General features: G+C 45.9%; 2 protein-coding genes and 1 long non-coding RNA gene across 3 annotated transcripts; all 3 read right to left on the bottom strand.

Annotated features, from left to right (window-relative positions):
- Positions 1 to 69,493: 69,493 nt before the first annotated feature.
- Positions 69,494 to 77,324, bottom strand: TAS1R2 (taste 1 receptor member 2). The gene is given in 7 exon segments (XM_078145649.1): positions 69,494 to 70,110; positions 70,113 to 70,421; positions 72,176 to 72,296; positions 72,928 to 73,140; positions 74,553 to 75,323; positions 75,671 to 75,971; positions 76,735 to 77,324. Coding segments are annotated over 7 exon segments (2,508 nt in total). The 5' UTR covers positions 76,911 to 77,324.
- A 5,141-nt stretch (positions 77,325 to 82,465) lies between these two features.
- On the bottom strand, positions 82,466 to 85,754 carry LOC144454215 (uncharacterized). Its single transcript, XR_013482536.1, has 2 exons — positions 85,395 to 85,754; positions 82,466 to 85,089 (listed from the first exon to the last, which is right to left on the bottom strand). It is a non-coding gene; the product is annotated as an uncharacterized LOC144454215 (long non-coding RNA).
- Positions 85,755 to 91,110: 5,356 nt separating this feature from the next.
- On the bottom strand, positions 91,111 to 130,442 carry ALDH4A1 (aldehyde dehydrogenase 4 family member A1). Its single transcript, XM_020973131.2, is given in 16 exon segments — positions 91,111 to 92,834; positions 93,753 to 93,871; positions 94,507 to 94,628; positions 96,370 to 96,522; positions 97,410 to 97,457; positions 98,166 to 98,362; positions 99,134 to 99,207; positions 101,369 to 101,556; positions 102,829 to 102,893; positions 102,896 to 102,902; positions 102,986 to 103,135; positions 109,583 to 109,738; positions 110,084 to 110,131; positions 115,506 to 115,598; positions 123,165 to 123,258; positions 130,333 to 130,442. Coding segments are annotated over 16 exon segments (1,686 nt in total). The 5' UTR covers positions 130,392 to 130,442; the 3' UTR covers positions 91,111 to 92,721.
- Between the last annotated feature and the right edge of the window lie 9,317 nt (positions 130,443 to 139,759).

Genomic DNA, 139,759 nt, shown 5'->3' with positions numbered 1-139,759 from the left:
ACCAAAGGGGATTGGGTGCTTCAAGGTCAGAAAGAGCATTTAAGAAGCGCCAATAGTCCATCAGGCATGACTTCCTCCTCTTTCACCACAAAGGAAACCTGGTGACCCAACAGAGGTTCAATAGCCCACTCTCTCCAGTTTTGTATCTTTACCCTGACTCTTCCTTAGTGTTGGCCCTGGAGCAGCGGGAGGTTAACGGGATCACAGACTCATCGATCACCCAAGACATCACAGTGTCCAGTGGGGTTCCAGTATGGGAAAAGGTCCTGGATTTGGAGTCACAGAATGACTTCACAGGTCTAGAGCTAAAAGGGACCTCAGAGGCCATCTAATACAACCCTCTTGAGGAAACTGAGGCCCAGAGAAGTTTGGTGACTTACCCACAGTCACACAGGTAATAGGCGTCAGAGTTGGGATTTGAGGTTGAGACCTCTTAATACAAAGGCAGCTTTCTTTCCACCGTATTAAGGTCAGATCTTAGCTGTGCCACTCACTGTGTCCTTGACAAGTTCATTTGTTCCTCTGGACCTCAGTTTCCTCCTCTGTAAATTAAGGGCATTGGAGTCTATCTCCAAGTTTCCTTCTGCCTCTCCATTCCATGCTTCTATGACCTATGACCCTCCCCACTCCAGTCCAGAGCCCCCTTCCCCTTCTCTGACCACCCCCTCCCAGGGCAGGAAAAGGGCTCATGGCCCCTTTAAGGATGGCCCCAGCTGGGCTGCTGCAATATTGGAGAGGCGATGAGATTAAGTTATGTGAGACTCCTACAGTCGAACCAGATGCTCCTGAGCTGGGCCTCTTTATGTATTCATGAGCTGTGAGGATGAGAAATAAAAGGATTCATTATCCCCCAAACTGTTACTAATGACATGTACCTGGTGCCTACCACCTCTGGAAATCTAATGCGACACACTCCGAGAGAAAATGTATTCCCTGATTCAGGGCTCAGCCTTGGATGGAAAATTTCCCCTCCCCGTCCTCCCTCATTGGGGATTCACTAAAGGCGACATTTACAATTCTTCTGCCATTATGTCCAACCAGGGCCTCTGTGCCTCTGTCACGACCTCCATATTAGCTGAAAATTGGAAATTCAGCAGCGTGGCCGGCGGGAGGGTGGGGAAATAGGCTAGGATGGAAGGGGGGTGCTGGCCAGCTCCCCATACCAGCCAGGCCCCTGTAGAGAGAGCCGCAGCAAAGAAGGGGGGGGAGAGTCCCAGGGAATTATAGAGCAAAGGGATAGACAAGAGGTTCAGAGGAGAAGGAGAGAAAGAGACAGAAAAGGAGAGAGAGAGAGGCAGACAGAGACAGACACAGAGAAGAAAGAAAAGACAGAGATAGAGACAGAAACAGAGAGAGAAAAGAGATACAGAGAGAGACAGAGACAGAGAGACAGAGAAAGAGGAAAGGGAAGCCACTGGGGGGGGGGGTAGGCAGAGACATCATGGCAGTCTACAAGTGTCTAAAGGGCTGCTGTGGGGAGGAGATAGTAGGTTTGTCCCGCTCAGTCCAGAAGGCTGAATGAGGGACAATGGTTGGAAGTTATGGGAAGGTAGGTTTCTAGCACTATTTTAGGGCTGCTGCAATAGAGAGGGAGCTCCTTGTCACCGGAAGTGTCCAAACGTTTTGAACTGGATAGGAAACCAGACTAGATAACTACTACTAAAGTCCCTTCTAGCACTGAGGATTCATTGTTTTTATAAGTAAATGAAGGAACAAAGGATGAGGGAGTGAACTGGTGACCAAATGAGTAAGTGAATGAATAAATAGGTGTGAATAAGTGAATGAATATTGAATATGTGCAGAAATGAGCAGATGAATGAACAAATGAATGAGGGAAAGGAAGGAAAGAAGGGAGGGAGGGAAGGAAAGGAAGAAGGAAAAGAAGAAGGAAGGAAAGGAAGGAAGGAAGGAAGGAAGGAAGGAAGGAAGGAAGGAAGGAAGGAAGGAAGGAAGGAAGGAAGGAAGGAAGGAAGGAAGGAGGGAGGGAGGGAGGGAGGGAGGGAGGAAGGAAGGGAAGGAAGGGAAGGAAGGAGAGAAAGAAGGAAGAAAAGAAGGAAAAGAGTGATATAGCTTCCAGTCCTTGTGTGGGAAAATGACCATAGAATTGACCATGGATTAGGTTCTTGCCATCCTGAGCCACTGGGAAACTGGCCCTGAGACTTTGGGTAAATACAGCCATAGGAATGAATTGGAGTCAAAGTGTCTGGTCCTGAGGGGTCAGGGCACAAACTATAGCTGGTTTCTCTAGTCGTTAGAGAAAATGAGACTCCCTCCCTTTTCTGGTGGAGATGTCTCTGGAGGCCCAGGTGAGTGATTCCCAGCCAGAGGCCTGGAGACCTTTGAAAGCCAGTCACTGAAAATGGGCAGTCCCAGCCTGGCTTCCCTGGCTGGTCTTTCTTCTGACTCTCTCTGCCTTTGGTGGCCTTTAATGGCTGGTCCGAACCTGGTCTCAGCCAAGCCTTGATACCTTCCCCTTCTACTTTCCATCCTTGTTCCTGCCTCCCAAGCCTGGTCCAGCCTTCACACATACCCTTCCTCTTGCTAAAGTGTCCTGCCTCCCCTTCCTCAATGCTAACATCGCAGAAAGAATGTTGGATGAAGGCAGGTGGGGGTGAAGTGAGGGGGGCAGGCAGAAACCAAAAGTAGGATAGCATAGTGGATAGTGAAATCCCTCAGCCTGTAGTCAGGAAGACTGAGGTTCAAATCTTGTCTTAAATAGAGTTATTGACCTTGGGCTAGTCACTAAACCTCTCAGCCTCAGTTTCCTCATTTGTAAAATAAGAGGGTGGACTCAATGGCCTTTAAGGGCCTCCTTCAGAGGTGTGCTGGTAAATGTTTAACAACAAGCTTTACCCCCCAAAATAAAGAATGTACCTAGAAGCCACTCTTAAGTTTAAAATGCATTATTAACATTTTCTCCATCACTTCAAGTCTAGACAATGGACAAATAATAGATCAAGCCCTGATTTGTAGAGTTTGCTGATTTCCAAGGTAGAAATGTTCACTCTGAAAAGTTAACAATTTTACCAGAAAACCCCTGGTTCCACTCATATGATCCCAAGACCTAGGGTTTGCATTCTGGCTCACTAGATTGTGAGGTCCTTGAGGGCAGGGACTGATTTTTGGTTTTGGTTTTTTGCCTCTTTGTGTATTCCCAGTGCTTAGCACAGTGTCTGGTACACAGCAGGCACTTAATAAAAGTTGATTGAATGATTGGCTGTGTTACATGGTAGTGTGTGACCTTGGGTAAGTCAGTTCTCTGAATCTCAGTTTGCTTATCTGTAAAATGGACTAGATGGTGTCTGTGTTGTTATTTGTCGTTCAAACCCATTTGGGTTCTTTTTTTTTTTGTGGCAAAGATACTGGAGTGGTTGGCCATTTCCTCCTCCGGGGCATTTTACAAATGAGGAAACTGAGGCAACTACGTTAAGTGACTTGCCCATGGTCCACAGCTAGTAAGTGTCCATGAGTCTTTGAATTGTGTAACTAACTCTAAATCCTATGCTTCTTGGAGGACTCCATCCCCAGTGCACTCACAGGGCACCTTTCATTCCATTCCTCTTCTCTTGTTGATAATAGCTGAATATTTCTATTTCTTGTAGTTGTAACAACTGACATTGGGGTAGCTTTTTGAGGTTTGCTCCACATTTAGTATTATGCCATTTGGGCCTCCCAGCAACCTTGTCAGATAAACTCTGCAGATTTTTGTCTCCATATCAGAGATGAAGAAATCAAAAGAGGCACATGACTCGCCAGGGGCCCATAGCTAAGAAGCCCCAGAATCAGGATTTGAACACAGGTTTCTCCTGTTTCCAAGTCCAGGTCAATTCTGCCAACCTCTGCCATCTCCCACTAACCTATGATTTCTTTTCTTTTCTTTTCTTTTTCTTTTTTTTGCTTTTTAGTGAGGCAGTTGGGGTTAAGTGACTTGCCCAGGGTCACACACCTAGTAAGCGTCAAATGTCCGAGGCCAGATTTGAACTCAGGTCCTCTTGACTCCAGAGCCGGCACTCAATCCACTGTGTCACCTAGCTGCCCCCATCTAAGCTCTTCTTGAACACTCCCAGTGATGGGGAGCTCAATACCCAGCAAGCTGGCTTTCTCCATTTTAACACAGCCCCAATAGGAAATTCTTTACATCAAACTAAAATCTGCCTCCCTCTCATTTCCTGCACTTTGTTCCCAGGTAGGCCTTATAGACCAAGGCTAACTACCCTAATCCCTCTTCTTCCCCTCCCAGCTGTGTTTCGGGCTCTCTGCCTACCCAGGATTTCGTCACCAAGACTCAGGTACCTTCTCACCTTGGAATTTTCCTCATTGCTTGGGGCCTTGTCACCCTGAAACATCAGGTCACCATGTCTCTCTCCATCTCCCACTGGTGAGTTCATTCCAAGGGCCTCCATTTTGAGGAGGGGCTCAGATAGGCCATGCTTCATTCCCCTTTTCCTGAGCTGACTTCCCATACTTTGCCACCACGCTCCCTAACAGTTACCTCCCCAACCTGCTTTCCCATTCCCTTTCACCCCTCATCTTCCTCCATTAGAATGTAAGCTCCTTGAGGGCAGGCACCGTCTTTCTCTTTGTCTCTTTGCTTGTATTTATATGGGCACCCAGTAAGTGCGTAATAAATTCTTGTTGCCTTGCCTCCTACAAGACAACTCCTCGCATCCTTCCTGACACCACAGGAAGGAAGGAGAATATCTTGATTTTTTTTTCTCTAGGCTGTGTATAAACACACCCATTTCCTTCAATTACCCTTATCCTGATGCGGATTGAGGTCCCATTTATTTCCTGTCCTCACACTGGGGCTAATACTTTAGCTTTTCAAAATCCCTTTTAAAATATGACAGATACCCAGATCTTCATTTGAAAGAAATAAAATTGATTTTAAAATGTGATATCCAGAACAGGACACATTGGCTGTGGTTTGACCAACACAGAGAAGGTTGGGAGTGTCACCTCGGGTGTTTCAGATGTTAAACACCTACAAATGTAGGGTAAGGTTGAATTAGCTTGGGTGTTGTTTTCATCACCTACTATGTGTTAGGTACTGGGATAAGTGCATAAACAAATAATAAAATTAACATTATCTCACCTGATCCTCACAACAACCCTGAGAGGCAAATATGGTTGTTACCCCCATTTTACAGTTAAGGAAATTGAGGCAAATAGTGGTTCAGTAACTTTCCCAGGGGCAGTAGGTGGTGAAGTGGATAGAGGGCTGGGTCTGTAGTCAGAAAGACCTGAGTTCAAATCCAACCTCAGACATTGACTAGCTGTGTGACCCTGGGAAAGTCATTTATCCCTGTTTTTCTTAGTTTCTTCATCTGTAAAATAAGCTGAAAAAAAAGGAAATGGCAAACCATTCTAGTATCTTTGCCAAGAAAGCCCTAAATAGGGTCAGGAAAAGTCAGACATGACCGAAACAACTGAACAACAGCAAACTTGCCCAGGGTTCATACAGCTAATAAGTATCTGAGTCTGGATTCGAACTCCAGTTTTCCTGACTCCAGGCCCAGTGCTCTGTGCACTGTGGTGCCCCACCAGCTGCCACATCAGAAGAGCTAGGCGGCTCAGTGCATAGCTTTCAGGGCCTGGAGTCAGGAAGACTCATCTTCCTGAGTTCAAATCCAGCCTCAGTCACTTACTAGCTGTGTGACCCAGGGCAAGTCACTTAACCCTGTTAGCTTCAACATCCTCATGGGTAAAATGTGCTGAAGAAGAAAATAACAAACCACTCCAGTATCTCTGCCAGGAAATCCCAAATGGGGTCATGATATAATATATAATATAATATAATATAATACAGAAATAACAATATATAATATAATATAGAAAAATGACTGAACAAGAAAGCTGCCACCTCACACTGTCGTGTTATAGAGGGTATAAACACATCAGGACTTACAGAGCACCCCCCTTCCAACCTGCCTGAGAGGCAGTCAGGGACAAGTATTCTCCACACTTTACAGATGAGGAAACTGAGGCTCAGAGAGGTGGGGTGATATGATGAAGGCTCCTTGGCTAATAAGTTTTGGAGGCAAATCCAAGCACCTGCCTCGCAGTTGACCAGAGCTCAACTAACATCCTTTAAATCTTTTTCATATAAACTATTGACAAGGTCTCCCTTAACCTGTCCTTGTGCAATTGATTTTTTGAACCTAGATGCAGGCCTTCACGTTTATGTTTCGGAAGATAGGACAACTCATATAAAACAATTAGAGGAATTACTATAAGCCAGTAAAGGATTAAAGGCCAAAATGAATGGTAGAGAAAAGATACCCACTGCATAGGCCAAGAGGGTGAGCGATCACTATGGCAAGGAGGGCTTCATGGAGAAGCAAGGATTTGACAGAATTCTCTGTATTTTGTCAAGCATATCAATGGTGCTAAGGCTACCTCTGCATGGTCTCAGGATCATCCCGAGAGTCAGCTGCGGTCAGTGTGACCCCGCTGTCTCCAAGGCAATGCAATCTGAAAGATGGGCCCAGTTCTCAGGGATCTTTGTTGATCCCACAACCAAAAAGTGCAACTGACAACTCAGAGCCACAGTGGGAATGGATCTGCTAAGGAGCCCAGAGACAAAGGCTAGCTGACCTTGACAGTGACAGAGAACCAGCTTAGTTACTGAGGCACTGAGTAACTTTGAAAGAAAGCACTTTCCCTCTCTGGGATCACTGGTAAGATGATCTCTAAAATCCCTGCCAGCTCTGGCGTCCTGTGCTCTAAGGGCCCTCCCAGCTCTGGCATCCTGTGTCCTAAGGGCCCTCCCAGCTCTGACATCCTGTGTTCTAGGGCCCTCCCAGCTCTGACATCCTGTGTCCTAAGGGCCCTCCCAGCTCTGACATCCTGTGTCCTAAGGGTCCTCCCAGCTCTGACATCCTGTGTCCTAAGGGCCCTCCCAGCTCTGACATCCTGTGTCCTAAGGGCCCTCCCAGCTCTGGCATCCTGTGTCCTAAGGGTCCTCCCAGCTCTGGCATCCTGTGTCCTAAGGGTCCTCCCAGCTCTGACATCCTGTGTTCTAAGGGCCCTCCCAGCTCTGACATCCTGTGTTCTAAGGGCCCTCCCAGCTCTGACATCCTGTGTCCTAAGGGCCCTCCCAGCTCTGACATTCTGTGTTCAAAGGCCACTCTCACATTCTGGGCTCCTAGGTCCCTTCTGGCTGTAACATTCTATAATACAGAATGCATAATCAGAAAAAACACAGGGTTTAGTATAACAGCATCAGGATTCAAATCCTGACTTTGCTGTTTATTCCTTGTTTGACCTTGGGTAAGGCACAACTTCCCTCTGGGGCTCAGTTTCCTTAGCTGAAAAATGAAATGGTTGTACAGATGGATGTGTCCAACAATGGACAGCTTTCTAAATTAATAAAGGGTGGAGATCTTTTTAAAATCCCTCCCAGCTCTAAAATCAACCCATGAGCTACTTTCCATGCAAGAGCCTCATTCTCAGCACGCATCCCCATTTCCCAGATGGGAACGTAGAAGCCAACGATGGGCCCCTGCTCCCCACCCATACATACCACCCCCTGGCTTCTTCCAGCTACAAGTGGCTTTCATCCCCTCTCTGTGCCTTTTCCTCACTCTGTGTCTCTCTGGCCACATCCCCCTCCTTGGGTCTATTCCCCACCACCACCCCTCACTTGTCAACCCTGCTCTTATCCACTTCATTAGCCCCACTCAAGGCTGTTTGCTGACGGGTGTTTGTGTTCATTGCTGGAGAGCTTTCTAATTTAATCAAGGCTAGAGACACAATTCCAACTCGTGTTTGCCCAGAGCGCTGGCCCTGAGCTCTGATTAATTCACAGGACGTCACATACGTTGTTCTGCTGTGTTTGTCATCTTTCCACTGCCCTGGATCCCTAAGCCAGGTGTGGAGGCCTACAAAACCTCAAGCCCCATGATGAGCACACACACTCTCTCACAGTAAGGACACAGAACGGTTCCCATGTAAATGAGGCTGGGGACAAGACTTGGGTTCAAAGATTATCAGAATTTAGAATCACCAAGCTGGAAGAGACCCTAGAACATAGAATGTTAGAGCTGAAAAGGATTTAGAACATAGCATGTCAGAGCTGGAAAGGACTTAGAATATTAGAGCTGGAAGGGAGCTTAGAACTTAGAATGTTAAAACTGGGAGGGCCCTTAGAACACAAAATGTCAGAGCTGGGAGGAATCTTAGACCATAGAATTCCAGAGCTGGAAAGGACTTAGAACATAGAATATTAGAGCTAGAAGGGACCTTAGAACACAAAAAGTCAGAGCTGGGAGGGTGTTAGAATATGGAATGTCAGTGCTAGAAGGTATCTTAGGATGAAGGTCAGAACCAACAGGAGCCAGTCAATCAATGAAGCCTTTATTAAGCACCGTATGCCAGGCATTGTGCTAAATATTTGAGATACAAGTAGAAAAAGGAAGACAGTCTCTCGTCTCAAGAAGCCCACACTCCACTTGGGGAGATAACACATAAAAGAGAGATCAGATTCAGGGTGGATGGAAAGGCCTAGAGGTCCTAAGGGTATAGCAAAGGGTGAATGAGAATGCCATTGCTTGGGGAGTATCATAAGGTCAGATGACCCTAAACTAGGGCATGGGGGTTGGTGTCAAGGAAAATGATGGGGCCTGTAGGATGTTAATGATGCATTGGCTGGACAGGAGGCAAGGCATCCACCTGTCTGAAGGATTAGGGTCAATGACTCCCAGCTGTGTTAAGTAGTATGCGCCAGCTTTTTCCTCTCCAGCTGTCCCACCGGGCCTGGGTAGCCTAAGTTAGAGGAAGGGAAGCCAAAAGGCTGGGGTCTAGGCAGCAAGGTTGGAAACAACATACACATAGTTACATTTTTTCAACTAATTTTTAAATTTTAAATTTTAAAATTTGAGTTCCTAATTTTCTCCCTCCAGCCCCTCCCCTACCCAATGAGAAGGCAAGCAATATGATATCCATTATATGTGAAGTCATGCAAAATATATTTTCAGATTAGTCATGTTGTAAAAACAAAAATAAGAAGAATAAAGAAAGTGAAAAAAAAATATGGTTCAGTCTGCATTTAGACTCCATCAGTTCTTTCTCTGGAGGAAGATTGCATTTTTCATTATGTGTCCTTTGGAATTGTCTTAGATCATTATATTGCCGAGAAAAGCTAAGTCTTTCCTAGTTGATCATCACACAATGTGGTTGTTACTGTGTACAACGTTCTCCTGGTTCTGCTCACTTCACTCAGCATCAGTTCATGTAAGTCTTTCCAGGTTTTTCTGAAATCCACCTGCTAGCCATTTCTTATAGCACAATAGTATTCCATCACAATCATATGCTACCACACAATTATATTTAAAACACATACAAAACAAATCAGGACAATCTTGGGGAGAAGGCGCTAGCATCTGGGGCACCAGGAAAGGCCCATGAGAAGAAGGCATTGGAGCCGAGTATTGAAAGAAATCAGAGATTCTAGATGGAGCTGGTAAGGGAAGAGCATTCCAGGCACGAGAGAAAACCTATGCAAAGGCATAGTGATAAGAGTTATATTGTCAAGGAAAGCTAGGTGGAGCAGTAGATAGAGCACTGGCCCTGGATTCAGGAGGACCTGAGTTCAAATCTGACCTCAGACACATAACACTAGTTATGTGACTCTGGGCAAGTCACTTAACCCCAACTGCTTCAAAAAAAAAAAAAAAGAGTTGCATTGTCATATGCATAGGTGTGCTGGAGCCAGCTCTACCTGGCTTTGGAGAGCTGATTGTTAAATTTTGAGTGTGAGTATTTACACCTCAGGAATCAGCACACACAACAAATAAGGGCTTGATTTATAATTTTGTTGACTTCTAGAAGTAAGAAAGTGATGGAGAAAATGTTAATAATGCAACTTTAAAGTGTGTCATGCATACTTTTTTTTTTTTTTGGAGAGCTGCTTGTTAAACACACCACCTGATACGTGAGATATAGTAAGCTGGACAACAGAGTGTGTGGAAGCAGGAAAAGGAAGTGGGAGCCAGGTTATAAAGAATTTTAAAAGCAGGACAGAAGAGTTTATACTTGATTATAGAGATGATAGGAAGTCACCAGAGTTTATAGGGTTAAGAGATGCTAGATGCTATGATCCACAAAGCTGGGAGAGTCCTGAGAGCAGAGACCCTCATCTTCCTTCACAGACTGGGGGCTCCTTGATAGCAGGAGTGGGGGAGGGGTAGAGGAAGATGCTCATACCACTGTGTAGTATGACCCTTCACCCATGGGATGTGCCCAATATCCCCCTTCACTCTCCCCTCCCCCATTTCTTCCCCAATATTCAGTCCCTTCCTAGATCCTCTGTCTCCCTCCCAGCTTATAGTGACCTTTCCAGGGCCTCTGGGTAGCTCCCTCCTCCGGGGAAATATAATACTTTGCTGAAGTTATTATAACATTCAGCAGCACACAGCGTTGTATGAAAAACGTCCTTCCGGCCTAGGGGCTTATTGGCTACCGCAGTTCGGGCATAAATTCAATTAGCCAGAAGGTGTGAAAGCCCCATTCCCCCTCCTCCTCTCCAGTGTTTTCTATGTTTGCAGTCCATGGGGCTTCCGGATATATTTTTCACACCTCCTTAGCAGCCAGGCAGCTGCGAAAAGATGAAACCCAAGCCTTCCCTCAGGTCCCTCCAACCTTTCTCCCTACCCTCACCTGCTGGAGTCATGGACTATCAGAGCTGAAAGCAACCTTAGAGATCACCTTGCCCCACCCCTTCCTTTTACAGATGAGGAAACTGAGGCCCAGAGAGGGAAGTGATCTATTCAAAGTCAGTCGGCAAGTTAGGGACAAAGGCAAGATTGAACCCAGGTTTCTTGACACCCTCCCCCCATGTGGATGCTTTCTGTCACAAAGAGAGAGGGGAGTACCTAAGACCATGAGGATCCGTGCAGGGAAGTAAGGGGGGCGGTGGAGACTCGCAGGCGGGGTGGGATGCCCCAGCTGACCTTGGCTGCCACTGTCTCCGATCCTGCTGGCCAGCTGTGCACCCATTAAGCCCCAATTAATGGACAGGCCTTTCAGCCATCAGCCTTCATTAGGGTCATCAGCCAGTGGGGACGGGAGCTTTGGATGACTGCCAAGGAGGCGGCTGGCTGGAAGATTTGTCCCAGGACGGGGGCGGGGACGTGGGGAGGGGGGTTCAAGGAAGGAGGCAGTGTCATCAAGCTTTCTTCTTTGGCATCCAGAAGCTCTGGGGCTCTTCCCAGATAGGAGTGGAGGGGGAAAGAAACTGACGTTCTTATCATTCCAGATCTTCCCTCAGACCCCAATCCCCCAGCCCATGTCTTCCACCTTGCCTTCTATGAAATCGGTGTGTCAGACCATCAGTCCCAGTCGGGGCAGGAACAGACCTGAACCAAACTGCCTGCCCTGTAGAGGTGGGCCCTGCTTTAAATGAGCATGAAAAGCCAAAAGCCAGAGGAGAGTGGTGTCTGGTGGATAGAGAGCCAGCCTCAGAATCGAGAAGACCTGGGTTCAAATCCTGCTTCTGATACCTACTTACTGTGTGTCCCAGGACAAGTCACTTAACCCCCGAGCAATTCTCTAAGAGCATAAGGGGCATCAAAGCTGCTAAAATCACAGGACTAAAAGATCTGGGAAGCCCTGGGTTCAAGTTCTGCCTTTGATACACACTTGCTGTGTGACCTTGGATAAATTGATTAAGTTCTCTGTGCCCTGGGCAACTTTTTAAGACAGCGAGGAAACCAGATAAGGCCCAGAGAGAGAAAGTGACCTGGCCGGGGTCACCCAGCTCAAAACTGAGCTTTAAATTCAAGCTGACTCCAGATCCTGTGTTCTTTCTCTTACACCAGCCTGTACAAAGGGGGAAATACATCAGAAGCCACAAGAACCAAAGGGCCACGGCTCTGCATGTTCGTTCTTTACACTGCGAATTGATTTTCAAAGGGTGTTTCCCAGAAATGGTCCCAGCCTCTCTGGTCTCCTGTTTCGCTATTTATTCCACCCTGGCTGGCTGCCCCTCCTTGCTAGACCCTCTGGTCCCCCTGGAAAGTGGTGGGGAACAGCTCGGCCCATGGCAGCTCGTCCTTGGCTCCAACACGGGGGCCCAGGCAGGGAAGTGGTGTTCCCATAAATCCCCTTCAAGGTCCCCCTGCCAGGCCAGGCCAGGCCCCCGCCAGCTGGGGCCCACAGCAAGTCCTCATCCTGGCCAGAGGGGCCATTCCCAGGCCTGGGGCTTAGAAGAGAACCCTGTGCCAGCCAAGAGGAGAGGAGGTGGGGGTACTTCCTGCCCCAGGCGAGACAAGTCAGGGGCCAGCTTCACACCCATACTGTGTTCCTCTCTTCCCCAAATCCCAGACATTACATCCATTTCAGAAACCATGGAAGAAAATGAAATAAGGGTGGGCATGGGAAATGGCATGGGAAACCTGTCAGGAGAAGGTGGGCAGGGATCAGGAAAATGAACGGATAAATAGAAACACGGTATAGAGTGGAAAGATTTGTGGCAGATTTGGGATCCAAGATGCTGGATATGAGCACAGCTGGCCTTCCTTCCTAGCAATGTGATCTCAACCTCTCTGGACCCCAGGGTACCCAGGGGTACCATAAATGGAAACCAAGGGTTAGGTTCAACCAACTCTAGGGCATCTTTCAACTCTAAATCCTAAAGCTCTAAGTCCCTTGGCCCCTTGGGGCCTCAGTTTCTTTTTCTACATAGAAGTCAGGGCTCCATGTCTCTGAAGCCCTTCATAGGTCTAAGCCTTAAGGAAAAAAAAAATTCCTTCTCTGGCCCAGATCACCAAACAAAGCAGGGGTCTCCCTAGGGCCAGACTCCTTTAAGGGCTGAAATTGGGTAATATTTTATCTTTGCAAATTCAGCTCCAAGCACAGTGACTTACATGTAATGTAGTCAGTCAATAAACATTGATTAAGCTCCTGTTATGCACCAGGCACCCTGCTAAGGTCTAAGGATGTAAAGAAAGGCAAAAACAGTCCCTGCCCAAGGACGAACCCAGTCTAATGGGAGAGACAACATGCAAGCAACTATGTACATATAAGCTATAGACAGGGCAAATTGGAGATAATCAACAGAGGACAGGAGTGAGCACTAAGGGGGATGGGGAGAGGCTTCTTGCACAAAGGAGAATTGGGGCTGAGTCTTGAAGGAAGCCCAAAGAGCTGGGAGTCAGAGCAGAGGAAGGAAAGCATTTCAGGCCAGTCAGACAGAGGGTCACATGAGAGGGACAGGAAGAAGACCGGTCCATGGAACTTAAGACTGCATGGAAGGGAGCAAAGTGGGACAAGACTGGAAAGAGAAAGGAAGCCAACTGTGCAGGCCTATCATTACCAAGCAGGATTTTAAAATTGATCCTGAATTAATAGGGAGCCCCTAACATTTATTGAGTATGTGCGTGCAGAGAGGGTGATGCAGGAGGCATTTCATGACTGTTGGGGAATAGAACTGACTTGGAATTTGGCAAGTTGGACAGAGCAGCTAGGTGGCTCAGTGGATAGAGCATTGGGCCTGGAATCAGGAAGATTCCTCTTCCTGAGTTCAAATCTGACCTTAGACACTTACTAGCTGTGTGACCCTGGGCAAGTCACTTAACTTAAACTCCCTCAAGTTTCCTCATCTGTAAAATAAGCTGGAGGAGGAAATGGCAAACCACTCCAGTATCTCTGCCAAGAAAACCCCAAATGGGGTCAGGAAGAGTCGGATATGACTGAACAACAACAGAGCCAAATCCCACCTCTACCACCTAACTATGTGACCTAGGGCAAATGACATCATTCTCTGAGCCTCAGCTTACCCACTTGTAAGAGTGGTCTAATTACTCCTGCCCCTCCTGCTTTATGGTGCTGAGGTAAGGATTTCATGAAATAACAGCAGTGAGCTCCTTAAACTGTCAAGTGTTATATACACGTATTGTGTACACACACACACACACACACACACACACACACACACACACACACACTGCCCTGGCTGGGCAGTGACTCAGGGAGACAGCTGGTGAGAGGATCAGATTGATCTAACTGACCCCTATTCTGACAGCCAGGACCAGCAAGTAGGGCAGCAGGCAGGACCAGATGTCCCAGACCCAATATGTGTGACAGAAATGCTGTGCCCACACCCATTTCCTGGTCTCTCCTGAAATACCGAGCAATCCCGTATCCCACAGACCTCCCTGGGACAGAGGGACAAGGTATAGGAATGTAGGAATGTCCCCTGCCAATGGTGCCTCTGGCAGCCGTCCAGTAAGCTGTTTCCTGGAGGTTAATTGGAGGAAGGGTTGGTGTGGGGCAAGATAATCACAGACTGAACAGTCAGAGAACCTTAGAACTACAAGAGAATTTAGAACATAGACTATCAGAGCTGGAGGACACCTTGGAACATAGATTGTTAGGGCATAGAATGTCTGAACAGAAAGGAATATTAGAACAGAGAAGGTTGTAGAATCTAGTAGCCAGAAACTGCCTTGGAACACAGAATGTCAGAGTCCTTAAAGACCATCCCTTTGCTTCACAAATGAGAAATTGAGACCCAGACAGAAAAAAATTAAGTCAATCAATGTCACAGTCAACCAGGGTTGCCCCGGCCTTTTGACTACAGAGCACAGTTGATATCTTCTTTGGCAGATCCCAGCTAGAAGACCCCATAGAGGTATAAGCAACATTCTTACTTCAGTGGGAAGTCAAATAAGTGGGAATCCTTGGCAGACTTTTTACAGTAGATAACCTATTCATTCTTCGTTCCTTTCCTAACTCCACTCTTGGCTCTCAGACTTTTTCCACCCTTACCTGGGCCAGTGTCTCCCCCCACTTCATTTTCATCCTCTTTTTATGTATCATCCTCAAACATTAAAATATGAGCTTTTTGGGGGCTGGGGTTGTTTTTCTTTTTTCTTTTTTTTGCTAATAGTTGTATTCCCAGTAAGGGGAAGGGGGAAGGGAGTAAGCATGGCACTGTGCTAAGCACTTTACAAGTATTGTCTTATTTTATCCTCACAACAACTCTTCAAGGCAAGTGTTGGTATCACCATTTTACAATTGAGGAAACCGAGGCAGTCAGAGATTAAGTGACTTGCACAGGGTCACACAGCTAGTGACCAGTCTAAGACTGGAGTTCAACTCAGGTCTTCCTGACTCTAGGCCCAACACTCTATCCACTGAAGCCCCTGGCTGCCCAGCACAAAGTTGAGTGCTTAATACATTCCTGTTGTTGGGAAAACTGGAAAGAATCTGGCAGAAACTAGGCACAGACCAACATCTCACACCATATACCAAGGTAAACTCAAAATCAGTACATGATTTAGACATAGCAAATGAAGAGAGCATGAAAGAAATTATCTGTCAGACATATGGGTAGGGTAAGAGTTCATAACCATGCATGAGACAGAGAAGTTTGCAGAAGATGAAATGGATAGTTTTGATTATATAAAATTTAGAAGTTTTTGCACAAACAAAACCAGTGCAGACAAAATTAGGAGAGTAGGAAACTAGGGAGAAATTGCAGCATGGTTTCTCTGATAAAAGTCTCATTTTTCAAATATATGGAGAACTGAGTCACATGCTGGAGGGGATATGGAAAAATAGGGACACTAATGCACTGTTGGTGGATTTGTGTATTGATCCAACCATTCTGGAGAACAATTTGGAACTATGCCCAAAGGGCTTTAAAACTGCGCGTACACTTTGACCTAGCAATACCACTACTAGCTCTATACCCCAAAGAGATCAAAGGAAAAGGAAAAGGACTTACATGTTCAAAAATATTTATAGCAGCTTTTCTTGTGATGGCAAAAAATTGGAAACTGAGGGGAAGTCCATTGATTGGAGAATGGTTAAACAAGTCATGGAATATGAATGGGATGGAATACTGGAAGGCAGGCAGGCAGGCAGGCAGGAAGGAAGGAAGGAAGGAAGGAAGGAAGGAAGGAAGGAAGGAAGGAAGGAAGGGAGGGATAGCTGTAAGGGATGATGAAGAGGTTGGTTTCAGAAAAACCTGTGAAGAGCTATATGAACTGATACAAAGCAGAGTGAGCAGAACTAGAACACTGTACATAGTAACAGAAATATTGTAGCAACGACCAGTTGTGAAAGACCTAGCTACCAATGACCCAAGACAATTCCAAAGGACCCATGATGAAAAATGCTACCTACCTCCAGAGAGAGAACTGATGGACTCTGAGAACAGATTGAAGCATGTGGGTTTTTTCCCTTTATTTTTCTTGGTGTTTTTTTTTTTTAATGTGGCTAATGAGGAAATATGTTTTGCATGACTGTATATGGGTATCATATCATATGGGTATGACTGTATAATGGGTATCATATTTCTTACCTTCCTAATGGATAGAGGAGGGGCAGAGGGAAGAAGAGAATTTGGATCTGAAAATAAAATAAATTTTTTAAATGCCTGTTGACTTGGCTTACTGACTCTTCATTATAATTCAAGCTATTACCAATAGATCTCCTACCTCTAGAAATTGTTTGGAAGTAAAGGCCTCAAGATGATAAGGAGGAAAATGAAGAGGGAGGGAAGGAAAGAAAGAAAGTGAGAGATGAAGAAAAGAAGGAAGAGGAATCATAGGATCATAGTTTTGGAGCTGAAAGGGGCCTTAGAGATGATCTCGTCCAACCCATTTTGCAGATAATGAAACTGAGGGAAATTATTTGTCTAAGGTCACACAAAAAGTAAGTGGCAGACCAGAGATTTGAATTCAGGTCCCTCAACTTTAAACACAGAGAAACAGAGAGGAGAGGGAGAAGGAGAGGAGGGAGAAAAAGGGAAAAGAAGAAGAAAAGAGAGGAAAAAAACAGAGAGGGAAGAGAAGAGAAAGAAGGTGAACAGGAGGGAGAAGAGGAGAGTTGTGGGTGAGGGTTTTTTGAGGTGGGGGTTGGGGGGGTACTTCAGGGGCCACTCAGGTTTCAGAGTCTCAGGGAAATGTTGAAGTATTTTCCCAGGCCAGGCTGAAAGCAGGCGGGCAGCTGGCGCCCATCTCTCCCAGGGAAAGGGGAGAAAGTCTGAAGTGGTGCCAAAGTCTTAGTCCTGGGAATGAGAATGAGGGCTTCAGAGGTTATGACAAGATCCTCCCGACCCAGCCTCGAAAGATGACACCTCACTGCCTGTACAGCTGCTCTCGCCATGGCCAAAACTCAAAACCATCCCCAGCCACAGGTTCCCTTGGGTCTGTTCTGGGGTCGAGAGGGGCACAAGGAACCCCAACAGCATAGTGGGAAGAGCTCTGTATGAGGCATCAGATCCCAGGTGAGGCATTAATTCTTCTGACCTTCAGCCTCAGTTTCCTTCTCTATAAAATAATGTAGGCCCTCCCCGTTCTGCCTCTCTCTCTTGCAGGGTTGCTACAGATAGCAAATGGGATAACGGATGGAAAGTGTCATAACCCTGATATATGTAAGATAGAACCAAAAATAATATAAGACAGAACCATAAAGGTTACATCAATGGGCTGCCATGTTGGTTACCATCTAAGTGAAGTGGCTGCTCAGGGCACAGAAGGTATTAGGGAAAGGAAATGGAACAAGGCACCAAAGAGTCAACATGGGGAAAGCACTGATTTTGAAGGCTCTAGGCATGAGGCCCAGATTACTAATTACTAGCTGGGTGACCTTGGACAAGTCACTTAACTTTTGAACCTTAGTTTCCTCCTCTGTAAAATGGGCATGATACTGCTTGCAGCCCCCACCTAGGTTTGTCGTTGTGAGGATCAAATGAGAAAGTCTAAGTCAAGTACTCTGTAAAATCAGCTGTCATTATCATCATGGCATATGTTATACTTGGAGTCAGGAAGACCTGGATGCAAACCCTGCTTCAGACACTAGTTGTGTGACCCTGGGTAAGTCATTCAGCCTCAGTTTCAGTAAATTGGAGACAATAATAGCACTGAGAGGCTATCTGAAGATCAAATGAGGTAACGTGCACCATTTGGGAAACTTTAAAATGCCATATTAAAATTGTTATTATAAGGCCTGTAGAAAAGTTAGGAGAGCTAGGATCTCTATCTCTATGTATTTATTGAAGGACTTGTCATATGTAAGAGGCCAGCCTAGGCCCTGGGGAGCAGGGCAGAAACCCAAACAAATCACTGAATCATTGAAAAATTTTTTAAAAATCTTCCAAGCTTCTAACTTGGGAGTTTAGACATACACGTTTGTTTGGAAAAAGTAAATACTTGATTACTAAATTGGTCAGATTTTCTCCTGACGACTGATATGTCCTGGTAAATTACATTTTGTAAATTACTTGTCATCTGTAATTGTTGTATTTTGGATATATTTAACTTCTTAATTTTGAAAAAAATATTTCCATTTCAGGTATCTGTTTGCAGGTCAGAAAGTGGGAAAATATAATTGTATAGTGCTCTGATATTTACAAAAAAAATGTAAATAAAATTTACTAAATCTGAAAAAATCAATGAAATTTTTTTAAAGTATAGCAAGGAAAAGGGTAGGTTGAGAGAATGAGATGAATAAATCTCAAAAGGCTTCCTGGAAGAGGGGGCCCTTGAACTAAACAAGAAACAAGAGAGAGGCTCTATTATGATGGGGATGGGAGGAGAAGGAGATTATGTTAATTAAGGCCCAAGACTGTGTTTCCATGTCTCCTCCAAGGAAGCTATGTGACTTCTCTGACGTCTATAAAATGAGAGGATTAACCTCAATGGGATCAAGATCTTTCTCTGACATTCTGTGTTCTGAAGTCCCTCCCGCCTCGGACATTCTATGTTCTAAGGTCCTTCCTAGGTCTGACACTCTGTACTCCAAAGTCCCTTCCAGCCCTGACAGTCTGTGTTCTAACATTTCCAACAGTCTGTGTTCTCAGATTTTCAAAAGTCCCCTTCAGTAAAATGTTACAACATTTTACATTCCAATGTCAAATTCTGCCACTAGGTTCAATGACTGTTCTAAGGTCTCTCTCAGTTCTAACTCTGACATCCCATGTTCTAACATTGCACATTATAAAGATCCTCCCAGCAATAAAATTCTAATATACATACACACATACACACACATACACTCATGCATGACATATTAGCTATGTATTAGATGTATTATAGTATAAAATATTATAATAGTATAAAATACATTAGCTACATAATACTCTAAATAATAATATAAAATATATTAGATATACAATAGTATAAATGCATTAAATATATAGTATATAGATATATAGTATAAATGATAGTATAACTATATTAGATATAATCATCCAAATAATAGTATAAAACATTAAATATACAATAGTGTGAATACATTAAATATTATATATATGGTATAAATAATAGTATGAATATATTAAATATATAATAGTCTAAATAATAGTATAAAATATATTAGATATACAATAGTATAAAATATATTAAATGTATAGTATAAATATATTAGATATATAGTAGTCTAAATAATAGTATATAATATATTAGACATATAATAGTATAAAATACATTAGATATATAATATATAGATATATAATATAAATAATATTATAAATATATTAGATATATAATAGTATAAAATATATTAGATATACAATAGTTTAAAATATATTAAATATGTAGCATATAGTATAATAGTCTAAATAATGGTATAAAATATATAATAGTATAAAATATATTAAATATATAGTATAAATATATTAGATATATAGTAGTCTAAATAATAGTATAAAATATATTAGACATATAATAGTATAAAATATATTAGATATATAGTATAAATGGTATATGGAGATATCACATAAATATATCAGATATTAGTCTAAATAATCATATAAAATATATCAGATATATAATAGTATAAAATATATTAAATATATAATATATAGATATATAGTATAGGTAATAGTATAAATATATTAGATATATAATAGTCTAAATAATAGCATAAAATATATTAGACATATAATAGTACAAAATATATTAGATATGTAGTATAAATAGTATATAGACATATTTTATAAATATGTTAGATGTATGCTAGGATAACATAATATGCTATGTAAATAGATGACATATTTAATATATAATAATATATCAATGTTACATACCACATATTATAATATTTTATATAACATATCACATACTATCACGCTAGTACATAATAAATCTATGCATACATTTAGACCCATATCTATGTCTTAGTCCAGGACTGGAATGGCCCTCTGGTGCCCTAAATCCACGAGTGAGTGAAAGCCACAGGTGGACTGATCCCTTCAGGGCTGTCAGCGGTTCCCATGTGGAGCCCTCCAGCTGGGATAAGATAAATGGGAAAGACTTCAGCCAGGGCTTCTGTCCCTGAGCACTTTACATCCTGAGCCAAGGGAAAAAGAAAGAAGAAGCTATAAACAAATTGTAGAGTCAGACTGAGGATTCTAGGGATTTTTCAAACAGTGAGAAATCTGCCAAAATCCCCACAGCCCGGCTGTCCCTAACCTCTTCTCCCCTTCCATTCCAAGAGCCAACAGGGCATAGCTGGCCCTTTGACAGAGTTAACAGCTTTATTCTAATCCCAGAGGAGTAATTAGCGTGCTGGGTTGCCTTAGACAAATGGCTTTCCTCTCTGGACTCCAGTTTCCACATCTGCAAAATGAGCTGGAAGTGACCTTCAAAAATACCCAATAATTTTCAAGTTCTGGAAGGTTTTATTCAAGTTATTATTTTTGAATATTTTGAATATTTTCCCAAAGTTTGAAGTATATATTCAAGTTATTATTTTCTATTTATTAAAGTGCTTTGAGATCATCAAAAACAAGACAGCAGCAGTTTCTGAAAAGCCAGTGTCAAAGGTTGGAAAGAAAGGAGGGAGAGAGAAAGCAAATGAGGCAAAAGTGCCTACTATGTGCCCAGCTCTGTGCTAGGTGCTGGAAGATCTTTTTCTGATGCAAAGATCCCTAGTATGGGAGTCAGCAACTGGGTTTGATAGTTAACTGCACTTGCTAGCCATGTGACTCTGAACAGTCCCTTCCCCCTCTTGAGTTTCATTTGTCGCTTCATCAAATGAGATATTTGTAAATCAATTAGCAAAGTGCCTGGCACATAGTAGGTGCTCAATAACTTCTTGTCCTGTCATCTGTAAAATGAAGGTTCTGTCTTCCCCAGCCAATTGTTCTGAAGAGGGAATCTGGGCCTTCATTTCCTCATCAAAAAATAGAAAGTTAAATTAGATGATCTCTAAGAATGGAAAAACGTCTCTAAAGTCAGCAAAGTTCTGACAGTCTAGGTTCTAAGAGTCTTTCTAACTGATATTCTGTGTTCTAAGGTTCCTCCCAACCCTGACATCATGTGTTCTAAGATTCAGTCCAACACTGTCTTTCGACGTTCTAAACCCCTTTCAGCTCTGGAGTTCTATGTTCAAAGGCCTCTCCCACCCCTGAAATTCTGTGTTCTAGGTCCCTCCCAGCTCTGACAACCTATGACCTTTGAGTAATGGAAGCATTTTATACATTGTGCATGTGAGAGATCATTAAACTATTAAGGTCCAAAACATCCCTGAGACTTGGTTTCTACCTTTGTAAAATAGGAGGCAAAGGCCACACCACCGCTGGTGCCTTCCTTCCAAGACTACCATCACTTGCCCTGCATATATATCTTACATGTACGTAGCTGTTTATATATCATTAGAATGTGACCTCCTTGGGGGGCAGGGACCATGTTTTTGCCTTTACCTGTATCTCTCCAATACTTAGCACAGCATCTGTACGTGGTAAATATTTAATAAATGTTTGTTGACTGGCCAACAGATATCCTTCAGTCCAACATGATGGCACCGTTCAAAGATTCTCAGCTACCGCAAGACCATTTTCTGCCTGGGAGAACTAACCTCTAGCAAGCTCTGATTCTTCAAAAGCTGCATTGGTTCCTGGAACACGGTAACTGGAGAACCCTGAAAGGGGACCCCAATCCAGCAGCTTTTTCCTAGATAGCCTGGCAAGGGGGAAGAGCCTGGAATTGATATCAAAGGACCTGGGTTTGAATTCTGATTCTGTTATGTATTACCTGGAGCGAAGTCTTTAACTGCTTTAGGCCTCAGTTTCCTTGTTTGTAAAATGGCAGGACTGGACTGTAAATCATAGGGAGGTAGGATGGTGGAGTGCAAAGAGTGTTTGTTGGCTCTGAAGTCAGAGAAACTAGATTCGAATCTCCAACTTTAGATCCTATGATCTATTGATCTCCAAGGACCTTTCTAGCCACAAATCCCATGAAACTATGACTGTGATCCAGGCCATTGGAATTTAGAATCTCCTACTCAGGGCTGCCCAAATGACAGGAAGAGATAGTTAGGGGGAATGAAATTCAGCACCCAAAATACAAGTGCATGAGCAAGAGCCAACTAATGAGTGCCCGGAGACTTCATCTGGGCATCTATCTGCTCCCCTCCATCTTTGCCTTCATCAGTGGGGATCTTTGCCTCTACCTGTTTGGTGAGCAAATTAACGAGCTTTGGCCTTGAAAGTTGGGGATGGGCAGCTTAGTGTTAAGCACAGAGCCCTGAATTTGGAGAGAGGAGACCTGGGATCCAGCCCCAGCCCTGTCTGATACTTCCTGGCTATGTATAAGTCACTCTGGGCATCAGTTTCTTCTTCTACGTTGTCCATCTATGAGCATTGAATAAGTGTTTGCTAAGTGCCAGGCAGTGTGCTAAACAATGAAGTTACAAAGAAAGGGGGGAAAAAAGGTCCCTGTCCTCATGTAAATAATGAATTCATTACATTCAAGTTGTATACAGAATAGATGGGAAGAAAACTCAGAAAGAAGATACTAGCAATGGGTGGGAAGAGGGATGACCCGGAAAAGCCTGCTACAGAAGGTGGGATTTGAATTTCAGAGAAAAGGTAAGAGGAAGAAGGGAAGTGTGATAGCATTGATGGTATGAGAAGCCAATAGCATAAATACAATGTCAGAGCTGGGAGGGTCCTTAGAACACAAAATGTCAGAGCTGGGAAGGTTCTTAGAACACAGAATGTCACAGCTGGAAAGGTCTTTAGAACACAGAATGTCAGAGCTGGGAAGGTCCTTAGAACACAGGATGTCAAAGCTGGGAGGGTCCTGGAACACAGAATGTCAAAGCTGGGAGGGTCCTGGAACACAGAATGTCAGAGCTGGGAGGGTCCTGGAACACAGAATGTCAAAGCTGGGAGGGTCCTGGAACACAGAATGTCAGAGCTGGGAAGGTCCTTAGAACACAGGATGTCAGAGCTAGAAGGGTCCTTAGAACAATGGATGTCAGGGCTAGGAGAGCTCTTAGAATACAAAATGTCGGAGTTGGGAGGGTCCTTGGAACATAGGCCATCAGAGCTGGGGGTGGAAGTAGGGGGAAATGGGTACCAGGGACTTGAAAATGCAGAATATCAGAGCTAGGAGGAACATTCTAAAACACAGACTGTTAGGTCTTAAAGGTCATCTAAGCCAGCCTCCATCTCAGTTCAGGAGTCCCCTCTGCTTACAGCATTCCTGGAAAAGAGACATATAGGAGAGAGGATTCTGGGAAGATGGTGGAGTAGGTCAGAAAACTTTTGGCTTTCCAAATTTCCTCGACAAAAAAATACGGAACATTGTCTCAGAGGGAATGTAGGGCAGCAGAAATAAACAAAAGTTAAGGTCAAGCAGTTGTTCTCCTAAGTCTTAGGAGAATCCTTTTATGGAAAAGATTTGTTCTGTGAAGTTTGGATTCAGTCAAAGAGCTGCACTTGAGGACCTAGTGGGCCATAGCTGCCCTCAAGGCCCACAGGTTCCCCACCCCTGTCCTAAGACAACCTAAGAAGATCCCAGGAAAGGCTCAATCTCCTCAGCCTGAGTAGAGTGCAAACACCTCCAGACCGACTCTGCAGAGTCAACAAACAAGAAGCCTTGGAGGCAGCTGGGCTGGAGGCAGCCTAGGCTGTAGAAACTGTCATCTCGCAGACAGTGTGGGGGGTCTGAGGCTGAGGAGAAGACTGAAGGACCTTCCACCATCGAGGGACACCAAGCACAGCTGTGCTGACCAGACCCATTCCAGGTGGCAGCTGATGGGGAGAAGGAGCTAGCACACACCTGGTAGGGCAGCAGCAGTAGCTGCTGGCTGTGGGCTTTGCAAGAGAGCAGAGGCCCAGGTTTCAGTTCCAGGGCAGAGAGGACAGCTGTAGTTTGCAGCCACCTGAGGGACCCATAGGGAGCAAGATCATGTGTGGCTGGGGGCCCTAGCCATGGCTTAGGAGTGGAGAGGAGAGCCCAAGGTTGGGCCCCAAAACAAACCTCAGAAAATAATAGTAAGAAGGATCTGCGACTTGGGGCATCATTCCACATACCTTGGGACTACTACTTGATTACACTAATAGCTGCTAATAAATGTAGAAATTGATAGATAGATAGATAATGAGTAAGCAAAGGAGAAAGAACCCAACCATAGATAGCTACTATGGGGATAGAGAAGATCTGGATACATACTCATAGGAAGATAGTGGAGCAACAATTGCCACTCCTTTTTCAATGAGAAACATCAAGTTGTCCCAAGCACAAAAAGAGTACTTGGAGGAACTTATAAAGGACTTTAAAAATCAAATAAGAGAGATGGAGGAAAAATCGGGAAAAAAAATAAGGGCAATCCAAGAAAATCAAGAAAATTATGAAAAGAAAATCAACCAACATGAAATAGAGAATCAAAAACTTAAAGAAGAAAATAATTCCTTGAAAATTAGAATTGAGCAAAAGGAGGCTAATGACATTATAAGACACCAAGAAATAATAAAACAAAATCAAAAGAATAAAAAAAAAAAGAAGAGAATGTGAAACATCTCATCAGAAAAACAACTAATCTGGAGAACAGATCGAGGAGAAATGATATAAAAACAGTCAGACTACCTAAAAATTACTATAAAAAATCTTAATAAAATATTACCAGAAATTATCAAGGAAAATTGCCCCGAAGTTCTAGAATAAGAAGGCAAAGCAGAAATAGAAAAAAAAATCCACCAATCACCACCTGAAAGAGATTTCAAGAGGAAAACTTACAGGAATAGCATAGCCAAGTTTCAAAGCTCCCAGGTTATAGGGAAAATATTGGAAGCAACAAGAGAAAAAAATTAAATATCATGGAGCTACAATAAGGATTACACAAGACTTAGCAGCTACTATGTTGAAGGACCATAGGTCTTGGAATACTATATTTCATAGAGCAAAAGAGCTAGGGTTACAACCAAGAGTAACTTACCCAGCAAAGTTAAATATAATCCTGAATGATTAAAAAAAAAAAGACATTTAATGAACTGAAAGACTTTCAGGTATTTGTGATAAAAACAGCAGAACTTAAGGGAAAATTCAACATGTATTATCCAGGAGAAATATAAGGTAAATATTTAAAGACCAGTTATAAGAGACTCAATGAGGTCAAATTGTTTATTTCTTATACGTGAAAATATTATCAATACTTTTATGACTGTCATCATTATTTGGGTAGTTTGAAAAAACAAAGCTTGGGCTGAGCTGTGTATGATGAGGTGATTCTAAAAAAAAACCTGCGTAGGGAGAGATAAAAAAGAGTAATTATCTCATACAGAAGAGGCATAAAAGGAAAAAAACGATACAGAAGAAACTAGTAGGGGGTAGGGCAGGTAGTGAAAGAACCTTACTCTCATTGGGAATCAGTTAAAGAGAGAATAACTATAGATAGATAGATAGATAGATAGATAGATAGATAGATAGATAGATAGATAGATAGACAGATACAATATAGATACGTGTGTACGTGTATATATATATATATATGTATATATATATATATATATATTTATATGTATGTATTTGTATATGCCTTTTAAATACAGAAAGAAATAAGAGGCCAGGGGGATAGGGCAGGGGGAGAGGAAAAGGGAGGGACTCTTGGAGGGGTGGGTAGGTTGAGGAATAGGAGGGCAAGGGATAGAAATAAGATGAAAAGGATAGTGAGAAAAAATAGGAAGGATGAAAATACGCAAGTAATTATAGCTTAGAATGTGAATGTGATGAATTTACCTATCAAATGGAAACTGATAGCAGATTACAAATTTTAAATCAACAGTATGTTGCTTTCAGGAAATGCTATAAAATTGAGAGATACACACAAAGATAAAATAAAGGTCAGGAGTAGAGTTTTTATGTTAAAAAAGCAGGGGTGGTAATCATGATCTCAAACAACGTTAAAGCTAATTTAATCAAAAGAGAAAAATAGGGAAACTACACTATGTGTCAGCAATATTATTTAATATTATTTTAGACCATTTAAAATAACTAGACAGTATAAAACACCTGACAGTATACCTGCCAAAACAGACACAGAAACTATATGAACATAAACGTGAAATACTTTTTATACAAATAAAGTCAGATCTAAATAACCGAAGTAATATTTATTGTTCATGGGCAGGTAAAGACAATATAATTTAAAAAGGCAATTTTACCTAACTAATCTACTTATTCAATACCATCCCAATTAAATTGCTAAAAAATTATCTTACTGGGTTAGAATAAAAATTATAATAAAGTTCATAGGAAGAACAAAAGGTCAGGGACTTTAAAGAAACCAGGGGGAAAAGATGTAAAGGAAGCAGATTCAGCAGTTTCAGACCTTAAATTATATTATAAGGTAAGAGCACTGTTGAAGTATAAAATGGATTATTTTAAATTAAAATGTTCTTGTATAAATAAAAATCTATCCAGCCAAGAATAGAAGGAACATGGAAAATTGGGGGAAAATTTTCATAGACAATCTCTAAGATAGGATGTGATTGGGTTGAAATATTGTTGTGGTGTAGAAAATTCTGATCTGGTTGATTTAGAAAAACCTGGAAAGACTAGGACACGTGAAGAAAGATGCTATCCACCTTAGGTAACAGATGACATGTGGAACTGAGTGTCGTATGGCCTTACATATATGTGTATGAGTGTCTACATGTCTGTTGATAGATATCTGTGTATATGTATGTATATATATCCATATTTAATTGCAGTCTTCTGGAGGGGGAGGGGAAAAATAGAGTAAAAAGTGCACACCAAAAAAAAAAGAAGAAAAAAGTACACACCAGACAACAAAAGAAAACTTACAAAGAAGCAAAGAAAAGCCAGGCAGCTTTGAAAACAACGTGTAGTATTTATTATATAGGTTTTCTTAAAATGGAAATTTATTGTTTTATATTGAATCCTCTCTTATGTTCTGCTGTGTACATGGTAATGTTTTTCTTTTCTCATTTTTCTTTTAAGTTTAAAATAAATAATAAAATTTACAAAAGAAAAAAGAGAGAGAGACATGTAGCCTCTGCCTAAATGCTGACAGTTAAGGGGCTCTCAGAGCAGCCCACCATCACTGCCTCTGGGGATCTGAAGGTCCGACCCTGGAAGAGAGTCGACTAGACCCATGGAGAATTTTAGAATGTTTTCTGCCAGCACAATCTATACACTCTAGCACTGGGGCCCTCCATTGACATATTCTGTCGCTTAGCAGCCATAACCACAGTGGCCACACCCTCAGCGTAACCCAGGGACATAAAGAACCTTTTCCCAGGAAGCCAAACTCAGTCCCTAGAGCCATAGACCCTTAGAGATGGAAGGGACCTTAAAATTCTCCTAGTCTAGGCCCCCTCATTTTGCAAATGAGCAAAGTGAAGCTTGGGGAGGAAGGCCTTACCCCAAACCACATCCGGACAGCAGCAGAGAATCGACTGCCCTTTGTGGTAACCTAAACTCTGTGTTTCCAAAGGAGGCTAAACATAGAATGTGGAACAATGTGGAACAGTTGGTTTCTCCATCCAAGAAGAGGCTATGAAGACTGGCAGTCAAGGGGAGTTGGGTCCCTCTCATCTGGTTTCAGCTGCTAGTGGCCCCGTCCCCAAAGTGCTCCCCTGGCCTCACCGGGGCTATTCCTTTCATACAGAAGAACTGTGGCAGAGAGCCAGTGGGGTCTAGGAGAGGAATGCCTGAGCACAAAGGGTTAAAACCAAGCTGGGGCTTTTCCTTGATCCCCCTGAGCAAGCAGGACCCTGAGCCCGGGGCTTAGGTTTCACCCTCCCTTCTAGCTATAAAATATGATCATGTCTCCACCGCTGATTGATGGTCTTGGGGAAACCATCAGGGCGATGGGCCCAGCAAGATCAGATTTTCAGGGGTTGAATGGCTGATACCCTAGACAGCCCCACCCCCACCAGTAACCTGCAGTGGGCCCATCATGAAGCCACCATACCAGCAGAGTAGCAGCCAGGACACAACCTGGGCACAAGAGGCAGAAGCAGGTTAGGGTTAGGTGACCAGAAAGTCTTGGTCATCTCTGAGCAGACCAGCCCTGGAGCTGAGATCCAGAAAGTTTTAGAGCCATTCTAGCCCATCACCATTTCATCCAACCACATTCTGTATTTCACAGTAGGATGCAGATGGAATCAGAGCCAAAGAATCAAAAACTTTTGGATTGAGAGGGGCCTTAAAATGTCAAATGTTAGAGCAGCAATGTGGCTGAGAACATAGAATGTCAGTGCTGGAAGGGGCCTTAGGACACAGAATGTCAGAATAAGGAGGGAACTTAGAACATAGAATGTCAGTGCTGGAAGGGGCCTTAGGACACGTGTCAGAGTAAGGAGGGAACTTAGAACATAGAATGTCAGTGCTGGAAGGGACCATGGGTCATAGAATGTCAGAAACCCACACCGTAGAATGTCAGCACTAGACGGGGGTTTATAATATTAGAGCTATAGACCAACTCTCTTATTTTATAAATAAGGAAGCTGAGATCCAGAGAAGGGGTGACGATTTGTCCAAGATCAGCCAGCCTCAAACCCAGGTCTACTGCATCCAAAGCTAGCATCCTTCTCACTGATTTCTCCTTGCTGATGCTTAACGATAGCCACAGAATAAGGGGAGATGGAGGAAAGAGAGTTGGGTCGGATGTCTGGCCCTATGCCCTCACCCAGCACCCGGCCCCAGAACATTCTCCATCTGATTCCTCCTTTCTCCAAACCAAATCCCCCCTGCTCAGGGGAGCCTAATCCGCTTCGGAGTGACACAGAACAAGTGCTCTTCCCAGCGCCGGCTATAATGGGGCCTCCCAATGATCACATGGGCTGGAATGAAACCCTAGCCATCCCCACAGCTTCAAACACCCGTAGAATGTCAACAGCAGATTAGAGTTTTTTATTGTTCCCAGGATCTGAGACAGAGGTAGAAACTATGCACGGAGGTACTAACCACAGCCTTCCAATGAGAATAGACCAGGATTCAGGCCCTAACCCTCCAGAGACAGGAAGTTCCCAACTCCTTCCTCCTCCCTGTCAGGCTTTCCTTCTTGTCAAAAGAAGCCCTGGGCTAGAGAGTCAGGAGATCTGGGTTCAAGTCCCAGCCTTATCACTGACAAGCTTTGGGACTTTGGGCAACCACTTACCCCTCTCTGGGACTCTGTTTCTCCATATGTAAAATGAAGAGATGGGACAGGATGAACCCCAAGGTGCCTTCCACTTCTGAAGTTCTAAGCTCTATGGTAATGAAGAAAAATCTTTCTGACGGAGCTAATCATTCAGCTGTCTATACCATAGCCTTGCAGACTGGTTTACTTACCAGCCCATCCTTGTAAGGGCACTCAAAATTTGGGCCATATTTTTCACACCCTTTGAATAAACAATGACGTATAATCAAGCCCACTATCATATACTCTAGTCCAGATGTGCCAACTCACAGGCCCAAGCAAATGGTGTTAAAATGTTACTGGAAAATGTTTAACAAAATAAATAAAAATACAACACAGATAATGACAATTTGAGGTTTTCTAAGTCAATCGTTGGCCAGCAGTATCCATTTCTATTTGATTTTGTCAGCAATGTTCTAATCCACAAAACTGCTCCATGATCTTCCCTAGCCCAGATTTCTGTCTGCATTTTAGTCTGAGGGTCAGAGCTATTGCTGACCACTGGCTCTCAACTCTAAGTTCCCTCCCAGATTTAATAGTTCATGACTCTAAGTATGAGATGAGTGTCTATATCTGTAAGGGGTAATCCATCAGTCCTAGCCAGATAACTCTTTCATGGGGAGGAGGGATCGGCCCAGAGAGGGTTGAGGCCCGGGGACCTGGACTCCAGGGCAAAGGATGTTATGAGTAATGGAAGTCATTCCCACCTTGGCTTTCCTCCTTCCCTCCAAGGGACTTTGGCTTTGACAGAATCTCTAAAAGGGAGGCTTGGTTCCCCCCACTGCCTCCCATCCCTGCATTCAGACAAAATGTCTTTAGGACTCCTGTCCACCAGACACGCGTAGTGTCTTCACTGGAAAGTGACAGGGACATTTCAGCTTTGGAACACTCATCTCTGGGCGCCCTGGGCCTTGGTGATAATAAAAGACTAGAAATCACAAGCCTTAGGCTCATACCGAGTTGGCTATTTTCCTTGTCTGTGATAATAATGCTTTGTATTCAGCCAGCACCTTGCTCCCCCAATCCAGGCTCCTTGCTGCTGACATGCATTACCTGATTAATCTCCCCGCTGGCCCTGGAGCCTGGTCAGAGTGGCCCGTGAGACACAGAGACTCTTATTCAGTGGGGGAGGAGGCTGGGGGGCTCCCTGTAGCTACTCTAGGGAGCCCCTCCTTTGGTTGCAGGGAGAGGGGGGAGAAATGAGAGGGTGCACCTCCAGACAAGGCTTTTCAGAAGAAAGAAAAGAATTAATGCTGAGATTCTTTACCTACCCTCCCTTTTACTAAACCCTAGCCCTAGCCACAGACTGAGCCCTGACGCTGGTCAGAGTCTGACCTCTAACGGTCCCCTCTGTTCACCTGGGTGGAAACAGAGACCCAGATAGATTAAAGGGCTTGGGCGAGAGAATGACACAGCTGGGAAAGAAAGTCACACCCCGTTAACCTGGGGCTCTGTCTGTGAGGGCTGCTGAAATAACCTCTTACCACCTTGGGTCCATAAGAGCCACATTCTGACCTCCACAGTGGTTAGTGCCATCCCATCCCAACCTCCCAAAATTAGATTGTATTTCATTTGCATTTTAGGGGAATTTACTTATCTGTGCACCATTAGTTAATGAAGCTCCAGACTCTTCTTTTGTGTATTTGTATCTGCAGTGCCTCAGTACAGGGTGTGGCACATAGTAAACCCTTATTAATTGATAGCTGAATTGAATTCATTTGAAAGAACTGTACTCTGGAGAAACAACGCACTTAAACTGTCTTGTTTTGGACCTACTCTTTTAGAAGTTCTACTAATTCAAAGACTCAAAACATGGCAAAGTTTGAGAACTGGAAGAAATGTCAATAGCCATCTGGTCACAGACAGAGGCTGAGCTAAAGATGACCTTTGCTTAACAATCCCTTTCTCCAAGAATGGGTAAGTTAATAATAGACCAAAGATTGGGTCAGTTAGGTGGCGCAGTGGATAGAGCACCAGCCCCTGGATTCAGGAGGACCTGAGGTCAAATCCAACCTCAGACACATAACACTTAACTAGCTGTGTGACCCTGGGCAAGTCACTTAACCTTCATTGCCCAAAAAAGAGACAACCAATAATATACCAAAGATTTCAGGAAGAATGCCAAAATACTCAGGACTTGGAAGTGACTTTCCCAAAGTCACCAACAAACACGTAAAAGAGCTGGAATTTGAACTCAGATCCTTTCATTCTAAATTCTGCTCTCTTTCCACAACAGCATAACTTCTTCCCCAGGCTAAGCTCTTCAAGCTCTCCAGAAACATCAATTTACATTCAAACTGTTAATGTACTCATGAAAAATTATTTCTTATCAGATCACTAAAGTATATCCGTCAGAATCAAGGACTAGGCAAAGACTTGCAAACTTCAACTGAGTTAGCATGATCAATTGTGGTATTTGAAAGTCCTTAAATGACATTTTTAACTGTCCTGATTAACTATGTGATCCAGCACAATCCATTTCCTCTCTCTTCACTTCAGTTCTCACATAAGTAAAATGAGAGAGTCAGATTAGATGGTCTCTAAGATCTCTTCTAGAAATAAATCTACGAGTCTCCACTTGCTTCCAACTGTTCTAAGCAGGACCATAACCAGACTTTTGGTGCCTGGGGCAAGCAGCACCCATAGCACCAAATCGACTTGGTGAATCATGATATGGAAGTAATGCAAGAAACAAATGAAACAAAATTCAGTGGTGCTGAACTAGTTAATCACCAGAGAGGATCACAGATGGGTGTCACTAACAATGCTCAAACTAGGTACCTTCTTATTTTAACTATTTATTCTTATGAACTAGATGCTAAATTCAGTTGTTGGTTTTTTTATGAAGGAGTACCTGTGTTTAATTGTTAGTCCTCTAAATCAGATTTAATTGAAGCCCTCTAAATAGCCTACATGACTGTACCTTCATTATGGCTCTGGTCTAAGAGCCTTCTCAGCAGTCCCAACATTCTTTGTTCTAAGGTTCTTCCAAGTTCTGGCACTCTAGGTTCTAAGGTCTTTCCTTGCTCTAACATTCTGTATTCTAGGATCCCTCTCATTCCTGACATTCTGGATTCTAAGGTCCTTCCTTGTTCTAACATTCTATATTCTAGAATCTCTCTCAGCCCTGATATTCTAGGTTCTAAGGTTCCTCCCTGCTCTAACATTCTATATTCTAGGACCCCTCTCAGCCCTCATATTCAGAATTCTAAGGTCCCTCCTTACTCTAACGTTCTATGTTCTAAGTTTCCTTCCTCCCTGCTCTAGAATTTCTCCCAGCCCTGACAGGCTGGGTTCTAAGGTCCCCCTTTGCTTTGACATTCTGTATTTATTGTCCTACAGCTTCTCTCATTCAGACGTTTCACCAGCTTACACCAACCTTTCCCCTTTGAGTTCACATACATGTTCAGTGTTGTCTGGGCTACTTGACGTATTCCAAAACTTCTCCTTTTCCCAGGAAGGATTAAAGCGGTGGGATCCACTGTCTTTGCAGTGTGGAAAGTCTGGCCTTGGGAAAAGAGGAGAGTCCTCATTCTCTGGCCTGGGTGTGCCCAGCAACGCCAGCAAATTCCCTGGCCACTGGCCATGGGCTCCACGTTTGGAGCTCTCTTTCTTTCCAGCTGCAACACTTCAGGAGGCTTGGGAGAGTAGAGAGACGGCAGAAATGGACTTCCAGGTGTTTGGGGAAGACTCAGATTTCATATGCTGAAGTAGCGTGAGCACTGAATTTAGGGCCAGAACACCTCCATCTAAACCCCAGCTCTGCTCCAGACATCCTGCCCGTGTGACCTTGGGCAAGTCAAACTCTCTCTCGAGGTCCCCAGTATTCCTCTGTAAAATGAGGGCATTGCACCAGCAAACCCCACCCCCAACCAAGCCCCCTCTGGCTCTGACTCAATAATTCTTAGATTTCATTTCTGAAGAGAAGAAAATAGCTTTGTAGAGTCCTCTAGAGTTCTTTCCTTTTCTCGTCCCCTTCTCATCTCACTCCCTGTTTCCTTCTCTGATAGTTCCTCCTTTTCTAATCTTCCCTTTTCCTTCTTTTCTCCCCTCATTTCCCCTCTTGCTTTGTCTCTTCTCTCTTTTCTCCTCTATTCCTCTCCTCTCTCCTTCTCTTCTCTTTTCCTCTGCCCCCTGATCTTCTCTCTTTTCTTCTCCTGGCCCATCCCTTCTTCTCCTCTCTTTCTCCTTTCTTCCTGTCTTAACTCTCTCTTCCTTGTCCTAATTTTCTTTCCCTTTGGTCTCCTCCTCTTCCCCTTTCTCTTTCTTGTCTCTCCCTCCAGGGATGGAGGCTAGGGTGGAAGGAGGAGAGATGAAATAAAACATTTTACGTTTTTCCGAAACTCTACAGCTTTAGAACTTGACTCTCTGTCTTTACAAAGGAGGAAATTGTGGCTCAGGAAGTTAAATGACTTATTGTCTCGTGCTTAGCATAAGGAGTAAGTTGCAGAGGGTTGGATCAAAGCTCTAGAAGTTGAAGGGCCTTTAGAAGTCCTCTAGTGCAAGCTCCTCATCTTCAGATGAGGAAACTGAGGCCTGGTTTGAAGTGACTTGCCCAAGGTCAGAGAGCTCACCTAAAGTTAGTTACAGATCTGAGGTTTCAATACATAGCCTCTGGCTCCTGCCCCACCGACATCTGTGTCCACCATCAACGTCTGAACGTGTTCCTGAGCCCTATTCCAAATTATTATTCCTCCCGGGGAAAATATGAGACTAGCAAGTATTGATGGTGGCCAGCTGAGCCTCTGGGCCCAGAGGCAAGCCAGTGCCAGACACTCAAGCTTCCCAGTCTTTCCACTTTCAAGGAAAGCCTCCTCCTCATTTCTGAGTAGGCATCACTGCCCTTTGGCCCACTCCCTTCAAAATCCCGTCCTCTGTCTCCACACCATGGCCAACCTGCAGCTAATAGGGCAACTCTGTTTCCTCCCTGTCCTGCCCGCCACCCTGTTGGCTGCCATCTCTCCCTGGAAAAAAGAGAGAAGGCTCCTGGAGTGGCCTCTCATAGCGAGTCTGTGATGTCAGCCAGTCAGCCCGGGCTGGATCAGCACAGCTGTCTCCATACATCCCCAGACCTCACCGGGATTACAGGGCTCCCTCCAGGGGGTTGGTGCATTCTTCAGGACCTTATGTCAACTTGGCTCCCTCCCCCATTCCACCCTCTCCAGCCTACTTCCCCTCCTCCCCACTTCTTCCCTTGGTCCCCCACTTCTCTCCAAGACCCCCCCTTCAGTCCTTCCCCAGGACACTTGAACTCCTCCAGTCCTCCCCGTCTTGTCCCTCAAGGATTCTCCCTACTTCTCTCTCTAGGCATCCATTTTCCCTCAAGGCCCTGGCCCATTTCTCCCACAAGGGGATCTCAACTTCTGCTCTATCCCCTACTTCTCTCTGCCTCCCCCAAGTCTCCTCATCACATCCCTCCCAGGCCCTTACACATTTCTCCCCCAGACTTCTTTTGCTCCCACCCCCAAATGTCCCATTTCCAGCCCTCTGGAACGTCCCTTATACTATTAGACATCAGTTTGTCACATGCCCTTATCCCAACGAGAGACCTCATTTCTCCCAGCTAGCCTTCTGATTTTCCCATCAAACGTTCCTGTCACCAGCCCCCTAGATTCCTGGAATCCTGGAGAAATGCCTTGGGGTCACCGTCCCTTCCTCTTATCCCAAGTTAAGCATCACTCTGTCACCTACAGCATTCCCTTGTAGTGGGCAGACCACCGGACTAGGGGTCAAAGAGATCTGGGTTCTAATCTCAACTCCACCACTAACCAGCCGTGTGAATCTTGGTAAGTCCACTCCCCTTTCTGAACCTCAGTCTCTCCATCTGTAAAATTCAGATAGTGATACTGTCCTGACCTACCCACAGGAATCATGGGGAGGGTGTGACGAAACAGTGAACAGGAGGTCCTCTTCTTATTGTAATAAAAGAAGCATTTGAAATGTCTTGAAAACCTTGCTCTAGCCTACAGTGAGGGAAAGGTGGCCAGGCCTTCTTGCCTGAAAGCCTACATCAGAGGGGTTGACCATATTTGTCCATAGTGGCCCCTATATCTCCCGATCCTCCACAGGCCTAGGCCTCTGTGAGAGTTGGAAGGAGGGGGCAGAGCCCCAAGAAAAGGCAAAGGAGAAAGGGCCCAGCCTAGTGGAGGATGAGGAATGTTTCACTTATGTCTTTGTGTCAACAGAGCCCAACACTGTGGCTGGCATGCAGTAGGTGCCTGATAAATAATTCTTGGTTGATTGGAGAAGAGAGAGAAGAGGCAGATCGCCTTCTCTCATGGCTTCTCAGCACTTGTAGTCAGACTATTCTCTCTCTCTCTCTCTCTCTCTCTCTCTCTCTCTCTCTCTCTCTCTCTCACACACACACCACACACACACACACACACACACACACACCTCTAATCTGTCTTTGCACATTCCAGGCTGTCCTCTGTGCACCCCCACCCCAAACATCTGTTTTTGTTCCCAGGCTAAAAAAAAATTCCCTAGTTGTCCCACCCCTCAGATAAGATTTAAAATCTAGTACCATAGTCCTCTCAGAACAACTCTTTTTGGAGTAGGTAGTGCAAGTACTGCTGTGTCCATTTTACAGATGAGGAAAACTGAGGCTTTGAACATACAGTAAGTGATCGAGATGGGATCTGAATTGAGGTCTCCCTGTCTCAATCCTGTACATTATTTCCTCCATCACCTTGCCTCTCATTCATTCGTTTGTTTGTTCATTCAACAGCTATTTGTAAGGTACTTGTTCCACAGATGCCTGCCTTTAAGTAAATTAGTGTGTACTGTACTATGCTCAAGTAGTCTCATCTTTAGAGCTAGAAAGGGCGTCAGAGCCACCTGGTGCATGGGAAACAGCAGAAGTCTTTTCTCCACGGAACTTGCCCCAAACACGTACTCTCCTCTGGATTCATTTGGTGAATATTGTTTTCATGGGTCCTGGGGCATTTTTATTGCACTCCTCTGCAGATCATGGTTACATGTATATAAACCCTATCTCCTCTGTATGCTACTTGCAAAAAGGAACCAGTGTCTTATTTCATCTCAGGAATTTCTTCAAGACCTGGCATAGGTAGGGCCTTGTACACAGTAGAGCAAGGGATTGTCTTTTGCCTTTCTTTGTATCCTGAGCATTTAGCACAGTGCCTGGCTCATAATCCCTACTTAATCAATTCTCGTTGACTCACTGACTCCTTTTCTGTTAATATTTCTCTTTGAAGATATAACTTTATAAATTCTATTTTTTTTTCAAGTAGCCAGATTTGAACTCAGGTCTTCCTGACTCTAGGCACAGTGCTCTATCCACTGCGTCACCGAGCTGCCCAATTTGTATACACAAAATATCATTGATGGAAGAGAAGAGAGTTCCCACGCCAGAAGTTTCCTGTCCTGCTGACATCATGGATCCTTCTGGTGACCTTTATAAATAGGTATTACTTAGAATATTATTAATGAAAAGATGTCATCTGGACTCAAGATGTAGAATAAGTCAGATATTTCTGGACACCACTAATATGGGAATTTGCTGTGCTTTATTATGCAGTTGTTTTAAGAGGTTTTTTTCTTCCCCACCCCACACAGGAGGATGAGAGAAAAGAAATGTATGCTAATTACAAAAACAGAACTTAGAAAATTATATTATCAAAGAGAAATATTATCAGAAAAAGAGTCAATGAGTTAACAAAAATTGATGAAGTAGGGATTATGTGCCAGGCACTGTGCTAAATTCTGAAGAGACAAAGAAAGGCAAAAGACAGTCCCTGCTCCCAAGGAGCTCCTATCCAATGGGGGGATTCAATATGCAAACAACTGAGTCTACATAACCTCCAAACGGGGTACATTGCAGATAATCAGGAGAGGGTAAGCACTAGCACTAAGGAGGATGGGACTGAATGTAGATGAAGGTGGATCTTCAGCTGGGATTTGTTGAAGGATGCCAAGAGGAGTGGGATGGTCACAAAGCAAAAGCAAGGATTAAGAAGCCAACAGTCGGTTGTGGGCTGCCTCGGTGCCCATGAAATATCAAGAGATGTAGAGAGGATTCCTATTCCCAACACTAGGTGGGCCCACCATGGAAGCTTTGTGGGAGGACATAGGCAATGGGTTCTCATGGGCACCATTTTGAGGAGAACTCACATTAAAAGATCATAGGTCCATCTAAGCTATCTCATTGTGTGTCCTATTCTCCCTACCACACTGTAAGCTCCATGAGGGTAGGGACAGGACTCCGAACACAGTAGGTGCCCAAGAAATGTTGGCTGAGTCAATGAGAGAAAGCAAGCCAGCCAGCATGAGCCAGTAAGAAAGAGAAAGCAGCCGGAAGGGCTGATCTGGGTTGATTAAATGTTTCGGATGGCACTGATAGATTATGCAGAGAGAATTGATTGTTCGAGCTGGGTGCCCGCCTGGCACGATGAAGCAGACACCAAAATGTCAAGTTTGTGATCTTAAATTGGCAACCAGCCCTCGCCAGCTCACATGCACACAGCCTGGAAAGAGAGAAGGGATGAAAAAAGGAAAATCTTAAATGGAACCAACACTGAGACTGGCCTTAGACTGTGATAATATGCATAATTGATTTGGAGAGGGGAAGGAACACCGTTATAGAGGAAGGCTGGGGCTTAGATCGGAAGCACTTTCCCCGGGCTTCAAGCATGCACACAGATGGCTTATCACCCAGGGATGGGACGGAGGAGATGGAGATGCGGCCCTAGATACATGTTAAACACACAGACATGGGGAAGGATGGGGAGGCAAGCAGACTACTGAATGCCTTTTCCCCAGGGAACTCTGAGGCTGAGGAAGGGGCTGGAGCAAGCAGAGAAGCCAGGAAGAAATGAAAACCAGGCAGGGAGAAAACGGGCCCAAACTTGACTTACCTGTGTGTCCTCTGTCAAATGAGGGGCTCGGAACAGATGATCTATGAAGTCCCTTCCAACTTTAAATCTGGGGTCCCATCGTCTTCAATTGTATGTGAGCAGGTCATGCAGCCGCCCTGGGCCTCAGTTTCCTCATTTGTAAAAGGAGGCTAAAACCAACGGACTTTGAGCTTCCTCCTAGATTTAAGTTCTGTGATCTTATGACTTTACTGACCCCAGATTCTCTGGAGAGTAGCTCCTTCCACAGCTTGCTGTGGCTGTCAGCAGCCCATTCTTGGTCTCTGAGGTCCTCCAAACCCCCCAATCCCCTCCAGTTCCCACGGTCCTCCAATTACCCCTGGCCTTGGAGTGGATGGCCTCCCCTTCCCCTTAGCACACCTGGGTCAGAAATTAGGGTTTTCAGCTGGATTTAAGATCACAGCTCGTAGGAGCAGAGTGCCCAGAACATAGTAAGTACAAAATAAATGTGTGAGCAGAGAAGTCTTAGAGCTGGAAGGGACCTTAGACTTAACTGAATCCAAATCCCCCATTTTAAAGATGAGGAAACGGAAGCCCAGAGGGGTTAAGGAAGTGGCCCAAAGTTACCCAGCTAGTAAGAGGCAAAGCTAGAATTCAGCTCAGATCTTTGGATTCCAGGTCCAGCTGGGCGTCTTCTACCCCACCATTCTGGGCATGTCTAGACTGTGAGATCCTGCCTGTGTTCTTACTTCCATGGATTCATTATCTTATTAATAGGAGTTGCCCCTCGTGGCCCTTTGAGATGGTTGCATAGTCTAATGAAGGGGTTCTTAACCTGGGGGCTTGTCTTTAAAAATATTTTGGTAACTGTATTTCAATATAATTAGTTCCTTTTGTCATAGCATGTATTTTTTATGTATTTAAAAACAGACTGCCACAGTGGGGGAAGAGGGTACAGAATTCATGATCAATGACACCAAAAAAAGTTAAGAATCTCTGGTCTAGCAGAAAGAGCAAAGATTTGGAGACAAGAGAACTGAATGCAAATCCTAGTTTGGCTACTTTCTACCCATGTCACCTTAAGTAAGTCACTTCAATGCTTGTGCCTCAGTTTCCTTGTCTGTAAAAAATGATGAGATTGGCCTAAATGGACCTACAAAGGTTTTTTTCAGGTCTTTCCATTCCTTTCTCAGTCCATGAAACTTAGATCCATATATTTCCCATAGGGGTACATAGGACATGGACTACATAAGTCCCGATCGTATACACACCTACAATCTACTGTCTACAGCTGATCAACCCGACTCATTCAGAGGGAGGCCTTCCTTTTAACATTTTCAGTAGACTAGTGCAACACCCAGCTGTCGTAAGATCATAAAACTTGAGCTAGAAGGATGTTAGAAATGATCTAAGTCACTTCACCCTGTTTGCCTCAGTTTCCTCACCTGTAAAATGATCTGGAGAAGGAAATGACAAACCCCTCCAGTATCTTTGCCAAGGAAACCCCAAATGGGATCACGAAGAGTCGGACGTGACTGAAATGACTGAACGAGAGGTCCAAAGATGCTCTTAATGCTGGAGACAAACAAAAGCAAAGACAATCCCTGCCCTCACAGAGCTTACGCTCTAAAGAGAGAGACAAGGCAAATGGGAGAGTGGGACTCAAGAAGGGACTTTTGCTTTGGAAGATTACAAGGGAGCCACAGAGCAATAGATTGACACATGCTTTCCAGTAGTGATGGTAGGACTGATTGGATTATTGCTGCAGTCAGGAAGCGGGGAGTGGATGAAAGATGACTGGGAACTAAAAGGAAGCATATGGCTGAGAGGACCTCACAAGACACTCAGATCAGCACAGTAGAGGCTCCGGGGTAGCAGGTCCAGAGCTGAAAGAGTTAAGTCTTCCAAAGTACATCTCTGATTCTGGGGGCAGAGAAGAGGCTGGAAAGTCAGTAAAGTCAACAAGCATTAATTAAGCACTTAATATCTCTAAGAGGAGAACCTAGAAAGCTAAGGCAACGGCTCCCAAACTGTCCTAGCTCTGCCCAACCCTCCTCTCTCTTAGCCCCATGCCCATAACATGATTCTTGCCCCGCCCGGCAAGTTGGACCAGATTCACACTAATATCACGTAGGTTCCAGTGTGGGACCCTAGCATGTGCTGACAGATCCTCAGCCTGGCCCTTGGCCTCCTGAATCACCTCAATGCATAGAACCCTGGGGAAAATATAGAGAGCCTAGGGACTGGAGATCAGACCATGGGGGCTTAGAGGACTCTTAGCCCTGTTAGCCTGCATGGAGGACAGAGCTGTCATGTTCTGCTTGTCCTCAGAGCTCAGAACCAGTAGGAAGCAGAACAAGTTGCAAAGAGACAGATTTTAGTCGGACACCAAGAAAAACTTTCTAACATTGAGAGCTAGCTATCCGTAAGTGCAGCGGGCTACCCTGGGAGACAGAGTGTCCTTCTCACCAAAGCCTCCAAGCCAGGGCAGTACGAGCACTGTTGGGGATGTCATAATGGGGCGTTCCTGTTCACAAGAAGATTAGACTAGGCGGCCTTGGAACTCTCTTCCTCCCATGTCATATGGTGGAAGGACCTCTATGAGGCCAGGGAGCACGTGTCAGTGAGAAAGCTTCCAAGGGTCAGAGTTCAAATCCCAGGTCTCCCTGGGCATGCATGGCCTCCTCAATTACTGCGCAGATTAACCAACAAGTGTTTATGGAGCCCCTGTGATCACAGGGCCCCCAAGGGTCAGCGCTCCACTCTCACAGGACAGTAGGGCTGGCCAAATGCTTCGCCCTACACAGCCCTGAGAGGCTAGTTTTATGCTCTTCGTTTTACAAAGAAGGAAATCGAGGCTTTGAAAGTTTAAGTGTCTTCTGCCTGGTCGCACAACTGTTAAATGCTCAGAACAAGAATGTCAGAATAGGTAAGGTCCTTAAAACATAGAATGAGGTTCTGAGGGAACCTCAGAACACAGAATGATAGAACCAGGAGGGTCCCTAGGACGTAGAATGGTGGAGACTGGAAGAGCATTAGAACATAAAATAACAGAGTTGGAAAGAACCTTAGATAACAATGTCAGGGCTAGGAGAACACAGCTTAGAACAAGGCTTAGAACATAGCTGGGAGGGACCAGAAAGCAGAGAATGTCCCAGCTGGAAGGACTCTTAGGATATAGAATGTCAGAGCTGGAAGGAACCTTAGAAAAGAGAATGTAAGAGCCAGAGATGGGTCTAGGGAGATCTTCAAGATCAACCTTTTCATTCTATAAATGTTGGCTCTGATTTGCCCAAGGTCACCCACCACACTCCTCCATCTCCTCTTTCTGCCTTCTCTTCTCCTCTCCAGCAGAGTTAGAACTTCTGCCCCCATCATCTAGTCCACTTGGGCCCATTCCAGCATCTGCTCAATCTCAGGACAGCTCAAAGTATGGAGTAAAGGATTCCCCACTTGATACTATCCCAATGGACTGGGGCATGGTGGGCAGCAGGTGTTCATGAGCAGTGTGTCTGAGGGGCCATGGAAGCTGGCTACTGTCTGCTACTCCCACCCCCCAGCTTCACTGGGAGACCCTCTCCTGACTCTCTAGGTATTAAGCTAGTCGTCCCAGCCAATACCTCATAATTGAGCCTGAAGGAGCCTCCCGGGGGTTCCAGAAGAGGATGCTTAGAGACCCATCAGCAACAGCAGCAGCCCTGGGTTATGCTCACCTGTTCACTGCCTCAAACTAGCTCTGCCCCAAGCTCCCACAGGCACACTGAGAAAACCAGGGGCAGAGAAAGCCACAGACCTTCATTGACTCATAAATTCATAGAATCTCAGCACTGGAACGGACCTCAGAAGGCATCTTGTCTGACTTCTAAACAAGCATCAATCTAGTCTACAAGAGTCCTGCCATGGCCATCCCGTCTCAGGCTCAGACACTACCTCACTAACCCTGTTTCCCTGTGATTTCTACCCATTCCACTGAAATCTGTCCTCTAGGGTTAATCAGAACAAGTGTTTCCCGTGAAAGTCTTTCTGTCTCTTCTCTGTACCTACATGGCCACCCCTCTAATGCATAGCCTCCTAAACAGTCTTCCTGCTCCAACTCACCCTCCACATCACAGCCAAAATGATTTTCTTAAAGCATACTTTTAACCATGTCACTCCCCTACTCAATACCCTTCAGTAGCTCCCTATCACCTCTAGGATCAATTACAAAATCCTCTGTTTGGCATTTAAAGTCCTTAAAAACATGGCCTTGACCTACCTTTCAACCTTATTTAACATTCCATAACCAGGACACTCCACCTCCCATTGCCATATTTTGGCAATGGCTATTCCCCATGCCTGAAACGTACCCCGTCCTCACCTCCATCCCTTAGAATCCTTTTTTCTTTCCAAGTTCAGCTCAAGTGCCCCCTTCTACAGAAGGTCTTTTCTGATCCTCCTAGATATTAATGTCCTGCTCCCCATTTACAATCTTGTTTTTTGTCCTTCATTTTCAGAGGACTGATAATATCACGGGTGATGTTTTGACTTGCACGTGAATTGGATTTAAGTGAGGCAGAGTTGCACAAAGTTATGAGCCTCACTCTCTCCTCCAGAGTCATTGAAGTCCAGTGGCAAGACAAAAGTCAGGACAACTGGTGATGGCCCGGGATGCAGTGGATGCCCTTGGCAGCTTTAATGTCTGACCAAGCCCCGTAGCACCTGCTTCCCCCACCTTCATGGCTGTTGGAACAAATTGTTCTCATCCACCCATTCCACTGGGTGAAGGCTCCGCATGCTTGGGGTGGACATCTGCCTAACTCACCAACAAGTGTGAGGCCTGTTGCTTACCTTCAACTTGGTTTAGCCCATCTGCCAAGAAGGTTTTACTAGGGTGTGGCCATTGCACAAGCTGCAGCTTCTTGAAGCCACAGGGGAGAGTCGGGTGACAGGTGGACACGAAATGTGAATGAGCAGCCCTGAAAAGGGCTCGGCAGCCCTCACACCAGAGGTGCTGGTCCTCCTGAGCACCGTGTATGCCCCACTTATAATGGACTAATTTTGTATATATCGTGATTATATTTACATATGATAGATCATAAGGCCCTTAAGAGCAGGGACTGGTTCATTTTTGTCTTTCTATGTCCAGAACTTAGCATGGTGCCTGGCATGCAGCAGACACTTAATAAATGCTTGTTGATGGATTAATTGATGTGTCTTCAACACTTCCTGACTCCTTTAATAATCTATTGTAGAACCAATGCCCAGGAATTCATAGGTAGAACCAGACAGAACCTCCAAGTTGGAAAGGGCCTTGGAGGCCAGCTAATGCATCTCAAGCATTGGAAAAAATTCCACTCTGCAACATCCCCAGAAAATGGTCAACCAGCCTTTCCTTTATTACCTCCAGGGATGGGAGGCCCACTACCTTCCAAAGCAGCCTGTTCCACTTTTATTAGGAAGTTGGTCCTGACATCAAGCCAAAATTTGCCAGAAATTTCTCCAAATCTCTGTGTAACTTACTCCCTTTCTTAGGGACTTCATGAAGTCGCCGTGTGAGCTAGGATGGTCTTTTCTTTGACCTAAGACCTTTCACACACCAACATGCATGCACAGAAACACACATACCACCTGCACACGCATGAGCATGAATGTTGGCACCACAGTCTCCTGTCCTGGGAGGCTTCCCGTCTTCTTGAGGAACAGCCACATGGACACAAGATTATGGGGAGTAAGGCCTTCCCCCAGTGCTCTCCGTCACATCCACTCACACAGAGATAGTGCACACATGCAGAGCTGCACCTAGGCAGCATGACATTGTGGGTAGGGCAAAGGATTTGGAATCAAGAGAACCTGGGTTCAAATCCTGCCTCAGATACTTGCTAGTTGGTCAAGTCCTATAACCTCTCTGTGCCTCAGTTTACTCATCTTTAAAACTGGCTTGGAGAAGAGGGTTGACTCAGTAGCCTCTTAGGTCTGTTCCAGCTCCAAATCTATCACACCATGCACAATACACAGGTACTTGCGCAAGTGTGTGCATATGCACACACACACACACACACACACACACAATGGCTGACATTTCCGTAGCTCTTTAACCATTGTAATTATTTTTCACTTTTGCATTTACCACTTGAAGTTTCTCATTTGTTGCCACACTCGATGCCCCACTGGGCCCCATGAGGTAGATACTACAAGTTTTAATTAGCTGTGTGACCTTAGGCAAGTTTCTCTCTGTGCCTCAGTTTCCTTATCTGTAAAATGGAGGATTGAACTCAGTGGCCTCTATGGTCCTTTCGAGGGACTCTATGGTTCCCAATTTTTCAGATGAGAAAACTGAGGCTTAGTCAGGGAAGGGAAATGACTCGCTCCAAGTCACAGTTAGTAAGGGCTCAAGGCACCATTGGAATCCACGTCTGCTGTTCTGTCACCTGAACAACGCTTCCTCCAGTGTAATGGCAGACAGGACCACCCAGGCTCCAAACTCCCTAAATCTCTGATCCAGGTGTCGACAGCACAAAGACCAGTGCATCCATCCTCCCACCAACACCCTCACATGCAAACCCTGACACTGCTTGGGAGCCTGAGGAAACACCTGCTTGCAGGGATCAGCCGGAGGCTTGTACCTGGCTGGCTCTCCCGGCCACAGGGAGGTTTGTTTCCTTTGCCCCTGTGGGCAGAGGCCAGGCTCGTGGCCCAGAGAGCTTTGGAGCTGGAGGGAGAGCAGAGGCCGGAGCCCCACCCTGCCTGGCAGAGTCCAGGGGCCAAGATTCTCAGGGAAGGGAGGCCAACCGTCTACCCTAAAGCCTTCTCTCCCTTTGGCCCAGAATGGGGCCAACAGCACCATCTGCTGTTCAATTCTGGGATCACCATTAGTTGCAGAGTCAGGACCCGGGATGATAATGATGATAACAGTAATAATAATAGCTAATATTTCTATAGCACTTTAAGGCCTACAAAGCATTTTACATATATTTTCACATTTTATCCTCACAAAACTCTTACAACAAGTCATTATTATCCCCATTTTCAAGATGAAGAAACTGAGGCTAAGAATTTAGGTCACGGGGTCCTTTGTGACTAGGAGTTACAAAGCTAGGAAATATCTGAATGGGATTGGAACTCAGGGATAGGGGCTACTTGTGTACTAGAACCAAGGGTTCAAAGCTGAGCAACGTCCTACAGGGGTAAGGGGTAAGGTGCCAGGTGCCACAGTGACCAGCCAAGTTTGTATGAAATCAAGCTAGAACTCCATGAAGACCACTTGAGTTCCTTTCACGGAACTAGCTGGCTAGGGTTCTAAGGACAGTCCAGGTTCGGTGAAGGCAGCCAGAACATCGTGAACATTGGCTGAGCTTCCTAACTAGGGTTGAGTGCTAGCTAGCTGGGGCTCTACAAAGGTTAGCTAGAGTTCTCTGAAGGTTGAGTAGGGTTCTATGAAGTACAGCTAGAATTCCATGATGTGGTCATGGGCCTAAGAAACTTGAGTTTCTTTGAGATTGATGAGAGGAAGCAAAAAGAGAGATTGAAGAGAAGACAGCATAGTATCTGGTCCAATGTCGGACTTAGACATAGGAAGACCTGGGTTCAAATGCCACTTTTGACTCTCACAAGCTTTGGGACCATGGGAAAGTCTTCTTATCTGTGAAAGTGGAATAATAACTTGTATCAGTGTTGTCACTGAAACTGAAATGAGACAACGTCCACAAAACATTCTGCAAACTTTAGAGTATTCCATTATCTCGGTGCCATTATTATTTTATCAATGGAATTGGGCCTCAAGTGTTTCTAAGACGTTTCTAACTTTCCCCTCCCTCCTCCTCCAGTTTTCAGGTCTGCAGACAGTAGGTTGTTTTTTCATCTGATTTTACTTCCTTCCTCTTCTTTGGCCTCAGGATTGTGCCCTCAATTTCACCTTGGGGTTGTACATTTCCCCACAGGCATGAATAATAACAATAAAAGACTCTACTTCCATACTGATTCATAATTTACAAATTGCTTTCCTCTGAACACCTTTGTCCTGGGTGGAGTACAAGGATTTTACACATTTTATAGAGCAAGAGGGGAGACTCAGAGTGGTGGATTGACTTGCCCATAGTCACATAGCTAGCAAGCATCCAGGACTCCTGATTCAAAAGCCCAGCACTCTTGTTCTGACTTTTGGACTAAATTCAACTTCAGCTCTTGAGGTAGACTAGTTATATTCTCTTTCATTCAAAGGCCCATGGCTTCAAAACACCAGTAGAATACTGGAATTAAAAGATAGGCTTTTGTTTCTAGAAAAAGTTAGGTGTCACTAAGGATATTTTGTAATTTATTTAAATTAATGTAGTCTGCTTTTCTTCTGTTTAATTTAAGCCAATATATACTTATGGACAAGCTCTATAACCTCTCTGACTGCAAGTTGTAATCTGTGCAAAAGGCCTTCTTCATCCACTTGGTCTTTCCTGTGTAGATGGTCAGGTCAAAGTCATAGATGAGAGTCGCATAGGATAGGCAGTCAGGCATGAAGGTATGTTGGAGGCAATCTCCTGGGTTGGAGGAAACCTCCAAATTCTGGATCCATCTGAGAACGATTTCAAAAGTTTTGTACAAGCTTGCACTGAGAGGTGCCCAGGATACAGATGGAGATTGGGAAGGATAAGACTGGAGATCAGGAAGGGTCCCTGAGAAGAGCCTGGAAGACAGGTTCATGCAAGATATGCTGCTCCCCTCTCATTTCACTCTGCCCTGACTCACCTGTACACACCCATGGAGAAACTAGAGGGAAGTCCCAGAGAGTCGAAAAGGGGCCAATGATACAAGGAACACATCATTCAACTGTTTATTAGCCTTCTGAGTCTCAGTTCCCTTATCTGTAAAGTGGGAATAAGAATATTGATATGCCTTACTTCACAGGATTATTGTAAAGTGAAGTTGGCCTTATGTAGGGTGGTATAGAAATCACAGAATCTCATTCAGAAAGGGCCTCAGAGGGCATCTAGTCTGACTCACACCTGACTGAGAGTCCCCTCTACAACCTGCCCCCAAAGCGATTGCCAGCCCTAGGCAAACTTGAACTATTTTCTGCCTTCCCAACTTGGTCCAAATCCCCTCTGCTGGCAGAATTCAAGACCATACCCTGCCCACATCCTAAAGGATGAGCAGCAAGGCACCATGGGTAAAGAACAGGACCTGAAGTCTGGAACACCCCAATTTAAATCCTGCCTTTGAAAGTTCCTAGTGGTGTGACCCTGGACACATACCTTAACCTCACTCTGAGCTTCAGTTTCCTCACCTATTAAATGGGAATAATAATTAGATCAGTCCCTATCTTACATAGCTGACTCTAATAACATAATGTATGTAAAATACTTTGCAAACCCTAAAAATGCTACACAAAGACCAGTTATTGCTGGGGCATGCATTTTTTCATGCAGAGCACGTGATTTCTGTCCCAGTTGTCGAGAAGAATGAAAAAGGTCTAACTCAGAAAAAGGGTTAGGAAATAAGATAGCCCAGACTTAGATCTCTAATTCTTACTTTACAATTCATTTCACAAGTGTCTTAGGAGACTTTTGAGCAAAGGTGGCCTTAGTTAGTGAGGCAACCCGGCGTCTGAGGGACCAATGGTGGAGGCTCATTTATACATAAAACATTAACTTCACATGTGATGAATGATATGGAAGTGTGTGAATTGATTGGAGCAGTGCCCTCTTGACTGGCTCTGTCTAAAGAGGAAATGCTATCTCCAGCGTTTCACACCAGGCTAGGAGGTAGGAGAGTAAACATCCCTTCATATTCCACACGTGACTTGTCTACCTATCTATGGGACCTCTGAGGACTCCCAAATTCCTGATGGTAACAATTATCACCACCCAGCACCAAGACCACCATCATCAACAGCACTAGCTGTTGCATAGTGATGGTACAATCACCAAAATACTCACACTCACGGAGGACACTACCACTATTGTCATTAATGTTGAAATCCTCGAGTGACATTAACATTGTCACCATCGCCACACATCCTGGTGACCAATGGGCCCCTACTGCTAATATTCCATTATCATCCCCAATATCACCATCATCATTACCACCATCCCCAACAATATTATTTCTTATATCACTGTCATCACCATTGTCATCACCACCATCACTAATGATACAATTGCTATTATCACTACCACCTCCATGAGCACCATCACTATTATCACTGCCATCATCACTATGATGACCATTATCCTCCTCATCACCATCCCCTTCTCCATCATCATCACTACCAACATCACCACTGAGACCAGAGACCAGAACTTAACTTTTTACTTCTGGAACTCCTGCCCAGGGCCTCACTGTCGTGATGTGTGAGATTTTCATGTTATGCAGACTCCAGCCAGGCTTCACTGTACTCCCTGGGCTTCTTTCCCCTGGCATTGATAGGATGTCAAAGCTAGACAGGTGTCTTAGGGCGCAAAATGTTAGAACATTCCATGTCACAGGTGGGAGGGCCCTTAGAAAACAGAATGTCAGAACTCAGAAGTACCTTAGAACTTTGAGTGTTAAAGTTGGAACATGGAATGTCAAAGCTGGGGGGGGATGTTAGAATACAGAATGTCAGAACTGGAAGGGATGTTAGAACAAAGAAAGTCAGAGCTGGAAGGAACCTTAGAACATGATGTGTCAGAGTAGGAGTGGTGATGGTTGTTGTTCTCCTCCCCCTCCTCCTCCCTCCTCCTCCTCCCTCTTCCCCCTCCTCCTCTTCCTCCTCCTTCTTCTTATTCTTCTTATTCTTCTTCTGTCATTCACTCTGACTCTTTATGACCTTGCAAGGGTTTTTTTGGCTAAGATACTAGGGTGGGATTTGCCATTTCCTTCTCCAGTAGATTAAGCAAACAGAGGATAAGTGACTTGCATAGGGTCACACAGCTAATGAGTGCTTAAGGCCAGATTTGAATACAGGTCTTCATGACTCATGCCTGGCACTCTATCCAATGAATCACCTAACTGCCTCCTGAGTAGGGAAGGGCCTTAAATTATAGAAGGTCAAAGGCACCTTAGCTTACAGAATGTCAAAGCATGGAAGTAGAACCAGGTCTGAGCTAGATAGGCCCTTGAAGCCTAAAACAATTTAGCTCCAAGTCAGGAAAAGGCCTTCCATGATTGGCTCCCCTCTGGATCAACTTCCCATCTTTCGTTTCCCTAGCCTCTTCCTAGAGGGAACTTTCAGGGTCTTGCCGTGTGGGGGATACAGGGCTGTCGTCTGCCAGGACTTCAAAGACTTCTCACACTTGCTCATAACTTCCGTGCAGCCCAATCTGGTGTACATTAACACCCCTGGCCCCTGTGGTGGTCAGGCAGAAATGACTTTGGGATCCATCCAAAACGTGTCATACGCCATCGGGGTTGTTCTAACTACTTATCTAACGTGATACATCAAATGGTTTGATCTGCCAATTAGCCTCACTCTGAGCTGCTAACTGGAAGCAGATGGATGTGTATATTATCATATGGAGTTATGGGCTGCTTCCCATTCTGCCACATGATGGACAGGAGATGGGACTCTTCGATATTCCATTATCCAGATAGCAGCATTGGAAATTCCCATCAAGCCTTGGGGATCCAAGAGAAAGATGACGTCCAGAGAGATTTAGCTTTGCTGTCTTACTCAGGAGGGAGTTAGAGGAGGAGAGAGGGCCCTGTTATTTGCTGTTTCTGATCACAATTATTCCCACAAATCCCAAGACCCCCCAGGATTATCGGCAATACTCTCCTGGTACCTGCGCGATTGGGCCTTGGGCTAGAATGTAACCTCCTTGAGAGCAGGGATTGTCTCACTCTTTGTCTTTGGGTCCCCAGTGACTAGCACTGTGCTTGATGCATACCAGGTGCTTAATCAATGCCTGCTGATTAATTAGTTCCTTCTCAGTAGGAATTTTAATGTAATTCGGTTTAATTCAATTCAGTGCAATGCCCTGCATTGATAGACTCCTTGGTCCATTTTTCAAGATGGGTTAGGGGGAGGGGGTGAACATCACTGCAGTCAAGCTTGATGTTCCAAGACATGGTTGGGGCACACTGAGGCAGTCTGCCCCTGTTTTCTTGGGTCCAAAGTGCAGATGGGTAGAAATGTCAAGAGATGGGAATAGGGATGGGATGGCAGTCATCTTTCTCTATTCTGAGTTTCAGTGAAGGCTGTAAGGAGAGGTAACACTTGGGGAGGGAGAGAGGGATGTGGGACCTTCCCCAAAGGTCCAGCCTTTCCAACTTAACTGAGTTGTCAAATTCCACAGGGGAAATGTCAGTAGGGAAAATTGTGGGGGGGAGTGGTTAGGAGGGGAAGAAAGGGAAGATCTACCAGGAATCAGCAACCCAACTGGCCAGAGAGCCCTGAATCGAATTTCTTTAAGAAAAGGCACATCCAGTCACCAAAACAAGCAGCATCCGCAGTAGAAAATAATTTCCAAAAGAAAGCTGGAGAGAAATTAGCTTGTTGGAGCTCAGAATTCAGCGAGAAGTAACCTTAGAACATAGAATGCAAGCGTTCAAAGGAACTTTAGGACAAGAATGTTCAAGCTGCAACAAATGTTCAAGTCTTAGAGCAGACTATCAGACATTGACTGGGGGAGCTTTCAGGGACCTTAAAACAGAACACCAAAGTGCCCTTGGCAGATAGAACATTAGAACTGGGAGGGCCCTTAGAACAGAGAATGTCAGAGCTGGGTGGGCCTTTAGAATATAGAATGTCAGAGCTGGGAGGGCCCTTAAAACACAATGTCAGAATTAGGAGGGCCTTAGAACAGAGAGGTCAGAGCTGGGAGGTGCTTTAGAACACAGGATGTCAGAGCTGGGAGGAGAAGCCTTTAGAACACAGAATGTCAGAGATGGGAGAGAATTTAAAACACAAAATATTTGAATAGAGAAAGTGAGAGTTTAGAATAAACCTGAAAGATCACCTATCTAGTCCAAACCTCTCTTTTTACAGTTGAGAAAAATCAGGCCCAGAGAAAGGGAAGTGAGTTTTCCATTGTCGCCCATGGAATAGGTTTGACTGTGGGTCCTGAGGCCTATTCTAAAGTTTGGAGTATGGAAAGGGATGGTAGGGAAGGTGAGAACAAGGTTGGGAATACAGATGGGTTGGGGGGCACTGACCAGTGAAAGAGAGGAGAGAGAGGCCAAGGAATAACCTTGTTGTTCAATCACTCAATACTTACTGATCAATTAAATTTAACAGAATAAATATTCTGTTATAAATAAAAGTAATGTCCTTCTAAGTTTAATATTCTAGAACCCTGTTTTATGATGTTGGCTGACAAGATAGGATGAAGTAAACTAGGTCATCAGAAGATAGTCCTTGGGGCAGCTAGGTGGCACAGTGGATAGAGCACTGGCCATGAATTCAGGAGTACCTGAGTTCAAATCCGACCTCAGACCAAACACTTGACACTTACTAGCTGTGTGACCCTGGGCAAGTCACTTAACCCCAGTTGCCTAAAAAAAAAAGAGAGAGAGACAGAGTCCTTAAAAAAAAAAAGGCAACAGAGGCGAGCAAGAACAATGAAAATTAAGGGCTTAAAGTTCTCCCAGTCTAAGAAAATCTGCCCCTGAGGGAAGGAGAGGAAAGGCTAGGTCTGCAGTACCCCAAGGAGGCCTCTCTGGAGAGTCTTCCTAACCATAAGCTGACCAATTAGTTGAACAAGATCTGCTGCTTCAAGTAAGCAGCTTCAAGGCAGCCCTGAAACCTCATTCAGGATATGAGAGAAAGTGGGCTGGCTGGAGTGGGGGAGAGAGAGAGAAAAGGAGGGAGGGAAGGAGGGAGGGAGAGAAAAGGAGAGAAAAGGGGGGAGACAGAGAGAGGGAGTGAAAAGGAGGGAGGGAAGGAGGGAGAGAGACAGAGAGAGAGACAGAGAGAGAGACAGAGAGAGAGAGACAGAGACAGAGAGAGAGAGAGAGAGAGAGAGAGAGAGAGAGAAAAGGAGGGAGGGAAGGAGGGAGAGAGAGAAAAGGAGGGAGAAGGAGGGAGAAGGTGGGAGACAGAGAGAGGGAGAAAGAGAAGGAGGGAGGGAAGGAATGAGAGGGAAGAGAAAGAGAAAAGGAGAGAGGAGGGAGAAGGGGAGAGAGAGAAAGGGAGAGAGGGAGAGAGAGACAGAGAGAGACAGAGAGAGAGACAGAGAGAGAGAGGGAGGGAGGGAAGGAGGGAGAGAGAGAAAGGGAGAGAGGGAAAGAGAGAGAGAGAGAGAGAGAGAGAGAGAGAGAGAGAGAGAGAGAGAGAGAGGAAGGAGGGAAGGAGGGAGAGGAAAGAGAAAGAGAAAAGGAGAGAGGAGGGAGAAGGGGAGAGAGAGAGAGAGGGAGAGAGGAAGAGAAGAAAGGGAAGGGAGAGAGGGAGGAAGAAAGAGGAGAGAGGGAAAGAGGCAGAGAGAGGGAGCTCTAAACTCTCCCTTTGAAAACACTGGAAAAAAGATGTCACTAACTGTCAGTTTCCTTATCTGAACCATGGAACTGCAAGGTCTTCACATGCTTGGGGTAGACATCCTCCTAACTCACCCATAAGTTTGAAGCCTATAGGTTACTGTCAGCCTGGTTTAGCTCATTGCTGAGATGGTTTATCAAGGTGTGGCCTCTGCACATGTCACAGCTTCTTGGAGTCACCAGTGACAGTTGAGTGAAGGTGGATACCAAATGTGGATGAGCAGCCCTGAAAAGGCTTGGCAAGCCCTCACACTGGAAGTGCTGGTCCTGAGCACCCCCAACACCTTCACTCTGCACTAGCTTACACGAGTCTTCCCAAGTTTCTCCAAACACTCCACTATTGTCATTTCTTAATATAGAGAGTTATTACTAATATACTACTGATTGAATTTTGGATAGGTCCAATCATTCTGGAAAATTATTTGGAATTGTACTAGAAATGTCACTAAACTATTCATTCCTCGTGACTCTAAAACAGAAAGCCCATTTATACCTAAGTGTTCATAGGTCCAAAAAGACCTGGAAACAGAGTACTTGGGAAATGGCTAGATAACAGGTGACCTGTGGATGTGCCAAACTGGGAATTTAGAGAATCATGGGAAGCGGAGCAATCATTCAATATAATATAATAAATGATAACAATATAATAAAACAACACTATAATATAATAACAAACAACAATCCTGAAAGTTAGCTGCACTCAGGTCAAGCCTTCAAACCTGGCCCTTTCCTGCCTTTCCAGTCTTCTTACACCTCACATCCCCTCCATGCATTCTGTGATTCAGTGACTCTGGTCTCCTTGCTGCTGACAGGCAGCCAATCAAAGCAGGCTACACAGGGTAGCGGATGAAGAGACCTCCATGTTGGGCAATCTAGACATGCTCAAAAGGTCCTTCAAGGTCTCCTCTGTGTTAAGCAAACTGGGCATACATGGGTAAGCCCCGGTTACACATTTCAATGGTATAGAGCAGCGCTTCTTAAACTGGGGGTCATGACCCCATATGAGGTCACGAAAAAATTGACAATGGTAAAAGGTTTCTGAATGTCCAATGACCTAAAATTAATTAAAAATCAAATGCATAATGAATCCAGGATGTTTCTGTCAGCACTTGCCTGTGTTGCATCAAGAAACTTCTCTGCAGCCTTGGTTCTGAACACAAAACCTTCCCACTTTGCACTAAGCACGTCCTCAGGCCATGCAAAGTGACGCTGCCCATACAAGGGGTCCCAAGTGGAAAGAGACTCCCTGGTACAGAGCACTCCCAGATGAGGAAACTCCCTCCACAGATGCTGGTCAGCACCTTCTCCATGACCTTCAGTCTTAGAGCCTTGCCTAGAGCATGGTAAGACTAAGTGAGGCAGGGGCACATTCCAAAGTCACATTCCCGCTATCCAGCACACCACGCTGCCTCTCACTCATTGTGACATTTTATTGCATGATTTTTGGTCCAGATCTGGGATTTCACAAGCAATGGGAACTTCTAATGTCAAAACTCCCTTCACCAAGTCAGAATGGCAACTTTTATATAACTTACAGGCTTGGAGGGTGATCCATCATTACATAGCTGGCCTGCATTGGGGGCAGGACTTGAATACAGGGCTCATCAACCCAAAGATTGGCTTGCTATTCACTATGCCATGCTGCTTCTCATTGTACGATATGATATATGTACGTATATACAGGGGAAGGGGCTTGGAGTCAGGAAGGCCTAGATTCAAGTGTTGTCTCTAACAAATAGTGGCTATGTAATTCTGCTAACCTTTAAGCACCTTCAGAGCAACTCTCTAAGGTTGGAAGTCTGGAGAATGTGGGATGGCTAATCTCAGGGCAGCGAGGCTTGAAGTCAGGGAGACTCATCTTCCTGAATTCAAATCTGGCCTCAGACACTTACTAGCTGTATGACCCTGGGCAAGTCACTTCACCCTGTTTGCCTCAGTTTCTTCATCTGTAAAATGAGCTGGAGAAGGAAATGGTAAACCAGTCCAGTATCTTTTCCAAGAAAACCCCAAATGGGGTCACAGAGAGTCAGACACAACCAAAATGACCGAAGAACAAGAAGTCTAGACCCTTCCCCAAAACGGAGATTTTGGAAAGAACTTATCAGTGGGAGAAAGGGGCAGCTGAGGCGTGGTAGCAAAGTCTGGAGAAGGAAGGATGACTGGTCGTGGTCCTACTTGTTGCTCCTCAAACACAAAATGCTCCACCCCCTGACTCCGGGCCTTTGTCCTGGCTGTCCCCCTTGCCTAGAATGCTCCCTCTCCTTACCTCTGCTTCCCCTGGCTGCCTTCAAGATTCAATTCAAGTACCACCGCCTTTCCTGATCTTTCCCCCTCCCCTCCTCCCCCAGCTACTTGTACCTTCTTCCACAAATACCTTGTATTGACAGAGGAGCCAAGATTGCAGAGTGGTAGGAACCACAAAACTCCTCTAAACAGATCTAGAAAATGCACCAGATTGAATCTTGATGGGGAAATCCAGAAAAAGTCACAGTGAGTCATTTAACCAGTTCAGCTACATGTAGGGAGTCAGACAGGAAAGAGTGCAGACCCTGGAGATCGGATGGGGCAGGAGCACACAGTACGGGGCAGCATTCCAGTGCCCAGAGAGAGGGTGCACTCCAATGCAAGAGGCATACCCACACCAGGGCACTTGCAATACTGGGGCAATTCAATGGAGAAAGGTGCCAACTGGCAGTTTTGCTACCAAATGCCCAGTCTTGGGTCATAGATCCAATATGGACTTGAAAAGGAGACTTGTAGGGGGATCTGTACATGAGATGGCCTTCCAGGTAGGCATACCTAGGTGGTATAACAAGAAAGAAGGAAATGCAAAAGCTAACAGCAGCGGCAGCAGCAGCGGTGTGACTTAAATCTCAGGTACAGGGCAAGGCTTTACTCAAAGCATCTAGCCCAGCTTTCAGAGGAATAACCGGGACAGAAATCCCAGATCAAAAGGGTGCCTATGATCTGGCCCCTCTGAATCAACAGAGCTTTCCATTTGGCTCATGGGGTGGGGTCTAGTAGGATCTACTCTTGCTCAGACCCAAATGCAGGTGAGGAATTTAGGGGGCAGAGATGAGAGGAAGCGGGGGAGAAACTGTCAAACCACTGGATCAAACCACTTTGGAAGCACTGAAAGACCCAGTCTGTCCCTGAGATCCTGAAATAATAAAATACTCAATATCCCAAGAGGGCAGTAAGAGGGCCAGCCCAGATCTTTTCTTTTTCTTTTTTTTTTTCAGATCTTTTCTCCAGAAGCGCCACAGAGCCAAGTCCTAACATCAAGTCCAAAGTCAAGAAATAGGGGCAGCTAAGTGGCATAGTGGATAGAGCACCAGCCCTGGAGTCAGGAGGATCTGAATTCAAATCCAGTCTCAGATCAGACACTTGACACTTACTAGCTGTGTGACCCTAAGTCACTTAACCCCAATTGCCTCACCAAAAACAAACAAACAAAAACAAACCGAAGTCAAGAAATAGGGTGGAAGAATGAGCAAACAGAAAAGAAGCCCACCACAAAAAGCAATTATGGTAGCAGGGAAGCTCAAGACAAAAACACAAAAGAGAATGATTCCAAAACATATACAGTCAAAACCTCAGAGAAAAACACAGCTTGAACAAAAATTCACACAGAATTACCAGAAGAGATGAAGCAAGAGTTCTTTTAAAAAAAGTTTTAAATGTTTTTATAAGTGAAATGAGAGCTTTTGGGGAAGGGAGGGGATTGGAAAAGAAATGAGAGTTATGGAAGAAAGAATTAGGAAGGGAATTAACAGCTTGGACCAAGCAAGAAATTCTCTGAAAATTAGAACGGACCAAATAGAAATCAATAATTCCATGAATCAATAAAAAATATTAAAATAGTCAAAGGAATAGAAAAAAAAGAAGAAAATAGAAGTTATCTCATAGGAAAAAAATTGACCTGGAAAACAGATTGAGGAGAAAAAATGTAAAAATCATTGGACTATCTGAATAGACTAATTGAATTGGACTAAAGAGCCTAGACATCCCATTTCAAGGAGTCTTAAAATACGTAGATCTCTTAGAAGCAGAGAGCAAAGTAAAAACAGAAAGGATCCTCCCCAGTAAAAACAGAAGGAAGCCCCCAAATGAAAACTCTCAGGAACATCAGAGCCAAAATCCAGAGTTTCCAGGTCAAAGAAAAAATACTGTAAACAGCTTGAATGAAAGAATTCAAATACTTAGGTGCCATAGTCAGGATCACACATAAATTTGGCAGTCACCCTATGAAGGCGTAGAGAGTTTGGACTACAATATTCCACAAGGCAAGTGTTATAGGTTTACAGCTAAGAATAAGTTGCCCTGAGTATAATGCTACAGGGAGAGAAATAGACCTTTAATGAAATAGAGCAATTCCAAGGATTCCTGTTAAACAAAGAACAGAGCTTTGTGGAAACTTTGAAGTTCAAACACAGGAATGAAGAGAAACGTTAAAAGGGAAACTTGAAGGACAATTATAAAGGATTAAAAAAGGATAAACTTCTTAAATTCAAATAAGGGGAGATGGTAATGTGTCTACTTGGAACCCTATCATCATCAAGGGTCATAGAGGGAGTCCAATTAGACAAGGCCTGGGAATGGTTTTATTATGTCTTGATGATCTTAAGAAAAGAATAGAAAGAGTAGGAAGAGGAAGACACTGGGCGGGGAGGGGGGGTGGAGAGACAGGGGGAAGGAAAGGAAGGTTAGAGAAAATTATCTCACATAATCAGGATGCACAAGAAAGCATGTATCCAAACAAAGAGGTGGGAGGAGTGGCTGACGCTTGCATCTCACTTTCATCTTAACTGGTCAAAAGAAGGAAGAATACACACACACACATACACACACATAGAGTTGGGTAGAGAAATTTCACCAAGTTAGAAAAAGAAAAGAGAAGAAAGAGGGAGGGAACATTTGATAGAGAATAGATTAAGGGAGGGATTAGTTCTAAGCAAAATGAACTCTAAGGATGCACAAAAATATTTACAGATCTTTTTGAGGTGGAAAAGAATGGGAATCTGAGAGGGTGCCCATCGGTTGGGGAATGGATGGACAAGTTATGGTATAGAAGTGTGATGGAATATTATTGTACTGATTTTTTAACACACTCACAATCATCCGCAATTCCAGAGGACTAACAATAAAACTTGCTATCTGCTTCCTGGTACAGAGGTGAAGGACTGAGGATGCAGAATGAGACAAATTTGGGCGGGGGAAGGGGGTTGGAACATGGCCAATGTGGAAATTTGTTTTGATTGACTATACTGTACATGTTAGTAATGAGTTTTGTTTTTTTCTTGGGCTTTCAATTGGTGGGGAGGGTAAGAAGGCAGATTTTGACTGATTAAAACAAATAAAATACATTTTTCAAATTGCCTTGTGTCCACCTGTGCAATAGTATATTTTGCTGCTGTTTAGTCATTTCTAAATGACTCTTTGTGATTCCATTTGGGGTTTTCTTGGCAAAGATACTGGAGCGGCTCGCCATTTCCTTCTTCAACTTATTTTACCAATGAGGAAAATGAGGCAAACCGGGTTAAATGACTTGGCCAGGGTCACACAGCTAGTAAGCATCTGAGGCCAAATTTGAACTCAGCAAAATCAGTCTTCTTGACTCCAGACCTGGCACTCTATCCACTGCACCACTTAGCTGCCCTATGCATTGTTTGTTTGTCTGTCTGTCTCTCTCTCTCTCTCTCTCTCTCTCTCTCTCTCTCTCTCTCTCTCTCTCTCTCTCTCTCTCTCTCCATGTATATATGTGCCCCTACCCCAACCAATAGAGGGTTTGAGGACAGGGACTGTTTTACTTTTGACTTTTTAGTCTCAGCACCTAGCAGAGTGCCTGGCACATGGTAAGTACTTAATGCTTATTGATCTCTGATTGATTGATATGGGGTTGAGTTATACACTGTGTGTCTAACCTGAAGAGCCACAATGGATGTATTTACTATTTTCTTTAATTCAATAGAAGACATAATTAGTTCAAAGCAAAAATACTTAAATAACATATTAAGAAAAGTAGTAATAGACCACTGTTCGCCATCCTACCTCCCGCAAATTTGAGATGCACTCACTCTCCTATAAATACATAAACTATCAGTGGGAAGAGTAGGCATGTGTATGGATCATTCAGGAGGGGTACATACATAAGGAATGTGTGTGGCCAGGGCACATGCATAAATGGACAACTAGCACCTTCAATGCCCTGAAGTCATCAAAGTTTTCTTGCCATGTCATTGCACTGATCTGTCCAAGTCTTCTCCCTGCTGAGGGCTGCTCACTTCTGGGCCTGCATGTGGGCATTTCATCATGCTTATACCATAGTGTTATATCAGTTCAAAGTGGGCATCGTGTCTCTGCTGCTACCCACTTCTACCTCTTTGCTCTCTACTGGGTGCATCACTCTGCTGGCCTTGTGGTCTTCACTAAACAATGCTCCCCACTCCAAGTTTTGGGGCTTCATCTTATCTGGGCCACCTAGCAACTATTTCAGTTCTAGACTGCTAAGGTGTAGCGACTGGGAAGCTTCCCTCTGATAAAGGCAGGTTCAGAGCTCTGTACTCATAGCCAAACCACACACACAGCTAACAAAAGCTAGGCAAAATGTCCTCAGACTAGCATGTCATTTCTTTTTGGCTCTAATGTCTGGACAGAGATTACAGTCTTCTGTCTCGGATGAATATCTGATCTAGGGTTAGCAATTCCTAATAATCTCTCTGGCTTAGCACGCAAATGAATTTGAGAAAAAACAAAAAGTAATCTGAAAAGTCAAGGTCATTGGTCTCCACTCACTTAGCACACATTCCTATCCGAGTGATAGGATATTGCTTATTAGATTTGACCTGCAGAAAATGGCAGCAAGGATTGGTAACAGAAATGAATACAAAAGCTAGGCAGGGCCGTAGAAGAATATTGTCAGCAATGCTAAAATTCAGAAGGACAATATATCACAGGGATTAAAAGCAGAGGAAAGGTAGAGGTACTCCATTCTTTTTCTATTTTGTTTTCCTCACCAAAAAGAATGACTTTTTTGATTGACAGATTAAAAAAAAAAAGCTAATTGAGAGATTAGCAGAGATAGGTGAGGTATTTTAGCCCATGAAAAAAACTCTCTGCCTCCTTACAGATAAAAATATTAAACAGAACAGGGCTAAGTACAGATCCCTAAGACCCTGGTATCTACTGGATCCCACCTTTCCCAGTGAAACTGAGCCACTAATGACTGTTCTTTCAATCTGGACTTTCAACCAGTTATGAATCCATCTCATTATACTATCACTATAGCCTTAATCTTATCTTTTCCACAGACACTTTTCAAATACTTTGATAAAACCTATATATAAACTCTAGCTATAGCAGTTCTCTGATCCATTAGTTAAGTAACCCTATCATAAAAGGAAATAAGGCTAATTACAAGTTGTTCAGTAGGAACTCGTGTCAAACTCACTGGTCTATAGTTCACAACTCATTGCCCCTCCACCCTTCTGAACCCTAGAGTAACATTTGCCCATTTCCAGGCCTGTGGTCCCTCTCCCACTCTCTCAATATTTTACAAACACCCCTGACTGGCTCGCAATCATAGCCATCTGTTCTCTCAACACCCAAGGGATGTGGTTCACCTGGGCCAAGTGATCTGAATTCCTCAAGGATAGTTCTCTTGTTGGGAGAAATCTCAACACACAGGCTCTCCTTGCTTATCTTAGGTCTCCACTCCCAATTAGCTTTTTTTTATTTGTCAATCAAAAAGGTCATTCTCCTTGGTAAGAAAAACAAAATAGAAAAAAGAATGGAGCACCTATACCTTTTCCCTGCTTTTATTCATCATGATATATCGTCCTTCTGAGTTTTAGCACTGCTGGCGATATTCTTCTACAATCCTGCCTAGCTTTTGTATTCATTTCTGTTACAGATCCTTGCTGCCATTTTCTGCAGGTCAAATCTAATAGGCAATCACACTACTCTCTTCAGACAACTCTGGACCTTCCTCCTTCTTGGAATTGCTTTCCTTGTGTCTTCAGGATGCCAGCCCTCAGATCTTCCCATCCCTCCTGGGTTGATTTACCCTTTACAATGTTAGTCCATGGGTTCAATCACTCACTCCATGAGCATTGATTATGTAAATATTTACTAGGTTTACTATGCATCTGGCACTGCTGAGCGCTGAAGATACTCTCTGCTCCCAAGGAGGTTGTATCCCAATGGTGGGGATGGTATGTAAATATTCAAGATAGAGACAAAGTAGATACAAGGTAATATTAAAGGTACTGACCTCTGAGGGACCAGAAAAGCCTCTTTCTGAAAATGATGCTTAAGCCAAGTCCTCAAGGCAGAGGTGAAGAGGAAGAACATTCTAAGCATGAGAGATGGCCAGTGAAAAGGTAGGAGATAGGGCATGATTTTCTGAGGAAAGGCAAGTAAGGCAAAATGGCCAGATTGTAGAGTGAATGGAGAGGAATGATATCAGTCAGTCAGTCAACAAACATTTATTATGTGCCAGGAACTGTGCTAAGTGCTGGGGATACAAAGAAAGATAAAAGACAGACCCTGCCCTCAGGAGCTTACAATCTGATGGAGAAGACAAAAGACAAATAACTACGTACAAACAAGCTTACATGAAGGAAGAACTGGAAACAATCAAGAGAGGGAAGGCACTAGGATTAAGAGGGATTGCGAAAGGCTGGAAGGGGACAGGTGGTGGAGGGCTTTAAATGCCAAACAGCGGACTTTCTAGTCGACCTGGGAGGTCACAGGGAACCACTAGATTTTACTGAGTGAGGGAGAGGGGGTGATGTGGTCAGCCTGCACTTTAGGAAAATCATGTTGAAGGTTGTGCGGTCAACGGATTGGAATGGGAAGATTCTTGAAGCAAGAAGATCAACTAGGAGATTGTTTCAATAATCTAGGGAAGGGGTGATGAAGGCCTGAAAGTAGGTGGTAGGGGCAGCTCGGTGGTGCAGTGTACAGAGGGCCAGCCTGGAGCCAGAAAAACTCCTTCCTCAGTTCAAATCTGCCCTCAGATACTTACTGGCTGTGTGACCCTGGGCAAGTCACTTCACCTTGTTTGCCTCGGTTTCCTCATCTGTAAGATGAGCTAGAAAAGAAAATAGCAAAACCACTCCAGTATCTCTGCCAAGAAAACCCCAAATGGGGTCACAAAAAGTTGAACACAACTGAAAAACGACAACAAATGTTAATAATGGAGAGAAGAATACAAGATGTGTTATAGAAGTAGAAACTACATGATTTGGCAACTGATTAAACAAGTGGGATAAGTGAGAATAAGGAGTGAAGGATGTCACTGAGGCTTCACACTAGAAGAAGGGTAAAGCAGTTTGGAAGAAGGTTAAGTTTGAGAGGGAAAGATCCTGAGTTCTGGACATGTTAGGTTTGAGATGCCTGTGGAATATCCAGTTGGAAATGTCCAGTGGGCAGTTCATGATTCAGGGCTGATGAGAGGGTGGGGCTGGATAAGTAGAGCTGAGAATCATCTGCAGAGAGATGGCAGTTGAATCCGTGGGGACAGACAAGGTCACCACTGAAAGAATGCAGAGAAAAAAGAGAAGAGGGTGCACGAGAAAGCTCTGAGCAGGCTCCTACCTGTTCTTCCTCTGAATCGTTTGAAAGCTGCTTTCATCAAATTAAGGATTCATGTCAGCCTATGCCTGGCAAATACTATCAGACTCAGATGATATGTTGGTTGAACTGCTTTTTCCTCCCTCTTTTTTTTCTCATTCTTTGTTAAAAAGAAATGCCTTGCTGAGGGAGGGGAGAGAGAAGGAATGTATTTGGAAATGAAGGTGACATAAAAAAGAAAGATATCAATAAAACTGTGAAATTTAAAAATAACTACATTTCTATATTGCTCTAAGGTTTACAAAATGCTTTCTTTCACAATCCTATTTGGCAGGGAGTATCATTGTTCCCATTTTATAGGAGAAGAATCCAAGAGTCTGAGGGGGCAAGTGGTTTGCCTATGATCTCCCAGACACTAGGTTTGAACCCAAGTTTGACACAAGATTTGAACCCAAGTCCCCTATCTCTAAGTATTATGCTCTAAATCCTATGCCATGTTACCTGGGATGAGGATTGTTCACCAGATTCCAGGATATTCTGATTGGGGAGCCCCCACAGAACTCTTAGGAGATAAGGAAAAGGAAGTCCCACCTCCGACTATGGGGAATAACCTTATGGATCTTGTTACCACACGATGGAGTCCAGACCAAAAGCACAAATCAATTCAATAAGGGTTCAGAGAAATGCATGATGATGGATCTGTATTTCATTATTAAAGGACACTCAGCAGGTTCGGCCGACATCCCCATCTGGAATGCTTTGCCCCCATCTCTCATCCCAGCTCTACCCCAGCAAGACCAACTAAAGTCCCATGTCCTGAGATGTTCGGAATCAGAGGACTAGTATTATAATTCCCACTCTGCTGCCGACTACCTGCGTGATCTTGGACAAATCATTTCCCTTCTCTCTACCTCAGTTCCTTTTCTATAAAATAACATTGGGGACCTCTGAGGTCCCTTCCAGCTCTTAATCTATGACCCTACATTGGCCCCTTCTAGGCAAGGGAGCTAATAGGAAGTGTAATTTTTCCCAGCTGGCAGCAAGCACTGAAGGACGGCTGAATGGGTGGAAGCAATGGGTAGAAGTGAAAAAGAGGTAATTTGAGGCTAAAATGTCCAGAAAAATTGCCTAAAAAAGAGAGCTGCCCCAAAGTGAAATGGGCAGCCCAGAGAGGTGAGGAAGTCTTTAAGCAGAGTCTGGACAACAGATTATCAAAGATGTTATATAGGGGATTCCTTTTTGGGCATAGATTAGGCTGCATGACCCTGGGGTCTTTCCCAATTCCAAAAGTCTATGCTGTTGCTCTCCCCCCGAGGAAGACTTTTCTAAGTATCCCAGTCCCCTGTGCTCTTTCCTAGCTCTGATTCATCCTACTGGCCTTAGGTTGGGTTCAAGGTACTAGAGATGGAGGTGAGCCACGGCTGTGGGTGGCAAGGAGCAACAATAACCATAATTAATAATAATAATAGTACCACCTCACATTTACATCAGGCTTCAAGGCTTTTAAGCCGTTTTCCATAGATGACCTGCTCCAGGAGGCCTTTCCTGATTCCTCCTAGTTGTTAGTGCCCCCTACTCAAGTGCTCCCCAAAGCCACTTGTTTTATGTTTGCTTCTATACATTTTGGTTGTACATGCATGCAATTTCCCCTCAATAGAATGTAATCTCCTTAATAAGGTCAGGAATTCCTTCCTCATTTTCATTGTTATATGTGCAGCTCCTAGCATGATGCCCAGCACTTAGTAGGCACTTAATAAATGCTTGTTGATTTAGATTGAATTGAAGTTGACAAATGAGGAAACTGAGTCCCAGAGGGAGAAAGACCTTCACAAGATCTCCTAGAGCTCATGGTTGAGCCACTGGCCTTGAGTGTGATGTCCCTAGGCTCTGATGATAATGACCAGTTCTTATGGAGCAACTGAGTGGATTCCTGACAGTAGATTTGCATTCCTTTCAAGGTAAAACAAATTACTTTTGGATCAATCATATTTGTGGAGAGGAATGCCCATCTCCATTCATTGGTAGAGACTGTTCTCATGATGGAGTCTCCTGGACTTGTTAGTTACAAGATGGTCAATAAATGTAAAGCATTTTAGTAAGGACTTAGAATGTGCAATAGGAACATCGAAGGTTCAGCAGGTCTGATCTGCAATATAGGATTTAGGGTTGAAAGGCACCACAGATTATACTTAGTCCCATCCCCTCGTTTCTACCGAGGAGGAAACTGAGGCCCAGAGAGGAGAAATGATTTACCCAAGGTCTCATAGGCTGGATCATAGGGATAATAAGATTATAGATTTAAAGCTGGAAGGCTATCTAGGCTAACCTCTACCCAACATTTTACAGATTAGGACACTGAGGCCCAGAGGAGAAGTGACTTACCCAAAGTCACACAGGTAGTGAGTGAAAAAGAGCTGGGATTCAAACCTGAGTGATCTGACTCCAGATTCAACAAGTGTCCTTCCCATCATCGCTACATGGAAGGCGCCCAACCCTCCTCTTCATTTAGATGTTTCCTATAAGGCCATGGCCCAAGGGCATGGACTTCCATTTCAGATTTCAGCAACATTCTCCTTGGAAGTTCAAGGGGGACAGTGATTGTGGGTAAGAAATAGCAGCAGCTGGAAAAAGAAATCAGCCCTTCACCCCAGACCACTTAGGGGCAATCCTTGAGAAGAAGGCCTTGGAAAGCTGTTCTTTTTAAAGACATCTTCTTTTAAGTCCCTGTGCCCAGGACATGGAGCAAGGGCATCCACTTTAGGAAGCACTCTGCAGATAGCAAATCAGTGACTTCTTATCATGATTGTTATTGTCATGTCATTATTATTATTTTGTTATCATCATCATTATCCTCATTCTTTTCTGTTTGTTGGAGTTCAAATGGAGATGGACCATAGGCCCAAGTTACTATCCTACCATTCTTTTATGTTTCATGTTTGGCAGGGGATCAAATTTATTATTTATAATGGTTGTTATTATTATTATTATTACCAATTAATTCTGCCAAATACTGTCTTGTGACCTTGGGTAAATAGCTTCACCTTGGACTCTACTTTCTCATCTGCATATAGGGGATGGAGTAATCCAACTACCTACTTTAGAAACATAAGATGGCAGAGGCATGCTTAGGCAGTAGTTGTGCTGAAAAAGATCTGAGAATTTTCATGCCCTGCAAGCTCCCTTGGCCTTGATGCCAAGAATGGGGAGGTGATAGCTCCATTCTACTCTGCCCTCCTTTGTCAGATTTGGCATGAAGTACTGTGTTCCATTCTAGATGTCATTGCTTAAGAAGGTCATTGATAAGCTAGAGAATGTCCAGAGGAGGGCAGCCAGAAGGGTCATATAAGGATCAGCTGAAGGAATTTGGGATATTGAACCTAGAGGAGAGAAGACTCATGGGAAACACAGTAGCTCTGTTCAAATATTTGAAAGGCTGCCATGCAGGCCTTGTAGGGCTGAACCAGAGACAGTGGGTACAAGCTGCTAAGAGGCCAAAGCAGACTTAATGTTAGAAACACCTTCCCAATGATTAGAGCTGTCCAAAAAGGATGGGGACCGAGAATTTATATAGCGCCTACTCCATTCCAGGCACTGTGTTAAATAAATGCTTTATAAATATTTCCTTTGATCCTCATAGCAACCTTGGGCGGTCAGTGCTGTTATTATCCCCATTTTACAGGTGAGGAAATGGAGGCAGGCAGCAGTTAAGTGACTTGCCCAGCTTCAGCACTCTGTCCACCTAGCTGCCTTGAGTGACGCGATGCCTCCAGAGGTGGTGGGCTTCCCCTCCTTAGAGATGTCCAAGCAGAGGTTGGATGACCCAAATTGGAGATATTGTAATGAGAATTCCTCTTCGGGTATGGGTTGAACTAGAGGACCACTAAGGTCCCTTCCAACTCTCCAAGTCTGTGATTCTGTGATATTTACTTCATGGGAACCAGGATGAAACAAAGTTTGTAAAAATGCTTTGTAAACTATAAGTAACTCTACAAATGTGACCTGTTATTATTATTTTTAATTGTTCCACTAAAGTCCTCTCTTGCTGCTTCATTGGGCTATGGAGGTGACCCCTAGTCATTGGATCACAAAATCTAGGGGGTTTATGTCCAGTTGGAAAGAGTTTGTGGACCTACGGCCATTCTCATTAAGCAGAGAGAACCTCATTCCCAGGAAGCTGAGACAGTACTCATCTCCTTGCTATCTCTCTTCTCTGCCACATCTTTGTTCCAGTTTTGCTCCATTTGCTCTAACCCCTCACCTCTGGGCTCTCAGAACCCCTTTTCCACCCTCCCATCCTGAGACAGTTTCTCCTTTCACACAAATTATTTGGGGCATGACCCATTTTTCTCATTGACTGGCTTTGATTGATTTGAGGAGGTATACAGGCCCTGTTCACGTCCAATGTGATTCAATCAAAACCCTAGTCAAGGTACCAACCCAAATGTGGTGGTTTTGATCCCTCTTTTACCCAAGGAGAGCTTGAACAACAGGATAAACAAAGGTCTGTTTGACAAGCATTTATTACATGTCTTTTTCAAGATCGGGATTGTACAAGGCACTCTTCTGAGAGAAGAAGACAAGACCTCCACTGTCTTGAAGTTGGGGAGAGAAGACCACAGAAGAACACTCTACAGGCATCCCCACCTTTATAATATAACAGCAACAAGATGAGCTAATGTTTGTAGAGCACTCTCAAGGTTTGCAAAGTGCTTTACACTTATTATCACACTGGATCTTTTTTGACTACAGATAGGGGTGTGCTGGAATCTGCTCCTACTGGCTTGAGAGAGCTGATTGTTAAATTTTCAATGTGATCATTTATACCTCAGCAAGCTACAACCCAAAGTGTGAGTTATTGTTTTGTTGATTATCTAAATTTAAAGTGATGGAGAAAATGTTAATAACATAGATTAAAATGCATCAAAACTGCTTGGTCCTGGCTAAGAAATAGGGAGGTGGATCAGTGGAATAGGTTAAATATGCAAGACACAGTAGTCAATGACTATAGTAATCTATTATTTGATAAACCCAAAGACCCCAGCTTCTGGGGTAAGAACCCACTCTTTGAAAAAAACTGCTGGGAGAACTGGAAAAGAGTATGGCACAAACTAGGCACAGACCCAAATCTCATAGCATATACCAAAATAAAGTCAAAATGGGTTCAGGACTTAGATATAAAGGCTGATACCATAAGTAAACTGGGAGAACAAGGAATAGTTTACCTATCAGATCTATGGAGAACAGAAGAATTCATGACCAAACAGCAGATAGAGAACATTATGAAAAGCAAAATGGATAATTTTGATTACATTAAATTGAAAAGTTTTTGCACAAACAAAGCCAATGCAACTAAGATTAGAAGGAAGGTAGAAAATTGGGAAAGAATTTTTACAACCAGTCTTTCTGATAAAGGCCTCATTTCTAAAATATATAGAGAATTAAGACAAATTTATAAGAACACAAGCCATTCCCCAATTGATAAATGGTCAAAGGATATGAACAGACAGTTCTCAGATGAAGAAATTAAAGCCATCTATAGTCATATGAAAAAATGCTCTAAATCATTATTGATTAGAGAAATGCAAATCAAAACAACTCTGAGGTACCACATCACACCTATCAGATTGGCCAACATGACAAAACAGGAAAATGATAAATGTTGGAGAGGATGTGGGAAAATTGGAAACTAATACATTGTTGGTGGAGTTGTGAAATGATCCAACCATTTTGGAGAACAATTTGGAACTATGCCCAAAGGGCTACAAAAATGTGCATACCCTTTGATCCAGCAATAGCACTTCTAGGGCTATATCCCAAAGAGATCAAACAAATGGGAAAAGGACCCATATGTACAAAAATATTCATAGCAGCTCTTTTTGTGGTGGCAAAGAATTGGAAATTGAGAGGATGCCCATCAATTGGGGAATGGCTGAGCAAGTTGTGGTATATGAATGTAATGGAATACTATTGTGCTATAAGAAATGATGAACAGGCTGACTTCAGAAAACCTGGAAAGACTTATATGGTCTGATGCTGAGTGAAGTGAGCAGAACCAAGAGGACTTTGTACACAATAACAGCCATGTTATGCAATGACTAAGATTGTTAAACTGAACCTTTCTCAGCATTATGAGATCTAAGACATTTCCAGAGGCCTCGGGATGGATAATGCTGTCCACATCCAAAGAAAGAACTATGGAAGTCAAATCGCTATCACTTATTTTTACCTTCTGTTGAGTTTTGTTTCATCTTTCTGATGGTTCCTCGTATTGGTTTTAATTTTTACTTACAACTTCACTAATGTGAAAATATGTTTAATGGGTATGTAAATGTAAAGCCTATATCAGATTGTGCGCTGTCTTGGGGAGGGTGGGGGGGAGGAAAAGGGAGAAAAATTTTCAACTCAAAAGCATATGGAAAAAATAAAAAAATTTAAATTAAAAAAAAATAACATAGATTAAAATGTAAAAGGATGTCATGTGCACATTTTTTTTCAGAGAGACAGTTGTTTAGACATTTACCAGCATACTCTTAACTACAGCATACAACTAGAAGTCTTGCTGAAAAGCAGAAGTGAAAAATTACCCATCTGTAAAATGTGGAAGTTGGGTTAGCTGGTCTCCAAGGTCCCTTCTAGCTCTAAATCCTATAAACCCTATGACTGGATCATTTCAAAGGCCTCACAGATTTGGTTAAGTATAAGTTTATCATTGCCCATCGTCACCACCAGTCAGCAGCTGAGCATCACTCAAGCAAAGGGCTGACTTATGTTTTGGAGCCCAAAAAGGCCCAGAGTCATGGGACTTCACAGGTCATCTAAGCCAACCCCTATGAGAACAGCAATCTTCTCTATGACATCCACGATAGCCACGGGCAATGGATAACCATGGAATCTTCTCTACGACATCCATGGCCACCTGGTTTCCCCTTGAAGATCTCCAGTGATAGAGAGCTCACTAGCACCAGAATCAGCCTACACTTGTACTATTCCCCCAAGACTAACTAGAGAAAAGCAAGCTTCGGGGTTTTTTGAGCCAGCAGAGGAGGACCAACTCTGATGAAATTTGAATAGGGCAAATTGGGGACTGCCTATAGGTTTAAGAGTCAAAGGAAGATAACAATGAGGTCATTACTATCCATCAAGGAAAACTTCCTGGGGGACATAAGCCTTGATCAGAGTAAGTCTTGTGTCCTTCACCTCGTCCAACCGATTCAAATGTTAAGGGATTTCCTAACCCCTCTCCCCATGTCTCCCCCCTGCCCTCCCAGCCCAGACTAATCCTTCCTCATGGTGTAACCCTGGATCACATTGTTGAAATAGGCCAACGTGTTACGCTCAGGGTAGAAAAGAATCATGTAACACTTGGGGCCAAAATACCCCATGCTGATGCCAAGCAAGTTGATCACTGTGACAGACACATCAAAGATGTTGACCAGAACCCCCTGGTAGACGGACATGAAGGTGCAGAGAAAGACGGAAGACGTGAAGTAGAAGGTCATGCTGAGCGTGATGAACTTGGCTTCATTGTAATTAGTTGGCAGCTCCTTGCCCATGTAGGAAAAACTGAAGCCAAAGACAGAGAGGATGAGGTCCAAGCTAGTGTTAAGCAACAAGCTTTTGCTGTAGTTGGCATTGCAGTTGAGAATCAATATCTGAGCATCGTCGGGGTCAAATCGAGTGGTGAGGTTGGTGGGTGTGACCATAATATTGATAGTCACGATGACCACTTTGAGCAGAGTGGTCAGCACCACAAAGACATAGGGCCCATTGTACTTCACCCAGTAGCTATAGGCGCGAGGCAGCCGACGTGCCATCTTGAAGATGCAGACGATCTGGAAGGATCGGACGGTGATGCAGGCGATGCAGACCGTGAAGCAGAGGGTGAAGAGGTCTGGCGGCACAGGCAGCTGAAGACAGTGGGCCGTCCTATGTACACAGGCACCGAGGCATAAGCCACCAGCAGGGGTGTCAGCATGACGAAGCACATCCGGCCGCCTGCGGAACGTACCATGGGGGTCTGGAAGTGCATCCAGAAGATGATGAGGATAGCCAGGGTACTGAGGAAGCCGAGGCTGGCAACGATGACAACAATGATGGTGGGTGGCTCTTGCCACTCCAGGAACAGCAGGCGCCTCTTGAAGCATTGGCTATCCCCTTCCTTGGACCACTCATTCTCTGGGCAGGACTGGCATTCAAAATCATCTGCAATGAGCCAGGTTGAAGGCTGAGGCAGAATAAGAAATTGCCCTATCCTCAAAGACAGCCAATCCCCCTGCCCATTAGGATGGGTGGTGCCTGAGAGGTCAGGTCCTTCTCTGGGCCTTCATCACCTCACATACTTGGGTCAATGCCATAGCCTTTTATCTAGTACTCACCCTTTTGCTTCTGCCCCTCCAATTCCACTAGACGTGGTCATCTTTATAAAATTCAGTCTTCATATCACTCCTCTGCTCAATATCCTATAATGGCTCCCTATTACTTTAGGTCCAAACTCTTCTACCTGGTATCTAAGGGCCTTTACAGCCAACCTGCCCACCTAACACTCCTTCCTGTCTCCCCAGTTTCTACCCTCCAAGCCTGTGCGAGCACACACACACACACAACCTCACTACCTTTGCTCACATTGCTTGTTCTATCACCCATTCCTTTTCCTTTCCCATCCTACAAGGCCAAGCTTACATTCTTCCTCCTCTGGGAAGACCTCCTCAACTTTCTAAAGCCCACAATGCGCTCCTTTCTCTAATTCCCTGAAGGACTTACTGCCTATATTGACTAAGTATGATTGAAAACACAACACTTGCTTGAAAGGCAACACAGTATAAAGTGGAAAGAGGACTAAACTTGGCATCCTGAGAACTGGGCTCAATTCCTCTGACATTCACTCACCCTGGGTCCTTATGACCTCTCTGGGCCTCAGTTTCCTCATCTGCAAAATTGAGCTGATCATACATGCACTACCTACTTCACAGGGCAGTGGTGAGGAAAGTGTCATGGAAGTCTTATGTAGAAAGGGGAGGCCATTCTTCATGCTCAATAATTATTTATTCTTTGGGTCTCAGTTTTTTCCCATGTAAAATGAGGATGTTCCCTGCCCAGTTGACATCCTATTTCATCCAATTATGGTAAGGATCCCGTAAGCTCATGGGGTCTGAATAACAAAAATGGTAAGTTTTTTTTTATTATATCATGATCTCTGAAGCTCAGTTTCTTCCTCTGTATAATGGGCACAATAATGCTTGTATCCCCTTCCTCACAGGGCTGTTAGGCAGAAAGTGTTTTGGAAATGAGAAAGTGTTGGACAAATGTTATTGTTGTCTTCAGTGACAGTGATGTGAGGGTCAGTTGAAGAAGGAGTTTGGACAAATTCCCATTGCCTTCTGGGTTGACCTCCCCTTCATGATACCCATCGTTTCAGAGATGTTAAAACTGAAGCTGGAAAAGTGGGGCAGAAGGAAAGTCACTTTTCTAGACAAACCAAGAGGTAACGGGGGCCAGGAAATTGTCCTGCTGATACCAAGGTCCTGTGACCTCTGACTTGGGAAATTGACTCCCCACTCCTATGATTACACTGATGTGCTACCAGGAGGTCTTGCCTAGTTTTCCATCTTTATCTCCCTTCGATGGAGAGTGTGGAAATGCCAGCCCAGCCCCAGCCCCACAGGCTTTCCCAGCCTTTCTAAGCTGCCTCTAGGCAGCTTCAGAGGTTGGTGCTTTCATTCATGCTATTAGGAGTTTTCTCAATTCGCCTGCGTGTGAAAACAGCTTCACCCCTCACCCCATCCCCAACCAAAACTGGAACTGGCCAGCTGAGAGCTCCCTCCCCAGATTGGGAAGGCCTGCCCTATGGGCTCTTTTGGTGGGGTGGGAGGGAATGGCAGTGGTCTGAGGGCTGGGCTAGCCCAGCCATCTGGGAGCCGGTGCCTCGTGGCTGGCTCAGGGAGCCACAGACATCCTACCTGACTGGTTGAGGTAGGTCCCAGCCGAGCAGTTGGTACACTCAAAGCAGCAGGTATGCAGCCCCACTGGCTTCTTCCACTGACCCAACAGACAATTCTTGGAGCAGACAGAGGAGGGAACCTGAAGGGAGGAGAGAGAGAGGTGCTAAGCCACTCTGCTCCCAGCTAAGGGGCTTCCCCTACTGCCACTGCTACCAGCTGAGCTGAGGCCTTCACCAGCTGGACTAGTGTGAGGGTCTTCTAACTGATTTCCCTGTCCCTTCTCCAACTCATCCTTCATATGTCTATAAATCATTCCACTATATACCTCTGACCATGTCACTGCCCTACTCAAAAACTGTCTATAGCTCCCTATTGCCTAAAATACCATCCGATCTACTGGGCATCGCACCATCTCTCTTTGCCAGCCTTTATCTAACACTGTGTCTCCTCATGAGCTCTACATTCCAGCACAGCTGGACCATAGCTTTTCCCCAACCTCAGCCTGCCCTCCTCTGCCTCTGTGTATTTCTCCCTCCTGCCCAATGCCTCTATCTCTCAACTTCCTTGTCTGTGAAGGTAGGACCTATTCCCCATAGATTCCTTCTTTTAGAATTTGCAATGAGACCTGGACAAACTCCTTCATCTTTTTGTTTTCTCTCTTATAAAAAGAAGGGTTTTGACTAAATTATCTCCAAAAACCCTCCCGCCCGTCTCCAGGCCAGGTCCCTGGGCACTGCCGCCCCCCCATATCCAGTCCCCCTGGAGCTGACCATGTTGTTGGGCGTGTTCCAGGAGATATTGGTGGCCACCTTCCACAACTTCCGTTGGTCTGATCTGTAGAAGGCGATGCTCTCGAAGGGGTTGCGATCCTCTTCCCATTGCCACTGAACGATCTCTAAGCCCAAGGGTGGATCCCCACTCTCGTTAAAGAATATTCTGTGGCCCAATAGGGTGAAATCCACCTTCCGAATTTCCTGGAGCAACTAGGCCAGGGAAAAGGCAAGGGGAAGGATGGGGCTTGCTGGCCCCCAGCTCTCCATCCCATCCCCTACGTCCCAGGGTCTGAATTAGGCAGTCAGTCAAACAGCATTTATTAAGTACTTCCTTATATCCCAGGCACACAATGAAAGGCAAAAACACTGTCCTTGCACCCAAGGAGCTCACAGTCCCATGGGGGCGACACACACACACACACACACACACACACACAAGAGAGAGGCAGAATATCACAGTGGAAACAACATGGGATTGGGAGTCAGAGGACCTGGGCTTTAGATGTTTGATAAGGACAGAAGGGAAGCACATCACAGCCCTGCTCCTCTCAGGCTGGGGGTTACAGGAAGGTGGCTTGAAGTCCGACACCAAGGAGAATTTCCTGACTGTATGATGGCGCTAGAATGATTTGCCAAAGGATAGAATGGACACGTGCATTTTGCTTTTTTTTGGGGGGGGGGTGAGGCGATCGGGGTTCAGTGACTTACCCAGGGTCACACAGCTAGTAAGTGTTAAATGTCTGAGGCTGGATTTGAACTCGGGTCCTCCTGACTCCAAGGCCAGAGCTCTATTCACTGCACCACCCAGCTGCCCCGACACCTGCACTTTGGACGAGTCAATCCCCTTCTCTTGACCTCAGTTTCCCTATATACAGGTCAGCCCTCCTTACCCTTCGCCTGCTGCACTGTTATATCCCCAGTTGGCTTGCCTACCTTCCTTCTCTTCTTACCAGAACCCACCCCCCACACTGCTGCCAAACCAATATTCCAAAAATGCAAATCTCCTGTCACTTCCACCCTACTAAAAAAATCTCTGATTGCATCTAATTTCTCCCCCTTGGCATTGAAGGCCCTCCCCAGTCTGGCCCACCTACCTTCCCGGGCTTATCTGTACCAGTCTCCTCACCTCCCCTCTGGCCCCTTCCAACCAGCCCAACAGAGGTCCCCTGTGTGTGACCACCCATCTCCCGATGCCATGCCTTTGTACACATGGAGCTCCATGTCTGGCATGCCTGCCTCATTCCCGACTTCCTTCAGAGTTCCAACTCAGGGGCCCCTTCCTGTGTGAGCCTTTTCCTGGTCCCCTCCATTATTAGCCCTCCCTCCCTCCCGACTCTTCTTGACCCCGAGGGGTTTTCTTGGCAGAGCTACTGGAGTGGATTGCCATTTCCTTCTCCAGCTCATTTTACAGATGGGGAAACTGAGGCTACAAGAGATCAAGCAACTTGCCCAGAGCCACAGAACTAGTGACCCTGGTATCTGAGACAGGATTTGAACTCGTGTCTTCCTTTCTCCAAGTCCAGTGCCCTATCAACTGGGTAACCCTATAAGATAAACTCCTCACTGCCCTGAAGTCAGTCGACAGTGGGCCAGTCCGCCTCCCCATGCCAAGCCAGGCTCACCTTCCAAGGATACACCACGCCCTTGGAGCAGCTGGCATCACTGCAGCCGAGCAGGCGATGCAGGGCGTGGGCCACGGCGTAGACAGCTGAGTAGACGTTGTAGGCCACACGGTCCCCAGAGTGGGTGAGGATGGTGCTGTAGGATCTCACGGTGTCCAGGCAGCTCTCACATTCCTGGTTGCAGGTGGGCTCTGAGCCGGTCTTGTTCATGGGCCTCTTGACATAAGACTGCCTGACCCTGAAGTCACTGAAGCCTGGGATGGGGACGCTCTGGGTGCTGATGCCCAGAAAGGTTCCAGCTTGCTGGATATGGGACATGCTATGGATGACAGGGTCAATGGACCAGGACTCCGAGGCGATCCACACAGTGCCCGTGAGGTTCTGACAGATGACCTCCTCAAAGAAGTAAAAGAGGACCAGGTCCAGGGACATCACAGCTACCACATTGGCTGTACTGTTCTTGATCTTATCCACTACGACCTCTATCCTCTTCTTCTCCTGGGGCAGTATGGTCTGGTTGCCCAAGGGGACAGGAAGTGTCTCCTGGAAGGCAATACAGATATCCCTCCCCTCCAGCTTCTCACTGAACAGTTGGCTGTTCTCCCGGCCATAATCATCACTGCTCGCAATGACAATGACCCAATTCCAGCTGAAGTGGGTCATGAGCTGAATCATGGCCTCGACTTGATGCTCACCACTGGCAATGGTGCGGAATAAAGCTGGGAATCTACTGTTGTCCCGAAAGTCGTCACTGATGGCGCTGTAGGTGATCTGAGAGGGGTGGGGAAGAGCTGCTGTCATCATCACCGATATCGGCAGTGAAAGCAACTGGGAAACATGGGACTTAGGAGGAAACACGGCGGCTATCCAGTCCAACCCTCCCATTTTACAGAGGAGGAAATAGAGACTAGGAGATGTTAAGTGACTGAGGAAGAAAGCACAGATGGTTCAACCTAGTTCAACCCTTTGATTTTACAGAAAAGTCGCCTGAGACTCAGAAAGGTTAATCAACTTTCCCAGGGTGCTATAGCTATTAAGTGTCTGAGGCTGGATTTGAAGTTAGGTCTTCCTGAGTCCAGGTCCAATGCCTACTCTACTAAGTAGGAAGAATGACTCACCTGTGGAAGGAGGAAGAGGGAAAGGAGGTTGCTGACGGTGATGACAGACTCAGCCGTGTCAGGGCCAATGACGGCCACCACTCGGGGCTCATAGCTGCTGTAGTCACGCTGGATGGGCAGTTTGAAGTTCTCCTTGGCCAGGAAGTAGAGGACAGGCTGGATGTTGTTGGTGACGTAACACACGTCCACTATCTCGTACCCCAGCAACAGCCCTGGCAGCAAACTACTGTCGTTATTGATCTCCTCTATGGCAAAACGCATGGCTTGCATCAGGTTGTAGCCCAGCACCTTCACTTCATAGCTGAGGGCAGGTGGGACAAATGAGGGATGGGGGAGAGAGATGGAGACAGACAGAGACAGAGAGACCGAGACAGAGAGATGGATCAATGTCATTCTTGCTTTCTATTGTAAAACTAATATACCACCTACAGCACCAGCTGCCCTGGAGAATTCTGGCCTCTTTATCAAATCATACTCACCACTAAGATCCCACCCTCACTTCTACCATCCCCATTCTCATCCCCATCTTCACTTCCACCACCCGTATCCTCATCCTCACCCTCATTTCTTCCATCTCCATCTTCACCCTCACCCTCACTTCCACCATCCCCATCCTCATCCCCATCTTCACTTCTACCATCCCTATCCCTATCTCTTTCTCCACTTTCACATCAAAACTGAACTTCACTTTTCCCATTACCACCATCACTCTCACCATCATCACTCTCACAATTCTCGCCATCACCATCCTCTTTCACAGTCACCATTTTCATCACCATCATTCTCCCCACTTCTGGCCCTGCTTTTACCAATTCCATCACTGTCACTGCTATCACAATCCCTACTCTCCATCACCATTCACTATCACCTTTCCACCATCACTACCTGCACTGTTACCATTGTCACCATTGTCACTTTCACGACAGTCACTCACCATCACCAAGGAACCCCAAATGATTAATCACCACCATCCACATTCCCATCACCTTTCTTTTGATGCTCACAATGCCTGTTACCACCACTGTCGTCATCATCAATTCTATGCCTCCCCATCATGCACTCACTCTTTGCACTGGGGCACCTTCGTGTAACTGAGATGAGCTGTGCCCTTGACATTGGCATGGAGGGTGAACATTCCCCCCAGGAGGTAATCCCCAGCCAGATGGAAATCAGAACTCTCCTGGACCTCCACTGGCATGAACAGGAGGAAGAGGAGCATCCAGGAGACAGTGGTCCCCATGGTTCCGTCCTGTTGTCCCTTGCCACCCTCTATATCCAAAGCGGGCCAGGTGCCTCCGGCTGGGACCTGCCCCCTCCTCTCTTTATTTGTACAGCCTCTAAGAAGCCCATTTACATAGAGTCACAGAGGAAAGAGAATAAGTGGGTGGGGCCTGGATAAGAAATGGGAACTACTCTGGGATGGGGAAGCAAGAAATCTCCCAAGACCTGGAGTCACGGACCTAATTGTGCTAAGGACTAGGGGGTCAATGTCAGGGAGAGAGGGGGAATCTAGTCTAGGTTTTGCACACTTTGTGTGTGTGTGTGTTTCTGGGAGAGAGGTAGAGGACACAATAGAACGAATTCTGACTGGGATCTACTCTCCTCAGTCTGTAGAATGTCAAGGCCTAGAAGAGAGAACATCAGAGCTGGTAGGTCTCTCAGAACACGGGACGTCAGAGCTGGGAGGGCCCTCAGGACACAGGATGTCAGAGCTGGGAGGGCCCTTAGGGCAGAAGAAGCCGCAGCTAGCTCGGGTCTTAGAGATCATTTGGCCCAATCTCCTCGTTGACAGAAGGAGAAGCTGAGGCTTGGGGATGGCAGGTGATTTCCTAAGTGTCTCCAGGCACGGCCTGCTTGTCTTGGAGAAGCCTGGCCTCGCTGTGCATGGAGCTGTACACCTTCAGATTCTAAGTCTTCCCTGAATGAGCCCCAGTCACAAAAAAAATCAGTTTGGAAATGGCCAAAGGGGAGATATTAACTTCTCTTTTCCCCCTGCCTATTAGAGTGTAAAGTTCCATGAAAAGGGATACAGACACTGATCCAACTGTTCTGGAGAGCAATGTGGAACTGTGCCCAAAGAGCTATAAAACTGCACACCTTTTGATCCAGCAATAGCACTGCGAGGTCTACACCCCAAAGAGATCCTAAAATAGGGAAAAGGATCTATTTGTGCAAAAACATTTATAGCAGCTCTTTGTGTGGTAGCAAAAAACTGGAAACTGAGGCGATACTTATCAATTGGGGAATAGCTGAACAGGTTGTGGTAAATGACTGTAATGGCATACTATTATGCTATAAGAAATGATAAGTAGTGGATTTCAGAAAAACCTGGAAAGACTGACATGAACTGATGCAGAGTGAAATGAGCAGAACCAGGAGAACACTGTACACAGTAACAGCAACATTGTTTGATGAAGAATTGTGAATGACTTAGCTATTCTCACCAACACAATGATCCAAGACAATCCCCAACGACTCCTGATGAAGCATACTATCTACCTCCAGAGAAAAAACTGATATTGATTGAACACAGACCGAAGCATGCTGTTTTCACTTTCTTTCATTTTTTTCTTTTATTCAAGTCTTCTTGTTCAAAATGACTAATATGGAAATGCTTTACAAAATTGCACACGTATAACCTGTATCTGATTGCTTACTGTGTGGGAGGAAGGGGAGAGAGGGATAGAATTTGGAACTCAAAACTTTAAATAAAAATTTTTTAAATTGGGGAAAAAAAAGAAAGAAAGAGGACACAGGGCCCATGTCTTAAATATCTGTACATCCCCAGCACCCAGTAGAAGTCTTTCTGGGAGCCTAAAAAGTGTTTGTTCACTGGAACTGGAATCTCTGAGTTGGTCAACCTATGATGCCAGCATTTCAAAATGCCTGCTTGATTGTCTTCAAACCCTGATCATCTTAATCCAGCCTCGCATGACTTCTTCTCCAACCTCAAAAAGCCAGAGGAAGAATATGAGGCTGGGGAAGGGAGGAGGGTGGAGTTTGAGGTTGGGCAGTCACTTTGCTAACAGGTGATTGCAGCTCTCTGTCCCACTGATCATGTAACATTAGGTGTCATAACTATCCTTTGGGGTTGGGGTAGGGCTGGGGTCTGATGCCCCAGTTAGAATGAAAGCTCCCTGAGGGCAAGAACCACAGGATCATAGACCTGGAGCTGGCTGAGACCTTGGAGGTCACCCGATCCCACTCCCTTCATTTCACAGAATCAGGCAACATCACTTAAGGCCACTTAGCTAGTAAGTGGCCTCTCAAGTATCTTTCAACCCTGCATCTGTGATTGTAAATTGCAAACCAGAATTCAAACCCAGCCCTTTAGGGAGCTACCATCAATTCTAAAAGAAGGAAGCCTTAGAAAAACCCAGCTTCCTCATTGTAATGAACAAGACCAGCCACAAGATGGCACCATTAACTCCAGCCTGGGCACGAGGGCCCAGCACAGACTCATAGTCATGGCCAAGATGGAAGGGACCTTGGGAATCTTCGAGTACAATGGCCTCATTTTACAGATGGGCAAACTGAAGCCCAGCAAGGAGAAGTGAATTGCCCAAGGCCACACAGGTGAGCCACGGCTCAAACCCTTTCAAGAAGGCAAAAAAGCCTTGGAACCATCTCCTAGCATCAGCTGAACTTTAGAGTGTAAGGTGCTAAAATTCTAGAAATCACTAGCCCAGCTTCCAGTTTGACAGATGCTGAGTAAGTTAATTGGTTTAGTGCAAACTGCAGGTGCTAGGAGACACTAGGGAAAGGGAGAGATTCTTGCAGCCTGTGATGATCAGGTAAGATTTCCTGTAGCAGGCAGGACCAAAGCTGCACCTGGAGAAGTGAAGAGATTGTCATTCCAGCTGGTGATCACAGGACTGGAGGAGGGTCCTAGGAAAACCCAGGTAGAGCTCAACCCATAAAAAGAGGTGGTGAATGATGCGATGCAGGCTGTACTGGGTAGGCATTAACCGGAGGGAGGCTGCTGGCATCTTGGAAAGAGTCAAGAGACCTAGGTTTGAATCCTGACTCTGCCACCTATTAGCTGTAGGACATTTAACCAAGTTCCCTATCTTTTCTAGGCCTCAGCTTCTCTTGAAAAAGTTGGACTAAATGTGGTCTAAGGTCCCTTCCAATCAATCGATAAGTCACTCGACTAATATTTGCCTGGGAATACAAGTATTGAACAAAAAAATGAAACAATCTCTACTCAAAATGAACTCATACTATTCCAGCTCTGAAATCCTGTGATTACTATACTATCTAGCCCATGATTAGACTAGATATACAGGGGTGGGGAACCTGTGGCCTTCTAGGTCCTCGGGATGTGGCCTTGGATAGAACAAATCCTTTTATTAAGGGGATCTGTTCTGTGGAGTTTGGATTCAGTCAAAGGGACGCACTTGAGGATGTAGAGGGTCCCATGTGGCCCAAAGGTGGTAAGTTTCCACCCCTGGTAGAAGCTCACAGAGGGATAGCTAGGTTTTCTCACTTGTGTTCAGCTTGGCTTTGTCTTTTTTTGTTGTTGCTTTGTTTTTGTTTTTTGAATAGAGGTAGTGCGGAGGAGGGCTATTCATAGGGCTGCTTCAGAAAAGGTCCTGAGAACTACCTTTGAGCACTTACAAAGCACTTTCCTTCTCCAGACCCTCTGCCCCACCATTCTGACCTGGATAGCCAATCCACCTCAATGGGCAGCCTGTCACACCTGGAGGCCTCGGCTGTCAGGTTGCCAGGCAACAGAAAGCCAATTACCTTATGCAAAGTGATAGGGAGGGAGAAAGGGGTGGGGTACTGAGCCAGGGAAATGTGAGGGTTTGAAAAAGCCAAACCATTTGCCTAGGGATTTGTTTGTCAAGATACTAACGGGAAAGAATTTTTTTCCCTGCTTATTTTAAGCAAACAGAAATTTGGAATGAAGTAGGGAGATGGTAGCCATGGCCACACAATGAGGAGATGGGACTCACTGGAAAAGACCCTGGTGTTGGGAAAGATCAAAAGCATATGGAGAAGGGAAAGGCAGAGGATGAGATGGATGGACAATGTCATGGAAATTCCATGAATTTGGACAGACTTTGGGAGATAGTGGAGGATGGAATTGCCTTGGGGTCCAGGGGGTCACAAACAGTTGGACAAGGCTAATTGACTAAACAAAAACAAAAAGTCACCTTCAACGTCAAAGCCAGACTATGGGACTGTAAACCTCGACAGGAGGCCTGTCAGAGTGGGTAGAGGGGAGGAAGAGGGTCCCAGCTCTCGCCTCCTACCACCCCTAACATTGCTGCAGTTCGGTAGGGAGAAGACTGATGCCTATATACAAGAAAAGACAGTGAAAAGATCTGGACAGCATCATATTCATTTTACGTAGAACTGGAAAGGAGCCCTTTGAGATTATCTAGGCCATCTACAGCTCCACAAAGCCTTGAAAGACAGGAGGAGCATAGACCTTCACTGGAGTCCTAGATCTCACCAGCTGAGAGTTGGGAGGGCGCTCAGTCTAATCCAAACCTGAACAAGACTCCCCCTCTACAACACAGAAGAGAAGACTTCCAGTGTTGGGTAAAGAGCTCACTCCTAAAACAGCCCATCCCACTTTGGAGGAGCTCAAATCATTAAGGCAGTTTTCCTCACATTGATCCCAAATCTATTCCTACAATTCAATCCATTGTGATTCTGGGGCCAAGCAGAAAGAGAACAGAGATGGGAGATGGAGGATGGGAGATGGGAGATGGAGGATGAAAGATGGGAGATAGAGGATGGGAGATGGGAGATGGGAGACGGAGGATGGGAGATGGGAGATGGAGGATGAGAGATTGGAGAGAGAGGATGGGAGATGGGAGATGGAGGATGAGAGATGGGAGATGGGAGATGGAGGATGGGAGATGGGGGATGCAGGATGGGAGATGGGAGACGGAGGATGAGAGATGGGAGATGGAGGATGAGAGATGGGAGATGGAGGATGGGAGATGGGAGGTGGGAGATGGAGGATGGGAGATGGGAGATGGAGGATGGGAGATGGGAGATGGAGGATGAGAGATGGGGGATGGGAGACAGAGGAGGATGGGAGATGGAGATGGAGAGATGGGGGATGGGAGACAAGAGATGAAAGGTGGAGAATGAGAGATGGGAGACGGGCGATGGGAGGTGGAGGATGAGAGATGGGAGAGGGAGGGATGGGAGAGGGAGGATGGGAGAGGGAGAGGGATGGGAGATGGGAGACAGGAGATGGAGTGTCTTGTACAAGAAATAGCAGGAAGGTTGGTGTCCCTACATTGTAGAGGGTTCAGAGGAAAATCAAGTATAATAATACTGCGAATACAGGAAAGGTACAGATTGTGAATACTTTTAATACAAATAGAACAATTTCTATTTGATCCTGGAAGTAATAGGGAGCCATTGAAGTTTACTAAGCAATGGAGGTAGCCTGATCAGACCTGAGCTTTAGGAAAATCACAGCTGAGTGGAGGACAGACTGGAGAGGGGAGAAACTTGAGGCAAGAACACCGGGGGGGAATTGCCTCCTTCCTCCTCACTCTGCCTCCTGGCTTTCCTGGTTCCCTTCAAGTCCCAGCTAAAATCCCACCTTCCACAGGAAGCCTTTTCTGATCCCCATTAATTCTAGTGCCTTCCCTCTGTTGATTATCTCCAACTTATCCCAGATATAGTCGTCCACATGTTGTCTCCCTCATTAGATTGTAGGCACCTTGAGGGTGCTTTGACCTTTCTTTCTTTGTATCCCCAGTGCTTAGCACAGTGCCTGGCACGCAGTAGGCGCTTAATAAATGGTTATTGATCAATTGATTTCCCATATCCCTGCCGATCTGTCCTGAACTTTAAGTCCACACAAAATCCATCAGATCCAAGGCCCCTACTGTACCTTCCTTTCTCATTCTCCTTTCATCTCTCTAGAGCCCTGCCCAGCGTGGTTAACCATTCACTAGTCAATGGCCCAGATCTCCTTTCCATGACTGATGCAGAAGTCCATTAGGAGATAAGAATAGATAGGGGGTAATTCTCTGAACAGGGAGAGATTTGAGTTTTATGAGAGGAAAACCATATCAATACAAATCTTGTTTTTTAAGAACCTAAGAATAAGCCCAGTAGAGTGTAAGCTCCATGAGGGCAGGGACTGTTTCATTGTTGTCTTTTTATGCCTAATGCAATGCCCTTCATGATGCAGTACTTGGGAAATACTGGTTAAATTAAATCAGATTGGATTCAGAAGAGAGGCCAGATCTAGGAAGTGAACAGGTAGCTAAGAAGAAAGCTCTGAGAACAGGAAATGGTAGACTATAGCTTAAAATTCTAAGGAGATAAATTCCTGGCCAGAGACTGAGGGCACTTAACAAGGGCGGATAAGATAATATTTGCCTACAATACTGTAAATCTAATCAGGTGAATGTAAAATAGAAAGGGAAGAGGAAGGGGCAAATGAGCCCTTGTACATCAACAAAGGGCAGCTAGGTGGCACCACAGTGGGTAGAGCTGCTGGACTGGGAATCAGGAAGACTCATCTTCATGAGTTCAAATCCAGCCTCAGACACTCACTAGCTGTGTGAATCACTTGGGCAAATCACTTCACCCTGTTTGCCTCAGTTTCCTCATTGGTAAAATGGGCTGGAGAAGAAAATGGCGAACCACTCCAGTACCTTTGCCAAGAAAACCCCAAATGACGTCATGAAGAGTCAGACACAACTGATCGACTAAACAACAACATGTCCAACAAGCTGGATACCAGAGAATGCTACTACAATGTGAGAGGAATAACAGCTAAAACATTCAGAAACTCACAAAAGGCAAAATCCAAGAAAGAAGCCAGGACTCCCCATGGCCTCAGCTGTCTATACACAATTCACAAAGTAGGATAACAAGTCAAATCAATCCTAGAATCAGAGCTAGAGTTGGAAGGGCCCTTAGAAGCCATCAAGTCCAAACCCCTCATTTTACAAATGAGGAAACTGAGGCCCAGAGAGGGAAAGTGTCAGAGCTGAGATTAGAACCCAGTTCCAATGACTCCAAGCTCAGCACTCCCTCTGCAACATGCCACCATTTATAAACATGTTCCCCTCTGCCACATTATCTTTCTCTTCCTGATATTCCCGTGACAATATTGCTTCTTTCTCTTGGGCCATGGGGGTACAGTAGGTCCAGTTTGCCTAGATGGCTCCTGAGCTCCTCCTATGGAAAAGATGGAGGCATTTGGGCTAGATGGGAAGGGAATACAGTTAGTAGACACAGAAGTAGTGGAATGACCAGGCCTCAAGAGTAGTTGTTAATGGTTCCATGTTAACTTGGAAGATCTCCAATGAAATGCTTGGCCCTAGGCCACTTAACATTTTTATCAATGATTTGGGGGGGGGGGGGAAGCATGGATGGCCTACTTATCCAGTTTGCAGCATGGGAAAGAAATCTGGGACACAAAGCTGGAAAGAATAGCTAACATATACGACGACAGAATTAGTATTCAAAAATATCTTAACAGGCTAGAACAATGGTGTCACACTGAAATAGAAATGGGGGCCATTGGACCATACATAAGGAGCCGTGCAGGCCACATAGTGACTTAGAAAACCACATATTTATGGATTTCTTTTTTTTTTTTTTGTAATTACTACATCAATATGAAATCTGACAGGAACTACATTTTAATCTGGTGAGGGCCTCACTCAAGGGGTGTCGTGGGCTGCAGGCAGCCAGCCCTGGGCCAGAGTATTGAGTCAAATCAAACAAGATGAAAATCAATTAGAGACAAAAGGTTTTGCACAAGGGGTTTCAAAATGAGCTTCATAAGTACAAAATGGAAAAAGAGGAGGAGCAGTTAGGACACTTTGTTTTTCTCTGAAAAAAATTAACTTTTACTGAACTGCACCTTCAATCTCAGTTTTATGTGGCAATCTCAATTTGCATTGAACGAAACATAATATTTAAAAATAAGCCATGGTGGTTTCATGGTAGGACAGCTAGGTGGCATCATAGTGGATAGAGAGACAGGCCTGGAGTCAGGAAAACTCATCTTCCTGAGTCCAAATCTGGCCTCAGAAATTTGCTAGCTGTGTGACCTTAGGTAAGTCACTTTACTCTGCCTCAGTTTCCTCATCTATAAAATGAGCTGGAGAAGGAAATGGCAAACCATTCCAGTATCTTTCCCAAGAAAACCCCAAATGGGGCCATGAAGAGTCAGACACGACTGAAAAGACTGAACAACAACAATGACAACTCTACTCTTGTCAGACCACATCTGGAATATTGTTCAGGTCTGGGCACCATATGGATTAGCTTGGAGTGTCCAGGGGCGGGCAACCGGCAGGTAAAGGGCCCCAATCTCATCAGCTGAAGCAGGAGTGGCTGGAAAAGGAACATGCAGACTGGAAAGCTTGCCATGCCAAAGAGATTAAAGTTGCTCCTCTTGGCCCCAGTTGGCAGATCTAGGAGTAATAGATGGATGTTATAAGGAAACAGATATAAGGAAGACAGTGCAGTATGAAGGAATGAGCATCAGATCTGGAGTCCAAGGACAGGAGGGCAAATCCTCACTATCTGCATGACCGTGGGCAAGTCACTGAACCCTTCCCTTGATCTCAGTTTCCTCACCTGTAAAATGAAGGTGTTGGACTAAATGGCCATCTTCATGCTACAGTCTGCTAACGATTGGTCCCCAAACGGGAAAGGGCTGTATTGGGAGATAGTGAGTTCCCTGTCACTAAAATGTTCAAACAGAAGCTGAACTGACCTCTCATCAGGGATGCCGCCAAGGGAACTCATGTCCTGATCATCTGGTATACTGGACCAGAGGTGTCAAACACACAGCCACCTGAACAAAATTAAAATGGAAATATTTAACAAAATAGACGATGAAGTAAAGGCAGTTTAAAACTAAGACAATATGCCACCACAGGGATCCTTTCGTACAGGCTAGCAGCCCCTAGTTCTATGTGAGTTTGATACCACTGGTACCAGATGATCTTTCTCTTCCAGCCCTGACATCCTGGGTTCTAAGGGCCCTCCCAGCCCTGACACCCTGTGTTCTAAGGGCCCTCCCAGACCAGACACCCTGGGTTCTAAGGGCCCTCCCAGCCCTGACACCCTGGGTTCTAAGGGCCCTCCCAGCTCTGACATTCTGTGTTCTAAGGGACCTCCTAGCTCTGACATTCTATGTTCTAACATCTCTGACATGCTGTGTTCTAAGGGTCCTCCAAGCTCTGACATCCTGTGTTCTAAGGGCCCTCCCAGCCCTGACACCCTGTGTTCTAAGAGCCCTCCCAGCTCTGACATTCTGTGTTCTAAGGGCCCTCCCAGGTCTGACACCCTCGGTTCTAAGGGCCCTCCCAGGTCTGACACCCTGGGTTCTAAGGGCCCTCCCAGCCCTGACACCCTGTGTTCTAAGGGCCCTCCCAGGTCTGACACCCTGGGTTCTAAGGGCCCTCCCAGCCCTGACACCCTGAGTTCTAAGGGCCCTCCCAGCCCTGACACCCTGGGTTCTAAGGGCCCTCCCAGCTCTGACATTCCATGATCTAAGGCCTTCCCACACATTATTTGCCCAAAGGTCTCTCCAATCTAACACTCTGTGTCTCTTCCAACCTCTAAGGTGCCTCCCAGTACCGAGCCCTATGTTTTGCCTGTTGGCCTCTTGAACAGTGACACTTTAGAATATCACTTTGGAGCAGTGTGGAGGAGGAATGGGATGGGACATAGGCTTGAAGTCAGAAGGCCAGTTAGGGAGTTATTTAGTGATAGACCAGGCAAGAACACAGACAGACTGAACTACAGAGGTCGTCACGTGAGTGTAGAGAAAGGGATAGATGCAGTGGCTGTGGAGGTAAGATCGACAAGGCTTAGCAAATGATTTGGGGTGATATGGGGTGAGGAAGAATAAGAAGCCAAGCATGGCTCTGAGACAGCAAATCTGGGGAACTAGAAGGATGGTCCCGCTCTCAACAAAAATAAAGAATTGAGCTTTGGAAGAAGGCTGGGTTTGGGGGGAAAGATAATGAGCTTGGTTTTGGACAGGTTGAGTTCAAGATGCTTATGGGACATCTAGTTCGAAATGTGTGCTAGGCTGCTCATGTTGAGGGGCTGGAGCCCAGGAGAGAGGCCAGGGCTGGGGATAGAGATCTAGGGAGTCATCTTCACAGAGGTCATGGTTGAACTCAGGGCAGCTGATGAAATTGCTAAAGGAGAAGACGGGTGGGGAAAGAGGGGGACTCAGGACAGAGCCTTAGCAAAATTCCAGAATTATGGGGCAGGATTTGTATGAATGTAGCCAAGGAGATTGAGGAGAGGTCAGACATATAAACCCAGAGAAGGGATGGTATCTAGGAGAAGGGGGGGAGGGTCACTTGTGTTGAATGATGCTAAGAAGTCAGAAGGAAAGGATTACTGGGAACTTTGGAGAAAGCTGTTTCAGCCAAATGATGAGGACAGAAACCAGATTACGAGGATTTGAGGCGTGAATGAAAGGAGAGAGAGTTGAATTGAGGAGAATAAACAAATTTTTCTAGGCATCTGGCTGATAAAAGGACACAGGACATTAGCATGAGGAGACAGTCGGGTCAATTCAAGATAAGATTTAAGAACGAGAGAGACCTGGTTGCATTTGTTAACAGCAGGGAATTCGCCAGTATATATAAAGAGGTTGATAATTAGAGAAAGACCTCATCAACTCCCATAGGTTCAATGATCGTCTCCATGCAGGTTGATACATCCAGCCCTAACCTCTCTCCTGAGCCGCAGTCCCACCATTGCCGACTGCCTCTTAGACATCTCAAACTGGATGACCTCTTGGCATCTCAAATTCAGCACATCCAGAATGGAACTCATTCTCTTCCCTATCCCCACCCTACCACCAACCCCCCACTTTTTCCAAATTTTCCTATTACCATCAAAGGCACCACAATCTCATAGTCCCCCAGGTTCACCAAATCTCATTTCTATCTCTAGACTGTCCTTTTCTCCATTCATACAGCCACTTAACTGGATGACTGCAACGGTCCCCTCACTGGTCTCTTTATCTCGTCTCTCCCCACTCTTTACGCATCCTCCACATAGCTAAGAGAAGGACCTCATCAGTCCCCATGGGTTTAATTATCATCCAAAGCGCAAAACCTCTCTTTTACTTCAATTGAAAGCACAGATCTATCACCCACACTCACAAACACTATTAACCTCTAGAATCAAATATAAACCATCTCATTTGGCCTTTAAAGCCTGTCAGTCTGATGCCTTTGTACTTATAGAGTGAGTATAAATAGCAATTGTTTCTGTTCTGGGCAGAAACCTTAAGGGCCTTTCCCTTCCAGATTGATTTTTTTTTTTTCAGTAGGCAAACTAAGCCATTTTTTGCCTCATTTCTTACCTACCCATAAATCACTGAATGGGTATTGCCTCAGACAAACTGAGACCTAGGAAAGACCTTCGTTGAAAAAGGTCAAGGTCTCCCACTGCATCCAGGGCCGTCACCAATTGTCCTGACCTACGTCTTGCCATGGGACTCTGATGAGTCTGGGAGAGTGAGGCAGATGGCTTTGCACAGCTCTGCCCCACTTAAATCCAATTCACTTGCAAGTCAAAACATCACCCTCCTGATGTCATTGGTCCTCTTTGAGAACCAGGAATGAACAATCTGTGTCCCTGTGTACACAGCAATATAGCTACTCTGGCGTACTAGCCGTTCCTCACAGGACACTCCCATCTCCTGTCTTCAAGCCTTGGGCCCCAGGTCTGGAATGAATGTTCTCCTTTTGCACCTCTGCCCCTTCAAGTCTGGTTTTCCTTCAAAGATCAGACCAAGTGATATCTTCTGTAGAAGGCCCTTCCTCATCCCCTAGCTGCCGATGTCTTCCCATCCAAGATCTGTTTATGTCTGCTCGGTATGGGTTATGTATATGCCTGTATACAAACACATCATACACTCCACTGGAATGGAAACCCCTCGAGGACAGGGATGCCTTTATCTCATCTCCATATTCCCAGTGCTTAGCACGATGCCTCGCATGTTTGTTGCAGTTGGGTCCAACTCTTCGTGACCCCATTGGGGGTTTTCTTGGCACAGATACTGGAGGGGTTTGCCATTTCTTTCTTCAGCTCATTTGACAGATGAGGAAACTGAGGCAAACAGGATTAACTGACTTACCCAGGGTCACACAGCTAGTAAGTGTCTTGAGACCAGAGTTGAACTTACAAAGATGTCTTCCTGATTCTAAGCACAGCGCTCTAGAGGTCATGGTTGAACTCACGGCAGCTGATGAGATGTGCCCCCTAGCTGCCTGCCTAGTATATATTAGGTGCTTAATAAATGTTTCTTGATTGACAACTATGAAGTCAATTTGCTGCATTATAACTCAAGGTTTTTATACACACACACACACACACACACACACACACACATAAACAATTGTGGCATCTAGGTGGTGTGGTAGAAAGTCAGCCTTGGAGAATGGAAATCATGCCTTTGACCCTGGGCAAATTACTTTGCTGAGACTCATTGGTGAAAGCATGGCATCTACCCCTCAAGGTTGTAGCAAGAATCAAATCAAATAGATAGAATAATTTGCAAACCTTAAAGTGCCATATAAATGTGAGCCTTTATCCTCCTGTAACCAAGTATAGTTAAGCAAAACAAACCTAGATGTCAGCTTGTCTGCCCGCATACTTTGGCAGTGGGGACCCCTCTTGTTGGGGGCCTTTGGGCAGAGGCTGAATGGTCACTTTTTACATTAGAGATGATTCCTCTTCCAAACTACAAGGGCGCCTTAACATTCTGTGATTCTCCAACCCTCCTGCTTCCTGCTGGGCCTCAATTCCGAAGATCACTCTGGCCATACCTCCTGAAGGGAGTTGATGCAGGTGCCCCCTTCATTTCCTTACAAGAGCCCAGCCTGTCACGCTCATGAGGCATGACAGTCACAGCGGAGACACCCATTTCTAGTCAAATGGTTCCTGCCCAGGCCCCCTCAGCTGAAGCAGGGAAATGAAGAGACTCCTTTGGTTTCTGAGACTCGGGGATTTACTTTACAGACCATGCAAAGCGGCTGTCACACCACGACTGCTTTCCAGGAGGAGAGACTGGGACCCAGGCAGTTTGAGCCCCCTCCCAAGTAATACTGCCTGTGGTGAGAAGGAAGAGCAGGGTGGGAACTATAATGAATAAACATACACCAGCAAAAGCTCAGATCCTTGCTGAAGTTTAGTTAAAAGGGAACTTTTGAGAAAAACAGTAGCCATGCTCACTGGGAAATCTGTTTTAGTTTCAGCTCTGCTGTGGGACCAATACATTCACCTAACAGGACTTCCTAGATGATCCCACCCAGCTCCAACATTCTGTGTTCTGTGTGACGGTAGATGACTAACTTAACCCATCCGGATGGTTCTTCATTGAGGTCGAATTAGATTAAGGTCCTTCCTAGCTCTCTAATGCTCTGTTTCAAGAGCCCACCCAGTTCTGACAATTTTCTAAAGGCCCTCCTAGCTCTGACACTGCATTCTAAGGTCTCCCTACCAGTTCTGACGTTCTGTGTTCTAAGTTCCCTCTGACATTCTATGTTCTAAGGGTCCCCCCAGCTCTGACATCCTGTGTTCTAAGGGCCTACCAGTTCTGACATTCTGTGTTCTAACTTCCTAGCTCTGACATTCTATGTTGTAAGGGTCCTCCCAGCTCTGACATCCTGTGTTCTAAGGGCCTTCCCAGCTCTGATAGTCCGTGTTCTAACTTCCCTCCCAGCTGACATCCCACTAAACCAAAACTTTTGCCACTAGGAATACACACTCAGTTTTTAGATTGGGAAGAAATGAGAAAGTTAGGAGAAACTACATGTATATTTTCCCTTCTTTAGGAGCAAATTTCTTTTAGTTTATTGGCAGTTCAGGAGTTGATGTGTTCTGAGGTTGGTGCATACAAGACAATCTTATTTTTCAAATATTATTCTTACCATACTATCTACAATGAATAAGTAAAATTTTTACAGTAATTTTTTAAAGTCTGCAATAACAACATAACATCCTAAACTCTCATGGCCCACCCCTTGAAAATCACACTTCTGGGTTCTGACGTCCCACACTGTCTGATTTCCAAAAGGTTCCTGCTCCATTGCATGACCCTGTGGCATGCTAATGGTCAACCACAGAAAAGATGCAGGCTGGAGGGAAGAATGACATTGGAGACGTCTCTATTAATGGTGCTGGAGAAAGCATCTCTCATGCGGCCCCCAGACCTTAATCCTAAAAACAAGGATGCTTAGAACAAGCACCTCAAGTGCAAGGGCTGCCTTTGACCTTTCTTTGTATTCCCAATATTTAAAAGAGAACACAGCAGGAGCTTCATAAGTGTTGACTGAACGACTGATCATCTATAAACTAGAAATGCCACCTCCAAATAAGAGAGTGGGCAGCAATGTATCTGCAGTCCTCAGATTCCCCTCTGCCCCAAAGAAGTCCACACCATCAGAAAAGGCTTGCACAAATACCCAGAATTTTATTAAGCAACAGGTAGTAGCCAGTGCACACCCACACTCCACATCACAGTTCAGAAACAGGGAAACCTCTCTGAGCCAAGACCCCCCCACTCTCCTTACATTCCCCCTCCAGTACAGAAAAATACAAACGTGCCTGAAGCAAAAACAACAGGATTCCCCTCTCCCCCTCAAGGGCCGGCGTCAACTGCAGGCTGACTTGCGCTAGTGATGTCCAAGTACAATCCCAGAAGGAGATGGCAACCAGAAACATTAGGAACAGTCGTGTTTGAGGTTTCTGAGGACACAGAGAACCAGCCATCCTGTTGCTTTTTCCATTGCTCCCCAAGACAGCTGCTCCTCCTTCCCCCAGGATCAACGCAGCCTAAATACCCAATCACATCTCAGGATCCACTCAAATGCCTATGACCCCACTATGTTCTAATGCGGGAACCCTTCAGGTGAGGGGCCAATCGGCTGCCTCAAATGGATCCAGGGCTAACTGGGTAATTATCTGGCAAGGAAACCAAGGCACAGAGAGATGAAGTGATTTCCCCAGGGTCACATGGATGGTCTGCATTTGGAAGCACAGAACATTCCAAGGGCAATGGGCCCCGAGTGGGTCTTGGGAGCTAGAAGGGCTGGGAAGGTTTATTGGGCATACTCCCTATAGGCACATTTCAGGCTTCTCCATCCCCAAGGGCCTGAGATGGCTGGAACCTGGCATCTTTGGAAGTGCTGCCCCAGGGACAAGGGTCATAAGCTAAACTCTAGCTAACAAGAGATGAGGCATAAGGCTGAAACCACAGGAGAGATAAGGAAGGAGCTAGATGAACCCCTCAGGCTATTTACAGTATGCCCCCAGAGTAAAGAGTTACATGGACCCAGCCACCACAGTGTCCGAGGGGGCAGATCCCTGGGCCTGGTCCTATCCAGGCAGGCTTAAGGCAGACTAGGGAAGCACCTACAGAGAGCGGGGAAGGATGCTCTGCTTTTACCTACACACAAAACACGTGCCCACACATGAGAGTAAAAGACCAAGAAAGAGAGGGAGACACAAGGCAAGCAGGAAGCCAGCACTGAGAACCATTGGCTAAAGGTAATTTTCTAAGATGAAGCACAGAAAAGGAACCCTTCCCCTTCAGTTCTTAAGGCTCTGGTGAAATTCAGTGACAGCCCTTAAGGGACAGGAGGAGGTAAGTCTATGTCTGCCCCGGAGGACAAAACCCTGTGGGGGTGTGGGGTGTATGTGCAAAGAGTTAACACAACTTCAAGAAGGGCAGAGAAGGGAAATCCACCACCAGTTTTGGCCACTTTCCTGACGACACCCAACTCAGAGCCTTGCCAAGTCCACCTTCCAGATGGCAGCTTCCACGGACTGAGCTAGAAGAACTGGTAGGAGTGTGGGAACAACTACATGTGCGTGTGTGTGTGTGTGTGTGTGTGTGTGTGTGTTGGGGGGGCGGGGACAAGTGCATGTGCGTGTGCACAATCTGACATCACTACCCAGAGACTCAGCTCAGGGGCAGAGACGGGCAAAAGAAGGTCAGGAGCTAACAGTGCAGGCAGACAACTGGTCAGTAGCTTGGACAGATGAGGAGCTGGCCCCCCAGCTCACTGCATGTAGGAATACTTCCAGTCCCCAAGGGGAGCATGCGTCTCCTTGATGACCTGAGGTGAGGTCCAGCGGAGGACGTAATGGGGGCCACCTGGCTTGTCATTTGTCCCTGTTTGAAGAGAAAAGGTTTTAAGAAGGAAAAATGGTGCCAAGAGGGATCAATGTGAGGAGCTGACTGGGTTGACGGAGGCCCAGCTGGTGTTCCAAGTAGAGCCAAGCATCAGGCTTATCCTGTAAAGCTGCCACGTGATACCCGATACACCCGTGCTGGGCGGGCCAGGAGGGTGACAGGGCGCTGGACTTTGAACCTGCTGGCTGAGGATGAAATAACCCCAGGAACCTTCTGCCCCCCCTCCCCCAGGGATGGACTGGCTGCCCTCTGCTGACAGTGAGAAGAGAGGACCAACCCAAGGAGGGGATGAGGGGCCACCAAGAGGAGAGAGAGAGGAGGATCCGAGAAACGGGACAGCAATATCTGGAACGTGGCTGGATTAGGCCGGGGCAAGACAATGACAAGCCGAGGATGGTCGGGCTGGGGCTTCTTGGGGCACTGTCATGGACCAAACAAACAAGCTGTAAAGGTCCCAGAGTCTAGGCGTAGCTCACATAGCCTTGGCCAAGTCACTTTCACTCTCTGGAGCTGAGCTTCCTCATATAAAATTATGAGGCTGCATGACACAATTCCTGAGACTGACAGAGTTAGAAAGAACCTGTATTCTAGGACGCAGCTCTGACATTCTGTGTTCTAAAGGCCCTCTCAGCTCTGACATCCTGTGTTCTAAGGCCCTCTCAGCTCTGACACCCTGTGTTCTAAAGGCCCTCCCAGCTCTGATATCCTGTGTTCTAAGGGCCCTCCCAGCTCTGACATTCCATGTTCTAAGGGCCCTTCCAGTTCTGACACCCTGTGTTCTAAGGGCCCTCCCAGTTCTGACACTGTGTCTTCTAAGGCACCCATCTCTAATATTCTATGTTCCAAAGCCTCTCCCTGTTTTGCCATTCTTTGTCCCCTCAGCTAACAGGGGCTCACCTGACACGCGGGAGCCCCCAAAGGGCTGCTGAGCCACCACTGCACCGGTAGATTTGTCATTGATGTAAAAGTTGCCGGCTGCGTTCCTCAGCATCTTCGTGGCCTCATGAATGATGTTCCTTCCAGGCAGCAGAAAGGAAGAAAGAAAGTGGGAAGCCAGCCCAGCCCGTGTGTCCCCTCCCCCAGCTCAGGGCTCAGGCTTCCCAAAGAGGTCGCGCACATGAGTCCTCTGACCCAAGGGAGCCACCGCCAATCCTCATTCCTGTAGCCAATGCAAGGGCTCAGGGGACAGGAATCAACAACAGCTCCACCAACCACAGTCAACTAGGCAGGAGCTTCCCAAGAAGGGCAAGGAGAAACGGTCGGCGCTCGCTGCAGAGATCGGGGGCAGTCCCCCCCCCAAGCCTTGAGCCCCTTTCTACGTCCTGGCTGCCTCTCCCCACTCAGGGGCTGTTCCCATGGCCTGGGGGCCAGGGGGTGACCAGCTGGTCTAGAAGGTCTCCAAGATACACCGAGTTCTGAAGTTCTCTGTTCTACTGGCTCTCTCACTCCCTACCCTCAGGTCCCTCTTGGTTCTGACATTCAAGACTTCTAAGGACAGAGCCAGGAGCTGGGAGTATGCAGAAACCAGAGCCAGAATCTCAGGAGAGGTCAGATGGATGGAGGGGGTATGACTTATCTGGAATCAGAGAGGTGTAGGGAAACAGGCCCCGGCCCTGCAGCAATGCCCCAGCCCGGCCAGCCGCCCACTCACTTATCCTGAGCAAACACTGCCCCCGTGAGGCCATAGGGGGAGGTACTGTCCACCAGCCGAAGAGTCTCCTTGTACTGGCCTTCAGGGTACACATAGACAGTCAGGATGGGGCCAAAGATCTCCTGCAAACAGAGGGGCAGCCAGGGTCAGGGCACACGAGGTCTGAGCCCCCCGGCTCAGAGGGCACCAGGGAAGGGCAAGGGCCAGCCCCACCGGCCTCACAGGCTGAACGCTGCCTTCTCCCTGAGCAGCAAAGGCCCCAAATCTCGCCTTAATCCATGCTCAGCCATGATCGGGCCACCCCAGCTTGCTCCCTTCCCCATCCAGCTAGCAAAGGCTCTGCAGGTCATCATTTATCCCTCCCTTAACTGCCTACAGCTGAAGGCCAAAGGTCAGACCTAGTACTACTTGGAGGAGTGCCAACAAAACTTCTTATCCCATCATGGTACGGACGGGGCATCAAGGGACACAGTGACTCTGGGCAAGTCATCTTCCCTTCTCTGCTCTTCACTTCCAATATTGGAAAGAAGAGGCTGAACCAAAGGGCCTCCCAGCCCCGATATCTTGTGCTCTTTTTTTTTTTAAGTGACTTGCCCAGGGTCACATAGCTAGTGTCAAGTGTTTGATCTGAGGCTGGGTTTGAACTCAGGTCCTCCTGACTCCAGGGCTGGTGCTCTATCCACTGCGCCACCTGGCTGCCCCCATCCTGTGTTCTAAGTAAGGGCCCTCCCAGCTCTGACAGTCTGTGTTCTAAGGCCCCTCCCAGCCCTGACATTCTGGATTCTAAGGCCCTTGCAGCTCTGACATCCTGTGTTCTAAGGGCCCTCCCAGCCCTGACATCCTGTGTTCTAAGGCCCCTCCCAGCCCTGACATTCTGGATTTGAAGGCCCCTCCCAGCTCTGACATCCTGTGTTCTAAGGGCCCTCCCAGCCCTGACATCCTGTGTTCTAAGGCCCCTCCCAGCCCTGACATTCTGGATTCTAAGGCCCCTCCCAGCTCTGACATCCTGTGTTCTAAGGGTCCTCCCAGCTCTGACATCCTGTGTTCTAAGGGTCCTCCCAGCTCTGACATCCTGTGTTCTAAGGCCCTCCCACCCCTGACATTCTGGGTTCTCAGGGCTTTCTCAGCTCTGACACTATGTTCCGGCACTGGCATTTTTCAATTCTGGGAGTCCTGACTCCCAACTACATGGCAATGCCTAGGCAGACATATTGGACAAAAATTGCTCTTTCCTCATTCTCCTCCCTCCTGACCCCCCCGAGAGGCTGTGTAGTCCTGAGAAATGACCACATAATGTAGACTCAGAGGAGCCAAAGAGCTAGAGACTCCCTCTGGGCCTGTAGGCAGGTTACTCTGGGGCAGCAGAGACAGTGACAGACATGAACCGTGGCTTCCTAGTGCTGTGGCCTATGGTCATCTGAGTCACTGAGCTCCTCCGGGTCCATCTCCCCACTTGTAAAATGGGGGTGTTGGCCCAGATACCCCCTAAGTTTCCTCTTATCCTGTTAAAAACAGTCTCAGATCCTTCTCTGAGTGGCTGCTTCCTCACTGGTAATGAAAGGGCTGGCCATGGAATTATGATGACCAGTCTGGCCCAGGAGAAGAGCCAAGAACAAGCACCTTCCCCCTCTTCAGTGCAGTCTCCAGCACCAGCTATCGACTGCTCAGTTGTCTGACTACACTGACCTACCAAGTAGGATGTAAAAATGAAAAACAATGCAGGGGTCGGACTAGACCCTCTGAGGCCCCTTTCAGTTCTAAATCCCGACTCTCTGACCTCTTGAGGCCTCGGTTTCCCCACAACGTGCCAGCCTCGGGCCTGAGCTGCTGCCGCCTGTCCACCCCATGCCCATCCCTACCCACCTCCTTCAAGATGGGGTCTCGCGGGTCCTTGCTCTCCACGATGCAGGGCTGGACAAAGTAGCCCACAGAGTCATCACACTGGCCCCCGGCCAGGATGCTAAGGTTGGGTGAGGACCGGATGTGCTCCAGCCATTTCTTAATGCGCCCAAAAGCCTGGGAAGACACGAAAGGACAGAGACGATGGGGCTGAGAGGCTGCCCTCCCAGGTCCCACTGGGGAGGTCAGACCAGATGACACTCCGTAACCTCTGGGCCCAGCTGTAGTGGCTGGGGAGAGGCTCTTTGAGACCCTAAGCTCTTCCCCATGCTGGTCAAAGTCAAGGCTCCCTCACACCCTGCCCCCCCGAGACAGTGGCACAAGACTGCCATCCTGCTTGGGGTGAACCTGCCACAGGCGAGCATGCAACATGGACTTAGTAAGTGCCTGTGTACCAAGTGGGTGACTAGCGATTCTGGAGGCTGGGCATCTGAAGGACGTTTCTAGTCTGTGCTTTTTCCACACTGAGAAGGGAGGGAAGGCCTAACCGTGCATTACATCTGCCTCTTCCCCCTTCCTTCTACCTGGGCACCCAGACCTCACACTCAAGGCTGCCCAGAGGAGAGACTGACTCGTCTGCTCTTGCACTAGAGGTCACACAGAACAACCTTTCCAGTGCCCCTTCAGACCCCCAGGAACTGCCTGCCACACTGAGGCCCCTCAGCTCTAGTCGGTGATCAACCCTGAAGCTGGGCTTTCGAACACGTAGTATCTCTTCCAGTGAAGAATGTGAGCTCCTCCAGGACAGGGCTACCTCCTGTTTTCTATCCGTACTCTCAGCTCTACAGTCATCCATTCAAGGGGTGTCCTAGAACCCCTGAGGTTAAGAACTGCCTGAGGACAGGGGCCATCTCCCTTATCAGAATGGAAGCTGCTACAGGGGAAGAGCATGCCTGCCCCCCACCCCCAAGGCCAGGGATGGGAAGGCAAGGATTCGTCTTCACAAAGCCCTGAACAGTGGCCCCTGGTGTATCACAGCAGCCCGAGGAAACAAGGATTCTTACCTTGGCATCAATGACAGCAGAGAAGAATGTTCCAAAATCCTCCACAGGCTGGGGGTGGGGGGGGCGCCAAGGGAAAGCAGAGGGAACAAGGCCAAGTCACTGGTGGGCCCGAGGTCAAGAGAAGCTCTTCCAGCTTCAGCCCTGCCTAGCATCCTGGCCCACAGTACTTGGGAAATGGGGAAAGTTCCCACGGGCACCTTAGAGAAACAGCCCCAGGTAACAAGCAGACAAAAAACTGGCCTGGGCCTGGGGGAAAGGCTAGCATTTCTCCTGCCCTTCTCAAGTCAGGGGCCTCAGTTTTGTCTTATGAAAAAACAGGACTAAACTCATTGCATTTCCTCCCTCAGGCTGTGGTAAGTAAAGCAAAGCCCAGCATTTCAAAGAGCTATGCCTTCTGTGGTGTGCCTGGGCCCTCCACAGAGCCAGGCTACGACACTGCTGGTCCTCAGGGCACGGTCTCTGAAGGATGCTGTACTCACGTGGCCTGGAAATGAGGCCAAGAGAACCAGTTGAGCTAGTCCCTGGAAAACAGGAATGCAGCTCAAGCCTAGGCCTGCCCGCCGAGTCCTGTGCTCCCTGAGAGCACATAATCCTAAGCGTGGGCTCGCAGTTGGCGGGGACCGTGCAGGCCAACCGGCTCATTTTCTAGGTAAGGAAACGGGGCCACTGAGGTACAGAGGAGACTGGCTCGAACTAGGGTCTGAACACCATCCCCGGCCTGGACGCCAGGAGCCCAGGGACACGAGGGCCACTCACGTCTCCCACTCGCATCTGGCTGTGCTCCTGCAGAAGTTGCTCTTTGATCTGGGGCCACAGCGAGTCAGGAACATAGAGGCGAGAGCAGGCCGAACACTTCTGACCACCGTACTCGAAGGCGGAGCGCAGCGTCCCACTCACCACACTGGCCACATCCGCTGAGCTGTGGACAAAATGGAAGTTCTTCCCGCCACACTCTGGGGGAGAAGGAGAGGGAAGAAAGGATGAGGGGAGGGCCCAGGGCATCCTGAGGAAGGGGGCCAGCCCTACGGCAGGATCTCAAAGTCCTGCTAGGGGATGGGAAGGTGAAGGAAGGACCAGAGGATGTCAGGGTCACAAGGGATCTCAGAACAGTCAGTATCAAGTCCAGCCCCTTCATTTCACAGATGAGAAAGCTGAGGCCCCACACAGTGAATGAGAAAGCTGGAATCTGAATCAGGTTTAGACTCCAAATCCACTATATGACATGGCCACGAAATTCTCTCTTCTGTGCTGGTCACAGATAGGGGTATACATAACAGTGGTGCTCTAATGGGTAGGGTCTCAAAGCCAGAAGAGACCCCAGAGAACAGAGACTGTCAGAGCAAAAAGAGTACACACAGACAGACAGGAGTCGGGAAGACCTGCCACTTACCAGCTGTGCCACCCTGGGCAAGTCACTTCACCTCTGGGCTTTAATTTCCTCAACTATGAAATGAAGATACAACTACCAACGCTCCCCAGCATCTATGGGTTATGTAGAAAGCACTTTGTAAAGCTTGCAGTGTTAAAGAAGTGTGCACAGCCATCATCACTTGAGAAGAGATGAAACAGACCTTAGAACAGAGAATGTGAGAGCTGGGAGGGCCCTTAGAACAAAGGATGTCAGAGCTAGGAAGGGCCTTAGAACCCAGAATGTCAGAGCTGAAGGGCCCTTAGAACACAGGATGGCCAAGCTGGGAGGGATTCCAAGCTGGGGGCAGCCTTACCTCCTGACAAACGTGGGAAGGTGTGATAACGATCCAAGTTGTCAGCCACCTGCTTCCATAGGCGTTTAAATGTCCTGAAACAGACACGTGTGAGCATGAAGGGGAAGGCGAGGATAGGAGGACCCTGCCACTTTAGGGTTAAACTAGCAGTCAGTTATCTCAGCTGACCTGGCCCCTTGCTAATGATGGCTCCATAGCCTCCTCAGAGAGGAAGGCTCAGGGCCCCACCTGGGGAAGAAGTCAGAGTTTAGATGAGAGAAGATTGAGCAGCACAGGCCTCCAGGGACCTAGAGCAGAGTCCTAGGGCTCCAGCGCTCCATCCACAAGGTCTCCAGCTCCTCCTCCCCCAGGCTTGCAGTGTGACCAACCCTAGTGGCACCAGACAATAAAAATGCTAATCGCCTCCTCACAGGCGACACAGTGCCTAATACTAATTTATGGCTTTCCTAGCTTGGGGCCCCACACTCATCAAAGCATGGCAGAAGCCAGCCTTGCCTGCTCCCCCCTTTAATAGGCTGGTGCCCATGGGGACAGAAGCTCTGCTCAGGGGGAAGCAGGGAATTCTGGAAAACAACCCTCTTTAGCAACTCTGCCTGGGGGAGCTCGGCACATTCTCCCCAGGGAGGAGACCAGCAGGGTATGGGGTAAGCAGGGACCAGGAGGCATCAGAAGCAGAGTCCCAGAATGTCAATACAAGGGGGTCTTAGAACAAAGAATGTCCGAACCAGAAGGGATGTGAGAATGCGGGATGTCAAAACAGACCAAGTCAGAACTGGGAGGGTCTTGAAGATCATCTCCTCTGAGCCTCATTCACAGACAACTCAGCGGAGGCTCAGAGGACATGGCTTGCCCACAGCCACACAGCTGATCCTTGGACTTGGGGGCCCCTGATTTCTAGTCTCAGGCTCTTCCTGTACATCCACTGTCTCCAGAAAAAAGAACAAGCAGAAGGCTCCCCACTTCTGGGCACAAGCTATGGCTGCCTCAAAACAGGAGGGTAGGAAAAGGGGAAGCTAAGTGGCACAGTGGATAGAGCCCTGGGCCTGGGGTCAGGAAGACCCGAGTTCAAATCCAGCCTCAGAAACTTCCTAGTTGTGTGACCTTGGGCAAGTCACTTAACCTCTGTTTGCCCTGGAGAAGAAAATGGCAAACCACTTCAGTATCTTTGCTAAGCAAACCCCACGGACAGAGGCCCACAGGGTCATAAAGAGTTGGAGATGACTGAAACAACTGAACAACAGCAAGGAAAAGCATGGCGAGGAGTCAGGGGCCCTAGGATTAGCCCTGAGCTGACGTGTACTCGCTATGGGGCTCCAAGAGGTTCAATCTCTGAGCCTTGGTTTCCTCATTTGCAAAATGGGGGATAACAATTACACTCCCTCTCTCCCAAGGAAGAAGCTTGAAAGGCCAGAGGGAGGAGAGCCCCTCTCCAAACGAGGTAAGAGCCGTGGGCACACTTCCCAGCACTGTCAATACCAGCTGCTCTCCTCTGCTGCAGGGTCTTGCCCCTTGTGCTCCCTGGGGTCCCAGCATCCCAGAGGGGAGCATGCCCCAAGCAAGCAGAGCCCGACGTGATTCTCAGGCAAAGGTGTTCTGGGAATGGAGAGGGCCGGGAAACAGATCTGGGTTAAACCAAGGAGAAAGCCCTAATAATTACAGCTGTCCTCAGGCAGAAGGGGTGGCCCTTTCCTGACCAAAGGAGAGTGGATAACCACAGATCACAGAGTCCAACCCCTCCTTGAACAGGAATCGCCTCTACCACAGCCCAGATGACTGGCCTTCCTGCCTATGCTCGCACACCCCCACTGACAGGAAGCTCACTGCCTCACTTTTAGCAAGCTCTCATTCAAGCAGTTATCCTAACATTAGACTTAAACCTGTCTCGCGTCAGCTCCACATGATGTCCAGTCCTGCCCTCTGGGGCCTAGAGGACAAGTCTGATCCCCCCCACCCCAAGAAGAAGTCTCTAGTTTAGACCAAATGCCCCAATGCCTGCTACTGTCCCTTATTTGGTGCACTCTGACTACCCTGTTCTGGACACTCTCCAAAGGCCACTCCTGTGGCACTGAGACCTGGACACAGCCTGGCCAGGGCAGAGGACCACGGACTGTTACCCCTTCCCCCCAACTTCCAGGGTCCAATCTTTCAGATTTTGCTGGTCGGCCACACTCGGAAGGCTCCCCACCAAGACCCACTCTTCCCTGGCTGCACGCCCCCAGACCCCTTCAGACTTACGGCACGCTGCCAGTGAAATTGAGCCCACAGAAGTGCTCTGAGCTGGTGATCGTGTCTCCAAAGACGGGCCCGTCGGCAGGGACAAACTGGATGATGTTTGGGGGCAGACCGGCCTCTCGGAGGATTTTGTACACAGTGTAGCTGGCCAGAATAGATGTGTCACTGGGCTTCCACAACACTACGTTGCCCTGGGACAGGAGGGAGTATGTGGGAGGCTGGGCATCTATGCCTTCCCCATTCCTATACATATGCCAGGTAGGTGATGCCACACTGCACAGAGCGCTGGGCCTAGAGTCAAGAAGACCCAAGTTCAAATCCAGCTTCAAACACCTACTAGCTGTGTGACCCTTAAACTGCTTCCTGCTTCAAGTTTCCTCATCTATAAAATGGGGATAATAACAGCCCCTACCTCCCGGGACTGTGGTAAGAATCAAATGACATAATGCTTGTAAAGTGCTTAGCCCAGAGCCAAGCACACAGTAGGTGCTATATAAACATGAGCTGTTGTTGCTGTTGTGATGCTGCTGCTGCTGCCGCCACACTTCCCAGAAAGTGCAGACACGCACCTTCATTCTCCTTTCCTGCCTCCACACCTTCGTTCACAAGGTCCTTTGACCCCCGGCCCCTCACGCCCAAGGACCTTGCTCTGGGTCTTCTGCAGGAAGCGCACGCACATAACCTTGCAGAGACTCAGTTTCTTCCTCTGTAAAATGAGGGGACTAGCCTGAGTGACCTCTACGGTCCCTTCCAGCTTCCTTGAAATCCCTCCCTATCCACCTGATGCTTGCTCTTCTCTGTACATGTGGCTCCTTGAGGACAAGGGCCATTTACACAGAGCCTAACAGGGCACACAATAGATTCCTGCTGAATGACGGATTCTAATAACTGTGAAAAACTCTGGGGAATCTTGGATGAACCCAACTCTTGGGGACTTTGTCTCCATTTGGGGCTAGGGAAAGCATAAGCATTGATATAGCACCTACCAGATACTAGGCATGATGCTAAGCGCTTTACAGAAATCTCATCACAACATCCCTCTGATGTGGGTGCTGTTATTATCTCCATTTTACCAGGCAGGCAGAGGTAAGTGACTTGCCCCGGGTCACACAGCTAACAGATGTCTGAAGCTGGAAGCGAACTCAGGCTTTCTTGACTCTGTGCACTGTGCCATTTAGCTGCCCCAAACCCAGGAGCCTCATTATTCCCGTGTGGTCTCCCGGACTAGACTGGGAGCTGCCCGAGGGCAGCACTTGGCCTCTGCCTTTCCTTGTGTCCCGAGTTCTTAGCTTGCTGAAAATAATTAAGGCTGACTGTTGTGAGATGATGTTGACCAAGCCTGGTCCCAAATAAGGACGTGAGGAAGCACCTCCATGCCCCTCCCCGCCAGCCCGGGCCCTTTTCTGCAGAAGCACGAGAGCACAGAGACCCTGTTCTCCTGGCCTTAATGGGCCCGTACTCACCATCAAGGCCGGAGTCCCAGCCAGGTTGCCTCCGATTGCTGTGAAGTTAAAGGGAGAGATGGCGCCACGAAGCCCTGTGGAAGAGCAGGTGTGGAGGTCAAGGCCCAGCAGGGCAAGCATGGGGAGCCCCCTCCCGACTCACTGCCCTCCGAGCTACCTCCAGGCCTCGGTAGACCACTGTGTTGGTGCTGGGAGGGACGCTGACGAGCTGCTCGCCCTCCAGCTCCATGGCATACTTGGCGTTGAATCTGAAGAAGTCAATCAGCTCGGCGGCAGCATCAATCTCAGCCTGGATCACAGTTTTGCCCTAGAAGGAACAATAACAATACAAGGTGACAAACATTTATGAAGTGCATGCCGTATGTATACCAACATGCACAGTGCTGAGTGCGTTATTTAATTCAGATGGCAGTTCTGCCCAAATGGAACTTCAGAGTCTAGAAATGAGCAGACAGAATTTATTATTATCATCAGCTAACACACAATACTCTAAGTGCCAGAGAGAGAAGAACCCTTATTTTAAGCAGTATTATATCATACTACTATATTAAGGAGGAGCACCCTGCTAGTGTGGCTGGGAAGGACAACATGATCTCCATTTTACAGATGAGAAAAGCAAGGGAAGGGCAGAGCCAAGATGGCGGAGTGAAAGCAGTGACTTGCTTGAGCTCTCCCCCAAACCCCTCCAAATACCTATAAAAAATGGCTCTAAACAAATTCTAAAGCAGCAGAACCCACAAAAAGACAGAGTGAGACAAATTTCCAGCCCAAGACAACCTGGATGATTGATCGGAAAGGCATATTGTGCCAGGTGGGGAGAGGAGCACAGTGAGGTGTGGGGGCGCAAGCCGCAGCAAACCTGGAGCAGGCCTCAGAGGACTCAATCGCTAGCAGCTGTGGTGGTTTCCAGACTTCTCAACCCAAGAATGCCAAAGACAATTTAGAAGGTCAGTGGGAAAAGTCTGTTTCTGCGGTGCTGAGAGAGGAGCTAGGTCTCAAAGGCAATTGCAGAGCACACAGTGCGGGCACCGGGGCGGTGGCTGTGTCCTAAGCTTCTGGCCCACAGACTGAGGGGGAATCCAGTGGCTGATCAGAGGGGGACTGCAGGGATCTCTTTGCCAGTGCTGAGGCAGGAATCTCTTGCTTTGCCCATGCTTGGATCTGGGCGGTGGTCCTGGGGCGAGGAAGAACACTGGCATGGTGGGAGTTTGTAGTGGCTGTAGAGAGGAACCCCTCCTCACAGTTACGGGACAGAAAGGAATACTTGTGGTCACAGGCCAGGAAAGGAGTAAACACCTCGCCCCTTAATCATACCACCTTACAAGAATCTCTGAAAACAGCTGTATAAACCCCCCAAAGCTTGGGACAGTACATGCTCCACATTGGAAGCAGACTCTTACCTTACCAAAGAGTTTAAAACTCAAGCAGTTGTCCGGGATCATGAGCAAGCAGCGCAAAAAGAGTCAGACTATATTATCTTACTTTGGTGACAAAGAAGATCAAAACATACAACCAGAAGAAGACAACAAAATCAAAGCTCCTACATCCAAAGCCTCCAAGAAAAATATGAATCAGTCCAGGCCTTGGAAGAGCTCAAAAGGGATTCTGAGAGGCAAGTAAGAGAAGTAGAGGAAAAACTGGAGTGATACAAGAAAATCATGAAAAACAAGTCAACAGCTTGCTAAAGGAACCCAAATACTGAAGAAAATAACACCTTAAAAAATAGCCTAATGCAAATGGCAAAAGAGGTCCAAAAAGCCAATGAGGAGAAGAATGCCCTAAAAAGCAAAACTGGCCAAATGGAAAAGGAAGTCCAAAAGATTACTGAAGAGAATACTTCCTTAAAAATTAGAATAGAGCAATTGGAAGTGAGTGACTTTATGAGAAATCAAGACACTGTAAAACAAATCCAAAAGAATGAAAAATAGAAACAATGTGAAATATCTCATTGGAAAAACAACTGACCTGGAAAATAGATCCAGGAGAGAGAATTTAAAAATTATTGACTATCTGAAAGCCATGATCAAAAAAGAGCCTAGACATCATCTTTCAAGAAATTATCAAGGAAAACTGCCCTGATATTTTAGAACCAGAGAGGCAAAACAGAAATTGAAAGAATCCACAATCTCCTCCTGAAAGAGATCCCCAAAGAAAACTCCTAGAATATTGTAGCCAAATTCCAGAGTTCCCAGGTCAAGGAGAAAATATTACAAGCTGCCAGAAAGAAACAATTCAAGTATTGTAGAAACACAATCAGGATAACACAAGATTTAGCAGCTTCTACATTAAAGGACTGCAGAGCATGGAATATAATATTCCAGAGGGCAAAGGAGATAGGATTACAACCAAGAATCACCTACCCAGAAAAACTGAGTATAATCCTTCAGGGGAAAAAAAAAATGGTCATTCAGTGAAATAGAGGACTTTCAAGCATTCTTGATGAAAAGAACAGAGCTGAAATAGAAAATCTGACTTTCAAATACAAGACTGAAGTGGAACATGAAGAGGTAAACAGGAAAGAGAAATCATAAGAGATTTATTAAGGTTGAACTATTTACATTCCTGCATAGAAAGATGATATTTATAACCCATGAGACCTTTGTCAGTATTAGGGTAGTTGGAGGGGAGAAAATTATATGTATGTATATAGATAGATAGAGAGATAGATAGATAGACAGATAGACAGACAGACAGACAGACAGACAGACAGACAGACAGACAGATAGAAGATAGATAGATAGATAGATAGATAGATAGATAGATAGATAGATAGAGGGCACAGGGGGAGCTGAAGATTAAGGAGTCATATCTGGAGAATAAAATTAAGGGATGAGAGAGGATTATACTAGGAGAAGAAGAAAGGGAGAGGTAGAATGGCGTAAATACCTCACAAAAAAAAAACAGAAAAGGCTCTTACAGTGGAAGGGAAACAGGGGAAGGTGAGAGGGAATGAGTGAATCTTATTCTCATAAGATTTGGCTTAAGGAGGGAATAACATACACATTCAGTTGGGTATGGAAATCTGTCCTACCCTACAGGAAAATAGGGGGGAAGGGGACAAGAGAGCAGGTGGATGATAGAGAAGAGGGCAGACTGGAAAAGGGGGTAATCAGAAGCAAATACTTCTGAGAAGGGACAGGGTCAAAAGAAAGAACAGAATAAATGGGAGGGCAGGATAGGATTAAGGGAAATAAGTTAGTTTTTCACAACGTGTATACCATGGAAGTGTTTTGCATAGCTGCACATGTATAACCTATATTGAGTTGCTTGCCTTTTCAATGAGGGTGGGTGGGGAGGGAGGAAGGGAGAAAATTTGGAACCCAAAGTTTCAAAAACACATGTTTAAAAAAAAGTTTCCACATGCAACTGGGAAATAAGAAATACAGGAAATGGGGTACAGAAGTCTATCCTGCCCTACAGGAAAACAGAAGCAGAAGGTGCTAAGAGAAGGGTTCGGGAGAGACAGAAGAGAGGGCAGCCTAGGGGAAGGGGTATTCAGAATGCATGCCCTCTTGGGGTGGGGCGAGGGGCGAGATGGGGTGAAAATTTGGAACTCAAAATCTTGTGGAAGTGAATGTTGACAACTAAAAATAAATAAATTTATGTTAAAAAAAAGAAAGAAAAGCAAGGCCCATAGCCAGGGAGTAGCCTGCCTGAGGTCACCCAGTACCCATGCCTCCATTGTCTGGTTCACCCTCCACGGGCCAACTAGCCAACAGCAGAGTCAGGAGTGCTGAGGCCCAGGAAACGCAACGAACGGCTCAACGTGAACATGATCAAAGAGAAAGAAGGATGGGGAGAAGCAAGAGGAGATCCCCCTGGACCGACTCCAACGTGGGATCGAGGCCCAAAAGTGGCAAGAAGAGATCGGGGGAACTAAGACGGCCAAGCCTGGCCCAAAGAAGAGCCTGGGGCCTGGAGCACTGCATGACAGGCCATGCTTCTCTGAGGGTGGTCAGTTTGGCTGAATGAAGTTGGAAGGGGTGACGGGGGTGCCATGGAACAACACATTAAGAAATGTGGGGGAGATCCACAGTTAAACCACAAGCAGGGAAATGCTTAAGGCAGTGGCAAAGTAGTCCACGAAAAAGATTTCTCCTAGCCTCGGGGCTTAAAAATAATCTTCCGAAGGGGAGGTAACAAGCATTTATAAGGCACCTACTATGTGTCAGGTAGTGTGCTAAGTACGCGACAAATATTATGTCACTTGATCCTCACAACAACCCTGGGAGGGAAGAAATATTCTTATCCCCATTTCACAGTTGAGGAAATGGAGGCAGGAAAGCTACACGACCTGACAAGGGTGACGCAGCTAGTACGAGTCAGATGCTGGATCTGAACTCAGGTCTTCCTGATTCCAGGCCCGGCCGTCTACCCAGGGTGCCCAGCTGCCTGGATGGAGTATTCAGGGAGGACCAGCCCCTCTGGCGTGAGGGCCACCAAGCCCTTTTTGGGGCTCCTCATTCACCTTGGGTGTGCTCCAAAAGGTGGAACATGAGCAGTAAATCCCAGCGAACCATCTCTGCAGATGGGCTAAAGCAGGTTGAAGGTGAGTGAGGGGATGTCTGCCCCGGGCATGTGAAGACCTTCCCCAGCAGAATGGGCAGATGAGAACAATTTGTCCCACCGGCCGAAGCACAGGGCTTGGTCAGGCATCAAAGAAGCATGTGGGGCCATGGCCAGTCACCTGACTTTTGTCTTTCAATGACTTAGGAAGAGAGACTGAGGCTGAGGACTTTGTGCAGCTCTGCCTCACTTAAAGCCAATGCCCCTGTGATGTCACTGGTCCTCCAAAGCCCCACAGCTGCCTAAATCAACTTCTGGGGAAAATGCAGTCACACCCCAACAAGAGGGGCATGATTACAGTGGTTCTGACAGCTCTCAGCAAGAGACAGAGAGGACGCCAGGCTCTGGGGGGCTGGACCAGTGGGGTCTAAGTCTTGACAGGTCCCACAAAGCTGGAAAGCCCTTGGGTAAGGACCCAGTGACAGACTAGGTCCATGTCACCCGAGGATCGGCCCGGCTAGATGTGGGAAGGCTCTTCACCAAAAGGCTGGCTGCCTGGCTAGGACATGTTTGGCCACAGTGACTCACAAAGAAGCATCTCCTGAGGCACAGAGGGCTGGGATATGGAGTGGAACAAGGTGGGCAACGTGCTTCAATCTAGACACTACATTTTAGGAAGGATATCAAGAAGACAGAAGGTGCCTAAACAACGGGCTGTGTTGTAGAAGAATCTCTCCAATCGCTCCTGGCTCTGAGGCCCATGGTCAACTGAAGGAACCAGGAGTGTTCAACTTGAGAAACCAGGGGTGGGAGGCTGGGGACTGTCCTGTCTTCAGGTTATCTGAAGAAGGATTAGTCTGGCTCTGTTTGGCCCCAAAGGGCAGAATCGGGCAAATCTTCACTTTTTCTAAGGAGAAAATCTCTAAAAGTTAGAGCTGCCCCAAAGTACCCTTGGCAGCCTACTTCACTAGATAGTCATTGGTTGGAGGTCCTGGAGGGGAGGAGTCCCATTGCATGCACAGGTAGGTCCCTTATAGCTCTGACATGAGACTTCCCTTTCAGGGGGCTCCCTCTCAATGAGTACTGAAGAATCAACCAATCAACAAGCATTTATTAAGCACCTCCTACATGCCCCACATGGTGTGAGGAGTTGGGAAGACTCGAGTAATAGCTCAGAACCGGGTCTACACCTCCTGCTGCCCAGAGGCTCAAGCAACACAACCCCAGGGCAGAGGGCCTTGTGACTCCACACAGGTGAGAGCGCAGATGTGGGGAGGAGAAGCCTCCAGGGCTGGTTACAGGCACGTGCCCACTGAGGCAATGAGAAAGGAGGTGGAGACTATGGGCGTGTCACACTGCCCGTGCCCTGGTCATGTGTGTTGGCTTTGCTGAACCACTCTGTCCCTTTCTTTTTAAATCTCTGCCACCAGCTGGGGAATGGCTGAACAAGCTGTGGTACATGAATGTAATGGAATGCTATTGTGCTATAAGAAATGATGAGCAGGCTGGCTTCAAAAAAACCTGGAAGGACTTATATGAACTGGTGCTGAGTGAAGTGAGCAGAACCAAGAGAACCTTATACACAATAACAGCCACGTTGCGTGATGACTAAGATTGACGGACTTAACCCTTCTCAGCATTACGAGGATCTAAGACATCTCCAAAGGCCTCACGGCGGGAACATCAGGCCTTTGGAGATGTCTTAGATCTTTGTATCCAGAGAAAGAACTATGGAGTTTGAATGCAGATCAAAGCACACTATTTGCTATTTTTTTTCTTCTGTTGAGTTTTGTTTCCTCTTTCTGGTGGTTCCTCCTATTGGTTCTAATTTTTACTTACAACATCACTAATGTGAAAATATGTTTAATAGGAATGCAAATGTATAGCCTCTATCAGACTGGGCTTCGTCTTGGGGAGGGTGGGGGGAGGAAGGGGGAGAAAAATTTTAAACTCAAAAGCATATGGAAGTGATTGTTGATAAATCAAAATAAATTAATAAAAATAAAAACAAAATAAATAAATAAATCTTTGCCACAAGGCATGGCTCATTAGACATAGGAGGGGAGAGGGACATGTTCAGAAATGAAAGTTAGGTAAAAAGTAAAATATACCAATAGAAACTTTAAAAGAGGAGGGAAAAGTATTTTCTCTCTTTCCCTGAGCCAGAGTTACCTCTCATCCTTGTGGTCTAGGATCAGAGGGCACATGTAACACCCACAACGCTCCATGGCCCATCCCCATTTCTCACCTGTCCAAGCATGGTCTTGGCGAGGACCTCTGCCCTTCGGGGGCCACTCAGCATGTCTGCAGCTTTCAAAAAGATCTGGGCCCGATCTGAAATGGGCCTCAGGTCCCACTCCTTCCGGGCAGCCAGGGCAGCCTCAACAGCTTTGTTGAGTAGGGCCTGGAAAGTGCAAAGGAGATGAGGTGACACTACCTCCTGGTTTTGGGGGCAAGAGTCCTGATGCCCTCCCCAGGAACCAAAAGCTCTTTGGGGATATAGTTAAAATAGTGAGGAAGGCTCCCATCTCAAGTGAGGCAGCATCCCCCTGCCCCACACAGACACCACTGGGGCTACCTTTGTCCTCAGGGACCCCACAGGATGAAAAAGTAGAAAGGGAGGTCCTTACTGCAGCTCCAACACCACCCCTTACCCCAGAGTAAACACCAAAAATTTTCAGAACTTGGGAGGAGGGAGTAAGGGAGAAAAAACAAAGGAAAAGGGAAAGAATCACAGGAAGGTACCCACCTTGTCAGCATAGCAGTATTTGGCCACTGTATGCCCATGGTTAAATGGCTGGAGAGAGAGAACATGCCAAGTCACTGACAACCTTCTGGGTCACCACCGTTGAGAGGATTTCACTTATTTAATCTCACTATCTTCATCCCACCCCTGCTGATGTTCCCCACCCAACTGCATTTGGAGGCAAGGGCTGACACTGAAGGGAAAGACCCCAGACAGACATCCCCTGGGCACGGACAAATTTGGATCAGTGACAGAGCCACAGAATGCGGAGCTGGAGGGACCTGTTGGGATCACTGCATAGTCACCCTTCTCCTACACCAAGCTTTAACTGACAGGGAGAGATTGGCTGAGGAGGGCTTGCTCAAGATGACAAAGACTGCAATGCTTTCAGTTCCGTCTCCCTCCCCCTCCTCATCCTCATCCTCCCACCTCACCTGCCACCCTGTCAGGCCTCCCTTCTTCTCTGACCTCCATCAGACTCAATCCTTGTTCCTCCCCTGCCCCATGTGGAGCAGGATGATACAAAATTCCTCCCTGTTCCTCCTCCCCCATTCCCCGTTCACGAGGACCTCCCTAGCATCTCACTCACTTTCCCTGAGGGTCAAACCCACCCCCCCACCTCCCCACCCCGGCCAAACCCACATGTTTACATGTGCAAACAATCCAGAAACCAAGAGATTCTAGGAGAAAAATAAAGAACTTCTAGCATCAGGAGGGAAGGCTGAAAATAACCACAGGCCCCTAAGACTGGTCTGTGCCAACCATTTGGCTCTGAATGTCCACTGTCTGCTGACACTTCAACAAAGTCCAAGTAATCCTCAAGTGTGCACTTCTGTGTAAAGCATTATTGCTGTGTAAGCATGCAATGTGAAGTGACACGATCCCTGCCCTCCAGGAGCTTACATTCTAACACATCTCCTGCAAAGGTATTTTCTTTTCTATGTCATAAGAACAAAGGATTGGAGGCTAGACAGTAACTCAGAGTCCAGCTAGTCCATGCCCCTTCATCCTACAGGGGAGGAAGCTGAGAGCTAGATGTGGATGACTTACCCAAGGTCACAAAGCAGGAAATGGAAGACCTGGGATTCAAACTTAGGCCAGCTCTATTAAGATACATATTAAGCAAGCGCACAGCCAGAGGCAGTATGGCACAATGGACAGAGAGCTGGTCTGGAAGTCAGGAGGACAAAAGTTCAAGTGCCCCTCTGACTCATTCTGGCTGTGCGACCCTGGGCATGTCACTAAACTTCTCCATCCCAGACAATCGAGCCTCCGAGACCAAGTGCAGAGTCAATGGCTGAGCGATGCTGTCAGAGGAAGAGTCCTCCGAGCTGGAAGGCCAGGCCCCCAAAACGTGTGACTCTGAATCCAGCGTGCTTCCACCACTGCATGCTGGCAGAACCCTCAAATCCCCCCAATGCCCAGAAAGCAGCTGGTCAAGTAAAATGATAATAACAATCTGCATGATAAGATTTGTACTGTGAGGTTTACAAAGGGCCTTCCTCATGACAACCCTGGAACACAGTGCAAGTGTGACTGTCCCTACTTTACAGATAAAAACACTGAGGCTTCAAAAGAGTAAACAACGAAACCAAGGTCAACACGGGTAACAAGTGCACAGCCCTGGACTCAAAGCCAGGCCTCTGGACTGTCTGCTTTTCACTCCTCTTTATGTGGTGAAAGAAGGACATCCAACACCCTCTGACCCAGCAACGGCAGCACCCCCGTGTACAGAGATATTCACAGCAGCTCTTTGTGTGGCGGCCAAGAACTGGAAACTGAGGGGATGCCATCCACTGGGGAATGGCTGAGCAAGTCGTGGTATGTGAATGTCATGGAATACTAGTGTGCTGTAAGAAATGATGAGCAGGCTGACTCCAGAAAACCCTGGAAAGACGTGTACGGTCCAATGCTGAGTGAAGTGAGCACCACGACAATGTTGTACACAGTAACAGTCAGGTTGTGCAATAACTAACGTTGACAGGCTTAACCCTTCTCAGCAATGCAAGTATCTAAGACATTCTCCAAAGGCCTCATGATGGAAAATGCTCTCCACATCCAGAGAAAGAACTATGGAGTTTGAATGCAAATCAAAGCAGACTATTCGCTCTTTTTTTTCCCCTGTTCTGTTTTGTTTTATTTCTTCTTTCTTATGGCTCCTCCTATTGGCTCTAATTCTTCTTTACAATGTGACTAATGTGAAAATATGTTTAATAGGAATGTATATGTACAGCCTATATCAGATTGCATGAGAGAGAGAGCGAGGGAGGGGGAAAAAATTTAAAACTCAAAAGCTTATGGAAGTGAATGTTGAAAACTAAAAATAAATTAATAAAAAAAGAAAAATAAATAAAATCCAGATAAATTGTATTTACAACATACCTCCTTATCTGCCAATTTAGCAATCCTGTATAAAAAAAATGAAATAAGTTTAACTTGACATAATCAGCTCTTGATGAAGCCATGTTCTTTTTAATCACTATTTCCCTTTCTAGATTAAAAAAAATTAATAATGCAGATTAAGGGGGTGTGTGTGTGGGTGGGTGTGTGGGTGTGTGTGTGTGTGTGTGTGTGTGTGTGTAGAGGTTTTTTAAAAAAATTTATTATTTAACATAGAAAAAAAATTTTTTTTGAGTTCCAAATTCTCTCTCCTTCTCACTATCCCCCACCTACTGAGTAGGCAAGTAATATGACATCAATTATAGAAGTGAAATCATGCAACATATTTCCATATTAGCCACATTGTACAAAAAAGCAAGAACAATTAAGTAAGAAAATTATACTTCAAAAAAAAAGGACATCCAGCAGCCCCAGGGAAACCAAACCTGGATTCTCTCACTCTTTCCATCTGTTTCTGCTGCCCTCCTGCCCAGATTAGGGGGAAGGGAGGGAGAGGGAAGAGGAGGAGGGGAAGAAGAAAGGGGGAGGAGAAAAGGAGGGGTGGAGGAGGAAGAGTGGGGAATCAGAGGGGAAGGAGAAGGAAAGGGAGAAGGAAGATGAGAAGCCATCAAGTTCTAGAACCATTCATCCTGGGGAGGGGTGGCCCATCACCTCTCTCTCTGTCTCTCTCTCTCTCACTCACACACACACACACACACACACACACACACACACACACACACACGTCTGCCTCAGGATCACCAATCTGAGGCCAGAAGAGGCCTTGGAAGGAAGCTCATCCATGAGCCCTGTGAGGTTCAGCAGCCTCTCAGGGCAGGTGACCTGCAGGTCTTCTCCCCTGAGCTTTCGTCCCCCATCACCAATGGCTGCTGGATACTCCCTATAGACATCTCACTCTGACCAAAGCAGACCTCAATGTCTTTCCTTCCAGACTTCCCCATTTCTGTCAAAAGCAGAGCCATACGAGCCTTCATTTCCAGTTCTGAATATCCTGCTCTACTGTGTTTGTCTTGTGTTTTAAGCGGGCCTGACCTCCCTTCTATACTGTGATGAAGCAGATCAACTACAAGCATTTATTAGGCACCACTGTGTGCCAGGCCCCAGGCAACCTATGACAAAAGAGAAACAGATCTTGCCCTAGAGAAACTGACGTTCGAAAGGAGAGGCAGAAAGAGAGGAGATAGAAAGGAACCTGAGAGAAGACACTAGCAGCTGGGGGGCAGCGGGAGCGGGGGAGACCTCTCACATAAGGCGATGTTTGAGCTGAATCTTAAAGGAAGCAGGGATTCCAAGAGGGGAACATGAAAAGGGAGAATGTTCCAGGCCCCGGGAGTAGGGTTCAAGCAGTGGGAGATGAGGTGTCAAGGAGCAGCAAGGAGGCCGTCGCTTGACCCCAGAGTTCATAAAGGGGAAGAAAGTGTCCTAAGCCTGGAAAGGTAAGGAGGGCGGAGCTAAGAGGGAACTACTAAGGTTGACTGAGTAGTAGAGTTCACACCTACACTTCAGAAAAATCACTTTGGCAGCTGAGCACAGGGTGAGGCAGAGAGACCAGTGAGGACACAGGGGAGACAAAATGGGAGAGAGGGAAGAGCTGAGGATGACACCCGGGTTTTAAACCTGGGAGGAAGGCTGGTGCTGCCCTTGACAGTAACAGGGAAATTCAGAATGAAGAGTTTGCAATGAACGGGATCTATGGGATGCCCAGGTCATGATTCCGGACATTCACTAGGAGGAAGGCCCAGGAAGATGCCAGTGGGATCCCTAACCTCTGGCCAGAGGGCACAGGCAGCTATCCAGGGGTCTGGCTAGTGAGGCTGGTGCTATTCCCCAAATCTGCCCAATTCCTACCCACTGACATCCCTCAGCCCATGCCCTGCACCCACTGGGTCCCCTTCTCTATCTCTGGGCCTGTTCAGTTCTTGTATTTTGGGGGGCGGGGGTTTGAGACTGGGTCTCCCTACCTCACCCTGGAAGTGCAGCAGCCACTCAGTGGCCCAACCCCACTGGAGATCAGTACAAAAACTCTGCCTGGCTGCTTCCATCCTGTGCTCCTCAGGCAGCCTGATCTTCCTTGCCCTACCATGTGGGTGCTGGACCCTTAGGATGGACGCCCAATCGCCTCAAAACTCCCAAGCCCAAACAGTTCCCCAGCCTCAGACTCCCAGCCAGCAGGCTGGGGCCGCCACTCCCCAGACAAAGGCCAGCTTTCCCAGGAAGTTTCTCGGATCCCCCCTTCACACTTCTACCTTCTTCCTTTTAAACTAACTATAGCAATCACTTCTGCACCTGTCTAACACATTTCTCCAGGAACACAGGGACACTGCTGTGCTGATGTCCCAGCCCCCTGCCTACCTGGGAGTTCTAGGCTGGGAGTTCCAGGACAGCAAGAGCCTTGTCACTGCCTCCAACAGCAAGCACACTGGGGAGACTACAACAAGTACCTGTGGCTTATTAGAAGGTAAGCTTCTAAGAGGCAGGGAACTCACTCCTCTTTGTATTTGTCTTCAAAGGACTCAGCACGTAGTCAACACTCAAGGCTTTTTGCACTCATTCACTGCTGACTGCTTACCTGGTGGGGGGGGCATCCCTTCCAGGGATACCCTGGAAGGACCCAGTGACTAGGGCCACCCTCCTCCATCCAGCCCAGGGCTTCTCTTCCACCTTCCTCCAGCTGAGGATCCCTTCAGTATAAGCCAGCACCAAAGAGGATCCCAGAATCTGGATGAGCTAGGATTCAAAGCCAGGGCTTCCCACGACTCCATACTGACTGCCTTCAGGATAATGGCTCACTTTCTTTGAGTGAGTCAAGTCTTGAAAAGTGAAGATCAGGGCCAAGATGAGCATTATAAGACCAGCACCCTCTATGCCACCAAAAGTCACCAATCCCAGGCAAAAATCAAGGTGATGTCTCTCCAGAGATACAGAGTGACCCAAATCAGAGGAAGACCTCACTGCCAATGCTCTAAAGGCAAGAGGACAGCTCCAGCTACCATGTCAGGCCCAGCCCCTGCCCACGAGCACTCACCGACACCTGGTACTGCACATCTGAGGTCCATACTTCTTCATCCCCAATGACACATGGAATGGCTTCTGTCTTACCCTTCAGGTCCTTCAAGGCCTAGGTAGAGAAGCGTGAGTGTTAACAAATGAAACCCAGGGGCATCTAGGTGGTACAGTGGATAGAGCACCAGTCCTAGATTCAGGAGGACCTGAGCTGAAATCTGGCCTCAGACCAAACACTTGACACTTACTAGCTATGTGACCCTGAGCAAGTCGCTTAACCCCAATTGCCTAAAAATAAAAAAAAAAAGTAAAACGAATGAAACCTGTCTCTTCCTAGGTTGGTACCAGATCTCCCAACAAATATAGAAAGCTCCCAAATGCAGAATCCGACAGTGGGACCAAAAGCAGTTTTGGTCAGGGGCAAGCAAAACTTACTGAGAAAGAGAGTCTTGGACTGTACCACACAATTATAGTAGGTTAAACAGAATATTGGCAGGGGAAGGGCCCTTAGAATGCAGGGTATCAAGGCTAAATGGGCCCTTAGAACACAGAACATAGGTCAGAGTTGTAAGGCACCTTAGACACCATCTATTTCAACCCATTTTACAAATGAGGAAAATGAAGAGGTCATATGGAAAGCTAGTGGCTGGGTGAGGACCATGAACCATAGGCCCCCAAACTTTCCATCCAATAGGCTTAAGCAGGCCAGGTGTAAAGGGTCAGAAGGGGCAATTCTGACCAAAGTCAGAATAATTTAGGTAAGATAAGAGAAAAGAACGTGAAGCAAGCTCGCAAAAACATTGGGCGGCGTAAATGTGAAGAACTCAGGGAAGGACAGAGGAAGGTTTCACAGGCTGAACTGGCAGGAGATGGGGGTGCAATCAGAATCACTGAAAGGAACACCTAAATGGATGAGAGCATAGATTCCACTCAAATTGAAGAAAGATCTTCTCACCAAAAAAGTGATTTAATATTGCAAGAGGGAAACTACAGATCCTGAGATCTGAGGGTAGGCTGGCAACCTCTGAACTTTGCCAGGATTGGGCCTATTCTACAGATGGTGAAGGATGCAGGTGGCCTCCTAAGAGTCTATCCCCAACAATGGAATTACCGGGAAGAAGGATGGGCTTCCTTTTGTAGAGGCTAACAATAACAGCTGGCATGTATGCAGCATTCTTAACATTAACAATGCTTGTGGTTCAGAGTCACCCCCAACTTACATATGGAATGGCCTCCAAAAGTCTGGAAATCAATCAACAAGCATTTATAGAAGCCTACTCTGTGCCAGAACCTGAGCCAGACCCTAGGGACACAAAGACAAGAGTGAAACGCCCTGCCCGACGAGCTTTCACTGTAAGACCATTTGGTAACTGGGCCAGATTTCTCCATATTAATAATGGCAGCTCGGGCCTTCAGGTTCCTGGGCCAGCCCACAATTAATCAGCAAGCATCTAGTATGTCTCCATTATGTGCCAAGCACCGTGGTAGGGCCCCAAAGACACAAAACTTGTATAAAGCCTAACGTGTCTAAATTTTAAAGCTAACAGCCCCAAAACTTGACCCCCTGGAAGAGAAGAGAAAATACATTCTTCCCCTTTTTGAAAAGATGGGGAACTACAGGTATGGGAACATTATATACATGATCATTGTTGGGTTGGTTAGTTCTGCTGAATTTTTTTGTTTCTATTTATAAGATTATAGATTAAGATAAGATTTATTTATGGATTAAGAGCTGGAAGGGACCTCAGAGGCCAATGAGCTCTGGGTTTATAAGAACACGGGACTGCTTTAATCAAAGAGGGAAGAGAAGAGCCAATTTCTAATCTGGATGGCCCAGGGCCATAGTGACTGGCAGGGGTTCAGAAAAACACAGGATTTAGAGCTAGAAGGGAATTTAGAAATCATCTGAAGTCTTCCTCATTTTACATCAGAGAAAATAGAGGCCCTTAAAGGGGAAGTGATCTGCCCAAGGTCACAAGGTCTAGCGTGCATTAAGACTGTGTTCACTTTGCAAACACTCATCCACATGTTCCTTTTTCTCCAAAGAGAATGTAAGCCCTTGAGGGCAGAAAGGAGAGGCTGGATCTCTTTGTCTTTCCCTCCTGTTCTCCCTTTAGTGGAAAGCTGGGATTTCGTTAGTATCCTGAGCTCCCAGGGAAGAAACGACCTCTCCCGCTGCAAATCAAGACCTACTCTGCAACTCAGAATCTTCGAGAATCACCAGGGGCAGTAACACACAGCAGATGCCTAATAAATGCTTGTCAATTCCTTTTTTTAATGGAAAATGCCATTTTATTTTATTTATGAGTTTTTAATTGATATTTTGTTTCTTAAATCCTATAGTATCCCATATAGCCCTCACCCTGTCCATCCCACAGAATCATCCCATATGACAAATAGCTTTTTTTTAAAGGGGGGAAGGGAGTCAGCACAATTATTTGATACACTGAAAATGCCCGAAAACATGTGCAAAGTTGATACCTGCAGACCTCCTGCCTCTACTGAGCAGGAGAGGGGAATCTTCTCATCTTTTTACATTCAAATCCTGGGTGAACTGTTCATTTTGTTGCTTTCACTTTTGAGTTTTAGGTGTGTGGTTGTTCCTGCCATTTACATTGTTGCACTCACTGTATATAGTGTCTTCTTGGCTCTGCTTACTTCACTCTGCATCAGTTCATAGAGTTCTTTCCAGGCTTCTCTGTATTCCTCACATACAAATGTCTTTTCTACAGCATAGCAACATCCATTACATTCATACGCCACAATCTGTTTAGGTATTCCCCAACTGATGGACATCTACTTTGTTTCCAATTTTTAGCTATCACAAAAACTGCTGATATAAATATTTTGGAATATGAGGACTTTCTTCTTATCAATAGCTCCCTTGGGGTAGAAGCCTAAGAACAGAAGACTCTGGTTCAAAGGGACATTTCAGTCATCTTACTTGCATAATTCCAAACTGCTTTCCAAAATGGCTGTTCCACTTCACAGCTCCACCAACAATGGATGAGTGTACCTATCCTCCCACGACCTTTTCAACAATGACTGTTGGGCCATTTTTAATCATTATGTGTCAATCTACAGAGTATGAGGTGAGACCTCAACGTTGTTCTGATTTGTATTTCTCTTATTATGAGTAATTCGAAGCATTCTTTCATGTGGTTGTAAACACTTTGTAGCTGTTCTTTTGAGAACTGTATACATCCTTTGGCCACTTGTCTATTAGTCATATATATTTATTAATTATCCATATATCTTAGATATCAAACTCTTACCAGAGAAATCTAATGCAAAAAACCTTTTTCCATTCAACTGCTTCCCTTCTCCTAAACGCATTAATGTTGTCTATGCAAAGCTTTTCAGTTTCACGCAATCCAAGTTATCTATTTTATCTTTGGTAAATGTCTCTATCCTTTGTGCAGTGAAGAACACATCTCCTCCCCATAGCTGTGAGGGGTAAATGATTTGCTTCTCTTCTAATTTTTTTCTAGTCTGATTATTAAGGTCACATAACCATTTAGAATGTATTGTGGAATATGCTATGAGGTATTGATTTAACTCTAAGCCTAATTTCTGCCAGACAGATTTCCATCATTCCCAGCAGTTTTTATCAAATAAGGAGTCTTTCCTTAGATAATTTATGCTTTCCACTTTATCAACCACTGGGCTACTAAGTTCCACTTTTTTGTATTCTCTCATGTTGAGTCTGTTCCATTGATCTATCTCCCCATCCTTTAACAATATCAGATGTTTTGATGACTGCTGCTTTATCATCTAGTTTGAGGTCTATAAGTACTATTCTCCTTTTGTCCTTTTTTTCCATAATTTCCCTTAATATTCTAGAAATTTTATTTTTCCAGATTAATTTCATTATTTTGTCAAGTCCCATAAAGAATCATCTTGATATTTTGATTGGTACAGCATTAAAAGTATAAATTAAGCCTGGTTTTGAGACTACCATGACAGCTTCCCCTATTAAGGAAGGCCATAGTTTATAGAATGGATGGAAACTATTGTAGTAAGATTAAGCCTGATGGTTCTGAGGCTATCATAACAGTTTCTCCCTCAGAAAGGCTACAAACTTACAAAACATACTCACAGAAAAATATTGACAATATTTTTTGAAGGTTGGTACAGCTGTATAAACTAAATAATATTTTGTCTACCACCAGATCATTTTTCTCCCTGAGATGCAAACCCCCAAAACAATATTTTGTCTACAGTTACCTTGTTTTTCTCCCTGACAAACTCTCCAAAATAATATTTTGCCCTGACCCAATATGCAATTTGGCCAACTCCAAAAAGGACATCCAAAGTCGTCTCAGAAGAGTACTTTGGAGCCCATCTCCTTCTTGGAGTACTCCCTTTTTGCTGCATGAACCTGTGTCTCTGCGCTCCCCAATACAGTGCTGCCCTTACATGAATTACACTCTGTTAGTGTATACGCCTGAGCTGTGCGTTGGGTTCCCTTCTCCCCTTTCCGCACTGCTTACGATAAAGCTTTGCATTGAACTGAAACCCATTATTTAAAAGTTATCTCAGCACCCAAACTCAGTAAGAGTTTCTTTTCACAGACATCTCTGACTGGCCCCATGGTCTTTCCTTACACATAAATGAGGTACTCAAACAAAGACTTAACCTACTGACAGCTACACGTACACTTACTGTAAGACCAGATGTAGAAAGTCAAGTCAACAAGAGAATCCCACACCCTGCCAAGAAGGACCATCTCAAAAGTATTAGAGAAGTATTATCTTTTTCATTATGTTGGCACAGCCTAACCATGGCCACTGAATATTCCTCCAGTTATTTAAGTTGTTCTTTATTTCTTTAAGGAACATCTTGTAATTGAAATAATATGTCTTGTGTGTGCTTTGGTAGGTCGCTCCCCAGACAGCTTGTGCGTGTTGTAGTTATTCAGAATAAGATTTCTCTACTTTTGCTTCTTGGGTTCTGTTACTACACAGAAATGCTTTTGATTTTTGAGTGCTTATTTTGCAACCTGTAACTCTGCTGAAGCTACTGTCCCAACTATTATCTTTGATGATTCCCTAGAATTTTCCTAGTAATCTACCATATCATTAGCAAATGAGGATAGATTTGTTTCCTCCTTACCTGCTTCATTCATTTAATTCCTTTCTCTTGTCTTATTGCTTTTGCCAACATTTCTAGAACTATATTAAATAATGTGAGAATGGGCATCTTTGCTTCATGCCTGTATGTACCGAGAAATTTACTGGGAAAGGTTCCAGCACATCCCCCATTGCATGTGGTGCCTGCTTTTGGTTTTAGATAGATGCTTTACATATTTTCTTTAAAAGGTCCATCTATTCCTATCTTTTGTAGGACTTTCAGCACAAAAGAAAACTGCACTTTAGCAAAGGCTTTTTCTACATCTACTGAAATGATTACATGGTTTCGGATGTTTTGGTTTTTAATATGATTAATCATGTTAATTGTTTTCCTAATGTTAAACCATCTTTGGATCCCTGGTATAAATCCCATTTGGTCATAATGATTTCTTGGACAAACTGATGTAGTCTGTTGGATAGGATTTTCTTTAAAACTTTTTGAGTTAATACTCATTAAATGATGCTGACCTATAGGTTTCCTTCTGTGTTTTATCTTCCCCTGGTTTAGGTTATTAGGACAATATTTGTCTCATAAAAGGATTCTTGGAGGGTACTTTCATTCTCAATTTCTGAGAATAATTTATGAAGTATTGGTACTAATAGCTCTTTCAAAGTGTGACAGAATTCTCCTGTGAATCCATCAGGAACAGGAGTGGTTTTTTTCTTTGTACTTCCTTTACAGTTAGATCCATTTCCTTCCCTAAGATTGGGTTAAGATCTTTATCTGGTCTTCTGGTAGTTTGGGTATTTCATATATTTGAAGGGTATCCTCTATATTTTTTGTGTGTGTTCTTAGTTATTAGCATATAAGTATACATAACATGTTCTGATCGTTATTTTCACTTCTTCTGGTGTTGGGATTTTACCTTGCTCATTTATTATTTTATTAATTTGATGTTCTGTCTTCTTTTTAATCATTTTAGCTAGGTTTATCCGTTTTATTAGTCTTTTCACCATCTCCCCTTTTGTGCTTATTTTAGGTTTATTTGTTGGCTTTCTAATTTTTAAATATGTATATTCAGTTAATTAATTCTCTCTTTTTCTATTTTGTTAATATATGCTTGTAGAGATATGCTTTTTCTCTAGACGACTTCTTTAGTTGCATCCCAGAAATTTTGGTACATTATTTTCATTCTTATTTTCTTTTACATAATTAATGTTTCTATGATTTGCTCTTTGCCTCACTTTAGGAGTGAGGGTAGGGAACCTTCGGCTCCATGTGGCCCTTTAAGGCCACAAGGCCCTCAAGTGAGGCCTTTTGACTGAATCCAAACTTCACAGACCAAATCCAGTGGCCTCAAGGGCGAAGGTTCCCCACCCCTGTTTAGGATGTCATTGTTAAATCTCCATTTAGATCTGTGTTTTTTGTTTGTGGTCCCTGAAGCAATTACTGCTTGTATTGCATTATGATCCATAAAAGATATACTAACTATTTCTGCCTTTTTACACTTGTTTGCCATATCACTGTGCCCTGATACATAACCAATTTTGGTAAAATTTCCATGTGGTAGTGAGAAACACGTATAGTCTTTTGCTGTCTTACTTAGGAGACGCTGTAAGTCTTTTAACACTAGTTTCTCTAGCAATTTGATCAGCGCTATATTTTCTCTCTGGTCCATCTTTCTGCTAGACTTATCCAGGACAGAGAGGGACACCAAAGTCTCTGTCTTCTTGTAGCTTAGTTAATGTTTCCTTTATAAATCTGGATGAGAAGGCATACATATACATTTATTACTGATGTTAGTTTGTTTTCATGGCTCCTTTCAGCATAAGGTAGTCCTCTTGTTTATTCCTTTTTATTTTTTGCTCTGTCAGATAATGTGACTTCAACGCCTGCTTTTTAGATCCACTTGATACACAGTAAATTTTTTTCCATACCTTCAGTGTTATTTTGCATACATCTTTGTTTGAAAAATGTTTCTTTTAAGCAATAGATTATATGGTTTTGTTTTCTTATCCACTCTATCACTTGTTTCATTTTACAGGATTGTTTAATCCATTCACATTTAAAGTTATGAGAGTTAGGTTTCTATTTTCCTCTATGTTTATTGATTCTGTAAGGAAAATGCTTCGTCAATCAATGACTTTGCAAAGCAATAGATTGAAAAGGAAAGAGTATTTTGTTTGAAGTCAGAAAATTTAAGTCCAAATTCCATCTCCGCTACTTACTACCTGTGTGACCATGGATGAGTCACTTAACCGCTCTGGGCTTACATGTTCTTCATCTGTAAAAAGGAGGGGTTGGATTACAAGATCCTAGTTTCCTTCTAGCTCTCAATCTATGATTCTATGAGGTAGGAAACGCACATAGTATTAGACCCCTTCTGCAAATAAAGAAACAGACTCAGAGAGAAAGTGACTTGAGCTAGGTTACTCAGTAGTTGATGTCTGAAATGCTGTCAGCCTCAGTCCAGGTCCTTTTGGCCCTAGAAGCGGACTTCTTTTTATACCTCATGCTGCCTGTTTGTAATGCAGACGTGGTTGTAACTTAGGGGGTACCTGTACTTCTCTTCCTCGACTCTATTTTTATATCTGGCCCCACCACATACCTGCTGCAAGGCTTTTCGCTCAGGGCTGCCTGGGGTGAATGCCAAGACAGGTTCGTTGGACACCTTCACTGAGGCAGCATGCTGCCATCGAAGCCTAAGACAAAAGACAGAAGACAGATCAACAGTACTACTTTGGGCCAGTCCAGGATCCTGTCAGACAGGGACACTGAAGGCCTGTTTAAGGAAGCTAAGGTAACACACTACCAACAACCTCTTAAGGGCCTTACCACCCTGCAGTGATTGCTCTGGATCCATCATCCAGGCACTGATCCAGACCCTTTGTTAAACGACTTATGACTGCAATACAGCCGAGGGAGACCTGAGTTCTGAGTCTCATTCTGCTAATATCTTGCTGTCCAACATCACACAGATCACTTCACCCCTACGGGCCTCAATTTCCTCATCTGTAAAGTAAAAGGGGATTTCTAAGGCATGCCCCAGCTCTACAGTCTATGTTCTTAAGGCCCTTCCACCCAGCTCTGACAGTCTCTATCCAAGGTGTCCATTCCCTTCCAGCTCTGGCCCTCTCTCTAAGGTCCCTTCCAGCTTTGATATTCGATTTTCTGTGGCCCTTTCCATCTCTGATATTCTGTTCTAAAGTCGCTCTCTGTTTCTCTGTCTCAGCTGAGAGCAAGGTATGATCTAGGTACAAGGAGTGGCTCAGGAGTCATGACAGGTTGTAAACTCAGAGAATTCACCTTTTCTCCTGAAATCCTCTATTCCCTGACCACCTCCCTAGCTCAACAGAATGTGGGTACAATATGGACTTTGTTACAGATAAGGAACCTAGAGTGAAGAGTACAGGCCTGGATGTACAGTATTAAGTGAAGAGTCAAGGCTTTGTTTGGAATCAGGAACGTTTGACTCTGTGGCTTTATAATCACAGAATGCTAATAATTCTGGAAGAACAGAAGAGAGAACACCAGAGTGCCAAGGGACCTTAGAACATACAATGTCAAAACTTTGCAAGAAGACAATCTAGGAGAACGAAGGGAAGACCAGTGACACAGAAGAAGCCATCGTCTGCCCATCTAAGGGCTAAGGAAATGCTGAGGGGGGCCTAAGGTAAAAAGCAGGATGCAGATGGAATGTGAGGAGTGCAAGGAGAAAGGGGAGCGGGGTTGTGTTCAATCCCGGAAGGCATAGTAGAGAAGATGGCTTTGACTCTATGGGCGTGAGAGCAGGAAGGGACCTCAGAGGTCCTGGCTGACAGGGAAGGCCTTGGGAGAACTAAAGGGACCCAGGGAGAGCAGGCACACAGAGTCCCGAGTGAGTCCGGCCCCTGGCAGACAGTCTCCGTCTGTACTAGTTACTCTGCAGATCTAAGAGATTGCAACCACAGCAGCCAACACCGCACCCTGCCCCACGGCCAGTGCTGCCAGGCAATCAGCAGGAGAGAGTAGACCTGGTTTCCCCGAGAAATTAGGAAAGGCTGGGGAGGTGGTTCTTCCCTCTGAAGTCAGGCCCCCTCCACTCAATAGAAAACCTCTGGGCTGGGAGGAAGGGCCTTTAAAACACAGACGATCAGAAGAAAAAGGGCCCATCAGATCCGACTCCTTTGTTGTACGGATGAGGGCCATGAGGCTCACAGAGCCCCAAAACACACAGGGTGTGGAGGAGAGAGTTCAGCCTCAGGGAGCTCCAATATCCAGGCCAGGGCTCCTTCGAGCTTAGGTCGCAGGACATTTAAAGGGAAAGAGATCCGACACCAAAATCCCAGTCTGTCAGAAAAGGAAAACGGGCCTAGAGGGGAGAAGCAGTTTGCTTGTGATCACCCACCTACCCATAACAATACTAATCCTAATGGCTCACATTTTTATGCTACTTTAAGGTTTGCAAAGTGCTTTACAAACATTTGTCTCAAGTGACCCTTCCAAAAACCCTGGAGGGGGTACTAGAATTACCCCATTTTACAGAGGAGGAACCAGAGACTGGGAGAGGGAAGGCAACAGTGCCCCAAATGCAGAGATTTACAGAGTACAGGACAAGGCCAGAGCCAAGTTTGGGCTGCAGTGGGAGCCTGGTCATGCCCAAAAGTCAAGGAGAGGAAGTTTACTGATTAACTCAAAAGGCCCAGCTCAGCACTGAGGCAGATAAGATGAGGGAGAGGGGCTGAACACCCTAGGAAACAGGCCAGCAGGAGAGCTCAGAGGAAGGCAAGCAGGAAGAGGAGCCTGCTCAGAAGGACCTGTGGGGAGAAAGGGTGGCCCTTCCAGGTCCCTGCAATGATTTTAGCCCAGACCTGGAGAACCCTAAGACAGAGACCAGGAGGAAGCTATGCATACCTCCTGAAGAAGTGATTCCCCCCCCACTTCCTGGCTGCACATCCTAGACAACTCACCACCCGTCTCCGAGCTGGTTTCTTCTTCTGTAGACAGAGAGGGTGCTGGCTTTGGAATCCAAGGATCTGGGGGTGAATGCAGATCTGCCACTTTTTATGTAGGTAACTAACGGCAAGTCCCTAGAGTTCAGTTTCTTCCATAAAACAAGGGGGTTGGACAAAATTCTTTCTACAAACCATGAAATGCTACAGAAATGTGGGCAAATCTTTTTAATTCCAGCTTTCTTCCCCTTAGGTCATGAATCAGAGAATACATGTAAAATTGTGTATCTGCTCGCGGAGCACTGGAGAACAGAGACTAGCAAATTTCTGCCAGGCAAAGGTAATTTTTTGTAATTTGGCTTTTTTTGAATCCCTCTTTTCCACAGTCTCCCAGGTGAAGAGCTTATGCCTGATAGAGATGCACAGGAGCACAGTGAGGAAAAAGAGGCTGTCTAAGACTCCCGAGCAAGGGGAAGAGGTAGGAGAATCTGCACCTTGGAGTTCCCACTTTACAGCAGAAGACTGCCCCAAATAACTGAGCAGAAGCTCTAGAATCAGAAGGGACCTCTGAGATTATCCCCATCGGCCGCCTCAATATACACAGCAGAATACTGGGACTTGTTCAAGGTCATGCAGGAGCAAAAGCTGGTATTCAAATTCAAGCCCCACCCCCCTTCTCTGTCCAAAGGTCAGACTGGATGCTCTGGCCACCACATCACAAGACCAGTCAGTGAGATACATACAGCATGCCTGCTAACTTTCCCCACTGGCCACAGAGAGCTTCAGGCAACAAAGATGCCAATGGCAGCTGCCAACCTCAGGAATAACCTGGCAGTGTCTACCAGAGACTAAGAAGCAGCATGGCACATGAAGGGCATCAGGGCTGGGAGACCAGAGTTAACCTCACATTCTTTCTTCTAAGGTTCCTTTAAAGCCAGCCTCTTTTGTGGGGATTACTGATCAAATATGGGTTGGACTAGATGCAGCGTGAAGTACTTTTCAACTTTGAGACTGCTTTGGGTCCCCCTCAACCCTCAGGTCATGCTCTAAGCCCTGACAATACATTCTAAGCTCCAATGTCCAGAGAGCTAAGGTCCCATCCAGCCCTGGCAGTCTATGACATCGAAGATATTCAGGAACAATTTTACTGTCCCTCTACATAGCTCAGTCCCTTCCCCATAAGGCAGGCCCTTCTAGGTGCTGCCAGTGAATGTGATTGGTTCAGGTGGCGAAGCAAAAAGAGAAACCAACACAGCAACATCTCCTCTCTTCTACCTTCCCAGCTGAGGTGAGCAGGATAGGGACAAGAACAGGTCAGAGAAACAGTTGAGCCCTGGAGGGGTTGGCCTAGACTTTCAGAGAAAAGATCATTTAATCCTCCCCATACCTGAACAAATCAACTGGTTGCCCTGTCTCTGCTGCAAGACTTCCAGGAAGAGGGCTCCAACACCTTCAAGGCAGCCCATTACACTAGAGGGTAGCTCTGCTGGCAGCTTTCACCTGGCTTCAATCCTACCCAGCCTCTCACTGCCTCCAAGGTTTCCTAGCTGTTATCTAGGGCTCAGGATAAAGCAAAGCTGCCCTTATCAGGGAGATAACAGAAAGAAGATAGAAGAGTCTGGGGAGGAAAAGAAGGGGAAAGTGCAGAGCGGATGAATCCCCAGGCTTAGCTGAGAGGCCTTAAACCTAGGTCAACAAAGGCAGATAGGTGTGGGACCCTCTTAACTTTCATAGGCGTCATCTTTCAGCTCAGTTCAACACAAATGAGTTATGTACAAAGCACAGCACTGGATCCACATCTAAACAACCATCCAAGGGTGTAGACACCACCCCCCCACCTGAGAGATGAGGAAACTGAGGCTCCAGAGGTAAACTGACTTACCTAAGGCCAGACAGAGGTTAAACCAACCTCCACAATAGGGAAGATGAGTCTGGAGAGGTATCCAGACTGCTGGAGTGGATGACCCATAACAGTGAAGAGAGCGCTGGCCCTGGAATCAGGAAGATTTGACTCCCCAGAATCTTTCCAGCAGAGCATCCCCTGTTAATGGGGCTAATTACAATGCCTGTTTTCGACCATAAAGGGGAATTCACCAGTACTTCTAACCTCAGCTACTGAAAGAACAGGAAAGAGGGGACGTCCTATTGGAAGATAAAGAATGGATGTTTAAAAGTCACAGAATGCAGGTATCGCTGAGAGGGCCCTTAAAACATGGAGCACAGTGGATAGAGCAGCCCAGTCTTCCTGACTCCAAATGGGACTCTAGGCAAGTCAGTCAACCTCTACCTGCCTCAGTTTCCCACCACTGTAAAATGGGGATAATAACAGCACCTACCTACCTACCAGTGTCATTGCGAAGTTCAAATGAGATAATAATTGTAAAGTGCTTAGCACAGTGCCTTGCACATAAGTGGTATTATTTAAATGTTAGCTATTATGATGATGATGATGATGATAATGATGATGGAATATTAGAACTCAGGAGGGCCCTAAGAATAAAGGTCACCACAGCTAGAGGGGATCGGGTGGGGAACAACACAAAACAAAAGAGTTTATTTGTTTGTTTGAAACCACTGTTAGCTCAGGCCCCAACTGGATGGATCTGATTTGGACCAGAGTCCACAGTCTGGGAGGGGCCTTAGAAAAGAGAATCAAACTGCTGAAGGCAGCTTTAGCCAAACGGAGACATTGCAAGTCAGATATTTAAGTAACTTTTCCTTAAATGACGTAATGTAGTGTTTCTTCTACTACTCCAAAATGCTTAGAACAGAGAAGATTAGAGTTGAAAAGTCCTTACAGTCTCTCTCAGCTTCAGGTTCCTCAATCGTAAAATGGGGATGACAGCAGTGCCTCCTTCCAAGGTTACTGTGAGGCTCAAATGAGATAACATATGTATATGTTATGTATATCACAAGAGATAACCTCAAAGAGCTAAATAAATAGAGGTATGTTCTTATTATCATCCATGCCTTAGGGCAGGGCTGGGGAACCTGCAGGCCTTCCAGGTTCTTGGGTGCTGCCTATTCAGTCAAAGGGCCTGCTCTTGAGGGCCTAGAGGGCCTGCCTTAGGGTAACGGAGAGAGCACAAGGTCTGCAGGTGAATTTTGTTCAAAGCCGGTTCTGCTCCCTGCTCCCTACTTCGCAGGTAACACTAGATAATTCATTTACTCTCATTGGACCTGAAATCTGTAAAATGAGACAGATTCCACAGGCCATCCCATGAAGCCTCATTTTACAGATTTAGAAAACTGAGGCCCACTGAGGGAGTGTCTGCCTAGAAGCAGCTGTTTTGCTTCACATACAAGGCAGAGACATTGATTAACTCTGACAGCACAGCTCAGCTCAGCACTGTGGCATTCAGGATAGGATAACTGAAGCGGCATGTCTTAGCATTTTAGGGAACCAACCTGCTAAAGAAGAGAGTCCAAAGGGGAAGGGAAGGAAGATGAGAGAGTCAGCTAAGAAGAGAGTGGGGGAAGGGGATGGCTCTAATATTTGAAAGAAATAGAAATAAATGGTAACAGGAGAGATCCCTCAGCAAGGTTCCAATGAAGGCTAGTTGGATCAGACTGGATAATAATTTCATACAGGTTTAGAGCTGTAGGGAGAAGAAAAGAGTATTAGTAAAGTTTTGAAAGAGGAGAGCTTTCGGAATAAATCAGAGAATTGTAATCCTAAACTGAGAGACAGGGGACTTGGGTTACAGTGCCTCCTCTGCCCCCACCCCAAATGTATGATCTTAAGGTCACTTCCCTTCTCCTGGGCCTCAGCTGCCTCCTCTTTAAAATGCAGGAGGGGGTAGGTCCCTGGACTATATGATCAATGGTCCCTTTCTGTTCTAAGGTTCTAGGCTTCAGGAGCCAGGGTGAAGTAGCAGGAGACTCCCAAGCTCTGAGAAGTAACTCAGAGAAACAGATGCACTAACAGAGTACAAGCCATGATACAACAAAGACTCAGAGCACAGGTTCCACTGGGGAGAGAGGGTTCAATTTTGGGGCTTGGGCACAAGTGGGGAGCTGGCCTCCATCCTCAGAGGGGAAAAATCCAGACCTAGAAGACTTTCTGGAAGACTCTCTTGAGGGGAGAAGAGTGGGGGAAATTGAGAGATCTGATGGGGGGGCGCGACCCTAAAGGATCCAGTGGGTGGAAAGAAATCACTCCCTAGGGGAAAAGAGAGTGGGGGAGAGGATGTCCCTGTGAAAGGGGAGGGTGCCTCTAAAACTCAAGGAAGCCTAACCATTTTGTGTGTGTCATGGGCTTCTGACAGTGTGGTGAAGCCTATGGACTCCTCAGAAACATGTTTTTAAATGAACAACATAAAATACATAGGATTAGGAAGGAAATCAATTATCCCGAAATAGTTACCAAAATATTTTTTACAACCAAGTTTGAAGTCCCCAGGTTAAAAAGCTCTATCCTAAAGGATCCATTGGGTGGAGAGAGAAATATAGTGAAGGGAAGTAGGTCCTGGGGGAGACTGCTCTTAGAGGAAGGGGTCTCAGGGATCCAACTGGGGGGAGGGCCCCGAGAGATCCAGTGAGAAAGGGAGATCCTGAGGGCGCAGAGGGGGAGGGGGGTCCTGTGGCTCCCGTGGCAATGGGGTCCCGAAGCTGCAGAAGGGAAGGGGTCCTAAAACTCCAGGAAAAAGGGGGTCCCTGAGCGTGCAGAAGAGGAAGGGTCCTGAGACTCCAGTAGGGGAGGGGGGTCGTGAGGCTCCAGGAACAAGGGGGTCCCTGAGGGTGCAAAGGAGGGGGTCCTGAGGCTCCAGTAGGGGAGGGGATCGTAGGGCTCCAAGGGAATCCTGGGGGGAGGGCAGGGGAATCGCCCCCGGGCCGGACACTCACCCCGCCTGCCAGGGGCCGCAGAGCAGGGTGCGGCGGAGCTGGGGCAGCAGCAACAGCATCTCGAGCACACGGCGGCGGCTGCGCGGCGGAAGCAGCAAGTGCAGAATTGGCAGTTTTCTCTAAAGCCCCTGCGCCTCGAGCCCCGCCCGGTCCGCACCACCGAGGAGGGGGGAGAATCTGCCCACACCCGAGCCTCCCTCACTCTCTGGCTCAAGAAGAAATAAGAACATGGAAAAGCCATATCAAACACCGCGTGTTTCCCGAGGACTGCCCTAACACGGCTCCACTCAGAAGAACCCCACCCCTACCCCAAGACCCTTGTACTACATCCCCCCGCCTTCCTCTTGGTTCAGCCCGATCCCCAAGGTGAGAACAGGACAAGAAGAAGGCGTGAACGCTGCTGGCCAATCAGAACGATATGTGAAGCCTTCGGACCTATCAGAAACTCCGTTTATATAGCGGCCTATGGTGGAGGGGAGGGGGAAATGGAAGCCAATGGGAAGGCCGAGAATTCCCACGTGCTAGAGAGGAAGCGAGTCTGAAGCCTGGACTCGGGCCAAGATTGAGCAAAGATGTTGGATTTGCTCCTTAGTACCTGGCCTTTGTATGTCTAGGAAAAGCCCTGGAATTTGTAGGAACTGACCCTCCCCATTTCAGTCACGTCTTACTCTTCATGACTTGGGGATTTTCTTAGCAAAGATATTGGAGTAGTTTTCCATTTTCTTCTCCATGATGATGATGCAAACAGGGTTAACCTTGTTTGCCCAGGGTCACACAGCTAGGAAGGTCTGAGGCAGGATTTGAACTCAAGAAGATGAGTCTTCCTGACTGCAGACTCAGCGCTCTGAGCACTTTCACACCTAGCTGCCCCCTCCCATTTCTCTCCCTAGAGGTTAGGAACCTCTAATTGTCTGCTCCAGTCAATTAAAATAAACATTAGCCAAGTGCCTCCTATATCCAGATCCTGGGTATATCTTGAAGGATCTTCCCTTAAAGAGCCTCAAGGACTTTAATATCTACCCCTTGGGAGACCTGGGTATTTAAATCTGTTGGTAATAGGAAACCTCGGTAGACTTTAGATCAAGGAAGCGTGCAGAAGGTTATTTTGGAAAAAGGAGGGGTTATTAGAAATATTCCAGGTAAGAGGTGATAAGGCTCTGAACTAGGGTGGTGGCTAGTAGATGAGGAAAGGCATTAAAAAATGCTGTGAACAGAGAATTGACAAATCTTGGCAACTGGATGTGGGAGCTGAGATGAAAACGGTCAAACATGACCCTGGAGATTTGAGCCTGGGGGGGTGTGGAAGATGGTGGTGCCATGGACAGAAGGGGATGGTAGATTTTGCTGTTCTTTTGTACGTAACATTCCATTTCCTGCCTCTATCTCTAATTTGTCTTGTCTGTCTCTTGTTTGTACTGTAAGGGGATTTATGATTCTCATATTAATATATGTGTAATGATTACACTAACTCTAGATATTTTTGAACTCTCATTTTCCTGGTTTGGGAGTCAGAGCTGCAGCCCACATGTCGAAGCTGCAGGTGATAAAGCAAGGACTCTTGACACTCTCACAATTCCTTCATTCCAGTGCTTGTAACCAGAAAAAAAAAATGAACGAACCCGAGGCTACTGCACTCCTGTTCCCATCGTGCTAACGGCTCAACAACCCTTAAGACTTGAGACAGTCAACCCAAGAACACCTGAATTGTACACTCGTAGGACTGTCATGAGAAGTATTTCAAGATTTGATTTGATTGCATTGTGATCCGCCACTGTTGAAGTATAGGGGTGCTGAGATCCCAAAATCAAGACACACAGTCCTGTCCAAATGAATTTGACCCAGGCCAAAGTTTATTAGAACACATCGATCTAACTTGATTGATTTGGTGAGATTTAAAGGAGTTAAGTGACTTGCCCAGGGTCACACACAGAGCTAGTAAGCATCCTGTCTTTGAGGCCGGATTTGAACTCAGGTCCATCTTGACTACAAGGCTGGAGCTTTATCCCCTACACCACCTAGCCACCCCGAATCTACGCATTTATATCACTAATGCAAGTGGGCCAGAGATCTTAAGCATCTGAGCACCTTAATGGAGGCCAGATGGACTATATACAGAAAGACTGTGGGAGGGATCTAGGAGTGGCCAAGTAGTCTGGGATGACTAGAGGAGGTAACAGAATGCCAGGGACCTTGGCCACCTGGCCTAGGAAGAATGGAGTCTAGATAGGATTAAGGGTAGGAAGTGGCCCGGGGCCATGTGGGGTAATAGACAATGGAGGGCTGGGTTACATTAAGGGTAACCTGAGATTTGGGAGATTGGGTTTTAGGCAATAGTGAAAGGCCAGTAGATAGGATTATGGCCTCCAGGGCTTTTCCCTTTTGGGGTCCAGATCCCAAAGACATGGTCTTTTTCTTTTAGGGGTTCAGATGCCATCCCCATCACCACCACCCCTGCCTTGTGATTTTTATGTATATAAACTCTGCCTTTGCCCCAGCAAGACAAGCCGTCTCCAGGTGATCTTTGTTTGCAAACTTGCCTTCCTCACTCTGAAATTAATTAAACCACTGCTTAATTCCTGACACACCTGTCTCTGTCCAGCTCAGTTCAGCTCCCACCATTTCCAGATTAGAGACCCTTAGTCCACACTATATTTAAAATTCTTTTGACATTAGACTATAAGCTTGCAAAACCAGAACTGTCTTTTGCTTTTCTTTTTATCCCCAGTGCTTAGCACGGTGCCTGGCACATAGTAGGTGTTTAATAAATGCCGATTGACTGACTCTGTGCCTTTGCACAGACTGTCACCCACACCTGGAATGGATGCTTTTCATCTTTGCTTCTGAAATCACCTCCAAGGTGTAGCACGAGGGTCTTGGGGTGGGGATGGGGGTTCTTTTAAGCGGAGCCATGTCAGCAGCAGTCCTTGGTAACCACGAGGTGTTTGATATGACTTTTATGTGTTCTTCTTTCTGTTTGGGCCAGAGACATCTCCAAGGCCTCCTTCGAGAGGCCTTTCCTAATTCCTGTCTTCTCAGTGCCTCTCTTCCCCCTATACTGTGAATTTTCTTTTTTTTGCAAATGTCCTGTATTTGTTGTGAATTTCTGAAACTATATTATATTGTTATCAACTATATCATATTACCCCTAGTAATATAAGCTAGGTGGTACAGTGGATAGAGTACTGGGCCTTAAGTCAAGAAGACAGCTTCCTGAGTTCAAATCTGGCCTCACATACTTATTAGCTGTGTGACCCTGGGCAAGTCACTTAACCCTGCTTGTCTCAGTTTCCTTAACTGTCAGACGAACTGGAGAAGGAAATGGCAAACCACTCCAGTATCTCTGCCAAGAAAACCACAATTGGGGTCACAAAGAGTTTCACTAAAAAAAAAAAACTGAACAACCACAATATAAGTATATATGATAATATACATACCTCTAGAGTAACTCCTAGGTGTGCCTGGCACATAGTAAAAGCCCAATAAATGTTTGTTGATTGAGTCAAAAGGAACCTTAAAAGTCATCTAGTCCAATATCTTCATTTGTTTTTATTTTATTTTATTTTATTTTTATTTTTGCTTTTTTGGTGAGGCAGTCGGGGTTAAGTGACTTGCCCAGGGTCACACAGCTAGTTAAGTATCAAGTGTCTGAGGTCAAATTTGAATTCAGGTCCTCCTGACTCCAAGGCTTGGAGCTCTAAGCACTTCGCCACCTAGCTGCCCGTTTTTACTTTTAAAACACATTTTGTTGATGTAGTTATCTTTACATTGCAGCTGTTTGTCATCCCGCCTTCAAGATCAACCTCCCTTGTGACAAAGAAAAACAGTTAAGCAAAAACACTGACTACAGTAACTTCATCTGACAATGTATATAACATTCCATCTTAGTGGTCCCCACCTCAATGCCATGAGGGAGGAAGTATGTTTGCTAACCCTTCTCCAGTACTATTTTCCATTACGCAAGAATTTGACTTCCCTTTAGTGATTTTAATTTCATTTACATTGGTGTCATCATTCTGTAGAATGTCCTCCTTACTTCACCCTGCAGCCAGTCCCCTCATTTCTTTCTTTCTTTCTTTCTTTTGGAGGCAGTCGGGGTTAAGTGATATGTGTAGGGTCACACAGCTAGCAAGTATCTGAGGCCAAATTTGACAGTCCTCTCATTTTACAAAGGAGGAAACTGAAGCCTGGAGAGAAATAGGATGAGTTCCGTTCCAGAGAAGCTGAGTTTGTGTTTTTGGCAGGACAGCCAGGTAGAAATGTCCAGAGGGCAGCTGGAGATACAGCAGCGGGAGTTTAGGGGAAGAGATTAAAGCTACAGGAATAGATTTAATAGTACCCTGTAAAGAGAAGATAAGATTGCCATGGGAGAGAATGGAGAGAGAGAGAAGAGGGCTCCAGACAGAGCTTAGGAGAAGGACACCCTTCTCACCCACCACTCAGGAGGTGGGAAGCCATGGGTGAGAAGAGCAAAGCAGGCAGGCAGGCATGGATAGGCTGGGTTCTACATCTTTGGAGAGAGTCCCCACATCAATGAGATCACAGCTTCACTGAAGGCAGAATAGTCAAAGAGCAGTGAGAGATGGTGATGAGTGCAGACAGCAAATAGACATCCTCTCTAGGAGTGTCAGAGGAAAAGGAGGAGACATACAGGATTTTAAGGAGAAAATAGGGTCAATAGAAGGTTTTAGGGGGGTTGTTTTTAAGGCTAGAAATGATATGAGCATTTTAGGGGGTAGTGAAAAAAGGAGAGGGAGTGGGGAAAGGAAGAGAGAGGAGAAGGAGAAAGGGGAAAAGAAAAGTTGAAGGTCAAAGGAGAAAAAAAAAAGAAGGAAGAAAAAAGGGCCCAGGGGGGAAAGAGAGGAAGAGGAGAGGTAGGAAAGAAAACGAATCACTAACAAGGCAACTTCCTGAAAGAGACAGGAAGAGATACTAAGGGTGTAATTGGAGTTAGCCACACAGAGAGAATGGCCACCTCTTCTTTCTCAGAGACTAGAACCAAGGAGTTAGATGACCTCACTAGGCCAAAGTCAAGCTTTAGTGTGTCTGACTGTGGCTGATCAGACTAATATGAGCTCCAAATGCTCTACCACAGGTTGGGCACAAATAGTCTATGTGAACCTTCGGGGTGGATTCTCTAAGTTTGTGTCTCTTACATTTCTCTTGAGCTACAGTTTTGCTTTGCTCATAGAGCACAGCACCCTATGCTGAGTGGCCGTGTGCCAGTGTCTCCCATGTCACACAATCAGTTCCAAAATTCTTTTTTGTTTTTTGGCTAGGCAGTGGGGTTAAGTGACTTGCCCAGAGTCACACAGCTAGTAAGTGTTATGTGTCTGAGACCAGATTTGAACTCAGGTCCTCCTGAATTCAGGGCTGGTGCTCTATCTACTATGCTACCTAGCTGCCCCCTATTTCCAAAATTCTTAAGAGAGACCTTGAAAGTATCCTTGTATCTCTTCCTCTGACCACCACGCAAGCGCTCGCCTCGTGAATTCTCCATAAAATTATCTTTTTGGCAAGCATACATTTTGCTTTCGAGCGATGTGACCAGCCCATCAGAGTCGTGCTCTCTGAAGCAGAATTTGAATGCTTGGCAATTTAGTTCAAGGAAGTACCTCAGTGTCTGGTATCTTATCCTGCCAGGTGATCTTCAGAATCTTTCTAAGACAATTCAAATGGAAGTGATTCAGTTCCTGGCATGGCACTGGTAGACTGTCAGGGTTTCACAGGCATACAACAGTGCACAAGGGCTCTGTAGACCTTCAGTTGAATACCTCTTCTCTCCCACACTTTCCTTTGGAGCCTCCCAAATGCTGAGCTAGCTCTGGCAACGCATTATCAATGTGTACATCCCTGGAAAGCACGCTGGCAAGGTAGGTGAACTTATCCACAGCATTCCAAACTCCTCCATTTGCTGTAGCCGATGGTTCCATGTAAGGATGGCGTGGTGCTGGCTGATGGAGCAGCTGTGTTTTCTTGGCGTTAATTGTTAGACCAGAATTAGCACAAGCAGCAGAGAATCGATCCAATTGTTGCAACTCGGCTTAGAGGCTGCACTGAGTGCATAACCATCTGCAAACAGAAGACCATGCACCAACACTCCCTCCACTCTGATCTTGGCTTGTAGCCTTTTCATGTTGAAGAATCTGCCATCAGTGCAGTGGCTGACCTTGATGCTATGTTCATCGTCACCTAAAGCATTTGTCTTTTCTTTTCTTTTCTTTTTTAGTGAGGCAATTGGGATTAAGTGACTTGCCCAGAGTCACACAGCCAGTGAGTATTATGCGTCTGAGGCCGGATTTGAACTCAGGTCCTCCTGACTTCAGGGTCAGTGCTCTATCCACTGTGCCACCTAGCTGCCCCATCACCAAAAGCATTTGACAACATCACTGAAAACATCATGCTAAAAAGCATGGAAGCAAGCACACAGCCTTGTTTCACTCTATTGGTGACTGGGAAAGCATGACAGCATTGTACATCATCTAGAGCCCCAGGCAAGCACGCTGTCATTAAACTGACGTACAGTACTGATGAACTTCTCTGGGCAACCAAATTTTGACATAATTTTCCACAAGTCATTACAACCAACAGTATCAAAGGCCTTGGTCACATCTACACATGTTGTGTACACACCTCTGTTCTGCTCCTGGCATTTTTCCTGGACCATTCCTTGGCCTTTTCTTGTTTGTTTTTTTGTTTTGGTGAGGCAATTGGGGTTAAGTAACACAGCTAGTAAGTGTCAAATGTCTGAGGTCGGATTTGAACTCAGGTCCTCCAGACCCCAAGACCAGAGCTCTATCCACTGAGCCAGCTAGCTGCCCCACCTTGGCCTTTTCTGAAGCCAGGCTGGCTCTCAGGTAGATGACCATCTTCCAAGTGAAGGATCAGCCTATCAAGGTGGACTCTGGCAAGAATCTTGCCATCAATGACTAAGAGAGAGACCCCCTGTGGTTGTCACAGGACAATCTATTTCCTTTACCTTTATAGAGATGGACAATGGAGGCATCCTTGAACTCCTGGAGATTAAACTCCTCTTGCCATGTAACCTGGAAATTTTCAGTTAGCTTTTGTATGAGCAATGGACCTCCTACCTTGTAAATCTCAGCTGGACTAGAAACAGCACCAGGTGCTTTGCCACAGGAAAAGGAGCCTAATGGTATTCCAAACCTCTTCTTCAGTTGGAACTTCAGCTAGGGAGGGATTGATTTCAACTTGAGGTAAATGGTCAATGGCTTAAGAGAGGAGGTGGAAAGATTTGGATTGTGGGAGGAGGAACGTCGAGGTCAGGATGAATGGCTTTGATCTTAACAAAGTAGGGAATGAGGTCATGTACTGAGAGAGGAGGTTGCAGTGGAGATGTGGGCTAGAGAGAGGGGAAGGTTTAGAAGAGCTGCCTTGGGTGGGGAATCAAACAGATAAATAAAAGGTTTGCCAGGCAGCCGGGAAGGCCTCATAGAGGTGAGAAGATAGGGATGTGTCTTGGACCAAGCCAGCATGGTTGGGGGCCTTAAGTGACTTCCCGACACAACCCTCTTTTGCTCAGAATTGAGAAGGTGGATGGAAGGAAGTTGGGGAGCACCAGGAGGAAGTAGAGGAGAGTAGATCCAGGGCTAAGGATTACCAGGATGAGTATGAACTACAGAAGGTACTAAAGGGCCAGACAGTGACTTACTGAGCTGTTAAAGACTACAAAGGGAGGAAAGTGAGGCCAGAGCCAGGGTGATAGACTGGGAGGGCAGTGAGTAACTGAAGGACTAGTGGGGTGGAGGTAAGAACAGGCAGCATTGTGGGAGATGGAGGTGGGAAGATCTGGGTTCAAATCCTGCCTCTGGTTCTTGCTGTTTGACCCTGGGTAAGTCACTTGGCCTCTCTAGGCCTCAGTTTCCTCATCTATAAAATGAGGTTGGACTTGAGGACCTTTAACATCTCCAGATCTAGATCTATGATTGTATGAAGGGAACTTCTGGATCTCAGAGGCGGCATCATTTGGGAGGCACAGCAGGGCCGAAGGGCATAGGACTTTGGAGCTGGAAGGACCACAGGAGCCAATCTCCTTATCTTATAGTTTTTCTTATTTTACAAGTCTTTCTCCTTTCTATTTTTTTCAATGAACAGAATATATGTAAATAAAAGTTTTAATTTTTCAAAAAAAAAATCCCACAAACATTTTGTAGATGAGGAAACTGAGGCCTGGTGAAGCTAAGTGACTTGCCCAAGTTCTAATAGGCAGCAAGTCGCAACAGCAGAATTTGACTCCAGGCCCTGGCTCCAAATTCAGCACTTTTTATATTCTAGGCATAGAAGAGCAGGAGAGAAGGGAGGAGGGGGAAGAGGTGGGGAGGTAGACAGAGAGAGGAGGCGGGGAGAAAAGGAGAGAAGATGGAGAGAGAGAACGGGAGACAGGAGGAGGGAGAGAGAAAGGGAGGAACAGAGAGGAAAAAGGAAGACAGAGGAGGGAGAGAGAAAAAGAAGAGAGGAGGGAGGGAGGATGGAGAGAGAAAGGGAGACAGAGGAGGGGGAAAGAAAGGGAAAGAAGGAAAAAGAGGGAGGGAGAAAGGATGGAGAGAGAGAAAGGGAGACAGCAGGGAGAGAGAAAGGGAAGAACAGAGAGAGAGAAAGGGAGACAGAGGAGGGGGAAAGAAAGGGAAAGGAGAGGGAAGAAGGATGGAGAGAGAGAGAAAAAAAGGGAGAGGAGGAGGGAGAGAAAAGGAGAGAGGGAGAGGAAGAAGGGGGAGAAAGAGGGAGGGAGATATGCCAAAATCAAACAAGATTTAAATATATATATGTATAGACATACGCATAGACACATATGCAAGTATACATATGCAAAAATCAAGGAAGACAGTTGTCACCCTTGAGAAGCTTACCTTCTAACAGAGGAAGACGCCATGTAAAGGGGTTGCTGGAAGTGAGGTGTGGGGGAGAAGAGAGGAGAATGGTCCAGGAGGCTGCAGGGTGCCCTGCTTCCCTACTCGATAGTCAAAAGCTTGTGCTTTGGCGAGGGAGGGGGGCAATCACAGTAATTTCTGGCTGGGTGGAGATGATCTGAGAGGGAGACATAGGCAGGGAGACTGCAGTGAGTCATCTGGGGCACCAACACTCAGGTGGCAGCCTGGGGGGGCACACAGCTAGTGATGCCAGAGAGGGGATTTGAATCCAGGGTCTGCCTCCAACAAGAGACCTTGATGAAGGCTCCTGGCATGTCCGTTTGGCCCCTGTGACAAACTTCTGGGAGTGGCACCATGGGAGAACACAGACCCCCTGGATTGTTGGAAGGCTGGCATCTTTCTTGATCTGACTCCAGTTCTCTCCCACTATAACCAGCTGCCTCTAGCTCCAGACAGAGTCAGGAATGATTTCATTTATCTCTGTATGCCTGGGGCCAGTACGGTGCCTGGCATCCACTCGGTCCTGTCCTGAGCTGTTTGCA

The sequence above is a fragment of the Phascolarctos cinereus genome, unplaced genomic scaffold, assembly GCF_003287225.1.
Source record: "Phascolarctos cinereus isolate Bilbo 61053 unplaced genomic scaffold, phaCin_HiC Scaffold_726;HRSCAF=1367, whole genome shotgun sequence".
In the NCBI taxonomy this organism is placed as follows: Eukaryota; Metazoa; Chordata; class Mammalia; order Diprotodontia; family Phascolarctidae; genus Phascolarctos; species Phascolarctos cinereus.
The sequence above is the reverse complement of the archived record's forward strand: the minus strand, read 5'-3'. Positions and strand labels throughout refer to the sequence as shown.